The sequence below is a fragment of the Lethenteron reissneri genome, chromosome 24, assembly GCF_015708825.2.
Source record: "Lethenteron reissneri isolate LAM-NWPU_2019-01 chromosome 24, ASM1570882v1, whole genome shotgun sequence".
Lineage (NCBI taxonomy): Eukaryota > Metazoa > Chordata > Hyperoartia > Petromyzontiformes > Petromyzontidae > Lethenteron > Lethenteron reissneri.
Genome location: NC_083802.1, coordinates 14,603,148 through 14,747,326, shown reverse-complemented (window position 1 = coordinate 14,747,326; position 144,179 = coordinate 14,603,148). Strand labels below are relative to the sequence as shown.

Here is a 144,179-nt window from a genome sequence, read left to right as displayed (position 1 = left end):
ACCGTACCCCAGACACACACGTGCACGCGCGCATGTATGAAATAGCATGACGAGCACTGGGATAGAGCCGACCTCGCTTGGGCTGCAAGCTCGCCAATGGTCCATTATCGCATGATCCTTGCCTACTCTTATCGGACCTGAGACAATTGGTATCCAATTAGGTGGAGCACCGGAATAATCAGCCGTGAAGGGAAACTTACCCCAAACCAACATGCACAGGTCACTTGGAAAAAAAAAAAAACCTTTCGCTACATCGACGGACCACAGAAATTGGCTCTAAACCTTTCACGATAAAAAAATATAAACCCAACACTGCCGCTCTTGTATTTCGTCACTACCACAGTGGCACCTCCCAAACCAAAACAGCACCTCTGTCCCACACTGCAGCGTCGCAATAGCTCACAAAGCAGATGTAGGGAAGGGCCTAATTGCCTTAGCGCAAATGCAATTTCTGAGAGCTAGTTGTACAAACCATTACAAATACATTAATGCCTTTCCCCCCACCACCACCAAACCTGCTCCGTGTCCCCACCCCCCATCTCTTGCAACTGCCTGACCGTTTTGGTAATTAATAACAATGTAATGAGGGATCATTAGGCGTTGCTAATTAGCTTTTTAAACATGCATGAGCAGCTCTGCATGTTAAATTAATGAGTGTAATAAGGCAGGCGCTAATTGTGCCGCCTGCGTGTTTGTCCTGCGGGGGGGGGGGGGGGGTGCCAGGGAGGGGGGGGGGGCATGTGTGGCGTACGCTGGCGCAAATCATCTGCCGTGGGTCCCAGCGCCGACTTCTATGGTCAAGGGAGGGGTTTGTTCGCGAGCTGAATCGTGGGAGGGGGAGAGAGAGAGAATGAGACGCAACACAAAACGAGCAAATAAATAAAACGTGCACGTGTTTGTGCATGGATTGCTAAAAAAATGTTTTATATATAAAAAGCCACCGGTTATATTCTGACATGGAGGGCAGTCGAGCGTGGCGCTAAAGGACGGCGTTTACATTTATAAATATGCATTGTGTGCCACTATAAACGAATACATATGTGCCATCACGTATGTATACTCTACGTAAACCTGGACGCTGCAGCGGTTGTAATGGTTCGCACAATTGGACTTGACCTCCAGACGCCGCTGGTTCAATTTCCCGGTGCGGCAGTTGAAACAATGGGGTTAGTTTATTTTTTAAATCCTCCTGCCTCTGCCCACCCAGTTTCTTGCAGTCGATTGGCATGTCACGTGTGGTAGGGAAGGAGTGTATGCAATACCACCTCGTGTCACATATCAGTGGGCAATGCCTGTCCTATGGACAGGGCGATGTGACAATTGCATGACACTCACTTGACCCTCAATCGGACACCTTCCACTCACCTGACACCAATTTGTGCAATCATAGTAGGACGCTCGCTGTGGGAAGCCAGGGCTAATAAGCCAAATGATGGGGGTCAAAGATTTCTGAACCATTTCTGCCCAACCGCAGCCTCTCCCCACTTCTGTCGACTCGCACCAGTCGAACAACCTCCCTCTACCGATAAGGCATGGGCAGCACTTCGTGTAGTCGTGGATGTAAAAAAAAGAGCTGTTAAATGACTCTCTTTTTCAAATTCAAATTGAAGATATGATGCAAAGAGAGAGAGAGAGAAACGCCTCTTATGTTGCAAATACGTAGCTAGTGTGTTTTTTGTAATGGGTTGTGGAACATGGGTTGGATATTCATTGGAACGCAAATGTTTAAAAATCATGGTCAGGTGCTCTATCATGGCACGAGCTATATCACTGCAATCATTGCATTAATTTGGTCAAATGTATGGGAGTGATACCTCAGTGATGTCACAAGAGTGATATAATGAAGCACCTGGCCACAATTTTTTGTCTTATTAACCAGAATGTGAAACTCGCATCGGACAGCTCAAGATAAGAGATAATTGTACATGTTATTTTTTGTGGTGGGAGGGTTCCATCTGCTTTTACCATTTTTTATATATAACAAAAGACAGTCGCTTCAAATCGGATAAACATGCCTCAAAGGGATTACGTTAGCACAACAAACATGGCTCTCTCGTGTCACTGCTTAATCTTGCACCTGTGCTGTAACCTGGAATGCATTGTGCCGCGTTCGGAATTTATCTTGCAGTAGGTATGGGAAACGAGACCTGGTTCACGTTCGGAATGTAACAATTTGCTCTATGCCCTCTGTGCCGTGACGTATGTGTCCTGTAAGAGAACTGCCACTTTGCAGCTTTGCTTGCATGCACAACAGGTATTTGTGGGTTCAGTGGCCACCTCTGTTGCTTGCATGCACAACAGGTATTTGTGGGTTCAGTGGCCACCTCTGCTATTAATGTTGGCTTTGACTCTGAATACTGCAGACTGATTGCATTGACTCTAAATGGTGAAATTCAATAATGAATGACAATGGACGAGCCCTCTATAAATGGAATTAAACGGGGGGGGGGGGTAAAAAGCCTGCTCTCCCATTCCTGATCATGCTCCCCCTCTTGGGACGATATGCCCCCCCCCCCCCGACCCTCCAGCCCCTCTTCCCCCGGTACACTCAAGATGCGTGTCCCATCTGCGTCACACGCAGCGATCGCTATGGTAAAGCACAAGTAATTGCATACTGCACGATGTGCGTTAGCTGCGATGACACCACATTGAACACTACGCGTAGTCCATACACACGCACTCGCGCATTTGTCCATTGCGATTACAATGGCATCGTGAGGAAATTTATGGAAATAGGCCCCCCGCCACATTTTGATGAAGCAAATAGGAGACATGATATGCACAGAAACGGAGGCACGGCAAATTAAGAATAACAGTAATACGTGTATAACCATGAAGTTATCATTCTGCAAACATTCTCCTTTTTCAATTCATTTCTGGAGTAAGGCCCTCCACATGCAATGTCAGGTCATGGGGGTTATTTTGACCATATTTCCCCCATGCTGGTCGGTGCAGCTTGGTGAGGCCGAAGGAGAATCCAGGATTAGGTGAGTTCAGATATTATTCTCCACGGATGCAAGCCGTCGTCGGGAATTGAACTCGGATCGCTGGGTTCATAACACCCCGCGAAAACCACGGTTCCACCACTCCACCCATATGCTCTTATGCCATCTAATTGTGCCCACTAACCATAACTAGCTTTTGGATATGTATTGTTGGGGTAGGGTTAGGGAAATCGAATCGAGATGGGGCCATCTTGTGTGTGAGATACCAACCTGCCGAGCGACCACATTGATGTCTGTCTTTATGCGGCAGTACAGAAAGTAGGTTTCTAACAAACTGAAGAGTGTGTGTTTTCTTCTCATGGATAGGTTTTCTTCTCACGCATGGGTTTTCTCCAAGTGCTCCTGATTCCTCCCACACTAAACAAAACATGCAGGGTGTCGTCGTCTCCAAAGCTATTGATGCCAAAAAATAAACAACAATATGGTATACTCCGTAAGGAATATGGCCAACATTCCCAAGCAGATCTATTATCAAAGCAAGCCTTGCAAAATCAGTAAAGGGCTGCCCTGTGCGAATCAAAAGTATTGCCCGTTTTATTTATGGACCAAAAATACTACTTTTAGTGGGAGTATAATATTTATTTCTCCATAACCTTCGCTTCGGCCCAGTCAAACATTGCTCCGGTCTCAAACGCCCCCACCCCCCCCTCCCTTTTAATTTGCATTAAGTTTGCGCATAACGGTAACGCCGAATTTCATTAGGGCAGGCGGTTAGAGGATTTATTGCCGCTACCACATCCATAAAACGAATAAGCTCATCCAATTAACTGTTGTTGTGACAAGCTTGATTAGCTCGGTAATTGCTTGTGAGAGAGGTGCACTTGCCTGGCAGCCAGGAAGGCGAGTGGATGCTGGGTGAAATTTTTTTTCTCCGTTTTTCTCTCCCCCCCTCGGGGAGATACTTTCATTCCTTCGTCCCTTATAAAGTATTTATTAGGCACTGAAAATGTGAAGTTTTGATTTGGATTTACTTGGTCCCACAAACCTCATGGGATGGTTTCTCTCCGTGTGCTGAATTGTGCTGTGTTCTGTGTGGGCAGACACGAACATCATGGCGTGTGCGCGTGTCTGTGCGTGTGTGTCGGGGAGAACCTTTTGTGATGGTGCGCGTGTGTTTTTTTTCTTGTCTTCGTGGCGCTGTGGTAATTGCGCCGCACTACAAACCCGGCGACATTTATTCGATTCCTAGCCACGGATAACATCAGCGGCTTGTGATATCAGAACCGATTCTGGGCTTCCTTTTCCCCCAAGGTTGACTGAGCCCAAAATTAAAATCTGCAGAAGTTTGTAAACATTAACGCTGGGGGGACAAATGTAGCAAAGCTAAGTGCTGGCCTCACCACCGTCTCATGCGCAATGCCATGTCAGCCTTAATAGTTTATCGCTGACAGCAAATGCCCCCGACAGTCTGTACGGATGAATTGGGAACTATTGTTTCCCCCCCCCAATTTTTCCTCCAATTGTGCTCTTGGCATCATGTCATAAATGGATAATCAATGTAAATATCTCACAGAGCCAATGTGATCCTCTGTATTCGAGAATGGCCCACAGAAGCAGATATTACAGAGCTATCCTCGAGATCACTTCAAGTGATTATAGAAGGCAGCACTTTTCTGCCCTTCCTGCTGCAGAGATTAATATTCGTGTCGTGAAAGTCAAACTAATATTCCTTGTTCTCACGGCTGGATTTTAGCAAAATTAAGTGCAGAACAAAATATAATCCAATAGTTTTTTTTGCTGCAATTGCTAACAGAACTGATATAAAAAAAACATTACACTTGAGGACCTGATTTAGCTCCGAGCGGTTGAAACCCAGAATTGAACCCATGATCTGCAAGAGTATAAGGCAGTCATACTTCACATTAAAATTACCACTGCACAGATAATATGACACGAGGCAAATCATTCTCGACCTTCATTCTTTGTGTAAGTATACGCATTATAACAAGAATGTGTTGCGATCGAAACGTCGTAGTTTATTTCTTATTTTCTTTGAACCTATCTACATTACTTTACCGAAAGACCCAACGAATAAGAATGTTATATTCACCTATAGTATTGTTTTGTCTATTTGTTATACTATGATGATGTGTAATGATAATAATAATGTTCACAATGTACATCCCTTTGTAAATCCACTCGTGGATAAATGCCGTTTCAGTCGTGGGGGTTTGTTTGACCATATGTCACCATGCCGAAGGGTAGGCCCAGACCTGCTCAGATATCGCTCACCTCTGCTGGTGACTACGGTCAAGATTTTTCTTGAGTTTTCAGGTTCAAGGGGCAGTATTCTAACCACTGTGCCACCGCTACCCTCACATAATAATAATGCGCTTTGCTTGTCCAGGAATATCTCACCAATTCTAAAGACTTTTTCAGCAAAGATCCTACATTGGGATGTTTTTCCCCAGTCGCATTAATGAGTGTTAGTTATCACAAAGTACCGTAGTGGCACAATGTGTACACAAGTCAGCGAGTAGACGATCGCAACTCAGCACTGTGCATTGTAGTCACATTTAGAATGTTTGCCATCGTGTTATCAATTACAGAACATTAGCTGTGCGGAGGTGTAAGCCCCCACTGTTGTGCAGTGTGGGTTTTTTTTTTACCAGTGATATCAGCAGAGGTTAAATAGTGATATTAGCGTAGGTGCACATGTGTGTACAAAGCGTTGGAGGGGCCAGACTAATAAAACCAACGGAGGGGTGGGGGCGCGGAGTGTAACTGTAGGTACATCGGTACATTGTTACCGTAATTGATAATGCTTTAATTACACCTACATTAGCGTTAATGCCCCAGCCATTCTGTAAACGCCAAGGCTCTACAGCCCACGACGAACATAAAAGCTGCGTGTGATACCTGAACCAGTCTGGGCGTCGATCCTTCATCAACCCCCCCTACCCCCCCCCCATTAACCAGAATGGTGAATATGGTCTAACAACTCATTTGACTAACACTGCATGGGGAGGCCGTCATCCTGGACTTTTAAATCTAGAATGAAAACTCATTCATATAGAATTGCCGTTTGTGTTTAGTTTGTATTTCCCCCGCACCTCCGATTCGCAAGGTTGGCTACGTACAGCACAAAGGGAATTCAACATACATACATCCAGCGGTGGATTGACACAGGCCTGTAAATAGTATTTTTTTTAGGCTACATAGACACCTTTATTGGCTTTCGGTTAGCAAGTGACGCAGAAATGGTCATTTTCCGTCATTAAATACGATATTCGTGTCTGGTATTTATAAGAGACTAGCTTTACTACCCGGCTTCGCCCGAGACTTGTCACCGCTCACTTGCCGTGCAAAACATATCCATTATTGTGCCCCCCCGCCTCCCAAAATACAAAAGTCTATTTTTATACTTTTGCATTGTGTACAGTCTGGAAGCCACCCACATGACAAATTTCAAGTTTGTTGCTTGTTGGGAAGTATGCTAAACATTTCGAACATATTCACAAATTTCCCTTTTATATATATACTAGCTTTACCACCTGGCTCGCCCGGGACTTGGATTCACCACACCCGGCCGCCTTTGTCCCCCCAGTGGTGATGTTGACACACCACACCAGTTACTCGTTTGAGGCTGAGTCGACCTAGGGGAGGCCCAGGACCGTTTCAAATAATCGTCACCGGAGTGGGAATCGAACTCGGGTGGCCGAGTTCGTAGTGCAGTGCGCTAACCACTACACTACCGCTCCCCCCACACACATACACGCGCTTGCAGCCGACGCACACAACTTTCAGGGTGTGTATGGCAGTAAACGAAGAACGCCTTAGACCTGCAACACATTTGTATGGCACTTTACTCGCGGAGGGTTGGGGGGGGGGATGTGTGACATCAGCAGGCACACTGCGTTATGCTTCCGCATGCGGGTGACATGACAGATGTGACGTCACAGCTCACTTGCCATGCAAAATATATGCATTATTGCGCCCCCCCCCCCCCCCCCGCAAATACAAAAGTGTATTTTTATAATTTTTTGCATGGTGTACAGTCTGGAAAGTACCTACATGCCAAATTTCAAATGTGTTGCATGTTGGAAAGTATGCTCAACATTTTGAACAGACACACATATTCACAAATTTCCCTTTTATATATATAGAAGATATAAGATGTGTTGCTGATTTATTTAAAGACCTGCCTTTCTCCCCACCCCACCATTCAACCGAGCACCTTAGCCGAGGAGTGGCATGGTGGTGGGGACATATTCCCGATAACGCCTTTTTTTTTTACAAAGAGGCACATTCCAATTTAATTGTCCCACAGCTGCATCCCGTGCACGGAACAGCTTCATGGCTGCAGGGCGTTTGGGATCGGAAGGCTCCGTGAGGTCAGGCAGGTGATGAAGCTTCCTCTGCCGCAAGTGTGGAGACGATGTTCCTAAGTGAAGACGTCATCCTCTCGTCCCAGAGCACGGAGGAGCACCACAGCTATCATGGGTTACGTTGCAAAGAAGAATCGCCGAATGTCAATGGCTTAATTTATGACATCAACAATGCAATTCTCATCGATTCGATAATTAGAAATTAAAATGAAAGAGCAAAGTAGGGCACCCTAATGAGACAGGCCGACGTAACGGCACTTTATAATGCCCGGCGCAGCGTGCAACCACGTACAAACAATTATGCCGGCAGCTGTCACTGTTAATTGATTTGATTGACAAATATGCTAATTTAAATTATCATTAACTATGTTTTCTATTTATTAATGTTGATGGGGGGGGGGGACACATTTAAAGTGTTGTAGCAATGCCTCACCCCAATGAATCCACTGATGACACGGATGTTTGAGTGCGTTCAAGCCACAGCAGGGGCAAGAAACCTGTGAGCTGTCTGGTCCTCATATGAATTAAGTCGAACAAATCTCAAGCAGCAATTATTGTTTTGTGTTTAAACATGTTTTTTTCCCCCCTCATTTAAATCGCACGGTGGTTCGGAGCATTATGTAACCGTATAATTATTTGTCTACTAATTAGTGGCTTCAGTGGAAAATTCTAAACCTTAAAAACAATCTTGCATACGTAATATGCATGCAACGTCTCTCTTTGTGTTTTTTTTTATCTCGGAGATGGCAATCGATTTGAGTTTCAGTCGAACAGGACCCGTTTTTTTTTACAGCCCCTTGCACAGACTGCGGCTTTGCGAGGTTAACTGCCGATGAGATCATTAAATTCTGATGAAAAGTTATTTCCGCATTCCTGAGCAGCTTCCACGGTATCAGAAGCGTTAGCGGGCGCCCGCTTCGTTCGTTGTTGCGGCCGGGGTGGGTGGGTTGAGGGTGATCCCCTGCGGGAACCCTTCGCTCCCACAACATCCGCATAGAGCCCTTCTTTTCCATCCCCCCCCCCTTACACCGCCGCCCTCTCCTCACCTCCCTTCCACGGCTCATGACCCCCCCCCGCCCACCAACATGCGAGCCTGCCTTATTTGAGCCGCACGCGTGTGGACACGCGATAAGAAAATTCAGCTCAGTCCAGCAAGGCTCTTAACGAATTAATCATGCCTCGCCCGCCACTACCGCCACTGCCTCCACCGCAATAGCCTGCCCGAATTGTGTTCCTGCGACCGGCCACACTACCACTGAACTGGTCACACTTGCTGTGAACATCCGTGAACTACTAGACATCTGTGAAAAAGAGCTTCATAGCTCATCGGATTCCTCCAGGATAAATAAAGATTGCGATTCTCACGGAGTTCTGTGCGGAAGTGGTTCTCTCCGATTCACGTTCGCACGTACAAGTTAAGCATTTCATACAGCAGCAGCGGGCGATGAACACGGCTGTAGGATTGCAAGCTCTCTGTTTTACACCGTCTGAGTGAGACTGCCATAGAGTGAGAAATTCAAATCGACATCACGATCACCCATGGTCAATCCGCTGCTGGGTGAACACCTCGTTTAGCCGCGGTCATCTCTCACGATCCTGGGATGCAACGAGGAACTTTGAGGAAAATGCAAATACGTGCAATACAAACACATTAACGAGGAGGTTTGCCTCGCCAATATGAAAGTGTTCTTTTCTATCTCCTTTTGTCACTGGATACATCTCACTTCTGGGACAAGGCCTCCCCCAATGCATTTTCCTCTTCACAATCTCTTACTACCTCCATCCAATCCGCTCCTCCAAAGCTTCTAATCTCATACCCCCATCTCATTTTCTTTCTACATCTCTTTCCTCTTACCTCCAGCGTTCTCCATTCTGTTGTTAATTTTGTCCATCTGTCATCCGATGTCCTAACTGGATGGCCCTGCCCAACTAAATAACAGTCTATCCACATACTACCAGGCCTTGCGAACAATCTGTTCTTGGAGTATTTTGAAACAAGGCAACTCTAGACCAGTTTTAATTTGACAGCATCTCATCAGCAAGGTAAGGCCATTTAAACTAAATGCACACACAAAGTGCTTTGTCCCAAAATACAATAAAATAAAATATCCCATGGTGCTTTTTGACCATGCCAATGAACTAGTCAGCTTGCAGAAGTAACTTAGAACATGCAAACACACACCCGCCGTATACTTTGTAGGGAATAGAAAGGCACAACAATGACTTATTTCTATGGTTGTGGTCAGAGTCCTTTAAGCCCACACTAAATATATTCATAGTATTTGTGTGTGTGCATTGTCCACATGGTGACATAAGCTTCGCAGTGGGCATTTTTAAAGAGATATTGCAAATTGCGATAGTTGTGTATATTGTGGAGAGCGAATGGTCTGCATGGTGATGGAAGAAGAACATTTTAAAACCCAATTTGCCACAAGTGCCACCCTGTTACAGTCAAAAGAACGAGGGAAAAAAACCTCAATACCTCTCAACAATTTTACAACAGTCGGAAATATTGCTTGAAATGAAAGAGAAAATTGGAAGGAAGATTTGTTTTCTGTATCTGAATGGGGGCCAAAATATATATAAGGAGAAAGCATAAAAAGAATGATTGGCCATAGTAGATGGCAAATAAAAGAGGCAAAAATTGCATTCAAAAGGAAGTGGATATACAGATAAAAACTGAGGGGAGGGCTGTGGAGCGATTTTAAACATCAAATATAAGGTTTGCAGCTTTGTGCTCGATTGGGAATCTCTTTGTGAAGGCAGTCGCATGAGAGAACTTGTGGCCAAAGTCACGTGTGATGATGCACGAAAGCCACTTTTGAATTTCGAGTGGATCATTTGAATCCGTTAAGTCCTAATAAATATACAGTGTGGGTAATTTTGTCGCTTATAGGCCTTGGTTAATGTCTCATATTCAGTGTTCTGTGCTTGTCACTTCGCATATATTTTTTATTCTGAAGAATAATTAATAATAATTCGATGCTCAGTCAAATTAAACCCTAAACAGGAATGGCAATGCACATTCTTCATCATATTATTTGATTACCATTTAAAAAAAACACATAAATGTAGTGCGGTGGCAAGGTTACTTTGATGTATTTCTCTTTAAATACAAAAATCGAGTTAACTTTGTGGAGTGTGGCTTGCAAATATTGCAGCAGTACACAATGGCCAACGAGAAAGAAAAGCAAAGCAAAATAACACCTTTCGTGATCAATGACCATGCTTCAGTGAACCCCACAGTTCCCGTGCGTCATCCTCAAGAGAAGAACAACACGCGGAAAAGTATTTTCTTGCAAAGAACAACCTGCGACCAGATTCTAAAAACAGCCGCTTGCGTGTCGTGGCTAATAAACGCATTGCCTAGGCCCTGATGACCCTCTCATAACCCCGTCAGCAGACGTACGCACAAAACAAAGACAAAGATCCCCCGTAGAGGCTCAACAGACTATTGATGCAAGTGCTGTTAGCGAGCACCTATGACGGCCTACACGGTACACTCGGGGGTGAGTGGCGAGCACCACGCCCGACCGCCTTTGTCTCCCCAGTGGCAATGTTTTCATACACTGCACCATGTGCAGTGTGAGGCTGAGTCGACCTAGGGGAGGCCCAATATCGGTTAAAATAATCGTCACTGGTGTTGGCCGTGAGCGGGATGCGAACTCGGGTCGCCGGGTTCGTAGAGTATCACGCTAGCAACTACACTACCTCTCCCCACTCTCTCTCACACATGCATGCACGCAAACACAAAAACGAACGCAGACACGTACAGACTGTGTGCACATTCAAATATACACAAACGGTTTGCGAAAAGCAGCACATAGCGACTGAGCATGCCAACACTTTCAGAACAGGCATCGCAGAACACATTATATACTGTGCAATAGGCAAATACAGATCCCCCGCATAGCCTTAGCAGAGTCTTGGGGCAAGTGTTGCTAGCGAGAACCTATGATGGGGGTTGGTGGCCAGTTCCACACCCAACTGCCTTTGTCTCCCCAGTGGCGATATTTACACACCGCATCAGGTACTCATTTGAGGCTGAGTCGACCTCGGGGAGGCCCATCACCGGTTCAGATAATCATCACCGGCGTTTCCCGTGAACGGGAATCGAACTCGGGTCGCCGGGTTTCGTAACGCAGCGCGCTAACCGCTGCTCAACCGCACCTCCCACGCGCTACGTAAACGTGGCCTAAAACGTGCATGGACAGCGCGTACGCATGCACAGGCCCCGTGCGTACGCGCACGACAACAAGCGACGCACACATACACGCACGCCCGCCCACTCGCCAGGGCTGTTCACACCCAGCGTGGCATCAATCAGGCGCCCCTCATTACGCCCGGCGCAGCCTGCTCTCTGGAAGCACTTCTCCCTGTGGAGTCACATCTGACAGAAGTTGCAATTACTGCAGCCCTAAAGGAAAAGGAAAAAGGAGAGAGAGAGAGAAATATATATAATCCCATTTACAAAGACATCCTGCCTTCTTATTTGCAACAAAAAATATAATTCAAATTGCAGATTTATTTTATTTTATTTCACTTACTGCATGTGTGGGTCCGAGCAAATTTGCATCAGGTCTGGGCTCCACCACCCGGCCCTCTACTATAATGTGTGGTGGCATCCTGTCGGCTAAAATGTCGTAAAAAGATATTTGCAATGGTATTTGCATATAGAGCCCACTGTGTGCGAATTAGGGACCCGTTTTTATATATATGTGGGGCGGGGGGGGGGAGAACGACTGCATGACAGTTGTGTTTAAAAGGCATACGTGAATCGTTTGGCAAATGACTTGAAAAGATAACAGGACATGCAAAGAAACAAAATGTTATAGCAAACACCTGTGTGTGGTCTAGCCATATGGGGGTGGGGGGGGAGAGAAAGTCATTTCTATTCTCACCATTCCCATCTGCCCTGCCGAAACAAACTCATTCTGATCTATACTAAACAGACCTGGTTATAGCCAACACAATCTATATTCTTAGGTTTTTTTCGGTAAAGTCACGTAGGTAAAAATTTTATATTAATAAAAGTAAAATAAAATAAAAATAAAAATCGGAGGCAACACAAGCTTCCGTGAGAGATCCTGTAATCTCTCATTTACTTGATACAGCTGTCGGGCTGTGACGGTTCCACCTGAAGACAGAAGCTTGTGTTGGCTCCGAAACGTCGTGATTTTTATTTTATTTTACTTTTATTAATTTTACGTTTTTACCTACGTGACTTTACCGAAAAAACCTAAGAATATGAATCCTTGCAGTCACGAAAGCTTCAAATCTAGAATCAACACAATCTAGTTAACCGTAATAATTAAATAACCACATTAATGATGTCGTTCTTAGTCAAATCCACTCTCTCCCCAGGCTGAGTTTTACACGTGGGTGGGTAGGGGTTTGCTTGACTTCGCTTGGCTACAGGTTACTGGGGAATTCGTGAAAGTCGGATCCCAGGACTGGTTTAGATATCACTGTCCACTGATTATCGCCACAAGACTGGCATTGAGCTCGGGTCACCGAGTTCATCGCACAGTGCACGGATCGTTGCGTTCCCGCTCCGCTGTTGCCATTGTCACCCCCCATTTACATCACCTGAATAAAATCCCTGCCCAATATTTGTCTCGTTGGAAATGAGCCATTGCCCCAACCTCCAAGCCCCTCCATGAGGGGGACCAGCTCTGTTACCTGCCATACCCACGTCAACCTGCTTTGAGTTCCTAACAGACGCTATTAAAAACACGTGTTCACAACTGAATGTCTGTTTCAATCTATTTAAACTCATTGGAATGCGTAGGTCTTTTGCAAAACTCAAGACCATTGAGCTATGAATTGTTTTTCAGAGACAACCTGGCAACACATGATATCTTACCGAAGTGGCTTATCATAGAAACAGCCAAATAATTATAATCTAAACGGATATTTCTAAATGTGGAGGTATAAACCGGAGGACGCAGAGAAAAATCCACGCCGCTACTATGGGAAGAGAGAACAGGCGAATTTCAAATATATACAAGAAGCTTCGTCTGGGTCGGAATCGAACCCACGACTATCCTGCATACCAGGCGAGGGAGACATCTCGTTACCACGGCATCCCTCGTCTCTTCACCATGATCTGCCATGATCAATCCATTGCTGGATGACGGCCTCGCCACATCACCACCATGCTTCATGGTCCTATGATAGCACCATCCATCTCAATCCTGTACAGGAGCTGATCTCATTGTTCCATCTCTGCAGTAGTCATTCTCTCGAGTGTGTCCTCCCCATTGGCTGCCATTTCATCACCAGTCTGGTCCGTCGATCATCATTCGTTCCATCGATGCGTCCTACCCACGTGCCCTTACTTTTCTTAAGCACTCAATATCAGGTCACTAACTTGTGGTTGTTTTCTAAGCCGCGTGTTCCACTTCTGCCTCTTAGTGTAATTACCAGCATTCGTTCTATCTTCTATCTCAGAGACCACGTTTGTGATCTTTATATCGTAGCATGCAATATGCACAGGTTGAAAACGTACTTCTTTAGGCACATTGGTATGCCGCTTTTCATTTTCGAATTCTATTTTACAAACGCCAGCCAACCTATTTAAATATGGTCATCGTGTTACAACGCTGAATTGCTGAACCTTGTTTTGTTTGTTTTATTTTGCTTTTGTAATATGTTGTGACTCAGATCACTCTTATAAATGAGATGGCAGTACAGTATATCCTGGTCTCTTAATGCCCCACCTGGTTAAACAAAATTTATTTGAACTTGAACACTTCCAATAATTGCTCCAAATAAGCATGCCCTGTTGTGCCTTCCAGTAGCGTTCCAATAATTATTTTCTGTCGTTTGCAAATTTTAGGAGCTAGTTTCTAATTACCTGTTTAGTAAAAATAATATAAAAAGCGTATACCAGTCCCTCCAGAAAAACGCGATTATGCGATCGCAAGATTCCACGCAAAATCAGCCAAAGTCCGCATATTTATGCGGGGGGCGCGTTTTTTCAAATACGCCGCACTTTCGCCGCATAAATTGCAGATTTCCGCGCGCAAAATATGCGGGCTTGCATGATTTCATAATCCCCGCATTTTCGTTGCAAAAAGTCACATATATCTTAGCAGAAAGTTGAAAAATGTTGCGTTTACTTCACACAAGCGCAGCCATTTCTCCTGTTGCCATGGGAACGTTATGAAGTGTTAGAGGCTACGTAGTTAGTTTTATTCAGGAGTTTATGCAACTTTACAGTTGTAAGATTGCACTTTTTTGTTAGTAGTATGTAAATTTACATTACTGTAAGACTGTACTGTTACTGTATTGCTTACGTTACTGTGCACTGAAAACACTTATTTTAACAGAAGATGTCTGTTTTGTATAGCTACCTCTGTAAAACAGGAAGCACACATTTTATTTTTTATATTTTATTTATTCATTTTTACAGAAGTTGTAGCATATTCATTTTGTAAAGCTACAGAACTTGTTCGACTCAATGTTTTGTAAGTTTGAGCCATCTGTTTGTTAAGGTCTGAAATTAAACAAGATGAGAACTTAAATATTCCCAGCACTTTCTGTGATGTAGTATGCTTGCTTATCATAGGAAGTAATAAGAAATGACTCTTTACATTAAAGTAGTAGCCTAGTGAATAGGGTGTTGGGGGAATCACTTTTTTTTCTCTTTTTCATCAAACCGCAGTTTTTGCAAGTTCCCGCAATTTAATCGCATAAAATTGCATAAATATCCCGCATATTCCATCGCATTTTTTAAGAAAACGTGCCGCATAATCAACGATTTTTGCCCGCAACAATCACCAAAAAACTCCGCGTTTTTCTGGAGGGACTGGTATACAGCCGCTGGTGTCTGAGAGGAGATCCACTGTGGATTGTTACATCACAGAACGATGGCGATGAATTGGGGAGGCCTTGATCCAGCAGTGGATTAATCATGGATGACGACGATGATGATGAAGGCAGCTGGATATATTCTTAGGTTTTTCAGTAAAGTCACGTAGGTAAAAAATTCTAATTAATAAAAGTAAAATAACAAAAATAAAAATCACGAGGTTTCGGATGCAACACAAGCCTCCGAAACGTTGTGATTTTTTTTTTTTACATATTTTTTTATATTTTACTTTTATTAATTTAAAATTTTTACCTACGTGACTTTACCGAAAAAAACCTAAGAATATTAATCCTTGCAGTCACGAAAGCTTCAAATCTAGAATCAGCTGGATATACTTCTGTAGAGTTCGTGCGGGGGAACACAGTCAGGATTGAGTGTGGGGGTCACGCGATGGGACAAGGGACCACGAACCAGAGAAACAATTAAATAATGGCGCTGGCAAGAAAGGTGCAAAACAGGAGATGTCGATTGAGGGGGGGGGGTAAAACCCAAACAAAGATCCATATTGCTGGGAAAGAGGAGAGAAAGAGAGAGGGTTATAGTTTAGGTGTGAAACGATGATTCCGGGGAAGAAAAGGCTGGCCATCAAAAACAATGTTGGCGCCCTACACGTGTTGGTGTTGATCGGATAACATTACAAGAAGAATGGGTGTGATCTTGTAGATATCTAACGGGCCGCTACTCGTTTCATTTTACAAAAAGGCTTCAGATAAAACCGCGTGAAAGACAGCAACATGGAAGGACTGGAATCTATGGAGAAGTCATTGACCGTGGTGTGAGATTAAAATAGAGTGGTCGTTACCCTGAAAAAGTCCTCATGTCCTCTAAGCTGAAGTTTTGATGGGCACAGTCCAATTTTTCTCCTGGCTTGAGGAATCGTCTGCTGCCAATTGCTGCCAAAAAAAAACTGGAAAAATGCCACACGCTATCGTTAACCATTTTGTAAACGCGCGTTTGCAAGTGTGTACATTGTTTTGCAAAGTGAAGGCACAGCTGTATTTGTCATCAACCATTTATCGAGTTATACTCGAAGCTACGTATTTGAAAGATTGTATTTGCCTCGTGGTTCCAACAGTTCCAATTGCCAATAGAGGTCACATTTACCAGCGAACGTACACAACAACAAGCATTCGTTGACTTCTGCAGTGGAAATTTGGCCTGAGCACGGAGAAATCCTGGCCAAATTATGTTTTTGTTACTATTTTGTGCAGTCATGCACAACACAATAGCTGCTTCTGTGCTAATCAGGCTTGGAGAGAAAAAAACATCTATTTATTTGTGTTAATTGTGTTAATTGCTGTGTTTAAAAAATATATATTGTTTTTCGTATTAATTTTAGTGTTAATGTGTGTGCAATTTTTTCGTGTACATCTTTTTTTTTAATTGTGTTATTTGCTGTTTTTGTGTCAATTAGGCTTGGAGAGAAAAATGCTACTTGACATTCATTGTGCAGATGTCGTCTGCCGATGGGCCCATGTCTCTTCTATACAGCCCTCTTGAATTCGGTATAGTTTATCTTGCATCTGCCTCTCCCATTCTTGACGCCTGTTTTACACTGCGCCATCACTATATTACACAAACGCCGGGAAATAAGCGACAAAAACAGGTGCCAGCTTGCATTTCATTTTGTCTTGCTCGGCGGCGAGGAGTGATCTCTGAATGCCTCATCACCAATCACCGTGCTGTCTGCTTCCGCATTACAATCATCCCATTAAGTACAGCATTACAATAATATCCTTGAGTTGTTATTTACTATTGTGCTTCCGTTGTGCCACCATTATCACTTGTATTACCGCCACGTTGATATTAAACGCCACTGTAGGTATTTCTAAATCCACTGCTGGACGATATACAGATTGTTATTTGATTCGAATGTTGGCGCGGTAGTTGGTATATTACCCTATGGGTCTGGCGACCTGCGTTCTATTCTCGCCCATGGTTTAAATCAGTAGCGAGTTTGAGAGTAACTGAACCGGCCTTGCCCCCCCCCCCCCTTCCCCTCCCCCCATCTCCACCAGCCCGTACTCACAAGCATGGTGAAGTCAGATCAAACAGACCCCCAAGACCAACACAGTGTGGAGAGGTTTGCATCCAACCGTGGAGAGACAAAGGGCTGAAAGTTGCTATTTGTTACTAATGCTAAAAGGGTGCAACACCCCTATACCACCAGATGGGTAAATCAATTATTTTCTTACAAAGAGAAGTACATCTGCCATAGATATATAATAACTATTTACCATTTGACTCTAGATTTGAAGCTTTCGTGACTGCAAGGATTCATATTCTTAGGTTTTTTCCGGTAAAGTCACGTAGGTAATTTGACTATAGGATCAGCAGAAATACTCGGCACTCAACCCTCATATGATACTTTAGTACGTGACTTTGATTATGTTACTGCTATTAGGCTTGGGCAGGACGCGTCACTAGGATTGATGATGGCCAGTGGGAAAGACTAACTGCTCAGTGGCAACAAAGGGAGAGACTACGCCCGAGGATATGTCCACCACACAGATGGAGCAGGTGCTGGGTGGATAGTCACATCACGGGATTGAGAGAGATTGAGAGATGCCAAAAGCTCGAGGAGGCCTTCCCCTCCAAAGAGTGTATTGATCAGGGCCGATAATGACGGTGGTGGTGATGACTACCACCGCTACTATTATCATCATTATATAAACCAAAGACATCATTGTGACATGGCAACGATGGCTCTACTTGCAGCAAAACACTCTTAGTCTCATAAAGGCCCTTGGCCGGTAACCTTGGTTCTGCTAGGACAAACATGACTTGGCTGCTGTCCTACATAAGCCCACAAAATGCCAACAAAACATGCTTCGAATTAAGGCCAATATAGAGAGCCGGGGGCCGAAGCAGCCAGCGGAGCACAGATTGAAAAATGGGACTGGCCGCCGCGTGCATCGCACAAGCGCGGCCGCACTTGTGCGATGGGCGCACTTGTGCGATGCGCGCCGTGCGTTGGGCGCGTGCAGTCACATCGGCAGCACCGGCTGCAGCACTTGGCTTCGGATCAGAGGGAAGATTAAGCATCGCTGTACAATAATCTTCTAAAAATCCAACGTGTTGTTTTTGTGTGCGCATAGCACGTTCCTCTGTATATTTTTCCCATCGGGAAGGAGGCTAGAATCTTGACTCAATTTGGCACTCGATTAGATCCAGATTTCTAAGTTTGTTCTTTTGAGGCTCCTTGTCACAGAAGGGAAGAGAGAGGGGGGGAAACCCCCAATATAATATGTCCTGGAATTCTGGTGGTCGTGGTGTTTGAAGCGATGCCGTCTTGACAGGGGGAATGTGCACGGGGACCGCGCTGCAAGATCTGCTCGGAGCAACGCAGCCATCGGCCACAGCGGCGACCCGGCACCGCTATCCGCTGCCACAGACACGCAAGTCCCACGTGCATTTTAAAACCAAATCCTCCTTACTCTTTGGTTCTTTCGGTAAAGTCACGTATAAAGAGAAATTTATAAATTAAATACTATTTTCTCTTTATACGTGACTTTACCGAAAGAACCAAAGAGTAATTCCTGCAGTCACGAAAGCTCCAAATAAAGTACAAATCCTCCTTCTCACCCCTTGTTCCCCGCCCCACTCCCTCTAATCGCTTACTTAAGTTATTCCCTCACCTTCCCCTTCCCACGTAAAAGTACACCCCCCCCCCCCCCCCCCGGCTCGCGGTCCCCACTCGGTGGGGCAGTAGCCGGGCCCAATCTCCCCCCTCCTCTAAATTCAGGAGCACAGAGTTCGGCACTTATATCCGCATAGTCTCTGTACCCCCCCCATCCCCACGTCGCGGTTTGTGCTCAGTACCAGGCTCATATTGAAATATAATAACAACATAAAAAAACAAAGTGGCATGGCTGTTCAAGAGCCACGTTGACACACCGCTGGCTTCCATAGCCCTCTCATCTCACTCGACTCTTCTTCGTGTGTTTTCCTACCTCTTTCCCTCTCAACTTACTCTACTCCCCGCCTCTCTCCACTCTGACAACCAACCAAAGTTTTTTTGTGGAAGCCCCCTAAGTCAAAGTTCGCTCAGTGGGAGGAAGGTCGCTCGTTCTCTTCCACCAGCACCAAAGTCTGGAACTCCCTTCGTATGTATGTATGTTGAACTTATGTCACAATGTACGTAGCCAACCGTGCTATTCGGAGGTCCGGTGGAAGGACAATAACCTAAAAACAAAAGCAGTTCTTCGCCCAGACATCCGTGCCGTTGACTCCCTGTCCCAGTGCAAGTGCAGGCTACAGACCTTCCTTTTCTCCTCTGGCTATGACTGACTGCCTCTCTGTCCCTCCATAAAATAAACATGCCCACTGTTTCCGTACAGCGTCGTGACATACGGTCGCATTTAGACGCTATATAAATCCACATTGTATTGAATAGCACATTGTATTATTCATACGTTTTCAACAAGAGCACAGCTCATGAGAATAGGAAGCGTGCTTTTGTCGGTTGAACACTGTGGCATTAATCGTCGAGTGTGGTGTGATGATTTATGAAAAATGGGGAGCGGTTCATTGATGAAAGGTGGAATATAAATGTGAATTATGATTATGATTACGATAAATTGCATTCTCATACGTATGAAAGGTGAGGTAAACGGTGCGCCGGAAATTTCCACCTCCAGATGAGGATTTTAAAATGGGGCAGCCGCACGCGAGATGGAAAGTTTGAGAACCCATTGCTCCGCCTGCCGTTGATCAAACGGCCTCCCACCTTCCTCCTTATATAACGCGGAATGTTTCTGGAATATCTTGTCATCACGAAGTATATGCTCGTAATCCCCCGTTCTGTTTTGTCTGCTGTGAATCATGTGTCTTGGGCCCCTTAACATCAGTGTGATGAAGCCAAGGCGTTGCCGGTAAGCCCTCTGTCTCGCCGCTGAAGCAGCGGGTTCATTTGGATCAAGAGCGTGAAAAACAAAAACACAAATTCTATCATGAAAGCCAGCAGCTCCTTAAGCCCACAAGAGCCGGCACAATAATGCTTTGGTACATTCGGCATGCCAGAACGTAATTTTCTGCTCACCGGGCCAACAGGTTCGTATCGTCATAAGTGCAATGTGTTTGAAGTGCAATAATATTCCATTTCACAATTCCATCTATCTGCCATGGGAGAACCCCATTAGTCTCCAGATGTGCTTTTTTCGAACGGCGCTTTCGCATGCATATCCTTTGTGTGCCAAAGCTGCATCTTACCAACGTCCACAACAAAAAATATTCCAGTCTTCGGTTTTGGCTTATGTAACCTTGTGGTGGGTGGCCAGAGGGGGGGGGGGATAATAATAAACCCAACCCCTACCAAACCTTTCAAAATGATGCGCCGATGTTTTCCTACGATAAACATCAAAACTATTTCTGCGACAGCTGCCTCTGTTTACAAGGGTGTGACCGTAATCGCGTATCGTGCGCGCATCGCAAAACCTTCGATGCACACGCGCGGAGGAAAAGAAGAGGAGCCCCGCGCTTCGGAAACAACGGGAGCGCGGAAACAGACAAATAAATAAATATTACGCGAGACCTGCTTTGCTTTGAATGTTCTTTTTGGCGGTCCCTAAAAATTTAAAGCAGAAATGGCAATAATTAGCATGATAATGATGCAGAGCACGTGATGGCAACCGTCGAATAGCTTTGAAATAAATAAGGGCATTTCTGTCGAGTAGCTATAGGCTTTAATCAAATCGTATAGTTCCGAGTTCTCCCAGTGTGCATTTCCCCGAGTGCTGCGATTACCATTCATGCCCTTCTCGCCGTTGATGCGCAGCTGCGATTTCTGTGCAAGCGGCCTGCGGTGCCGGCAGGGAGATCTGGGACTGTTTACCGCACCGCCACCGCCGTCGTCATTGCGCCGCAATCTTTCTCTCTGCAACGAGTTGCATCATCCGGGGAGCAAGAGCATACATTTTTCATCGGCCAATTATGTCCTCTTCCCTTCTTTCCCTCCAGCCACCTCTTTCATCTGGGCAAATAGCTTGCCGGTAGCTTGGCAGTTTGCTCAATCAACCACAGGACGTGCTTGTTCCTTATTAATTAACGGATATGTATTTACGTAATGGATTTATTTTTATTTGCTCTTGTTGAACCCACAGTGTCAGGGAAAAGTAAATTCCAGGGTTGCTTATTTCCAAGCAAAATGTTATCTTAATAGAGCAATGTACGCGTGTGCGTGTCAGCGCACACGCACACACGTACGCACGCATACGGCATACAGTTTGCGGAATTAAAATTGATTGCATAAGACACACAGACACTATTCTAGGTTTCTAAAGATATTGCAACCGACACGGAACAATCAGTGAGCGATTGTGATGAAATTATCCGCCGCATCATTAGCACGGAGCTCCTGTCCGACCCCACCAATGCCAGCTTCATGGCAATGAGATCCTAATGCAGGAAGGCAAATTTCAATTTGGCATTAAGATTACAGCATTAAATCTGCATTAATCCAACATTATTATACTGGACCACAAGCACAACAGAGGGAGTAAAATGAAGAAAAATACCATCCACAAAGGCTGCCATATGAAAGATACATGAATATTTTCCAAATCAATCTTGCACAGTGGGATGAAATTGTTGAAATTGTGAATTACGAAAAAATGGAGATGTTTAAGGAAAATAACTCCTGTCTGCTCGCATACGAGCAAGTAACAATGCTGTTAAAGAGCCACACCGAGATTATTTCTTTCGGTTTTGACAAAACAACAACGCAAATGCTTAGATCCTCAGAGGAGCATTTTCCACATGCCATGAAACAAATCTACGTCTGCCGAACAGATTCCTCAAACGAGGCGGCGTGGCGCGATCAAACGGTGCCGCTCAAAATCAACAACAATAAAATCATCCCTTGAGATGCAGACAAGCGCATATTTAAATGCCGTTTAATATTTGGAAATTGTAAAAAAAGAAAATTTTACACGGTGACAGTTGGCGCGACGCACATTCCCAGAAAAAATGCCACTTTCATCGAGCAAGTGTTTCACATCACGGCCCAGGAGGTGAACATTTCGTGGAGTAGTGGCGCCGTTGTTAGCACGCCGACACTACGTAGCCTGGCGCCCTCGGCTCGATTCCCGGCCACAGCCAACGTCGGAGGTGAAGACGGAAGGAAGCGGTGACACAGTGGTCGGCACACCGCGCCATTAACCCGGCGACCCAAGTTTGATTCCTGGCCACGGCGTGACATTAGCGGCGAGTGACATCTGAACCGACCCTGGGCCGCGACTTCACCAACCCGCTATGACGGGTGTGGTGAAGTATGGCCAAACAAGACTCCACGGCCAACACGGCATTGTGATAGGCCTTAGTCCAGCAGTGGATTTACAAAGGGCTGTAAATTATTCGTATTATTTCTAGTTTTAGTTTAAGAGGTGAAAACATTGTAACAGAATAGGCTCTTTGCTCCTGTGTTGCAGAATATTAATGAGCTAATTAGTCATAATTAGTCATTGTCTCCGTTACATCGGTGCAGTTTCAAAAGAAACACGTCCTCCTACCCCAATTGTGTTGCCATTCGCTTTGGTCGTCGAGTGACGACATCCTGCCATTAAGCAGCAATGCGCAATGTTTCGTATTGTCTGTGGTTCCATTTGCTATGGGTATCGACCCAAAAGACGCTTTTAATTCACGCACTGTGATGGCGTTTAACATACCTGTAAAACTAACATAGTTTTACAGGTGTTCATACTAACAATAATAACGCCAACTAAACGCGAAAAGAATCGAATTTCGAATGCATTTCACCGTACGCGGTGCAATAATAGCTGCGATCGTATCTCAATAAGCGTGGAATGCTGGCGCTACAGGAACATATTTGGGACGGGAGTTTTCTGAGGCCCCGAACTTAACGCACTTGCTTCCAGTTGTACCTCGGGGGCTTAAATAAACAGTATTGTTTCAACATTTATTTATTTTATTTCCTTCCGGCGCACAAATAGTTTATTTATTTAGTTACTTCCTAATTTCAGAAAGCCGCTGTGATTTTAAGAAACGTGTTGTAATTTTAGTTCACCCCCCCCTCCACCCCCCTCGGGCCGTGGAGTGCAAGAGTTTGCCAGCTGTTACAGCCCCAGAGCCACACAGGTTAACAAGATTCCCTGACCCTCGAGTGAGTTTCATTAACTGGAAACATGTAACTTTTATTATTTGTTATTTGTTCGTTCCGTAATGGATTTGATTTTTTTGGCCAATTCTTAATTCTGTATTAGAATGTGTCGTTATTGCATTTTGTTCCGTCTTTGGTTATGCGTGGGTGGGTTTTTTTGGGGGGGGGAGGGAGGTTTGCTCACTTCCCCTTTTGGGTTCTAAGACACAAATGCCAAAGCGGGTGCTCACAATTACTGACGCGCGTGTGTATGTGTACGCAGCGGTTTGTGAGCGCACGCGACGGTGTTTACACATTCGTGCGTCGAGACACATGCAAGTGCGTGTGCATTCACGCTCACCCGTCGGGCATGTTTGTAAGATGGTAATTCCTGGTAATGAAAACAATCGGACATAATTCAAATGACATTAAGGCCTCGGTATATATTTTGCAATCAACAGATTAACAAAAATACTCAATATTAGGAGAGTCTGGTGCCAATTATTCACAGAAAATATGAACAAATGACACGAGTCGTTGCGTCATTCATATGAAAGTTCAAATTCACATCAATGTACTCCAGTCTCCTGAAGTGATGAATAGTGCCAGGCATACCAGATCAGAGGACTAGCCAAGGTCTCCCTTGCCACATAGAATCAATGTCTGAATGTACTCTTGGTAAAATAAAGGCATCTGAGTTGACCTCTAAAGCTATACTTTTACATTTTGTATGCAGTGAAATATGGAGAGAAATCCGAGATATTTTTTTAAGATGAAGATTTATCATTGGATTACAATGTTTATATCAAGCTGCCATTTTAAAAAAAGAAATCCTAATAGATTACAATGCTACCACAGGAAAAACATTATAACATAATTCCATCTCATTCACCCTAAATAATACAAAACACCTGCAGCCCGATTTATCAATCCACTTTTAGATGAAGACCTTCCCGCACTGTTAGTCATCACAATGTCTTGACCATACTTCATCACATTGATCAGTGTAGGTTCAAGAAGGGACCAGGAATGGTTCCGCTATGACTTGTCACTGGTGTTAGCCGTGGCCAGGAATACAATTCAGGTCGCGAGTTCACAGTGCGGTGCGCTAACCACCACAGCTCCATCACATATGCATTATATATTTTTAAAAAGTCTAAGTGTCTTCCAATTCAATTTGGCACGGGCAGTGCTGACCTCCCGTTTATAGGAAATTTCAAATTCCTATGGCGGGGGGAGAAATAAAATTTAAAGCAAAATTACTGCTGACTGCCCATATACAGTGTAGTAAAAAAAGATGACACCATAGTCCAGCCAGCTCTGTCTACAGTATTTCGTAACCCGTTCACGCTGATAACAATCGTACCCAGAAAAAACCTGGAGGAATTTTTTTTCTCAAATAACTCTGGGTTTTCGCGCATCGCTCTCGTGTGGTTCCTTGGACGTGGCGACGCAGGGACAGCCCCTGCACAAGAGGCGCGCATTTGCGCCGCAAGGTCACGTTAAGCCTGGCTGGCTGCAACGCGGCCTGGCGGTGCAGGGAAATGGAACGGAACCAGTGAGCAAATTACTTCCCATCACACGCGGCGCGCTGTAATTGTGTGCCGAGCGGTTTACAGTGCCGCCACAGGGACAAGTAATGAGCCATTACCACAAGACTGATTGGGTGGTTGGGGGAGAGTTGGGGGGAGAGGGGGGCGTTGGTGGAAGGGGGGGGGGCGAAGGACCAAAGGGCCTAGGTAAGTGGGTAAGGGTGGCTGGGGTAGCAGCAGAAATGATTGCTTTCCCATTCATAAGCAAAAAAAAAAGAATTGCACGGACAAGCTCTCTGTAAATAACATCTCCCATTGCTGAGCGTTTGGGACCTGGTTTGCATAGGTAAAAGGGTTACGAATGCTGATGCGTGTTTATTAACAGCTCATTATCGTCTGATATAAAGCGGCCACCGTCGTGCCCGTACAAAGTGTGACCTACGGCTTTGCTCCGTGGCCCTCGTAATGCCACTAATTGTGAAGCTATTGGGCCGTGGTCGTGCGAATGCAGCTCACACCTAAACTGGGATTTCGCTGTACGCCGTCGCCACTTCTCAAGACAACCGGGGAAGAGCGACAACGGTTTAGGTCGGTTTCTTGCCAACATGAAAGTCCAGCCCTCGTCGTTTTGGTGGGTAGAAGGCGGCGGGGGGTGGGGGTATGGGGGGAGTGGGGGGAACCACTACATTAGTTACACTCTATGATAAAAGCAGCGGTCACTGCCCTTTCCCAGAAAGGGCAGGAAGCAAAATGAGAGTGAGGCACGCATGCGCGCGTGTGTGGGTGTGCGGTTTTATACCGCATCTGCTTTCTTGTTGCTGCTCTGGCTCTCCCACGTGCACTATCTCTCTCTCTCTCTCGCCCTTGTTGGGGTGTTTTTTTTCTTCTCTTAGCTGCCATCAGCCACCAACAGCGGCAAAGCAGCCTTGGCTTTTTTTTCTATCGTGTTGCTGTGCCCCTATGTATGCTACTGGGCTAGCCACGCCATTGCGTGGCTTGCAAGATTTCAGATAAGATGGTCTGTTTCTCAAGCCGCACATTTCCCCTCTCTGCTCCCCCCCCCCATGTCTCCCCCAACTCTCCGTCTCCCCTGCTGTTCGGTCAGCATCGCAACTGCAGTTCACGTCGGCCAAGTGCACGACATTTCATCGCATGCTGGGAGGATGTGACTTTGTAAAGAGCTCGGTAATGATGTCAGACCCGCAGACAGTTAAGTCAGTCAGTCTGCCAAGGGTGAGCTCTGAATTTCAGACCATGTATAATGTATTGCTCTGGGAAGACGTACATACTAATCACAGCTGGGGGACAGGGATTGTATAATGTTATCTTCGTGGTTTTATATATTTGCAATGCCATTATGTTTACGAATCAAATTACCTAACCAAAATTGGTGATGTGGGGGGATTGCTTTGAATTAGTCAATTCTATTATCCTGCAAAGTCGTCCTCGCAATCCAACCCCATGTCCTCCTCCCGACGGTCCAAATTTTACACGTCAATTAACAGACGTGTGCAGTGAGCGCTGGCTAATTAACACATTAATCGATGGGAGAGCCGCATGCCTGTAGAGGTTGCTTCATCTGGGATGGTGGGCCATGGGGGTGTGTGGAAGAAGGGGGGGGGGGAATCGACGAGATGGAGGAATTCAATGGGTCAAGAATCCACCCATTTAGACACTCGCCAATATCAACAAATTCTAGTGCTAATCTCGCACAGGCACAGACAGTTTCACCGCAGCTCGGGCGATTGGACATCAGAAATTTCACCATTGGCCAGTGGGCTCAGGCTGCGAATTTCCGTTCCAGTTTGGTTGCGTCGGTCAAGCATGACCATCAATTATTTTGTTGTAATGTCACCAAATTAACAGCTGAGAACGCAGCTGCACGAATCGAGAATGGCAAGCTCAAGAGCTCTCTGTGAATGACGAAACAATGCGTTACGTGCGCAAACGCCCACCCCCCCGCTGGCCAGAAATAAGAAAAAAACGCTTTGTCGTCTTTGTGCGAAAGGGCAGAGAGGCCTCTAGCACGACCACATTGACCCTTTCCCAGAAGAGAGGGAGCAAAAACCACAACGACCGCACGCAGCAGCCTTTGGGCACTTACAGTACGCAACGTGCTGATTCCTCGCCGTCCCTCGGCCAAGTGTTGAAACCGCGGGGCTCGCTGCGGGCCACACGCCGTGAGGGTGACACTGTGAGAGTGACACTGTGAGAGTGACACTGTGAGAGTGACACTGTGAGGGTGACACTGTGAGAGTGACACTGTGAGAGTGACACTGTGAGAGTGACACCGTGAGAGTGACACTGTGAGAGTGACACCGTGAGAGTGACACCGTGAGAGTGACACCGTGAGAGTGACACTGTGAGAGTGACACTGTGAGAGTGACACTGTGAGAGTGACACTGTGAGAGTGACACCGTGAGAGTGACACCGTGAGAGTGACACTGTGAGAGTGACACCGTGAGAGTGACACCGTGAGAGTGACACTGTGAGAGTGACACCGTGAGAGTGACACCGTGAGAGTGACACTGTGAGAGTGACACCGTGAGAGTGACACCGTGAGAGTGACACCGTGAGAGTGACACTGTGAGAGTGACACTGTGAGAGTGACACCGTGAGAGTGACACTGTGAGAGTGACACCGTGAGAGTGACACTGTGAGAGTGACACCGTGAGAGTGACACTGTGAGAATGACACTGTGAGAGTGACACCGTGAGAGTGACACCGTGAGAGTGACACCGTGAGAGTGACACCGTGAGAGTGACACTGTGAGAGTGACACCGTGAGAGTGACACCGTGAAAGTGACACCGTGAGAGTGACACTCTGAGAGTGACACTGTGAGAGTGACACCGTGAGAGTGACACTGTGAGAGTGACACTGTGAGAGTGACACTGTGAGAGTGACACTGTGAGGGTGACACCGTGAGAGTGACACCGTGAGAGTGACACCGTGAGAGTGACACTGTGAGAGTGACACTGTGAGAGTGACACTGTGAGAGTGACACCGTGAGAGTGACACCGTGAGAGTGACACCGTGAGAGTGACACCGTGAGAGTGACGCCGTGAGAGTGACGCCGTGAGAGTGACGCCGTGAGAGTGACGCCGTGAGAGTGACGCCGTGAGAGTGACGCCGTGAGAGTGACGCCGTGAGAGTGACACCGAGAGAGTGACACCGAGAGAGTGACACCGTGAGAGTGACGCCGTTAGAGTGACGCCGTGAGAGTGACGCCGTGAGAGTGACACCGTGAGAGTGACACCGTGAGAGTGACGCCGTGAGAGTGACGCCGTGAGAGTGACGCCGTGAGAGTGACGCCGTGAGAGTGACACTGAGAGTGACACCGTGAGAGTGACACCGAGAGAGTGACACCGTGAGAGTGACACCGTGAGAGTGACACCGTGAGGGTGACACCGTGAGAGTGACGCCGTGAGAGTGACGCCGTGAGAGTGACGCCGTGAGAGTGACGCCGTGAGAGTGACGCCGTGAGAGTGACGCCGTGAGAGTGACGCCGTGAGAGTGACGCCGTGAGAGTGACGCCGTGAGAGTGACGCCGTGAGAGTGACACTGAGAGAGTGACACCGTGAGAGTGACACCGTGAGAGTGACACTGAGAGAGTGACACTGAGAGTGACGCCGTGAGAGTGACACCGTGAGAGTGACACTGAGAGTGACGCCGTGAGAGTGACACTGTGAGAGTGACACCGTGAGAGTGACACCGTGAGAGTGACGCCGTGAGAGTGACACCGTGAGAGTGACACCGTGAGAGTGACACTGAGAGTGACGCCGTGAGAGTGACACTGTGAGAGTGACACTGTGAGAGTGACACCGTGAGAGTGACACCGTGAGAGTGACACTGAGAGTGACGCCGTGAGAGTGACACTGTGAGAGTGACACCGTGAGAGTGACACCGTGAGAGTGACGCCGTGAGAGTGACACCGTGAGAGTGACGCCGTGAGAGTGACGCCGTGAGAGTGACGTCGTGAGAGTGACGCCGTGAGAGTGACGCCGTGAGAGTGACGCCGTGAGAGTGACGCCGTGAGAGTGACACCGTGAGAGTGACACTGAGAGAGTGACACTGAGAGTGACGCCGTGAGAGTGACACCGTGAGAGTGACACTGAGAGTGACGCCGTGAGAGTGACACCGTGAGAGTGACACCGTGAGAGTGACGCCGTGAGAGTGACACCGTGAGAGTGACACCGTGAGAGTGACACTGAGAGAGTGACACTGAGAGTGACACTGTGAGAGTGACGCAGTGAGAGTGACACCGTGAGAGTGACGCCGTGAGAGTGACGCCGTGAGAGTGACACCGTGAGAGTGACACTGAGGGAGACACTGAGAGAGTGACGCCGTGAGAGTGACGCCGTGAGAGTGACACTGTGAGAGTGACACTGAGAGAGTGACACCGTGAGAGTGACACCGTGAGAGTGACACCGTGAGAGTGACACCGTGAGAGTGACGCCGTGAGATTGACACCGTGAGAGTGACGCCGTGAGAGTGACACCGTGAGAGTGACACTGAGAGAGTGACACCGTGAGAGTGACACCGTGAGAGTGACACCGTGAGAGTGACACCGTGAGAGTGACGCCGTGAGAGTGACGCCGTGAGAGTGACGCCGTGAGAGTGACGCCGTGAGAGTGACGCCGTGAGAGTGACACCGTGAGAGTGACACTGTGAGAGTGACACCGTGAGAGTGACGCCGTGAAAGTGACACCGTGAGAGTGACACCGTGAGAGTGACGCCGTGAGAGTGACGCCGTGAGAGTGACACCGTGAGAGTGACACCGTGAGAGTGACACTGAGAGTGACACCGTGAGAGTGACACCGTGAGAGTGACGCCGTGAAAGTGACGCCGTGAGAGTGACACCGAGAGAGTGACACTGAGAGAGTGACACCGTGAGAGTGACACCGTGAGAGTGACACCGTGAGAGTGACACTGAGAGAGTGACACTGAGAGAGTGACACCGTGAGAGTGACACCGTGAGAGTCACACCGAGAGAGTGACACCGTGAGAGTGACACCGTGAGAGTGACACTGAGAGTGACACCGTGAGAGTGACACCGTGAGAGTGACACCGTGAGAGTCACACTGTGAGAGTGACACTGAGAGTGACACCGTGAGAGTGACACCGTGAGAGTGACACCGTGAGGGTGACACCGTGAGGGTGACACCGTGAGGGTGACACCGTGAGAGTGACACTGTGAGAGTGACACCGTGACAGTGACACCGTGAGAGTGACACTGTGAGAGTGACACTGTGAGAGTGACGCCGTGAGAGTGACACCGAGAGAGTGACACCGAGAGAGTGACACTGTGAGAGTGACACCGTGAGAGTGACACCGTGAGAGTGACACTGTGAGAGTGACACCGTGAGAGTGACGCCGTGAGAGTGACGCCGTGAGGGTGACACCGTGAGAGTGACACCGTGAGAGTGACACCGTGAGAGTGACGCCGTGAGAGTGACACCGTGAGAGTGACGCCGTGAGAGTGACACCGTGAGAGTGACGCCGTGAGAGTGACGCCGTGAGAGTGACGCCGTGAGAGTGACGCCGTGAGAGTGACGCCGTGAGAGTGACACTGAGAGAGTGACACCGTGAGAGTGACACCGTGAGAGTGACACTGAGAGTGACGCCGTGAGAGTGACACTGTGAGAGTGACACCGTGAGAGTGACACCGTGAGAGTGACGCCGTGAGAGTGACACCGTGAGAGTGACACCGTGAGAGTGACACTGAGAGAGTGACACTGAGAGTGACACTGTGAGAGTGACGCAGTGAGAGTGACACCGTGAGAGTGACGCCGTGAGAGTGACGCCGTGAGAGTGACACCGTGAGAGTGACACTGAGGGAGACACTGAGAGAGTGACGCCGTGAGAGTGACGCCGTGAGAGTGACACTGTGAGAGTGACACTGAGAGAGTGACACCGTGAGAGTGACACCGTGAGAGTGACACCGTGAGAGTGACACCGTGAGAGTGACGCCGTGAGATTGACACCGTGAGAGTGACGCCGTGAGAGTGACACCGTGAGAGTGACACTGAGAGAGTGACGCCGTGAGAGTGACACCGTGAGAGTGACACCGTGAGAGTGACACCGTGAGAGTGACACCGTGAGAGTGACGCCGTGAGAGTGACACTGTGAGAGTGACACCGTGAGAGTGACGCCGTGAGAGTGACGCCGTGAGAGTGACGCCGTGAGAGTGACGCCGTGAGAGTGACACCGTGAGAGTGACACCGTGAGAGTGACACTGTGAGAGTGACACTGTGAGAGTGACACCGTGAGAGTGACGCCGTGAAAGTGACACCGTGAGAGTGACGCCGTGAGAGTGACGCCGTGAGAGTGACGCCGTGAGAGTGACACCGTGAGAGTGACACCGTGAGAGTGACACTGAGAGTGACACCGTGAGAGTGACACCGTGAGAGTGACGCCGTGAAAGTGACACCGTGAGAGTGACACCGAGAGAGTGACACTGAGAGAGTGACACCGTGAGAGTGACACCGTGAGAGTGACACCGTGAGAGTGACACTGAGAGAGTGACACTGAGAGAGTGACACCGTGAGAGTGACACCGTGAGAGTCACACCGAGAGAGTGACACCGTGAGAGTGACACCGTGAGAGTGACACTGAGAGTGACACCGTGAGAGTGACACCGTGAGAGTGACACCGTGAGAGTCACACTGTGAGAGTGACACTGAGAGTGACACCGTGAGAGTGACACCGTGAGAGTGACACCGTGAGGGTGACACCGTGAGGGTGACACCGTGAGAGTGACACCGTGAGGGTGACACCGTGAGAGTGACACTGTGAGAGTGACACCGTGACAGTGACACCGTGAGAGTGACACTGTGAGAGTGACACTGTGAGAGTGACGCCGTGAGAGTGACACCGAGAGAGTGACACCGAGAGAGTGACACTGTGAGAGTGACACCGTGAGAGTGACACCGTGAGAGTGACACTGTGAGAGTGACACCGTGAGAGTGACGCCGTGAGAGTGACGCCGTGAGGGTGACACCGTGAGAGTGACACCGTGAGAGTGACACCGTGAGAGTGACGCCGTGAGAGTGACACCGTGAGAGTGACGCCGTGAGAGTGACGCCGTGAGAGTGACGCCGTGAGAGTGATGCCGTGAGAGTGACGCCGTGAGAGTGACGCCGTGAGAGTGACGCCGTGAGAGTGACGCCGTGAGAGTGACGCCGTGAGAGTGACACCGTGAGAGTGACACTGAGAAGGTGACACTGAGAGTGACGCCGTGAGAGTGACACCGTGAGAGTGACACTGAGAGTGACGCCGTGAGAGTGACACTGTGAGAGTGACACCGTGAGAGTGACACCGTGAGAGTGACGCCGTGAGAGTGACACCGTGAGAGTGACACCGTGAGAGTGACACTGAGAGTGACGCCGTGAGAGTGACACTGTGAGAGTGACACCGTGAGAGTGACACCGTGAGAGTGACACTGAGAGTGACGCCGTGAGAGTGACACTGTGAGAGTGACACCGTGAGAGTGACACCGTGAGAGTGACGCCGTGAGAGTGACACCGTGAGAGTGACGCCGTGAGAGTGACACCGTGAGAGTGACGCCGTGAGAGTGACGTCGTGAGAGTGACGCCGTGAGAGTGACGCCGTGAGAGTGACGCCGTGAGAGTGACGCCGTGAGAGTGACACCGAGAGAGTGACACCGTGAAAGTGACACCGTGAGAGTGACACTGAGAGAGTGACACTGAGAGTGACGCCGTGAGAGTGACACCGTGAGAGTGACACTGAGAGTGACGCCGTGAGAGTGACGCCGTGAGAGTGACGCCGTGAGAGTGACACCGTGAGAGTGACACCGAGAGAGTGACACTGAGAGTGACACTGTGAGAGTGACGCAGTGAGAGTGACACCGTGAGAGTGACGCCGTGAGAGTGACGCCGTGAGAGTGACACCGTGAGAGTGACACTGAGGGAGACACTGAGAGAGTGACGCCGTGAGAGTGACGCCGTGAGAGTGACACTGTGAGAGTGACACTGAGAGAGTGACACCGTGAGAGTGACACCGTGAGAGTGACACCGTGAGAGTGACACCATGAGAGTGACGCCGTGAGAGTGACACCGTGAGAGTGACGCCGTGAGAGTGACACCGTGAGAGTGACACTGAGAGAGTGACGCCGTGAGAGTGACACCGTGAGAGTGACACCGTGAGAGTGACGCCGTGAGAGTGACACTGTGAGAGTGACACCGTGAGAGTGACACCGTGAGAGTGACGCCGTGAGAGTGACGCCGTGAGAGTGACGCCGTGAGAGTGACACCGTGAGAGTGACGCCGTGAAAGTGACACCGTGAGAGTGACGCCGTGAGAGTGACGCCGTGAGAGTGACACCGTGAGAGTGACACCGTGAGAGTGACACTGAGAGTGACACCGTGAGAGTGACACCGTGAGAGTGACGCCGTGAAAGTGACACCGTGAGAGTGACACCGAGAGAGTGACACTGAGAGAGTGACACTGTGAGAGTGACACCGTGAGAGTGACACCGTGAGAGTGACACTGAGAGAGTGACACTGAGAGAGTGACACCGTGAGAGTGACACCGTGAGAGTCACACCGAGAGAGTGACACCGTGAGAGTGACACCGTGAGAGTGACACTGAGAGTGACACCGTGAGAGTGACACCGTGAGAGTGACACCGTGAGAGTCACACTGTGAGAGTGACACTGAGAGTGACACCGTGAGAGTGACACCGTGAGAGTGACACCGTGAGGGTGACACCGTGAGGGTGACACCGTGAGAGTGACACCGTGAGGGTGACACCGTGAGAGTGACACTGTGAGAGTGACACCGTGACAGTGACACCGTGAGAGTGACACTGTGAGAGTGACACTGTGAGAGTGACACCGTGAGAGTGACACCGAGAGAGTGACACTGTGAGAGTGACACCGTGAGAGTGACACCGTGAGAGTGACACCGTGAGAGTGACGCCGTGAGAGTGACGCCGTGAGAGTGACACCGTGAGAGTGACACCGTGAGAGTGACACCGTGAGAGTGACGCCGTGAGAGTGACGCCGTGAGAGTGACGCCGTGAGAGTGACGTCGTGAGAGTGACGCCGTGAGAGTGACGCCGTGAGAGTGACGCCGTGAGAGTGACGCCGTGAGAGTGACGCCGTGAGAGTGACACCGAGAGAGTGACACCGAGAGAGTGACACTGAGAGAGTGACACTGTGAGAGTGACACCGTGAGAGTGACACTGAGAGTGACGCCGTGAGAGTGACACCGTGAGAGTGACACCGTGAGAGTGACACCGTGAGAGTGACGCCGTGAGAGTGACGCCGTGAGAGTGACACTGAGAGAGTGACACTGTGAGAGTGACACTGAGAGTGACACTGTGAGAGTGACGCCGTGAGAGTGACGCTGTGAGAGTGACACCGTGAGAGTGACACTGAGGGAGACACTGTGAGAGTGACACTGTGACAGTGACACTGTGAGAGTGACACTGAGAGAGTGACACTGAGAGAGTGACACCGTGAGAGTGACACTGAGAGAGTGACACTGTGAGAGTGACACCGTGAGAGTGACACCGTGAGAGTGACGCCGTGAGAGTGACACTGTGAGAGTGACACCGTGAGAGTGACACTGTGAGAGTGACACTGAGAGTGACACTGAGAGTGACACTGTGAGAGTGACACTGAGAGTGACACTGTGAGAGTGACGCCGTGAGAGTGACGCCGTGAGAGTGACGCCGTGAGAGTGACACCGTGAGAGTGACACTGAGAGAGTGACGCCGTGAGAGTGACACCGTGAGAGTGACACCGTGAGAGTGACACTATAAGAGTGACACCGTGAGAGTGACACCGTGAGAGTGACACTGTGAGAGTGACGCCGTGAGAGTGACACTGTGAGAGTGACGCCGTGAGAGTGACGCCGTGAGAGTGACACTGTGAGAGTGACACTGTGAGAGTGACACCGTGAGAGTGACGCCGTGAGAGTGACGCCGTGAGAGTGACACCGTGAGAGTGACACCGTGAGAGTGACACTGTGAGAGTGACACCGTGAGAGTGACGCCGTGAAAGTGACGCCGTGAGAGTGACGCCGTGAGAGTGACGCCGTGAGAGTGACGCCGTGAGAGTGACGCCTTGAGAGTGACACTGAGAGTGACACTGTGAGAGTGACACCGTGAGAGTGACGCCGTGAAAGTGACACCGTGAGAGTGACACCGTGAGAGTGACACCGTGAGAGTGACACTGAGAGTGACACCGTGAGAGTGACACTGAGAGTGACGCCGTGAGAGTGACACCGTGAGAGTGACACCGTGAGAGTGACACCGTGAGAGTGACGCCGTGAGAGTGACGCCGTGAGAGTGACACTGTGAGAGTGACACTGAGAGTGACACTGTGAGAGTGACGCCGTGAGAGTGACGCTGTGAGAGTGACACCGTGAGAGTGACACTGAGGGAGACACTGTGAGAGTGACACTGTGACAGTGACACTGTGAGAGTGACACTGAGAGAGTGACACTGAGAGAGTGACACCGTGAGAGTGACACTGAGAGAGTGACACTGTGAGAGTGACACCGTGAGAGTGACACCGTGAGAGTGACGCCGTGAGAGTGACACTGTGAGAGTGACACCGTGAGAGTGACACTGTGAGAGTGACACTGAGAGTGACACTGAGAGTGACACTGTGAGAGTGACACTGAGAGTGACACTGTGAGAGTGACGCCGTGAGAGTGACGCCGTGAGAGTGACGCCGTGAGAGTGACACCGTGAGAGTGACACTGAGAGAGTGACGCCGTGAGAGTGACACCGTGAGAGTGACACCGTGAGAGTGACACTATAAGAGTGACACCGTGAGAGTGACACCGTGAGAGTGACACTGTGAGAGTGACGCCGTGAGAGTGACACTGTGAGAGTGACGCCGTGAGAGTGACGCCGTGAGAGTGACACTGTGAGAGTGACACTGTGAGAGTGACACCGTGAGAGTGACGCCGTGAGAGTGACGCCGTGAGAGTGACACCGTGAGAGTGACACCGTGAGAGTGACACTGTGAGAGTGACACCGTGAGAGTGACGCCGTGAAAGTGACGCCGTGAGAGTGACGCCGTGAGAGTGACGCCGTGAGAGTGACGCCGTGAGAGTGACGCCTTGAGAGTGACACTGAGAGTGACACTGTGAGAGTGACACCGTGAGAGTGACGCCGTGAAAGTGACACCGTGAGAGTGACACCGTGAGAGTGACACCGTGAGAGTGACACTGAGAGTGACACCGTGAGAGTGACACCGTGAGAGTGACACCGTGAGAGTGACACCGTGAGAGTGACACCGTGAGAGTGACACCGTGAGAGTGACACCGTGAGAGTGACACCGTGAGAGTGACACCGTGAGAGTGACACCGTGAGAGTGACGCCGTGAGAGTGACGCCGTGAGAGTGACACCGTGAGAGTGACACCGTGAGAGTGACACTGAGAGTGACGCCGTGAGAGTGACGCCGTGAGAGTGACGCCGTGAGAGTGACGCCGTGAGAGTGACACCGTGAGAGTGACACCGTGAGAGTGACGCCGTGAGAGTGACGCCGTGAGAGTGACGCCGTGAGAGTGACGCCGTGAGAGTGACACTGTGAGAGTGACACTGAGAGTGACACCGAGAGAGTGACGCCGTGAGAGTGACGCCGTGAGAGTGACGCCGTGAGAGTGACACCGTTAGATTGACGCCGTGAGAGTGACGCCGTGAGAGTGACGCCGTGAGAGTGACGCCGTGAGAGTGACGCCGAGAGAGTGACGCCGAGAGAGTGACGCCGTGAGAGTGACGCCGTGAGAGTGACGCCGTGAGAGTGACACCGTGAGAGTGACACCGTGAGGGTGACACCGTGAGAGTGACACCGTGAGGGTGACACCGTGAAAGTGACACCGTGAGAGTGACACCGTGAGGGTGACACCGTGAGAGTGACACCGTGAGAGTGACACCGTGAGAGTGACACTGTGAGAGTGACGCCGTGAGAGTGACGCCGTGAGAGTGACGCCGTGAGAGTGACACCGAGAGAGTGACGCCGAGAGAGTGACGCCGTGAGAGTGACGCCGTGAGAGTGACACTGTGAGAGTGACGCCGTGAGAGTGACGTCGTGAGAGTGACGCCGTGAGAGTGACACTGTGAGAGTGACGCCGTGAGAGTGACGCCGTGAGAGTGACGCCGTGAGAGTGACGCCGTGAGAGTGACACTGAGAGAGTGACACCGTGAGAGTGACACTGTGAGAGTGACACTGAGAGAGTGACACCGTGAGAGTGACACCGTGAGAGTGACACTGAGAGAGTGACACTGAGAGTGACGCCGTGAGAGTGACACTGTGAGAGTGACACCGTGAGAGTGACACCGTGAGAGTGACGCCGTGAGAGTGACGCCGTGAGAGTGACGCCGTGAGAGTGACGCCGTGAGAGTGACACCGTGAGAGTGACACTGAGGGAGACACTGTGAGAGTGACACTGAGAGAGTGACACCGTGAGAGTGACACCGTGAGAGTGACACTGAGAGAGTGACACCGTGAGAGTGACACCGTGAGAGTGACGCCGTGAGAGTGACACCGTGAGAGTGACACCGAGAGAGTGACACCGTGAGAGTGACACCGTGAGAGTGACACCGTGAGAGTGACGCCGTGAGAGTGACGCCGTGAGAGTGACACCGTGAGAGTGACACTGTGAGAGTGACACCGTGAGAGTGACACCGTGAGAGTGACACCGTGAGAGTGACACTGTGAGAGTGACACCGTGAGAGTGACACCGTGAGAGTGACACCGTGAGAGTGACACCGTGAGAGTGACGCCGTGAGAGTGACACCGTGAGAGTGACACCGTGAGAGTGACACTGTGAGAGTGACACTGTGAGAGTGACACTGTGAGAGTGACACCGTGAGAGTGACGCCGTGAGAGTGACACTGTGAGAGTGACACTGAGAGAGTGACACTGTGAGAGTGACACTGAGAGTGACGCCGTGAGAGTGACACTGTGAGAGTGACACTGTGAGAGTGACACTGTGAGAGTGACACTGAGAGTGACGCCGTGAGAGTGACACCGTGAGAGTGACACCGTGAGAGTGACACTGTGAGAGTGACACTGTGAGAGTGACACTGTGAGAGTGACACTGAGAGAGTGACACTGAGAGAGTGACGCCGTGAGAGTGACACTGTGAGAGTGACACTGTGAGAGTGACACTGTGAGAGTGACACTGAGAGTGACGCCGTGAGAGTGACACCGTGAGAGTGACACCGTGAGAGTGACACTGTGAGAGTGACACTGTGAGAGTGACACTGTGAGAGTGACACTGAGAGAGTGACACCGTGAGAGTGACGCCGTGAGAGTGACGCCGTGAGAGTGACACCGTGAGAGTGACACTGAGAGAGTGACACTGAGAGAGTGACACTGAGAGAGTGACACTGTGAGAGTGACACTGAGAGAGTGACACTGAGAGTGACGCCGTGAGAGTGACACTGTGAGAGTGACACTGTGAGAGTGACAGAGAGTGACGCCGTGAGAGTGACACCGTGAGAGTGACACTGTGAGAATGACGCCGTGAGAGTGACACTGTGAGAGTGACACTGTGAGAGTGACACCGTGAGAGTGACACTGAGAGTGACGCCGTGAGAGTGACACTGAGGGAGACACTGTGAGAGTGACACTGTGAGAGTGACGCCGTGAGAGTGACACCGAGAGAGTGACACTGAGAGAGTGACACCGTGAGAGTGACACCGTGAGAGTGACACTGAGAGAGTGACACTGTGAGAGTGACACCGTGAGAGTGACACTAAGAGTGACGCCGTGAGAGTGACACTGTGAGAGTGACACCGTGAGAGTGACACCGTGAGAGTGACACCGTAAGAGTGACGCCGTGAGAGTGACACTGAGAGTGACACTGTGAGAGTGACGCCGTGAGAGTGACACCGTGAGAGTGACACTGAGAGAGTGACACCGTGAGAGTGACGCCGTGAGAGTGACACCGTGAGAGTGACACCGTGAGAGTGACACCGTGAGAGTGACACTGAGAGTGACACTGTGAGAGTGACGCCGTGAGAGTGACACTGAGAGAGTGACACTGTGAGAGTGACACTGAGAGTGACACTGTGAGAGTGACACCGTGAGAGTGACACTGAGAGAGTGGCACTATGAGAGTGACACTGAGAGTGACACTGTGAGAGTGACGCCGTGAGAGTGACACTGAGAGAGTGACACTGTGAGAGTGACACTGAGAGTGACACCGTGAGGGTGACACCGTGAGAGTGACACTGAGAGTGACACTGTGAGAGTGACACCGTGAGAGTGACACCGTGAGAGTGACACCGTGAGAGTGACACTGTGAGAGTGACACCGTGAGAGTGACACTGTGAGAGTGACACTGTGAGAGTGACACTGAGGGAGACGCCATGAGAGTGACACTGAGGGAGACGTGCACCGCACCACTGACAAATGAACAATGGCTGTGACATCGTGCTCGTGGCTTCTGTCCGTGCGTGAGCAACAGTGGCTGCCCAGGGTCACGGAGAACGGATCACATCTCTAAAGGCTTTTATTTTAAACCCTCTCTTCCTCACTGTGTTTCATTAATATAGCTCTGAGTCATTCGAATTACTATGGCCACACCGCATAGAAAATATGATGTGTTTATCTGCTGTATGCCGATGTGTTGCAGCTGGCTTTCTTGTTGTGTTTTGAGTGTTGCAACGTGCAGCCCCCCCCCCCCCCCCCCACAGATTTTGAATACAGGATGCATTTGTTGCTATGTAGCGGACTTGTGGTTAGCTGCTTGCGGCCACTTGATCAAGATACCTCGCCTTCCTGAATGAACAGAATGTTGTTTTGTTGATTGGTCCCACGTAATGAGCTCTCTCTCTCTCTTTAATGGGACAATTCATTGCCGTAACAGGCGCACACGCCGTGTTTTCCCTCTGCGGCACGCGCAGCAGGAAAACACGCTTCCAGACACAAATGCAGCCTAATACTCTTAGGTTTTTTCGGTAAAGTCACGTAGGGAAAAATAAATAATAAAAGTAAAAATTATAGAAATAGTAATAGAAATAAAATTATAATAAATAAAATCAAAATAACAGAAATAATAGAAAGAAAATAAAATAAATTATTTATATTATTATAAAATAAGAATAATAGAAATAAAATAATAAATAAAATAACTAAAATTCTTTCTATCATTATTTCTATTATTTTTATTATATTTACCTACGTGACTTTACCGAAAAAACCTAAGAGTATGAATCCTTGCAGTCACGAAAGCTTCAAATCAAGGAATGCAGCCTAATGTTACGAGGCTTTTTAAATCTTTGCCGTGTGTCGCAACAACTTTGTGGCTTTAGATGCGCGCCTGGTCGTGTTACAAAAGCCTGTTGTTGCTTTTACGTGCAAAGCCACATCTGAGCTTTCTTCCCGACGAAAAAAAACCAATCGGTTTTAGATCATGGTTCAAGATGTACCTGTGACAAAAGCTCTTCCCTGCTTTGATCTGTTCTCTCATCTCACATCTCTGATCAAGAGACCGCTCCTTTAATTCGAAGGGAATCCCTTTTTCTCAGATAACTATAAGGCTAAAATCATTATGCCTTGGCATTTGTTGTTAGAACTTTCTTTAATACTTCCCACTGGCTCTCTTGCTCCCTTTCTTTCACTTTCTTTTTAAAACTTTTTTTTCCAGCTGTCACGCAGAGCCTACCTTACATGCCACTCTTGATCATTTCATACCTACCCACACTTGCCTAATTGGCAAGCATCACGGCTCATTACAGGTTAGCACTTCCTTAATAGGCAGTTGTTTCTTCTAGATTATGCTCATTATATCGCTCTAAAATCTGGTCGGCACTCTCAAGCGACTGGTGATTAGCTGCTGTCCTTTCTGTGGGATAATTGCGCCCCGACTACTGCCAAGATGACACGGATAATAATTCTATTGTAACAAGGACTGACGGCATTTATTTTCTTTGAATGTTTTACGTAAGAAAATATATATATATATTTCTCCCATTCCCCCATAAAAGAGACAATTATTTTAGAGCTCTTGTCATTGTTTTTATCATTAAATAGTCTCAAGGTCTAAAATAATAATACAGCAACAAACATAATTATAGAGAATGAATCCAATGGTCTTTGGCGGCTTAGTTATTACTTTAGAGGGGTTATTCAATAAACTAACCCATTTAGTGAATTGGATGGCAATGAAGCCACAGAGCGTTGGCTACTCCGACGATCATTCTCGAGTTCGATTCATCAACGCGTCATTCCGCTCGATTTCTCGGGCTGCACCGGTCCCATCATTCCTCGCTGCCCCATTAGGAATCCATTGCAAAGCCAGTGACAGATTTGCGGATTTTTGCCTTTAATCTCCCTAAAGACGTGACAGCACCTGTTGTTTGAGACCCGAGAAAAAGGTTAGTGATGAGTGCGGAGGAAGGTGAAGGCAGAAAGAATGCCGGGCAGCATTTACATTTCGCGCACGTCCACACCTTAGCGTCACTAATTACCACACTCCCACGTTAATAACGGCAGAATGTCGTTAATAATCCGTGAGTAAAATTAATGTTTTGCTTTTCCCGCTGCCCGCTTTTTTTTATAATCACGCGACAAATTATGCCTCGTTAGGAAATGAAATGGCCCACCTTCTGTTCCTTTCTAGCAGATGCGCTGTTTTTACCCCCCCCCCTCCTCACACACTTATCTGTACAGTGCCCGATACCTTAATTAAAATAAGGGTTCATACCCACATAATGCTGAGATTTAAAAAAAAAACAAGGTGGTGGGAGACTGGGATGATGATGATGATGAGGAGGTGGTGGTGGTGGGGTGTGGGGGGAGGGAGGGAGGGAGGGGTAGTCGCCAAAGAGGGAAAAAAATCCACGCACAGTGTCACTCCCGCGTGTTTGCATGAATGGAGGAAGAAGGAACAACGTGATCGGTGTTGCCTGGCAGCGGCATGTGGTCTGGGCCTCACGCGGCGGTGCCGGCTCCCAAACAGAGCGAGACGATAATTGCTGATGATGCATTAGCACAGCGAGGGAGCGCACAAAGCCCAGCGCCTCCGTGCCGAGCCCCTCGGCGCACAATCGTAGCCGCGATGGACGCGGCTATACGGCAGCAATCGGCAGCTCTCCGACGATGGGTTTTTCGGGGCTGGTACCGCGTGCTGCTCGGCATGATGTCCGACGTTTCGCTGCGCGGCTCTGGAAGCTTCTTCGCGAAAGCGAATTCAGCTCCTGAAGGAGCATTCCAGCACGTGCCACGAAATGTCGGATATCGCGCGGGTAGAACCCGAAAATCCATCGAAGGAGAGCTATTCGGAGCGAACCTTAGAAAAACACCTTGCCCGGTGGCATTCGCAATCTCTTTTGCGGTTGGATTGGACTTTTGCCAGGCTGCGGCCGATGCCCTCCGGAACGTCACGCCTGTTAAACAATACTTGTGGGGGCAGTGTCTTTCCAACCACATGGTGCTGTACGGCTCCGTGTCCGGGGCCGCTGTAAATGTGGCGATGGTAACATTTGCGCCGCCACTGGCGCCAAGAGCGAGGATGGAGAGTAAATAGACCTGAGAGACGAAGCTCCAGGAAGCCAATTGTGACTCAACAAATATTTGCCCCAGGGCCAGGCAAAATGAAAGGCTGTTTTTTTTACGGCTTTTTTTTATTTCCAAGCCCTTTGTTTTTATCAACCAGAGTGTGAAAAAAATATCAGAGCCCAGGCTTCAATCTTAGTCCGTAAATATTTGGCAACCCAGGCTCTGAGACATCATTTGGGTCACGGAGGATGTGACTCTTCCAGACACACTTAAGATGAGTTTCAGATTCAAGAGTTTGTTTTTCAAAATTCAGTTTTCTTCGTGTTCTCAGTGGAAATTGTGGGGGGAGGGTGAATATTTAAGAGACGCTGTGCCCTGAAGCAGTGGTGGATTAAATGTATTACTTTCCAGAGTTTATGGGTGGAGGTCAAAATGTCAACTCTTTAAAAGTTTGTCTTAAAAATCCTTATAGGCTACAATTCTTTCACTTATAAGTGATCTATCCTCTTCATGGAGCAACGAATTGACTGAGAATTGTATACACATTTTAGTAGCTATGTAACAATGCATTGATTCGCTGATTAAACTAGATCCCTATGCTCATGATACAGTGGTGGGTCCAACGGGGAGGGGGGGGGTGCCACCAATTGAAACGCCGAAAATTGATATTTTATTTATATTTAGCGGAGAAAATACATTGCCAAAAATTACGTGGTGTACCCTCTTTTAAAAAATCCAGAAATTTCGGGATTCGATATGACATGCAAATATAGGCACACAATATGTTAGTGTTACATTTAGCCTCGTGCAGAGTACAAAACTGTGCAATAAAAAACAGGAAAAATATAAATGCGATGGTATGGTAAAATAGAAATGAAGTTGAATTGTCACACTGATTTGTGGAAATTCGTTGTTTTTGCTAGGTGGGTAAATTGTTGCAGGCTCACATTTGAGTGACATTGTTTGAGAGCCCAAGTGGTATACAGGTCAAAGACATAACATAGTCTTGTGTCACAGTCAGGGAGCAGCGTAACATTTGACATGCCACTCATACTATCGTTGTATTTTTTGGTCATTGTTTTTTTATTAAGTTACTATAGCTGCAACAACAACAAAAAACCCCAGCAGTCATGTGAGCAAGCAATTGCAGGAGCTTTACTCGTATATAGCTGTAAAAACAATCTGCATCTCTGATAACCTTTACTGGGGAAAGAATAGACCATCGTTAAGATGTTAAAACACCAACTGAAACCTTTTACAATGAATCATGTGTTCATTAACCACAATACTTGTAGTCAGAATGCAAGCAAAAAACATACTCTGATAGTATATGCACTTTCTTTTAAACTAATTGGTCCACACCAGAGACAGCTTTCTTTCGAGCCTAGTCTCAAACGGTGTTAGACCAGAGGACGCCAAAAAAATGCCAAAAATGCATATGCTATATGCTATTAGAGTATGTGTTTTGTTTGCATTCTGACCACAAGTATTGTAGTTAATGCACACATGATTTCTTGTAAAAGGTTTCAGTTTGGTGTTTTAACATCTTAGCACCTGTTTTGTTGACATAAAAAAGGGGAAACCTATTCTCATATTTTGGTACTGGCAAAGGAGGTCCCATGATGGAATAGACCATCATTACACCAGTTAAAGCAGGACTATTGCTCACCTCTTCATTGTTAGATCAAGTACGTACTCTACTATGTACAACATGAGGGATCAAACAGTAAATACTGTCGACTTTGTGATGAAGGAAGGGCTCGTGTGCATGGTTCAGTCTTAGGAAACTCAATTTGTTTTTTAACAACATCGGGAACACGTTCAATGCACCTCATATTCATTGTATGTATGTATGTTAAACTTATTTTGCACCGTACGTAGCCAACCGTGCTAATCAGAGGTGCGGGGGAAGGACAACAAAATTAATACAAAAAGCAGTTCTAAAAAAATATCAAGAGAGCGTTCCAGACGGCCGCAGACGCGCATCTGAAATCGCACGATGCGGTGACCGCCGTCTTTGTTCGATGGTTAGCCAAAAAGACCACGGCCAATCCACGGCTTAATGAAGGCCTCACCAAGCCTCTCACAATCCTGCAAGGTGATGATTCACCCAGGCCCTGCACACGGGCTGATTTCCTCGTCCAGTCTGCTCAGTTGACATAACTCCGTGACACGTTCCTTCGCTTGGCTGCCACTCTGTCATCATTCTTGACTATCAGTCATCATCCTTTCCAGTAACGTGTCCGAGCCAAGCCACCTTTTTTTAAACAGTTTGAGGTACATCATTTCCCTGTGTATGTTTTCTAATCCATGTTTATATTTACGTCTCTCAGTGTAATGATAAGGCGTGTGTCTTTCATGCGTCTTTTTGTTGAAAATTTGTTTCTTTTTTGTTCGTAATAAAAAATTACGATGCTTTCAACTTGGAAGCTACAATATTCCATAAAAGTCACGAAAGAATAAATAGAACTTACATTTTCATAAACAAGTAATTAAAGTGAACATAAAGCAATAAGTACAATGTATTAACATTTAATTATAAGTGCAAAATAATTTTCTTCAAAAGCCTCTATATTAACATAAATAATGTTAATCTATATCGTCTACACGACAAATTTGCAACACAAACCCCTAAATTATTGCCGAATAACGATGAATGTAACATCTTGAGATACGATTGCATTTAGACATTGCAGTTTATAAATCGAAATTGTGTAAAAAAATATATATATGAGCTTGTATTTAATATTCTGAGATGTGTACGCACCAAATTGCCTCAAGGCATAAGCAATCGTAATTCACAAGCGCTTACTGGGGGTCGCTAAATGTCATTGAGCATTTGCGTGGCGCCAGGAAATGTGGTAGCCGTAAGTGAATTAGTGGTGCACCAGGTAAGGCGATGAAGGAGGCGATGAGCGTATTATATCTCGTAAGATTTAATTGGATGATTCGTAGGAAGAAGAGGCTGTGGTGGAGTCCAATGTCCGTCCCTGACTGATGGGCACTTGTTGATTTAGACTCACGTTGTGAAGGTTTAAACAATAAGTGCGGCCTTCACTATGCTTGGATCAAACTGCTTCTAGCCCCATGCAATGGAAAATGAACATTAAAACGTGAAAGGGATGTTGCTATTTTTGTTTATATTATTAATAGTATATATTATTACAATGAATAATAGTGGAATCGCTTCACCGTAATATATGTGTATGGGAATGGCTAATGATGATTTGTTAATGGTACAGCCATTTCAACTACTGGATGAAGGCCTCCCCACGCCACGGGGGGTCATGGGGGTTATATGCCCATACTTCACCACGCTGGTAAATGCAGGTTGGTGAGTGTGGACAGCATAGACACCGGAGCAGAGTACAAGAACGGGTTTTTCTTCACTGCCTATGTGACAGTGTGCAGCCCCCATGATGCTGAATATGGCATTTTATTGAATACCTGATACCACTCCACTTTATTTAAATATTATTGATAAGCGAGACAAAGCAAATGCTATAGTGATGCATAAACAAGAACATCGCATGCGCGGGATTGCAATTTGCTCGTCATTTGCACTTATTAATTATTTAGCAGCGTAGCTGCATCTCACGATGACTTCACTCAAACAGTCAGGTAAACCGTGTCGTCTCACCAGGTAACGCCCATACCCCTCCCGTCGAGTAACACCCATCCCTGAATCTCACCCCCCGAGGTTACACCTCCGCCTCTCCTCCCAGGTAACAGCCTACCCGCTTCCCCAGGTGATGCTTACGTATACACCCACACCTGTTTATATAGCACCCCTATAACCCTCCAGTAACATTTGTAACCTATGCTTCAAGTCCCAGGACACTTTACCTGTCCTCCAGATAACAACTTCACCCGCCTCGCACAGGTAACAGCTATAACCTTTCCGCCTCAAGTAACACCTGTACATAACAATACTAACAATGTCCTCCATTAATCCAAGAAAGACTCACTGAGTCTTTAGACTTTCGAGAGGTTCTTGCAAAAGTGATGCTTGGCCTATTCCATTTGAATGGGGTGAGTCGTTGCCAGTGGGAGAAAATCTCAGTACCCAGAGATATCCACGCATATGAAGGGCTACACCTCAGTCCATTGCTGTCCTTTCAATCAAAATATGTATTCATCCTGGAGAAATCCGATGAACTAGGAAGCTCTGCTTTTCCCACAGTGATCCAGTAGGGGTGGGTCAGAAAGTTACAACAAAAAACACCTCAACCAAAGCCAAGAACACCTCGTATTCGCCGACAGCCTCACATCCAAGTGCCAACCAATTTTGATGTAGAATTCAGGCCGGTACTGTACAACAAAATTCAGACTCCTGTCCAAATTAGCAGCCAACTTGAGTCGTCTAAATAGATGGAAATGGGGTAGTAGTGGTCACATCAAAATAATAAAAATATGCGGACGGACAAATTGGACTACACGACCATCACAATTCAAATCCTGAAAAAATCTAATATGTTATACTCTATTTGATAAGAGACACTGTTTGTGTACTCTGTGGAATACGTTTTAAGCAAGATATAGCTATGTGATGAATGTATACATTTATGTCATGTACGCCGAATGCATGCATTTTTCTGGGGAACAGAGAAGCCTTGCCTCGTCCGTGAGAAGTTCAGAAGTCCCTTAGGGGAATTCATAGACGTACCCTTCCACGTTAATCATTTATTGGATGGTGTGAAAGGTACAGCGTGTACATCATTTTCTATTAAACACGCATTAACATTCACACACACACGCGCGCGCGCACCTCCACACAGTATGGGTATGAAATGCAAATTGCATCTACAAAATTATCGCTCGCCTTTCTTTTATAAACAGGGGGGGGGGGGGCGTGTTCATTTAGTATTAAAACTCACATTACCATGCAGTGATAGGGAAGATGTAATCGGATTATGTATTAAAGAGATGCATTAGTTTCATGCGCAGGGTGTTTGTTCATGCTGCAGTCATTAGCGAGGAGAGTTGCAGCCGCATTTACATGGGCGATGGCGGTGCAAATAAAACTGCAAAGTTGGACGATAAATTCAAAGAGCACTCTCGCAAATTAACAGGGACGCTGTGGCGAAAACCACCACGGGAAAAAAATACACAAACTCTGGTTGGATTTCTGGCAGAGGCGTGGTAGGATTGAGACTTGTTATTTAGGTACACCGTCACACGTTACAAGTGATGACGACTGAGTCATATGTGAAGGGCCTGGAGGCTACGTCCACAAGGGAAGTTTGTTGTCCTTCCCCCGCACCTCCGATTAGCGCCGCTGGCTACGTACGGTGCGAAAAAAACTAAACATTCAGACAAACAAGAGCATACGCAGAAGAGGTATTTACCTACCCATGGGCACTTAGCTATTTCGAGTATTTGGTTGCTATACATTTGCACATGATTTTCCACTTCGTTGGGCTATCATTTGTGGTTATGTTGCTTCTGAAAAAGAGCTATATAGTTTAATGGGCCTTACGTACCTGTAAACATTAAAATTGTTTCGTTTAATAGTTTCCATCTATCTGTGGACAATGTATTTTTTAGGTGTTTTACTAATATTTAGCTTTGTGCTTCTCACCCCCCCCCCCCCCACCGGCTCCCACCAAAATAAAATTGAAATGTTATGTACACCGTGACGTGAGCTAAATAAATATCCATACCAACATCTCGCAGTGGGCAGCGTACTGCCTCTACCTCGGAGAACAGCCCCAGAAGATGATGTGCGAGAACTACTTCTGAAGCTATCAGTTGTCCTTGCTATTCACACTCGGGGCATACTTTTCAACGTGGACATTTAATTTGGCACCAGGCGTTTCTCAGCGAAATAAATTATAATAACAATGATGATGATGACAATGATGATCGCAGTTTTATTCAATTGTACCTTAAGGCATTCATGCCTGTCATTTACACTGCTGAATAGGTGTTATATTGTTGTGTATACAGAAGTATAAGTATCATAAAAAATATAATGGCACGAAGTTAAGTTGTTAAATTGCCTGCATTTTAGATTATAAAATATAATTCCTCGTCGGAGTTGCACATTTTAAGCATAAAACCTCAAGAGTTTATTTACTTTATGCTATTAAATAAAAGTGAATATTACAGCCGTTGTCAGTCTATTGCTGATTGAAAGCCTCTTCACACGGTGTAGACCATGGGGGTTGTTTTACCTAAAAAAAACTCTTATGGATGTTTTACCCGACTTCATCATGCTGGTCACTGCGAGTTGGTGAAGGTGAAAGGTGGCCCAGGGCCGGTTTAAAAATGTCATCCCTGGGTTCATAGCACAGTGCGATAACAAATGTGCCACTACTCCTCAATATGTACATTTTATATATATACTTTCCTGTAACCAAATGCATGCAGAGTTTTATCTGCAAACTATAACTTTTCGAGACATCTGATTAAGTGACATGATGTGGGATGATGTTGGTACGTAACAGTGAATTCGAATATCATAGTTTGACTCCCTGCATCACAAAAAGGCAGTCTCCCACAATTAAGACAACACCACCGTATGTTGTCTTTCCACTGTGGTCGCTCTCGAGAAGGGCTATGGCCAGAAACGTTTGTTAAGAATAATAATAAGGTGATGTACTTTTCCCATGTAAGCTTTACCAATCAGGAGGGGTCCTGCATTAGGACGTTTTGCCAATTATTTTTTAATGAGTGTTTTGTGCGTGGGATGAAGCTTACGAAGACGGGTTTCCTAACTCACTCCACAAATCTACTTGCTGTACTTCATCCAGCAGTGGATTGATCAGGATTGATGATAATGCCACGTATGGTCAGCGGTGCTTGCTACTGACAGGGGAGGATGACGTATTTTATAATTCCAAAAATAATCAATTGTGTTCTTGGTGAAGAACAGGACGGCTGCTTGCGTTGTGGCCGAAACGTCGTGATAATTGTTTTTTATTATGTTTTATTCTTTTTATTTTATTATTTCCCTTCTACGTGACTTTACCGAAAGAACCAAGAAGATGAATCCCTGCAGTCACGAAAGCTTTAAATCGAAATTTAACCATTTGTAGTTCTATGGCTGCAGGATGATGTAATATTCATCTCAATAACAGAAAGGACACCACGCATTCCTGTCAACATCTGTCGCGTCACGAATACAGTATTATACGGCGCGTGGTGGGATGGAGGTGGCTTCGAAAAGGCCTTCATTTAGCAGTGGATAGATCATGGATACTGATAGTGCTTCACATCAATTCATCTTGATATCGGTCCTAAATTTAAGCGACAAGTACATTGAATCGCGTGTGTATAAGAATACACTTTTTTACTATTCGTTGTCCGTTAATAGTTCGTGTGAGTGTGTGACCCCTGCAACCTTACAAGTGGCTGCGATAATCTAAGGAAAAATTGGTTGAACCAAACGCGACTATGCATAGAATATAATTGCCAGTGGTCGGTTAACGCACTGCGCCCTCAACTCGGCGATCCGAGTTCGATTCCCGCTTATGACCAATAACAGTGGCGAATATTTGGACCGGTCCTGGGCCTCCCATAGGTCGACTCGGCTTTAAATGAACAGTACTTGTCTCCAACAGCCTACTGAAGACCATAGGGGGATCTTTGTCTTTATCTTGTCCAATCAACAGATGAGGAAGGGCTGTGTACAGAGATGGAGTGTGTGGCGGAGCATATTACGAAGGGTTTCAGCAGCGCCCCCTATTGAAGGATCGCCGCTACTGCACAACAGTTCGTGTTAGATGTGCCCTTTTTTTCTTCTTGGTTCTTTCGGTAAAGTCACGTAGAAGGGAAATAATAAAATAATAAAAATAAACAATCATAAAATAATTCTCACGACGTTTCGGCCACAACGCAAGCAGCCGTCCTCAGGTGAAGAACAGGTCTGTCGGAAAGACCATTCAGACGAAAAGACAGCCATTCAGACGCTGTCTTTCCGTCTGAATGGTCTTTCCGACAGACCTGTTCTTCACCTGAGGACGGCTGCTTGCGTTGTGGCCGAAACGACGTGAGAATTATTTTTCTATGTTTTATTTTTATTATTTTATTATTTCCCTTCTACGTGACTTTACCGAAAGAACCAAGAAGATGAATCCCTGCAGTCACGAAAGCTTTAAATCGAAATGTGCCCTTTTGTCAATCCACTGCTGGATGAAGACCTCCCCCCTACACCGTACGGATCTTGGAGGCTATTTGGCCATACTTCGCCATGCTGGTCAGTGCAGGTTGATGAAGGCAGGAGGCAGCCATAACGCAGGTAGCACAAAAATATGTTGTTGGTACCAAATTGTTTTACACCGGCTCCGTGAACGTAACAGAACTCTATCTTATTAAAGCAAACATAAAATAAGAACGTTTCCGTATTTCTTCAGAGGAGAGCAACGGACGAGAGCTCGATTGCGGCTTTAATTTAATCGCACTTTTGTGTATCCGGCGACCTGAGTTCTGAACTGGTCCTGCACCTCCCACCCTGTTTCACCAGCCCGCACTGACCAGCGTGGTGAAGTATGGTCAAACGATCATCACGACTGACACGGCGTGGGAGGGTTTAAACCAACAGTGGATTAACAGAGACCAATAACATTAATTGCGTACATGTTTGTATATCTACCTTTATATTAGTGACATTTGAAAAGCCATTTGGAAAATAGTCAATAGTTAGGGAACAGATATATTTCTTTCAGGGCAGGGATTTGCATGCCTGCCCAAACAAGTGGTATAAATCTTATTTAAAGTTGTGGCTTCGGTAATGGCCTTACATATGCTAAATTTATTCAAGCATTTTATAAATAAAACATAATAGCGTTTCATGATATATATATACAAAGATCCCCCGTATAGTCTTAACAGAGTGTTGAGGCAATTGCTGTGATGGCCGAAATAGCACACGAGGAGGTGGGTGGCCACCACCACGCCCGGCCGCCTTTGTCTCCCCAGTGGCGATGTTTACACACCGCACCAGGATACTCATTTGAGGCTGAGTCGACCTAGGGGAGGCCCAGGACCGGTTCAAATAATCGTCACCGGTGTTGGTGGCCGTGGGCGGGAATCAAGTTTCAAGTTTATTTATGAGGTATAGCCCTGTGAGCCGTTCGGCTCTTGAATCGGGTGCAACCGCAACAAACAAAAACATGAACAAGAAAACATCTTCAAGTGACTAAGTGCAAACAGAAAATCCAAGAAAAGACAGCAAAATATTTCAGAAAAAGCACCGTACACCAACACTGTGTGCAAAAATCCCAGTGGGATGCAAGTCAAACAACAACAACCACAAGACAACTTAGATTAAGGCCATCGGGTCGCCCGGGTTCGTAGCGCAGCGCGATAACCAACTACACTACCGCGCCCCATCACGCGCACACGCGCTACGTGCAGCGTGTGTGCACTGCGCACGTGCGCACACTTTCGCGTCGGGTCTGTGCTGTGTGTGTGGCCCGAGGCGAGAGCTTGCGCATCAGCCGGTTCCTGAGCTCAGCTGCTGACGCGCTCGCTAACTGCTCGCTCTGTTCTGTGAGCAGGGGACACACAGACACCACCACCACCACGCCGTCTCATCAAAGCAACCAACCCCCACCGTCCGTCAGTGTCTCTGCGTGCGCGCGTTGGTGCAGGCTCCCCCAGCCAAGCCCCCATTCTCCCACCACCAACCTCCAAGCTCGGCGACGCAGTAGCGCCTTGCCCGCGTCGTGTCAACGGGAAGCGATTTTTTTAAATTCTATAAATTAGTACACAACGCGAGATTGCCTCGTGCTCGAGTAAAGAAAGAGACGAAACGGCAGCGAACGACGGGAACGCGCGCGTAATATGGGACATCATTAGCGCGTATCGTCATTTCGGATACATCGATAAACGTCGATTTTTCATGGGTTTTTTTACACGCACGATTCATTGCACGAGTCTTGAGCAACGATATTAATCGACGCATCGATGCGCGTATGTTGTTGAGCACGTGTGTACATATTCCTTTCTGGTAGTGTGAGTGCCAAACTTGGTGTGGCAGTGTAACTATCAGCGTTTGGGGAGACAAAGACGGCGTGGTGGCGGTGGACGCAGATCCCCCCCCCCTCTCCCTCGTGAGTCGTGTCGGCACTAATAGGTGCTCGCTAACAGCAATTGCCTCTAACACTCGATAAAGGCTACACGGGGCATCTTTGCGGTGCAAGAGTGAGTCGCCGCAGATGTAAGTGGTGAGCGCACTGTACCGTCTACGATCTTGGCAACTTGGCTTTCATTTCCTGGCCACGGATAACATCACTGGCAAGTGGTATCTTAACCCCTACCGAGACATCGCCTAGGTCGACTCAGACTACAATAAATATCCTGGCGCGGTGTGTAAACATCAGCATTGGAGAGAGAAAATGCGATGGAGCGTGGTGCAGGCCACACCACTCCCTCCCTCATGCGCCGAATCGACCTCAATATTTCCTCGCAAACGGCACATGTCCAAACATGCGCATGTCCTGTACGCCAGGGATCTGTGTCTTCGTACGTCACGGTGCTTAGCTCATTATGCCAGGAACTCAATGTATTGGCAACCAGAGGTCGATTCGTGGCCATCACGAAGCCAGTGACAATTATATCAACTGCGTGCGGACTTCCCCTAGGTTCACTCGGCCTAAACAGTACTCTTGTGCGGTCTGCGTCATCTTTTGGAAGTCAGGCGCGGTCAGGCATGTTGAGTGCATGCTACACAAACCGCTAGTCTATCGCGTCGGTCTTGATAGGCACTCACTAACAACTTGCCCTGACAGACTATAATTATGTGTGGGATGGTTCTTTGTGAGGGGTACCGCGTTTTCAGCTGCCAGGTTCGAGGCCTAATCCTTACCACATGGAATAATTGAAAGGTGAGTCGGATTTGTGCCCCCCCCCCCCTCCTCCTTCACCCCACCCCATATAGGTCGACTCAGCATAAAACCCACCTATTGTGGTTGATATGGCTTCGTGGCTACAAAACCTATACTAAACTCCATTTCGCCGTTCAGAAATAGACACAGATCTATTATCACAGCAGCGTATGTGTGTGCGTGATCGTTGTTTTTGTGTGCCGTGTTTGTAACCCATTCCAGCTAAGGTGTAAAGTGTTGATCTTCGCCATCAGCCGTCGTTCCCTCCTGGCGACGTGCCCTGTCCAAACCCACTTACTTTTCTTAACAGTTTGAATGATGTCATTATCCTGCGTAAGTTCTCCGGAAGATTAAATACTTCCGAGGACAAAGGCATGTTTTGGAAAGCGTTGGCGAAACCACGCGAATGCATGATTATGCCATCGCCAATTCCCATTTTTAGCGACCCGGGAGCCCTACTTCACTCAGTTTCTATTAACAAAGACAAAGAAGAGCCCGGTGTATAGTCACTTTAGGCTGTTGGGATAAATGCTGTTTGCGAGCACCAAATTAAGGGTCGCCACGGCGTACGAGGGAGTTGGTGTGGCCATCAACAATCCTGGCCGCTGTCGTATCTCCAGCGGTGAATTTTGTACATGCTTGACACACTTCGTATGCGAGGTATGCATTAAAGGCTGAGTGGAACCAAAGGAGGCACAGCACTAGTTCTAGTACCTCTTGCCGCTGATGTTAACCTTGACTGGGAAACGAACTCAAGTTGTCGGGTTCGTAAAATATCATTTCATCTGCCATGAAGAAGGGCTCTTGCCCAAAACGTCGCCTTCTATTTATTTTGTCCCATTTTATGCCACGGTGTTTATTGACGAGCGTGTTGCGTTTTTTTGCGTTATTTAAGCACGCTGGCAAATCATTATTCATCCAGTTGGGAGGGAAATCGTTATAATTAAGACAAAACGATCGCGTCTGGAGAATGATAGCGCATACGTAGGAGAGAGAGAGAAACCCACTTTCGTTGTTGTTATGAGGCACCAGGTGTGGAATGCGCGTGGGCTCACACGCACAAAAGCCTCCGCCCTCCGTTCTTGACGTCCGGATCTCCCTTTCAAAGGCGACACGAATAATAATAACGTGCAGCCTTTGTCAATCCGCTGCTGAACAGAGGGGGGTAGGGGCACCTCCCCACTCCGTGCGCGTCATAGGGGAGGAGGGGGGGGGTGAGAGAATTTTTTTGACCAGACCCAGATCTTTATCGCTATTTTTTTTTTATCATAATCGTTACGTCTATGTTCGTATAATGATTTAATGATACAGTCATAGTAATGTACTGGTCGATGTCACGTCTACGCTGGACTAACGTTACTGACCACGTGTGGATCCATGGAGTTGTTGTTTGACCATAGTTCACCACGATTGGTGAAGGGAGGCGCTGTCCAGCACCGGTTGAGATATCACTCGGCGCCTACGTTGGCCGCGGCTGAGAATCGAACTCAGGATTGCCGTGTTCGTATCAATATGGCTATCGCTTGCCTTTGTTCGACTCAATAGCTTAAACCCACACACACGTGTGCATATCTTCCTACCGCCCTTGTCCTGATTGCTCTCAGCCGCTGTGTGCCTTGTTGTTTTTATATCAAAGGACACCTGCATGCGGCGCTTACACAAACGTGGAGCACATACAGCAGTACACGCCGCATATTTCCGTGTGCGTGAACCAGCCACACACACGTGTGTGCCCAGTTTCTCAATCCGAACAGACAATCCGTGAGAACAATTGATAAGCTGTTAGTGGCAATGCCCAGGTGATATGATGCCCGTCCTCTTGACGACAAAGCTCAATATATATTCACAAAAATTACAAAACCCCAACTCTACTAAACTCATCACACAGCTAACAAACACCATTGTTAAACTCACCGCACAGCTCACCAAGACTACTACTAAAGTCACAAAACAGCCTGCAGACATTTCTCAGTCCGCTGCTGAATGAAAGCCTTCCCACGACGTTGCGAGTCACGGGGGTCATTTGACCATACCTCACCGCACCGGTCAATGCTGGTCGATGAAGGATGGCGCATGACCACTGGCCAGTGATGATTATTAGCCATGCCTGGGAATCGAACTGAGTGGAAATCGTTAAAAACGAGAAACAATATAAACGAGACAAAAAAACGCGAGACACAATAATAATAGGTGATTTAATCCAATCGGTATCCGAGTCGTAATGATTTTAAACTTAAGAACTGTTGGTCTACCGGCCTATTGGCCGTCTAGCCTTATACAGCATCAACATATTCTCTTCATGGTTCTTTCGGTAAAGTCACGTAGAAGGCAAATAACAAAATAATGAAAATAAAACATACTAAAATACAATTTTCACGACGTTTCGGCCACAACGCAAGCAGCCGTCCTCAGGTGAAGAACAGGGCTTCGACCTTCTAGGTTTCATCAGCGGAGCCGGGTTTGCTAAAAACATATAATGCCGGCTTATCCTGATCTTGTTGGTGAGAGAACTCCCTAAGAACGACGAGGTTGTGGCAGATAAATAAACAAACAATACACGGTCATGCGAGATGATAGCTGATGAGTAGTGTCAGGTGAGTGGTGAATGCCTGGCGAGGGTCAAGCAAGTGTCATGTGAGCGTCACGTCAGCCTGTCCGAAAGGACGGGCTGCCCAACTAGAGTACCAATATTCCATAAACTGGTGAGTGGTGAGGGCTAGGCGCGTTGGTGAGTGTCAGGTGAGTGGTGAGGGTCAGGCAAGTGCCATGTGAGCGTCACGTCAGCCTGTCCGAAAGGACGGGCTGCCCAACTAGAGTACCAATATTCCATAAACTGGTGAGTGGTGAGGGCTAGGCGCGTTGGTGAGTGTCAGGTGAGTGGTGAGGGTCAGGCAAGTGCCATGTGAGCGTCACGTCAGCCTGTCCGAAAGGACGGGCTGCCCAACTAGAGTACCAATATTCCATAAACTGGTGAGCGGTGAGGCCTAGGCGCGTTGGTGAGTGTCAGGTGAGTGGTGAGGGTCAGGCAAGTGTCATGTGAGCGTCACGTCAGCCTGTCCGAAAGGACGGGCTGCCCAACTAGAGTACCAATATTCCATAAACTGGTGAGTGGTGAGGGCTAGGCGCGTTGGTGAGTGTCAGGTGAGTGGTGAGGGTCAAACAAGTGTCATGTGAGCGTTACGTCAGCCTGTCCGAAAGGACGGGCTGCCCAACTAGAGTACCAATATTCCATAAACTGGTGAGTGGTGAGGCCTAGGCGCGTTGGTGAGTGTCAGGTGAGTGGTGAGGGTCAGGCAAGTGTCATGTGAGCGTCACGTCAGCCTGTCCGAAAAGGACAGGCACGGCTTGCCCTCTCGTACGTCCTACATAATGCATCGTTTCTGTCGGTAACTCCAAGCGCACACGCCGCCTGCACGCTGCGCTCACGCGTGGAGGCGCGCAGGTCACGCTGGCGGCACACTGCTGTAATAGCCCCTCGCGTGTTTAGTGATGTAACCCAGGTCGCCCTTGCGAAGAGGCAATGTTGCACGTGTCTCGACGTCGTCATTTCATCTCCCGGTTAGCTTAAGGGAGACTGACTCATGGCAATTACATCTGTGAGGCCACTGGAGTTTAAACGTGTCGAGGTACATAGATACGGAATAAATATTGAATTACTAAATAAACAGCCACGGACGCATTCATTCGCCTTTATAATCGTAGTTGTGGGGGTGGGGGTTGCGACGTGTGATTTGCAGAAGCCCTGTGTATCAATCCACTGTTGGATGATGAGGGCCTCGCCATGCCGTGTTAGCAGCGAGGGTATATTTGACCATATTTCACCACGCTGGACAGTGTGAGTTGGTTATCGTGATGGCGGGCTACAAAGACGTAGGTAGCTTATACGTACAGGCCAACAATGCATTTCACTGCATCGCCCATCCGCCGCCCCATCACGTAGACCCCGAAAGTTCGCAAAACAACCCGTTCTTATGCCGGAGTGGTCGCCATTCCAACCAAGCATTACCCAGTCCTCTTAGATTTCCGAGATATGACTGAGATTTGACGATACTGGGGGGGCATTCCGGGTGAGTTGGTCATACGCGTGCGTGGTGTGTATATAATAAATACGATTTCAAACAAGGAGGAGTTTATTTTCTGGTGTTAAGAGAGAAAAAAAACACCCACCCACCACGAATTTCTCCCGATAATTTATTTTACGGGACTCGTCCCCATCTCCCTCTGTGCGTGTTTGCCCCTAATGGAGGATAAAAAAAACCAAGAGTCTGAAGATTATAAGAAGGCAAAACCCCCACTGTTATTGTGCTATTGCAGTGCATGTAACAGAGCAGGAATGCTGATGTATTTTGATTGGGTCTGCGTGGTGACCTGACTCAAGCAGAGGCGGAGGAAGGCAGGGACGTAACGAGGCATCAACGCCGACGTGGGAACAAATTTCACCCCCTCCACCATACACTCGCTCCTTTTTGCTTCTCCCCCCTCCCTCCCTCCCTTTCTAAACCGACGGAGAAGGTAGGGGCATGTATAAGAAGACAGGGTGGAAGGAGGTAGGGCTGGCTGGCCCGGCTGCTATACGTGTTAGGGGGGTGGTGGGTTAAGGCGGGGGATGGGGTTACGAGAATCAGGGTTGGGTGGTTGGGTGGGTTTTTTGCCAAGAGAGGAAAAAAAACGTGGGTTTGTGGTGGGGGGGTGTGTGTGGTGGTGGGGGGGGGGTGATGGTGGTGGGTTGGGTGGGGGGGTTTATGATGGGGGGGGGGTGAGTGTGATGGTGGTGGGGGGGTAGCGAGTCGGGGGGAGGGGAGGAGATGGTGGAGGGTTCTGGCTGGCTGAGGCTAAGGAGCAGAGGGTGGGGGTCTCCATTCGTCCGTTCGTGCGTGCGTCCGCGTGTGTCTCGCCGTATACATCCATCCCATCCATAACACCCGCACTGCTCCTGCGCGTCCGTCCATTGGCGGAGCCCTCCCACCCCCCTCCTCTCGCTCCTCTTCCTCCTCCACCACCACCACGTTACTTTGAGTGACAGCTCGACACGGCGCTTTAACGGCGCTTGAGTTGATTGACGGGCGCGGTGCGTTCGCCGACCCGTGAGAGGCTCGGCGGGCTGGAGGCGCCGCCTCGCCGCGTCCGCACTCGCTACGCCATTCGTGGGACGACACGGCCCCACGTGGGGGCCGCGAACGATCCATTGGCCGAGGGAGCGCAAAGACGCTCGATAAGCCCAAGCCAAATTTGGAAAGCCGCGCTCTCCCCGCAGAGCGAGTCCGGACGAGAGAGAGAGAGCAAGAGAGAGAGAGCGCAAGAGAGAGAGGAGGAGGAGTGTTGACGTTTGTCTAGTGCCCTGATATAGACTGCTTTAGCTCGGCCGTCGTGAGCGGCGGCTGATTTGGGCGTTATTGTTTGTCGTCGTCGTCGACGTATTTTCTGCTGTGTTGTGCGTACGCGCGTGTTTCTATTTTAATTATTTTATTGTAAGCACATCGGAGCTTAATTATTTCATTCCTCTTACTACCACCCCCCCACCCTAACCCACACCCCCGATCCCATCACCCTCTTTACTAACCTCGACTCATCCCCACCACCCCATCACTAACCACCCTTTTCTTCTTCTGCGTAATTCTGTAATCGGAAGTCGATACGTCCTATAGTGTTTGGTAGCAGCAGTAGTAGTAGCGGTGGCAGCACACGCATGTGAGTGCGTGCTGTCAGTAGTGTGTGTGGGGTGTGGGGGGGGAGCGACGGGTTGGGGTGGGGGAGGGTGAAGAGACATTTGGTGTTGTCCGTCGTGCCGGGATCACTGCGCTCCAACGCGACGGACGGCGGTGGAGCGACGAGGAAGAGGGGGGCGAGAGAACGAGAGAGAAGAGCCTAAGGAGGTGGGGCAAGTGCGGTGGGCACTCATCATCATCATCCTCATCATCATCCAGCGCAACATCGACGAAGCCGCAAACCCGCGGTGCCGCCCGGCCGCCCGGACGATGCTGGCGGCCTGAGAGCGGAGCAAGCGGAGCGGGCCTTGCGGACGGACCTTGTGCGAACACAAACGAAAAAAAATCGCTCTTCCTCCTACAGACGAACAAGTAAGAGGCCACGGCGAGCGAGGAAGTCGCAGGGAGAGACAACGACGACGACGAGGAGGAGGAGAAGGGAAGGAAGGTGCGGGGCTGGAGCACATCGGACTGAGCCGCAGGATTTGATGCGAGCGCCTCTCGTTGACAGCGCAGAGCCGCTTCCACTCCCGTTTCGCTTTTCTTCTTCCGTCCATTCGCCTTTGTGAGACGACACGGCGGGGGTTTTACCCGCACGCCGAGTGGAATACGACCAGCGACTGTCGTGGGAAACAGCAGCAGCAGCCTCTTCGGCCTCGTCATCCGAACCCGGAGAGAGACACAGAGAAGAGGAAGACGAGGGGGACGCGTGGAAGAGGTGGACATCAGGAGGCTGAGAAAACACGACACGAGCCGTAACTTTGACCACGGACAGATCCAAAGATGTACCCCCAAGGCAGACACCCGGTACGTACAAATGGCTTTGTGAAGTGTCCGTGCGGTGGGAAATGGATATATGTGTGTATGTGTGTGTACAATAAAGGTTGTCGTTGTTGTTGCTTGCTGCTGCTGCTGCTGGAGGGTGAGCGCGCACCCTCTCTCTGTGTGTGTGTGCTTGCCGACCTGCAGTTTTGGTGCGTGCGAGTACGTTAACCCTTGCGGTGCGTATGTGTCTGCCGATGTGTGGTGTTTTTTTTGTGTGTGTGTGTGTTTCTAACGCAATATGAACCGAGAGGAGTTTCTTGTTGAGACGCTCAACGCGTGTGGTTGTGGCTGCCCGCGACTCCAGGCTCCTCACCAGCCCGGACAGCCCTTTAAGTTCACGGTGACCGAATCGTGCGATCGCATCAAGGAGGAGTTCCAGTTTCTACAGGCGCAGTATCACAGGTATGATGTCCACCGCTATCGCGCTACCGACACGCAAGAAGACAAAAGACGACACCGCGTGTTTGAACAAGATAGATATTGTTCTGGTTGGGGGGGTGGGGATGGAGATGGGGGTGGTGGTGGTGGTGGTATTCTTAGGTGTTTTCGGTAAAGTCACGTAGGTAAAACATTAAAATTAATAAAAGTAAAATAAAATAGAAATCACGACGTTTCGGAGGCAACACGAGTCTCCGTCATCAGGTGGTGACCGTCACAGCCACATTTGCTGCATCAAGTGATGGTGGTGTTCGGTGCTGTTCGCGTGCGTCTTAGGACGGTCCGGCCGTCTTTGTCTCTCCCGGTGTTGATGTTTGACACACACAACGAACTGGTTACTCGTACAAGAAGGAAGTCGACCTTGTGTGTGTGTGGGGGGGGGGGTTGGGGTGGCGGAAGGGAGGCAACGAGACCGGACCGTTTCAGATTTCACTCGTCCCACTGATGTTCACCGTGATCGTGATCTGGTGGTCGCAACGTCCTAAGTAAATCGCTTCGCCGCCGGGTTTTTTTCTATTACACAAAGGACTCATGGAGGGCAAGTGCTGCTGTTAAAGTGAGCCCCGATTAACGTCGACACGGCACACCAATTAATAATGTTCGTGGTGTGCGCAGTACCACTGTAAAGCATGTTTATCCACAAACATATACAGCACACACACACACACACACATTTTCACCCTTATATATACGCTACAGAGGGCGTGAAGTGGCCCATCGGTTTATAGCAACTTGTGTGTTTATGTAAAACACGACGCTCACAGGGGGGACTTCTTAAGGCGATTCATCGGCGCTTTAAATAGCAAGGGGGGGGGGGGGATGTCTGCTGTGTTGTGTGCTTTAATCAAGCAAGCCATGTGGGACGGATTGACTATATCTGTATCCGAAGACGGAATCGTCCCTGAACGCACGTCGAGGCTGTAATGCTGCCACAGACACACACACACGGATTGCTTAGAAGTGTGTACTCACGATGCTGGCTGGGGGGGTGGCCGCATTGTTGCTTACGTGTGTGTGTGTACGTGCACCCGCAGTGTCAAGAGAGGAAAAGTTTGTATGCGTAGGTCGGTACGCTTACTCACTTTGGCAAGTGACCGTTGATGATTTAATGGATTTTCTCGCGATTCGCGAAAGCTGCCAAGTTAACCGACTGAAGAATTTGCGTGTGATACGAAGGAAGAGATGGGGGGGCGACATCACGTTCAACTCTGGGTTGTGGCCGAAAATAATTTAGAGCGTGGTAATAATTGAATACGCTGCGATACTTTTTCAGCTCAAGGTGCACGCCGTGTGGGTGATGATGTCTGTCTGCCTTTGTCTGACCGGCGGCGAACAGTTTTCGTTCCGTCCCAATGTTAGCGAAAACGTGGCCATGTCTACAATAATTGGGCGATAAGCCAACAACCAAGCAAGGCGTCGTGCTTCATTGATCTTAAGACGTTTCGTCAACACGGCAATCTGACCCCCCCCCCCCCCCCAAGAACGTTGTTTGTACCGCGTGTCAGTGTGTTTTGTGCCGCAGTAGTTATCGGGCACGCTACGCCAACAAACCACAGGCTTATACCTACCTGAGCTGGTGTTGTCCCTGCCATATGGGTATCATCAGTCGGCGACTTGAAATCTGAACTAATCTGGGGGGTGGGGGGGACTTTCCCGTACATTGTTAGGTCGACGCATCGTTAAATAATCCTCAGTACTTGGGAGACAAAGACGGAGCGGGGGGGGGGGGTGCTGGCCACGCTCCTAACGACCCTAATTGCAGGGTGCTCACGTCCGAAAATGTGAGACTTCGGATTTTGTGGCTTCACCCGCTCTAAAATATATATACTGCCCTGGGTTAAAACGCACACAACTAGTGGAGCAGCAGCACTATGATCCATTCTACAGCTAATTTGGCAAGTCAAGCGAGAAAGTATCAGTACGTGTACGTATCACCCCGGCCAATTATGTACCCTAAATTTGGCTAGTTTTTTTTATATATTACGTCCATCACACTTCACAAACGGAACTGAAATAACCAACCAAGGTAAAGGGTCAATGGTTGGAATTGAATAAACAATGAGGCCCCCCAAATTATAACGGCCCCCATAGAACTTCATCTCGCCCTGTGTACGTTGTAGCAGCGGAGGGACCTTTGTGTTGTGTGTGTGGTGTTAGTGGGGAGCTTTCATGTAGCGGTTAGCACACTGCACTACAAAACCTGTCGACTTGAGTTCGATTCCCGCACACAGCCAACACCTGAACCGCTCCTGGGCCTCACCTAGGTCGACTTAACCTAAAATGAGTACCTGGTGCGGTGTGTAAATTGCACCTCTGGGGCCTTCACACGTTCTCGCGAACACCACTTGCCCCAAAAGTGTGTTTTGTCTATATGGGGAATCTTTGTCTTTGGTGCTCGTGTGTTGCGTGCTAAAGATGGTGATGCGTGTTGTTCCCACAGCCTGAAACTGGAATGCGAGAAGCTGGCGAGCGAGAAGACGGAGATGCAACGCCACTATGTCATGGTGAGCAAACCAATGATGAGCAGGAGGAAAGCCACGGGCATAAATAATTCAGCTGCGCGGATATTGCGCGCTCCGTTAAAAGTTTAATGAGCTGAGGGATGTGGTCTGTTGTGCGCGCGTGTTCGTACGTTTGGAGCACGTGTATGGTATATATGTGTGTGTGTCCGCGTTACCGGCGACTTGGGGAGGCCTTCAAGAGTGTTGTCCTTCCCCCCCGCACCTCCGATTAGCACGGTTGGCTACGTGCGGTGCGAAAGAAGTTCAACGTACATACATACTAAAGTGGATTGATCACGGCTCGTAATGGTGAATGGCACGTGCCCCCGAGTCTGCTTGGCTATGGGAGAGGGGCCGTGGAGGAGGGGGGGGGGGCAGGGACTCTTTGTGTTTATTTTGTTTTTGTTGCTGTGTAGTGCGTGTGTAACACGGTCACTCACTGCATCATACAGAGCAACTACAACAGCTGTTACTCCTCAACTTTGATGTCGCCACAGCACTTGTGCCAGACTGGGTGCACTGTGAGACCACGTGAAAGCGTCAAAGGGCTGGTTGGCAGGAGGTCACGAGACAGACCGAGGTGTTGTGGGTTGACTGACTCAGATTAATGGCAGATGTTCTACCCGCTATGCCAACTGGTGCCAACCGACAGTATATATTATATGATACATATCCTGCCGCGATAGATATGGGCTTGGCGTTTGTGGTCGCTTAGCCAATTAATTCCAGAGCTCTGAATCTCGCTAAAGCCTGCCTGTAAGTACAATGACGCTAATAGTTACTGGGTATGGTTAGGCAATGTTTAAAGTCGTACACGCACACACACTGACTGGCCTTTTGAAGAGAAATTGATACTGAAGTGGTTGCGGCTGAGTAACAATGTACCGCGTAATATAAGATGACTGGCAAGATTCTAGTATGAAACAGCGCACAGTTTTCTTAAAATATGAATTCATCGCACGAGATGGATTACGATATATACTGGCGGTGGAGCGGTTGCACAGTGATTAGTACCATGCACTTGTGAACCCGGCTCGGCGAGTTAAGATTCCCGGCCACGACTAACATCAGTGGCAAATTATTATATGTGAGCCAGTCCTGGGCACCCCTTGACTAACCTGCATTGACCAACGCGGTTAAAATATGGTTAAGCAACCCACATGACTGACAGTATGAGGAGGCATTCATGCAGCATCAGATAAATAGAGGAACGAACGTTATTCATTAAGTTATCGTTTACTATAAACACGCTTTATTTTCAAAATAAGCCATTCGGTGTTTTCGTAGTGTATTATTCCCAGAATGCAAATCTTCAGTGTAATGTGTGGTATGTACATTGGGTCGATTAAGTATAGAGTAGATTATGTAACACGCAGTAGATTACAGAGGCTTTGTTCTGCCCCAGCAGTTGCCAAGCTATCAAACCCAAGCTATCAAGAATACAATTAGAAGACTTAAACACACAGAGACACATTTGGCTTTAACTGCGCGTTAACCAACAGTCGAGTAGTAGTAACTCGTTGACCTGCATGGGCACAAACACGTCTGGCCCGAACGCAACTACACACGGGGACTCGCACACAAGATAGGGGCCCGCGTGTCACACGTACGCGCTTAACTTTGAAAATTTTATCATCTCTGTGCCTCAAATTCGCGAGCATCCCGCCGCTGCCAAAAGGTCACGTTTGTTACGTGACGCAGCGCTCGGTGGTGACATTTTTTTTACGAACGTTGTTGACACGTTCCTTGCAGAGACTACATTTGTATTTGTTAAATAGTTTTTTTGACCAACTATTTCGACCTTTTTGCCTCGTCATTTTTGGAGGCTAAAAGTTTGTGTGAAACATGATTTTTTTCGTGGGGGGAGGGGCGGGGGGATTATTTGACTAATTATTGGGGTTTCTTCCGATTATTATTATTTCCCCCCTCTCTCTGTTTGGGGTTCAGGCTCTTCCCGAGCACGCGGATTTAGTTTCGCCCTCTGGCGAATGTTCGCACCCAGTTTGCTTAGCGCGACTCCCCTGCCCATTTGTCGTTGTGTGCCGCTGTTATCACAATCCCTCGGTAACGCCCTCCGCCCTTAAGTCCACAACCACGGAGGCCACCGGGCTGACCACTTCTCCACCACCAGCGCAAGCACCATCACCAATCGCGACTCACACCCACCGCCTACGCACCATCCTCCTCCCTCCCCCTCCACATTCTCACCACCATCTTTCCTACCCGCACCAACAACCCACCCCCATTGCCCAAACCACTACCACATCCGACATCACCAACCACCATTTCCACCAATATCGCCACCGGCACCACCTCCACCGAGACTACCACAACCACCAACCAATATCACCGCCACTGCTAGCCCCACGCCACAACTACAGTACTACCATTAGTACCAGTAGTACCGGTAGCGTGTGTCACGACGCGGTCGGAAGCATATCGCATGCCACTATTTGCCCAGCGACACGGGTTTCTGTGCACAGGAAGAGAGAAAGAAAAAAACCCCACGTCGCTCTTGAGTGCACGCGTGTGGCTTTGCCGGAGCGGCTCCATTGCGCACACTCATCACCCATCACCCCCCAACCACCACCACCACCACGCCTCCCCACCTCCGCTCCCTTCCTCCATTCCTCCCTCCACCATCACACTCCCGCCCCCCAATCACCATCTCTTCTTCGGTCACAATCGCAGTGCATTCCTGGTGGATGGCCGCAATGCGCGGACAAGCGCCTCGCCGCACGTTGCACGCCCCTTCCCTTAAAACCAATTATGACACTTTTCTGTAAATTATGAGAAACTCGTCAGACGTAACAAACGCGCGCAGGTTGGACACGAGTAATAATAACAATGGTAATAATACGCGCTACAGGGGATTTTGAGACACCAAAGGGCGTGATTGCCTTGTGTTTGCGTCCCTCTACACGCGCAGACAACCCCGTTTTGCCTCGCATGCTGTAGAGACTGGAGTTGTCAGTGAGACACTAATAAGGCTGGAACGGCACGTGACAGGGTCGTGTGGCCTGTACTACTCCTGGCATCACCCTGGTCTCCCACAGTGTTGATATGCTGCACACCGCTCACTCACTAAAGGCTGAGTGGACTTAGGGGACGCCCGGACAGGTTCAGATAAAATGTGTCGTTGATGTGCATGGCCAGGGATTGAACACAGATCACCAAGTTTGAAGTGGGGTGTTCACACCCACTGCATCACCGCTCTATACACACACACACAAAGACAAAGATCCCCCATATAGCCTTTAACAGACTGTTGGGTCAAGTGCTGTTAGCGAGCACTTATAAAGGCCGGTACGGCACAAGAGGGGGTGGGGTGACCAGCACCACGCCTGGCAGCCTTTGTCTCCCTCGTGGCGATGTTTACACACTGCACCAGGTACTCATTTGAGGCTGAGTCGACCTAGAGAAGGCACAGGACCGGTTCAGGTAATCGGTTGCCAGCTTCGTAATGCTGCGCCCTAACTGTTGCACTACCGCTCCACATACACACATGGACACACATCACAGATTTCTCATTATGCACGTTCCTTATAAGCTGTTGGGGCTGGTGTTGTTAGAGAGTACCTGTTGGGCTAACACGGCACGCGAATGAGCAGGCGTGGTCAACACCATATCGGCGGCCGTCTTTGTTTCCCTTGTGCTGATTTGAATTAATTATTTGACTCATTTTAGGTTAAGTCAACCTTGGGGAGGATTAGAACACGGTTGAGATATTATTTGGCACCGGTGTTTGGCGTGACCAGGTATCGAACCAAGCTGGCTGCGATACGGCGCAGTGAAACAACCACCAACACACACACACACTCGCTGGACCGTACGAACCTTGTTACTCTTGTGACCCTCTCACTTTTGGCGAAAACGTTGCATGCGTTCAACAGTTTGAATCCCACCTCCCTCAGGGGAAATGCTTAGGTATTTGAAGTGCAATGTACTGTGAAGTGGATGTTAATCAAAGACTCGGGAAATAATTCATCTGCGAACGCGGCTCACTGTGTCCGTGTCATGGCTCAAATTGGAAAATTTTCTGCAATTAGTGATGCGGCAAGAAAGGATTAAATAGAAAATAAACAAAATACTGTAATGCAATGGGTGGTGTATGCTCGCTTGAATAAACTGTGATTATGTCATTCGATTGTACAAGGAAAAGCCTTATATTGAGTCTCTACACCCTTATTTAAGACGGTCCTACGTTTGGATGCTCGGCCAAAATCGATTTTCACGAATATTTTTCATGTCGGAGGGCACTAGGTTTGGGTCTTGGATGTAAGTTATTGGCTGGTAAAAATGATAATTACAAACGAAAGTGATACGGCATACCATATATATTCAGGTTATACAAAACCCGTAATTATACTGAAACAATAGATGTACGCTGTTATACAAAATATCCATCACATTGTAAATTAACTTATTTGCATGCATGGAAATGTCGTCTGTACACTATATAACCGTATTATAATGACAATATTATCAATGACAGCCTCATTGAGTATCTGCACTCTTTCAAAACGTCCTCTACGGGGATTACATATTTGGCCAGTTCTTTATCATGAGTTATGTACAATTTTAGCAGAATAAAAAAAAAACAGGAAATGCTGTTTTCATTCTCAAAATGTCAACCCAACCTGAAAAACACACACACTGACCACTCACATTAAATTAAGCAGATAGCCTATCAGCTCAAACATTTACGTGGTTGCCAAGAATGTCCGGTGACATAATTAGAATATTGTTTAAAACCATTTAATACTTATTTTGTTTGTCACAACTGTAGCGATGACTGATTTTATTATGATATTCGCTATAACATTTTTAATAATATTAATAATGAAGGACCTTTTTTCCCCCAATCCACTTCTGGAGAACGGCATTCCCATGCCGCTTCCATTACAGGGATTGTGTGACCATATTTCACCAAGCTGGTAAGGGCAGGTTTTGCTAAGGGAGAGAGACCTCGCACCGGCTTGCATATCACTTACTACCGATATGAGCCGTGGCCCGGAATTGGGCTCTGAACGCTGGTATCTTAATGCAGTCCACTAACCACTAAACCAGCTCTCCACAAAGAGCCCCCAGGATCGTCTTAACAGACCTTTGGGGAAAGTGCTGTTAGCGAGCACCTATCAAGGCCGGCACGGCACACCAGGGGGTGGGTGGCGGTGTTTACACACCCTACCAGGAACTTATTTGAGGCTGAGTCGACGTAGGGGAAGCCCAGGACCGGTTCAGATTTATCGTCACTGGTGTTTGTGGCCGTGAGCGGGAATCGAACTCGGGGTCGCCGGGTTCGAAGCACAGCGCACGCACACAAAAACACAACACGTGCATAGCTCATACGCCTACACATTTTAAACCTCAAAAAACTGTCTTAGCCAAATCATATCCTACATCCCAGCACCCTCGCTTCGCCCAAACAACCTCTAGCCTTGCCACAACCCCCTTTGTGTGTGGCTGAAGGGATGCTTTTGTGTTGCTTCACGCGTGATCGCTCTCCAGTGCCGCTAACTGATGTCTCCGTCCTCCCCCCCCCAAACCCTGAACCCAACCCCCGCCATCCTTTTCCATCCTTCGTCCTCCCCTCCTCCCTCACCCCACCCAACCCCCTTTTTTCCCGTTTTTGTTTTGACAGTACTACGAGATGTCCTATGGCCTCAACATCGAGATGCACAAACAGGTAACCCCCCTTTTTTTCCTCATCTGATAGCGCTCTCGCGCAAGCCCGTGTGTGCAAGCGTGCGTTCACGCGTTGGATGTACATGATTGTGTGTGTGTACATCCTGTTGTCTGGATGTGTGCATTTGTGTGTGTGAGCACAGGTGCAACCAGGGTTTGGGTGAGGGTAAAAGGGGCAGTGGCACACCCCCGCCCCCCCCCCCCCCTCTGAAATTTCTAGAAGGTCGTTGTATGTCATAGACCACTGTTGGGATTTTTCATTAATGTAAAAAAATATTTTTGTTAATACATATTTAGACATTTTTCTCCCCCTTGCAAATGTTATCTGGGATCGCCACTGCACGCTGAGTACTGCGTGTGGGTTTTTCGTGCGCTTATGAAGCTGCCCCACCTTTTTTGTCGACTAATTTGCTTTACTGGCGTACGGCAACGTCCATTTCGTGAAGAATAAACCTCGTTGCTCGAAAACGAAATTGCTAAATTATTTATTAAAAGTGTGAATAAGGGGTGAAGCAGTATTTGATGTGTAATTATTACATTTAAAAACAAGTTTAATGCCACCCACCTTATTTGCTACTTGCGATGAATGCCACAGTATACAGTAATGGGAGACTTTGAGCTTAAGATATGTAGGGTGGCTTTGCTCCAAGCTGAGGACAACTCCATGCCAGGAATACCACTTTTACTGCAGACACCACCTCTATTCTGGGAGCACCAGCTCCACGCTGGGGACACTAGCTCCACGCTGGGGACACTAGCTCCACGCTGGCGACACTAGCTCCACGCTGGGGACACTAGCTCCACGCTGGGGACACTAGCTCCACGCTGGGGACACTAGCTCCACGCTGGGGACACTAGTTCCACGCTGAGGACACTAGCTCCACGCTGGGGACACCACCTCTGCAGTGGAGACACCACCTCCACGCGAGTAATATCACCTCCATACAGAGGACGTCAGGTCTGTGCCAGCAACATTTGCGCCATGATGAGCAAACCGACGATAAGTCAGGAATTGTTTGTGAACAGTGATGATTCCAAATGGCACGAACCCATCAGGGAGGGGGGGGGGCGTTGGCAGCCATAGCCTCGACATGCATTGCCAGTTGGTGGTCATCAATGAGTAGACTATGGAACTCAATCTGCTCAACTGGTCCAACAACTGGCTAAAATAAAGTACAGCGATAAGTGCACTTGCCGTGCTACCGCAGGTTAGCAATACAATAGCAGGGTGATGCTAATTTGATAGCAGCAATAATTATCACGACTGTCCAATGTTATTTTTAGGTGCAGTGACATCCACATTGACACGTTTTAATGTTGTGTGACGCACACAGAGAAGTGCCCATCCCCGGCAATGAATTGTATTTGTTTTTTATGTCATAAGTCTCCCTACGTTTGTGCGTGGGCAATTGGACACAAGTAAATCTGTCGAGGCCACATGTCACCGTGCTTTTTTTGTGTGGAGTCAAGCGTACGCACGGAGAGAGATGAAAAAAAACCCGCACAGTAATTAATCACCACTTCCTGGCACACTTTGAAATGTCACACGCCGCTGCAGATGAACACGCGGACACGGTGTCGCTCTTACTACTGCTGTTCCGAGGAGATTGCACGCGCAGATGAAAAGTAGAGAGCCTTAAAAATATATTTTCTGTAGTAGTAATAATAATAATAAATGTCAGCTGGCACGTGGTAATCTCCTATCTCATCTAAGCAGATTATGGGTTGGGTGAGCAGCTTTCCAGCCCTAATCAATAGAAAGCCAGCAGTGTTGATGGCGCAACGCTGTGATTGGTCGCCGCCAGGTTTTGATTGCCATCGTCGGTGGAATGGTTTGGGTTGGTTAGCGGCGGCTTTGTGGGGTGGTGGGGGGGGAGGTGGTTTTGGGAGGTGGATGAGGTGGTTTCAAGGGAGGCGGAGAGAGAGTGGGTGCTGTGGGGCGTGTCCTTACTTTATGTAAGGGAGTGTGTGGGTTTTGGCTTGTAGAAATACCTGTGGTTTGACTTTTAATGTCAACAGCTTGCGGGTAAAAAGCCTAGGAAACTCGGTGAAATATTAAAAAATATTATTGTACAAATAATGTATACAGTAACCTATTCAACATGGAATGATTGTGTCATTAGACTGCCATAATGTGTTTCACACAGTGTGGACAAGTTCTGCTGAAACATACTTGTCCTAAAAACCATGAAAATGTATTACGTACCCTAAAATTTGAATACGTACTTGGGCTTTCTGTGGCCAAAACAAAAGTTGCTGTCAGTTCTTACGTTTATATATCATTTATGCCATTCTTAGTGACGAATCGAATCATTATAAATTGCCCCATGACCATTCATCGATTAAATTTTTAGTCGTTAGTTGTAGCTCATGTCTCCTGCATTAACAAGAATCACTTTCGTGGCTGGTGTTGTTGATTAAATTGGCAATAACAGCAACCCGGAGAATGCTTACCGTCGGGGTGGGGGGAGGTGCAGATTAATTGTCGGCTTTGCCTTCCTTTTTCAGTTGCCAGTAGCAAGGCCACCGTGCTCACTGTGCTAAGCCATGACCCAGGCTTGACAGTGACATTTACATTTAATACCATATTATAAAAAAAAAGTTTGGCTGGCTGGCTGGCTGGCAGGTCGGCAGGTGGGCAAGTGCCCTGTGGCACATTTGGGTTCGCGCGTGCCGACGTCACTCCCCTCCCAACCACCCTCCACTCCGGCCGTGCATTCCCGCGCAGTGCTCGTTTTTATATTGAAAATCAACTATTGCACGTGATAAAAATGAAAAAAGTGCCATTTGGTGGATTGTTAGTTTGTGTTGCCAATACAAAAATTGTGTTTCGGTTATATTTGTGTTTTTTTATCAGTAGTGAACACATCACGATTGAGATTGTTTATTTAATCAACGTTTTTGGTTTAAATGGTTTCCATTGTGTTGTAATGAATGATATGAATAAAAAAAGTTGACCCAGGTGAATCAGAGGTCAGAGCAGTGAGCCGGCACCATTTGAGGTTCTAAGTTTGAATCTAGGTTTCAGCCACAGGCGGTTAAACCGAGTTCTCAGTGTTGTGAATGGATTGTCACAGCCCTGGTTACCAGTGACCACACAAAATAAGAGCATGATATGAAATTCAGTGTTTATGCTTAAATTGGGTCGATTCTAACCCTGATAATTACAAATATCAATTAAAACGTCATCCGGCAGTCTCATAGAAGAGTGGAAGAGGATAACCAGGCCACTTGAAGGAATTTTATGGAGAATTTCTGTAAAAAATATCATTTGTAGCTGTTTTTCTGAATCGGGGGGGGGGGAAACTTCTGTGAGATTTCCGAATGGATTCTTCATCTCACGACAGCACAATTGGAAGGGGGCAAACGTTTTTTAGGTAATTTTTTGGTCTACCGTCTAATGTCTTAATCCTGGATTGCTGTAAGCTTACAATAAATGTTAAAGTTCACATGAATGCATTCACGTCCTATGTGCATGTCGAAACAAAATTCCAAAGGAAAGTTAGCACAATTGTTGTAGGCAGAGGGCTCGTAATAAACGTGAGAGATGGCAGTTACAAATGTAGCCTATTGAAGTGTCGCCAAATAAAATCCACCCAATGCGGCTGTTGATGTGGGCTGGCATGCCGATTCTTTTCCCTGCACCCCGAGGTCTGACTGTTTTGCAGGTGTTTTGGCACAAGTCCCGAAAATTATTGCTGCCGACTGTAAGAGCCTGCCACTTGGCCAATTACGGCACATCAGCCCTTGCATTATTTTGAGCAGAATAATTGTCAGCGGCCAGCGAAAGCCGGTGATTATCTTTCCGTCTGATTGCCATTTTTCTTGCGTAATGAGGCGTGCGTCCAAACGGGCGTGCACGCACACGTGCGTACACGCCGGTGTGTACGTGCGTGCTCAAACACCCAATGTGTGCTTGTGTGTGTCTGTGCACGTGCTTGCATGCGTGTGGGTGGCAGCACGTACCCATCTGGCTGTGGAATTTGGTGGAACGGACCGTGACCACTTTAGAGGAGAAGGGTGCGGGCTAGCGGGCTGGATGCGGGCAGGGCATGGGGAAGGCTGGGGGGGGGGGTTAATGGTGGAAAATATTGGAAAGGGTCGGGAGGAGATGGCTTCGGTGGGTTGGGTGTTTTTCTGGTATGGGTGTGGAAGGGCTCAGTCAGTTGTGTGAGGAGAGAGAGCTTGTGGGAGCAACTGCAATTGTCCCAACCCACCAATTTCATGGCTTTCCTACTTCACCGCGGAGATATCCTTTGGTCAGAGTTTGGGGGCGGATGGGTGGGCAGCATAGATTAAGGCTTTGCGCTAACAAGTAAAGTCGTTCTCGGGCCTCCCCTGACGACCGTATTGATTTAACCTTTTATATGCCTGTCACGGTGAGATGACGTTGTTTAAGCTTCCAATATTTATCTGTGAATTGTTATGGCTCGGTTTAATAAGCTATTAACTGGCTGAGTTTTTTTTTAATATGATACGGGAGTTACATTGGAATTTGAATAGCTGTTTGTGAAAACGGGAAATTGAGTGGGACTGATGGCTATTAAAACAAATTCTATTGCCTGGTGCTTGTATGCATTTGTTGGTTTGGCAAAAGTACGACGTTTATTTGCTCCATCATGCGTGATCAGTTTTGAAGGGAAAAAAAGTTCACCGATATGCTGTTCTGAATGAGTACGAGTGATACAATTTCACAAAAGACCCAAAGATGGTGCAATGGCTTGTTTTTTTTTCTTTTTGGTCAAATAATCAAATAATTTCAGCTGTATATTGGTCAAATATCCAAAACATTTCCAGTGTGGTCACAAGTTCTCATACCGCAAAGCTCAGGCCTTTTCCCCTAATCCAGCCTGTCATGTCTGCCAATCAGCACATTTACAATAAACGTTGTATGGTTTCACTTGTAAATAGAGTTGGTTTGGAGGACACAACTTAAAAAAATGAAGTGGAGCCTGAAGATATTGACTTGTGAACTACTGAGATAGAACAGCAAAAACATTCTATTTTTTTTATTTAAAAAACAACCTTTCCTGACGTGTGGGGGGACATTCTACGATACCTTTGCAGGAACACGGTGTGAATAAAACGATCACACGTTCAGTTTGAATGAGTGGCACACTTAAAAAAATCTCCGAGCCCAGTGAGAATATTCTTTCCACGCACTGAAGTTGGCATTTTTTTGTCCCTCACCATTGTTTACCACCACGAGTTATTTAAATGTTCGAAGTAATGTTCTTTTAGCTAAAATGCATGTCATTTACATAATTCGTTGTTGGGTTTTTTTTATATTAACACGCATTTGGCCAGATTTGCATGTTGCTGTCATTCTATTCAACTTGGGATTTCTGTGTATTTTGGATTGCACAATGTGGTACAATTTATTATCTATAATCGCTAAAATCACATTCAACATGGCAGACACAATTGACTGCTATATATACATGCTCTGTAGCACTTTACTTATTATATATATTACTTTGGTCACTGTGTATTGTAATTTAAGCTTTAAAAACAACCTCTATCCATTTTAGTGATTCTTTTTATCCTTGTAATCTTTGCCCTCAGTTTGTTCTTGAGAGATATAAAAGAAAAACACTAAAACAATCTCAGAAATAAAATAAAAATCCCGAATTAAGTTTATACAAGCAGAGCCATCTTTTAAATCGCAAAACAAAAATAAACCAGCATACGTTTTTAAGCCTCGGGGATTTTTTTAATGTGCCATAGAAAACAAATCACGCTGTTGTTTCAATACCAAAGTAAAGTTAAAGAATGTTGTCTGGGCTGCGTGTGGCTAAGGCGCACTGTGCTGACAGGACACGTAGTTGGAGATGATTGAATCCTGACACGCTTGTTGTGCTTTGTGGGTCAGCGGAATGAGATACTGCATGTGACGCTCATTTGCAACGACCCGACTTGAAATTTGATCAATCGCTTATTGCGAGAGCCTCTCGTCAAGCGATACGAATTGCAGTACTGTACTGTGTGATGTTTGCAAGTGTGTATATATATGGATGTTTTCGTTTTATGGGCATACGGTATAAAAATCTACGTGTATATTGTATAATGGCATTACTGGTATACTGAGAGACCGAAAGAGGAACGTGCGGGTCAGGGAAGAAATGCAAATTAGAGACAATGTATTGACTGTTGAGAAAAATAAGTAGGCTTGGGCAGGACTCATTGCTTGAAGCGATGATGGCCGATGGGCGAGATTGGTGAGGAAATGGCTGCCAAAAGGAAACTCGACCGAGAGCACAACCATCGGAGAGATGGAGTGATGTCATTAGCTCACGTACAGTGGTGAGATGGATTATGGCGTCTATATCCTGCCGTGGATTGGCTGTTGAGGATGATGATAACAATACTGTTAATGGGGTGAAGCATTGATACGGTGGATAGGGTACTGGGCCATGAGCCTCACGAGTTGAGTTCAATTCCCAGCAATGGCGAGACTTGGTGACGAGTGACAGGAAAACCATTCACGGGGACTCTCCTTCACTGACTCGCACTGAGCAGTCTGAAGTGTAGTCAAACAGCTCCCACATCCAACACACAACGGGAAATGGTAATGGTGCTATAGTTTATGATTTACTGTATTCTGTTAATGTGTACATATACTATTTTGTGCTCCCCCCCCCCCCACACCCTCATCATTATCATGAGCCATGATAATGATGTTGGATGAAGACCTCTCCAAGCCAAGGTCACCTAACGATCCTCGTTTAAATAATGAAAAAATATAATTATTCAAACTAGTGCATCCTGTCAGCTGATTTTAAGTAGAGATAGACGTACGTGTTGCCACTTGGTAACAATTGAGGTTCCAAAATCTGACTTTTCTCATAAACTATACTATTTTGATTTGTTGCCAGCCCTCGGAAATTACTCCTGAAGTTTGCATGATGCAATAGGATATCAGTGTTTATGTATTTGAAACTCATATTGATTCCTGTCTCGTTTAATTTCATACAATTCCAATTTAGAAAAAAGTAAATATTCCCCACCATGCCTTGATACAGAAATGTAATTCTGAGATACTGACTTTCACCCTGCTTTCTGCCAGATTTGCTCAGCGTTCTATTATGTGTATGAACGGGAATTAGTTTTTATCCAAAATTAAATTGGATCCACCCAATCCTCCCCACTTTTTCGCCAGGAACAAATGAGATATATGTGCAACCGTGCTTGAGTGGGTGGTCGTGTGTGTGCTCGTGCACAATGTAAAAATAGCTTGTAAACATACACACAGCTCTTCATGTATACACATAGCAACCACATTACAACAACGGGGATGACGGGAGGTGCTCCTGTATTGGAAAAAAATATATCGTAACAACAAATGTCATTATACCCATGAATGTAAGGAAACGCCAGACACACGGACTGTGTTATCCCATCGTGATCGTAGCAGCTGAGTTCAGGGCAGTTCTGTTTTCGGTTTCCGATTGATGTCGGCTTTGTACCGCGTAGGTTTTCGCGGTTGTTCCGTATAACTCGGCCAACCTGTCCGATGTGGTTTTTGGGATTGAACCGCGTGTTGTTCGACGTGACGTTCAGCACGATGTCCGACGTTTCAGCAAAATTGAATGTCGGAAAATCATGTTCAATATTGCGCAGTACAACCCGAAAGCACATCGGAGAGGGTCGACTTGGTGCCTACCAGGCTTCCGCGTGATAACTGAACAATAATTAATTGGCAGGCTTTATCCAGGAAACCCTCACTCTGTCTCTGACACTCTGTCAGACAGGCGGGACGTTCCCTCGTGAGGTATTGGGCCAGTGTTTTTTTAGTGCAGTATTTTTGGAGCAATGCGCGAGCTTGGCGCAAAAGGAAAAAAGGAGGTGAAGGTGCGAGTGAGCGTGAGGTCATTGTGCCCCCACACGGGTGTTATTGTTTACAAAACATTGTTTGTGGCTGTATCCAGATTTGGCATCCCAATGCATATTTTCACAAGACTATGAAATATCTAGAGATATTATAAAAAGGTTTCGACGATACGGTTGTGTTGTTCACTTGGTCATTGTAAAATAATTACGTTGAGGGCCTTGTCAGCTCTGGGGGGTTGATTATATTTTATTTCTTTTCGCGAATGCGTTTTAATTATTTTTACTTTGGTCTTCTATAAATACACACAGTTAATACTCAACGCTGCATTGAATGCGGTTGCTGTGCAGTGAATACACATTACAATGAGTGAACCTACTTATGTGCTCACTCAGCCGTGCAAACCATTCTCTCCCGTTCCATCATCCCATTTTCTATTTTTTTTCTTCTTCATTTGGAATGGGAGGTGAGGTGGGAAGAGGGTTGTCGGTGAGGGGGGTTATGGGGGGAACGGGATGGATAATTGCAGCAGAGGCTCTGATCGCCAATTTGCGCAAAATGCACGAAAAAGAGGGATGTTAATTACCCGCGGCTCTGTGGCTCTGCGCCGGGGACAATCATTATTTCAAAGTAGACTCAATTAGGGGGGCTAGTGAGCCGTCAGCCTTCCTGTTGGCCTGCTACTCCCCTCCCTGCCTCCCTCCCTCTTTCCCTCGTGCACCCGTCCGCCACGGGCTTCTGTCGTTTGCTAATAAAGCGGAGCAGTGGAGTGGGCTGCAGTGCTGGCCGCCACTGAGGCTGACAAGAGAAATGGCAGACTAATCAGAATGTCTCCCCCTGCCACCACTTCTGCTGCCTCCCACCCCACCCCCCTGTCCTACGAGCCCCCCTCGGCCCCCCCCCCTCCCCTGCTGTCTTCCCGCACTCCGTTCCTTCTCCCCACCTCTACCCACACCACACGTCCTCCCTCCACTCCTCCGGACTCAGCAGCAGATTATTACGCTTGACCCGCGTGGCCTTGCGAGCGCCGAATTTTTAATTCATTTTCCAAGCCGCTGATACGGCCGGCGGGGTTGAGAGGTGAGAGGCGGTGGGGGGGGCGCAGTGGGGGCTAACTGGGCTGGTGGTGGCGGTGGGGGTTGGCTCTGAGATGGAAGTTGGCTTTTGCTAAATTAATCCCTTTCATGCTCTGACCTTTGCACCGCCGCGCCCTGTCTCATCAGCGGGGAGCAGTGCAGCCTGAAATCTTCTCACCTCCACGCGTGCAGGGCTTTATAAGAGCCCTGCTGAGGCACCCAGGCAGACACACAGATACCTCCTGCATGGCCTAAATAGAGTATACACTGCCTCGGCAGACAATTCCCAGCCTACCTCCCTAATACATTTCCCAGTGCCCAATGCCTATGTGTATACATTGGTTTTTTTGACCCTGTTCTGAAGTTAATGAGGGAGCCTAGGTGGTGCAGTGGTAACACTTGTGCCTCACAGCAAGAAGGGACTTGGTTTTATTGCTGAGTCAGGTGCCTTTCTGCATGGAGTGTGTATGTTCTCCCCCTGGTTTTCTCCGATTTTGTCCTGTAGTTATAAAAAAACCAATGTAACTCGCCAAACTTCCCAGTGGAAAAAAAAATTGCTACATATTGGGATTACACATCACGGCATCACTCCCTTCTGCAAAAAAAAAACTTGCTTAGACCCTTATAAAAAGAGTCTTACAACTCAGGTAGTGGCCTTTTCTGGGTAAACGAACATAATAATACTATAATTGCAAGAAAATGTACCTCCTTATGCAAGGAATTATAGAAATGCACTGGCGGTGGTTTGCAAGCACGTGACGACATAATCCATACTCACCAAGTTTGTCTTGAGCACTCTCTCGTAACGGACAAATATATTCAAGGCTGTTGTTTCATGTAATGTTCCTTCGGAGCAGAGAGAGAGAAGTATTGACTTCAGGGTTGGAGATGGCACTTTACACTGTGGGAGCCTGAGAATACGTACACATTTTAAGAATGCTGACAAGCCATTTGTCTTGAATTGGCATATGAACAGTTTGTACTTTATAAACAGTAAGGTAGGCAATGGCGAGCATTCTCTATTGTACGTTTGTGTTTTTATTTACGCTGAATGTACACACGTAAATACATACTCTGGTGCCACAGGATTTGTATTGATAATTTTTTTGCTGTGGAAGCAGTTCAGTTGTTGGGGTATTTTTGTTCAAATTCGGATCTGTATGATGAAATGTTTCAACGTGATATGCACGGGGTAATCTAAAAGCAGAGAATTAACTGTAAAACTGGAGAGAGAAAAAGATGATGAAGATAAATGTATTATTATCGCTTCGCAGAGTTAGAGCGGAGCTGACATAAAAATTGTCGCGTAGCGGTTGGGTGAAATGGAATTACAAGTCAGGTGAAAAACATTATGAGTTATTTAATGTTCTACAATTAACTACTGAACCTCAGTCCAATTGATAGGCTCTTTCTTGACTCGTGAAAATGTCTTTTATTTAATTCAGTGAGAACATTTTATCCTGTCGCTCACAAAGTATATAACAAATCGCTCCTGCGCGGCTTCTCTGCTCATTTGAGTGTACGGACGTCCTGCTACCCTGACGAAGCATTTTAAGGGGGTGGGCGACGCTAATGTAATGCGTTTATATCTTCATTTCAGACTGAGATCGCAAAGAGACTCAACGCCATCATCGCGCAAGTCATCCCGTTCCTGTCGCAGGAAGTAAGTGCTCACCATTGCGGGACGGCTTAGGCACTCGTCTGCTGTCATTTGTCTCCAACTTGGCGCTTATATTTTAATACATTTTTTATTTACCACTTCTCTCTGTCTGTTCCTCTCAGTGTCTGTCTCTCTCTCTGTTTGTCGCTTCTCTCCGTGTCTCTCTCTCTCTCTCTCTCCCCCTCCTTTTCTCTCTCGGTCTCTCTCTTTTGCTCCAGTGATTCTTTTGTGCATAGCGGCTTCATTGTGTGCAGATGGCCTGATGAACGTTTGGGTGACCGTTAGCAGCGTGAGGCCAATGTGGTGCGCATTGTGAATTCTCAATGTCCAATTCAGGTGGAAAAAAATGTGTTGGGTTTTTTTTTTCCCTTCCCAGCCAAGGGTTTTCATCTGTGTGTTCTCATTCAGCCGCTTGGAGGGTCAGGGTTGAGTCTGGGTTGGTGGCGTGCAGCGGGCGAGTTAAGAGAGGAGGGAAGTCGGTCGGGGCCGAAGGCAGCAGGGGTTGGTTGTGTGGGGATGCTATGCTAGAGAAGGAAGCTTGTTTTAGAGACGTTTGTGATGAGTGGGGGGGGGGGCGCCGAGTGAGTGAGCTCGCGATTAAAGATTTAATCATTCTGTCCTGGTGCCCACACCCTCATCAGCCTGCTGCTACCTCCCAGGTTTCCCCAATGGGCGGGGAGAGAGAGGGAGACAAGGGAACTGATGCCTGCCCACAGGCCTCCAGGTGCCCATTAAAATGCACGATTCATTTGGCCGATTCTCTGTCACGAGAAAAGGGTGTGGGCAATTAAGTGCCCCAGCAAAGCGCCGTGTTTACTCTGGGTGCTTCGAGGTCTTAGGCTTTTTTCTTCCTTTTTAGCCACTTTTTTTGTTCCACTTATTTATTTATTTAAGGTTTTATCCCTAGCCTCTTAACACCCACCCTCACTCTCATTCTCTTCCCCTCCTGCCCCCCATTCTACCCCCCCTCTATTCTACCCCCATATCCTCAACTCCCTTCCTTTGCCGTGCTCCCCCAGCACTACTAAACATTCCGCCTCCTGAAAGGCTGCAGGTTTTTGTGTTCTGCAGTAACAGTTAATCCGAGACTCTCTGAGCACAAGAGCTACTCTCGCTATTTCTGTTAAAATGTGCCCGGGGCCAGAACCCTTCTTAGCGTCAGCAAAAGCGGCGTATAATGGGACGGAACAAAGCGGCAGAGCTGCATTAAATTTTGCTCTAATCCCAACCCCCCACAGCCGGGAACTTACGAATGTAATATCTTTTCAAGGGCCGCTTCCTCTCTCTTCTCATCGAGCCCATTTACATTATTGATTTACATGTGGACGCAATTCGAAGGCAAACATTTTGGCCTTGTTTTCTCTCCAACCCGAGGCAACTCGACGCATAGAAACCAGTTTTCTCGTTTATATATTTTTTGTTAGTTTGCTTCTTATATGTACAGTTTATAACGTCGTAAATGTGTTTTTTTTTCCCCGAGAAGTTTGTTCACATACACGATAGTTGTGTGCCTATGTAAATATAATATGAGAAGATTTCCAGCTGACAAAGGAAATACACCTTGGGGGCAAACTGACCCCCATGCATCTATATATAATGCACCTTTCACTTGGACACCGGCATGTGTGTTGACATGAATGCGTCATAATCTGTGCGTATGTGCCGTACGTGTGTGCAGTGTGTGCATATGGAGCGTACTGTTGGAAGATGCCTCAATTACTCCTTCCCGGTGTTGTTAATTCAGTCTTTGCCTATCGGCCCCCTTCCCCCTCTCCTCCTCCTCCCCTTGTGTGATGACCCAATCAACCCACCCACACTCTCCCCCCCCCCTTACACACCCTCCCTCGTCTTCGCTGCTTGCCTCTCATGCGAAACCTCCTTTGTGTTGTGTCTCCCCCACACCCCAAACATTCCTCCTCTTCACATGCGAGAATGTGTCTGCTGCGTGTGTTTGTGTGTGTGTACCTCTCCATTGTCCCACGTACACTCGCTCGCACTGCCCCTCATCCCCCTCCCTTCACACACTTGTGCCCCCTGCCCCTACCAACATTCACCTCTCATCTGGTCTTATACTCCCTGGCCCCTTCGCTCTCATGTACACTTTAAATGCATCCACGTGTCGTCGTCTTTCTCCACCGCCCGTGCCATGTGTTTCTTTCCTCTGCCCATGTGCACACCACTCACCCATCCACTCCCCATCTACCTCCCCCCCACCTATCCACCTCCCCACCTCCCCACCCACCTCCCCAAAGCACCAGCAGCAGGTAGCTCAGGCCGTGGAACGGGCCAAGCAGGTGACGATGGCGGAGCTGAACGCTATCATCGGGGTACGTGGGCTGCAGACCCTGCCATTTGCCGTGTGTATACCCCTTCTTAATATCATTGACAATACTACACCACCCACCCGCTCACACGCTGCATTCACACGCGGTTGTGCACTGTTCGTTGTCCCATGCGCTCCCCTTCCCCGCCTCCCCCAATTCCCCAGCCAGCACCCCCCCCCCTCTTCCCCATTCTGCTGCCTCTAGCCTGACACCACGCAGCACCTTGCCCACTCATCTGCACTCACATGCCCAGCCCGGCACTTGCTCGCTCGCTCACTTGCTCGCGCTCTGCTCCGCGCTGCGTTAGCAAAACTGCGTGAGCTGTTGCGTGGAAATGGTTCCCTCGGGGCACTGATACTTAAAAGACAGAGCTCGCTCTCTCGTTCACCGTTCATTCATTCGCTCGCTCTCGTTGCGCTGGCGGTAGCGGCGCGCCGCCTTGCCAGTCGGGAGGGTGATCTGTATTGACGTGGAAATTGTTTGTGTCTGGATTGGGGAGAGAGAGAGTACGTTCCACACCTCGTGATCGCTTCAAAAAGCTACACCAAGGGTCGGGGTCGTTGTATAAAAATTACATCTTCACTCGGGCAGGGCAGACTTGATCCATGTGAACACAGCATCTCTGTCCAACCAGTCGCTGGTATTTCTGCGCGCCGCTTGCGCTGCCAAGCAGCCGCGCGGTTTGTTAAACCTGTTTGCAAAAGATTCAGCGTGCCCCGGGGCTGTTTTCTTTAAGTGGTTGGCACTTCATGACGGACGATCCTGTTGTGGTGGTTCTGGTCGTCTGACCCACGGGTTCGCTGCGAGGACGTTGTATCCATACATCTGTTCCCCCCCTAAGGTCATTTGCGATGTGGAAAATATGACACTGCCTTGGTTGTCCCTGTTGTAAGCGATCCGCCATCTGTTTGGCAAACACACCTGCAATTGGCAGCACGTGAGTTGAGGGACCGCAAGATCTGCTGGCAACCCAGTGGCCGGTGAACCTGTCACCGAGCCGTTCCACACGGAGCTGATGCATCGTCGTCTCTCGCAGTCACCCGCGGATTTATTTGTGGCCGCTGCTGCCAAATCGCGCCGCCTGCCACAGAGTTGATACTAAATAAGAATCCATTGCGATGCGTCGCGTAAATAGGTTCTCTCTCAAACTGGGATATCAACAAATAGAGCAACGAGTAAATATTTTAATAATCACCCCTGCAGGAGAACATTTTCCATGGTCTCCCATGCAAAAAAGATAAATTGGCTCTTGCCAGATTAAATAAAAGACGCTGAATTGAGGTCACGGGTTCACGTGCTACTTGCTAGATGTGCGCTGCTGGAGGTGGATTTACGTTCACAATTACAACTGGGGTGTAAGGAGCGACTTAATGCAGTCATATCCCAAGACGGAGGACACGGTGGGATGGTGGGGGGGGGATGAAGGACAATTATGTTGAGGGAGGCATGGGGTGGAAGGTGAATTATCTTACAACAGGGTCACACTGCTGTCACCTGTATAAAATAAGACGAGGGGTGGGAGTACAATGAGTGTAATGTACTGTCAAATAAATATCAGGCATTTAACGATTCACTGCTGCCCTTGCCCCAGTTGATGCTATAGATTGTAACGATTTGGCATTGCTATTGTATTCAAGAATTGTAGATTTTTATTTGTCTCCTTTGTACTCTCCTTGGTACTCTCTCACTTGTTTCATCCGCTTTTTTTTCGGATCTCATTTGTGCAGTCCCATTCACCCCAGGAGCCTACATCTGCATATAATCTGCATACAGTTCGAACGTATTGTCAGTAATCGATTTTTACACATGCTAATTGATACTTTCATTGCGAGTGTAAGAATCGATTCAAATCAATCAACGAATCAATACACCCCGAGTAGAGTGAGATGAGGTTAGGTTAATGACAGGATTTAAGTTGTATATTAATAAAAAAATATTTTTAGCAATGTTTACGATAAACGATGGAACATGCAATGGCCCACTTAGGTTGGTGCTGTTAATGTCAGGCTGCCTTCATATACAAAGCTTTTTCAATTATTCAAAAGCAGCTGTCTCACAATTAACTCTGGCGTCATTTATTTTCCCCATTGTAAACGGCAGCTGATTAAATACTCTATGTATTTAAAAATATAAAAACGCCGCTGCTTTTGGTCGAGCAAAAGTGCTTACAAATGTTAAAGAGAGCAGATTGTTTTAGAGCGCTGTGCTTTAGTCTCTGTTGGCCATTGATTTGCGATCTTCCACCCCTTTTATATAACTCCCACTCTGGGTCTTTGTGCGTTGTGGTGGAGAGGAGGGGCTGAGTGGTGAGGGATGACGGCTGATGGTGGTGGCGGCGTAAGTTGGGGGTTGGAGGTAAAGGGCCCATATGTGTGGGTGGGTGCGGTGCCGGTTTGAGGAGCGATGCTCCGGCTATGTCTACTTATGTTAATGTGCCGATCGCTGGCAATGATTTTTCAATGATGCTCGGTGCGCAGACCCGTGCGTCTATTGGTCACTTGAAGCCTTTTGCGGAGGCTTAACCGCATACCCCCCCAAGCACCCGTGCAACCGCCCCCCCCCCTTTACATCCCCTCCTATCCCGTGCCCCGCCACAACCCGAGTCTAATGTTTGCTCCCAGCCGCCTGGGAAAGCAGCTTTCAGATGATAATTAGACGTTCCACTCGGATTAAAACTAATCCCCGCTTTCTGGAAATGGTTGATAGGATGCGTAGCAAGCCAGCTTAAGTGGAATGTTTTTGTGCGCCGAGTTTCGAAAAGGGTTAACGAGTACAACTACCCAACCTCGCGCACCTCCTCACTCTCTGGGCCCAACCCCAAACACTTTTCTGCTCCGTACACGGACTCGCAGTCTTTCAAAATGTTTTTCTGCTTTGACTTTCTCTCGCTTGTTTGCGTCATTAGAGCTGAAGCGAGCAATCCGTTTAGCCGGTCTTAGTCAAGTGCGGCGTCCTGATATCAATAAACAGGGCAAACGCTGACATGCGTTTAAAATATAATGGTACTAATTTGTAGTGTTATGCCAATCCGCTGCTGGATGGAGATCTGCCGATGCCTTGTCGGTTTTGAGTGTCGTTTGACCGTACTTCACCCCAGTGGTCAGTGCGGGTCGGTGAATTGGCGCCCCAGAATTGGTTCAGATCTCACTCTACACTTGTATTATTAGCCATGGCTGGGAATGAAAGTCGCATGGCTGGGTTCGTAGCGCAATGCGCCATCCACTACGTTGCCACTTCCAATTATAAACGTACAGTGTTGCTGAGATATCATTATTTTTTACTTTGCAGCGAATTATACTTCACAAAGAGTATTTGGCTTCCACCGATTTGTGCACAGATTGGCATTCAGCAAACAAGACTTGGCTTAAAAAAAAACAAGCAGCTTGGGAAGACAGTGAATGGTATTAATGGCATGCTCGTGTGTTATTACCACTTTGTTACTTTTCTCCAGATTCCTGTCGACCCTTCAGTATGCACCACGATTTTTTTTTCCCCATTCGACTAAAGTGAGGGGTCAGTCTTGCAGTTCCATAGATAGAACTTAAGACATAAGCCCTCCTCCACCTTTTACGGCATGCCTAGAGAGCAGCCGCGTGTGGTAGTGAAGAGATTTTTGGAGGATGCCGTAATCATTTGAAGGCGACACGAATGACTCCTACCGCAGTGGTAACTGTGCAGATAGCGGTGTACCACGCCTCACGTCTAATGAACTGTTTTTCCCCCCCTCAACTTGCACCATCCCCCTCTCACGTAGCCCGCATCACTACCCGTGCTCACGCCCAGCAATCCGCACCCCCAAGGGAATTCACGCTGCAGCCTCGGCGACCCCTGGTTCACCCCTTCCTCCACTGCTCCCCCTTGCTCCCTCTGTGCTTCTCCCTGCACGAACTCATTGGCGGGGTTGGGGTGTGCTGCGGATAAGGGGGCGGCCTCGGGTGTGGAGCATCATGGTGTCTGGGCCTAGGGTTTTTGGCAGTGGGGGCGTTGGCATCGGTGGATGCAGGGGGATTGAGGGGAGGGAGGCAGGGATGCTGGTTCGAGTTAATCCCTCCTGTCTGGGTAGGGGGCGGAGGCGAGAGGATTAAGTCTACAAAGCCCATCAATTCAGACCTAGCCCAACACTCACCCCCCCCCCCCTGGCATGTGTCCCACTCTTGTTCATTCGTACCCCCAACTGCCGCCCAAGCATCCCCCCTCTCCTCGCTTGCTTTGGGTGGGCTGGCGTGAGGTGTGGTGATACCTCCGGAGCCCTTGTCTTGCCCCCCCCCCCTCCTCGACCATTTTCCCGACACTCCACAGACACCACCCCCCTACCATGCCCCCCATTAAGTGAAAGCCGAGTAAACATGGTTGAACATCACGCAACCTGCGGAGATGATTAGGGGGGAAAGCCGTTTCTGCAGTTGTTTTGTTAATTTTGTTTCTTCTGGGCATGTCTTTTAATTATTTCATTGTGACTTCTGCGCCCAACCCCCCCACCCCCCAGCCTTTGGTTTTAACGTGCGGTTATTTATTTATTTACTGGCTTCTCGATAGCAGTGTGTGTGCCTGGAGGCGTTTATTACACGACTTGACAGAGAAGACCCATTTGCAAAATTAATATTCAAAGAGACCACTTGCCTCTGCATGCAAAGCTGGCAAGCAGCACAAGCGGTTGCAGTTGTCGGTAGCGGGGGGCTCTGTTTTGCATATATATTTTTTTAAATGCTAAAAACAATTTTCCTTTCAAATTGACAGCCCCTGGCAACTTCAATTAGCAGACAGCGCTGCAGTGTGGCGTACGGGGAAGAAAAAAAAACCGTCCTAGTCAAAAATATTGCCGGCATTGCGGCCTGGGGTGAGATCGGCAGACGCAAAAATCGACATAATTAACATGGCCTGCCGTTGCGATAATTTAACGCTTGCGGTAATTGCTGGTTAAAAATGCAGTCAGCTTGAAATGACCGAGTAAAATTAGCCCCCGTGGCCTCCCCCCCATCCCCTGCTTTCAATCTTTAATGCGGCAGTTCATGGACCCGTTCCTTTGTCGCTTAGTCCTTTATGGTTGTATTCTCATAATTTTTGTATTTTTTTTGTTCACGGGGTATATTTATTAATTCTTATAAATGCGTATATAGCCGTAGACGCTCAACACAATGCACCGATCGGAACGTGGTGCAAAACACCGGGTTTCATTCTTGCGCATCCCCAGCTGCGAAAAGGAGATTTGGCTTGGGGGTGGGGGTTACGGTAAAGACTGCGTGCAATAGGAGGATCTGGTATCATGTGGATTGTGGCACAATGTGCGAGGAGACATCTCTCTCTCTCTCTCTCATATATATGAACATCCTTAGGCGCACAGCATTTTGAAAGGATTTTTTTTAATCTATGTAAAGAAGCAGTGGGTGGAGATGGAGAAAGATGGATGTGATGATGGTGGAGAGGGAGCTGAGGGAAGGGGAAAATGGTTTGGGGGTTTTGGGGCGGTGGGAGGTGTCTCGGAGTAGTGGGAGGGGGGTCCAGGGTTGAGGGGACAGGGTGTGCAGAATGGAGTTGGGGGTGGAGACACACCAAGCACTGCCTGAGGGCGGATCTAATTATGTGTTGGGTTTGGCTGCCTGGGCATCCTTCTGAAAGCACAGGATCCTTCACTCCCCTCCCCCACCCCTTCCTTACCTCCAGAGGCTTCAGTCTCAGCGGCTGATTGATGAAAAGTGAAGCATGGAGAGGGAGGGAAAATAATTTACTTTAGGCTAATGACAAGTACTGTAGTTCTGACCCATAATAATAATAATATCACCCAGTCAGCCGTGCACATAACAAACAAGACCAAAGCCAAACTAAACATAGCTGCAGCCTTATTTATTGCGCAACGGATTTTTTTTCATTGTTAACTTTGGAGCATTTTAAACGGTCTCTGTTAGCGATAATGCAACAGTTTTTTTTTTGTGAAAAATAATATCGTAGCTCATTTTAATGCTGCTGCAGCAGCCTGTATTATAGTTAAATATGGAATTGTATTTTCGTGTCAATGGACAGTAGCTAACTCGGCAAAAAATTAGTACACCTTTAATGGTTGTATTTTTGTATTGAAATAATTTGTGTAGTTTCTGCTTAAATTGACTTTCAATTAATGTCACATGAGCAGAACACACAAACAATTTCTCTATTTGTTTACAATAATTTGAGAAAATACGCTTGTAAAACGTGCACGTCTATATAAACCTGCCTATAATTTATGTTTTAGTTGTTAAGAAAGCATCAGCGTGCTTCGTGTTCTTTACAGAAAGGGGTTTTGGGCCCCTGAGACTGGTGCAGATGTTGTTTCGACTGAGCTGGCTGACGAATAGCGGCAGATTCGTCCTCAAATCTCACACCTCGTCGCCGCCAGCCTTAGTGTCTGCCGTCCAGCCAAATTGTCAAAATAAAAAGAAAATTCCACTCCGTGGGGACATCCGCTCCAGGTGACGCGCGGCCACTGCGTCTCCCTCCGCGCTGCGCACGGCCGTTTGTTAAGCGGCGTCTGTGGGTATCATTGATCAATAGGGCCCCCCCATCCGCCACCCCCTGCCTCCGTGCTACCAGACTTAGTGGGATGTCGGTGGAGTCTCCTGTGCCGGTTTAACCCTGCAGAGTTTTCAAGATTCGCCGCACAGCTTGCTTGCCCCCGCCCGCTGTTCCCCAACAGCGCCGCCGTCTTTTCAAACGGCCAAAGCGGTTTCATTTTCCGCTCGCCGGGACCGATTCCGTTCTCGCCCAAACCCCGTAGCGTGACCTTGTTTAAAGGGGTAAGAAGGGGGGTGGGGGACATAGAAACACTTTGAGGGGGGGGGGGTGTGTGAAAAAAATAGTCAATGATAAAATTTACGTGAAACATGCTAAATGCTAAACCAGAATGAGTAACGATATCAGCATTTGTCTGTCTTTCTACTCTAGCTCTGACCCCCTATGTGAGGGAAGGCTGCGGCGCACGTCGATTAATTCTGTTAATGTTTCAAAGCTCCCTCCAACGATTGCAGACAGTTTTTTACGTGAACGGTAATAATTTGGAAAATTAGTTTGCGTGCAGGTTTCAAGGTGGATTATTGCGTCGCAGGATTGAGAGAGGTGGCGGCAGATTGGGAGAGGCCTTCATCCAGCAGTGGATTAGCCTTAGCTAATAATAATGACGATGGTAATGTGAATTTAGAAGAGGGGGATTGAGTTTTCAGCAGTGGGCCCCCCCCCTCCATAAACGCTACAGGGCTCTTCTGGCCAGGGCCGATGCTATCTCGCCAGACGCACTGGTGCCGGATAATAGTCGCTAGCTGTTCCCCGTCCTGACATCTTCTTAGATCCTCCTCCCCGAGGGCGGTGATGCAGGCGGGCTCGTTAGCATAATTACCACGCTTCACAGATCCTCAACCCTACCTTGTGCCAACGCCCCAACCCACGCACTGTATTCTTCATCGTAGATTTACCTGGGTCGTGGGGGGATTTTTTCTTGCCCTAGTATATACATTGGGAGTTTTTTTTGGTCTAAATATTTTGTAATTATTATTAGTAACGTTGCACCGGTAATAGCAGGGGGCCACATTTGTTGACGCCTTTACCAACAAGACTGTTCATTTTTGAAAGTGCCTCCGATTATGATGTTTTTCTTCTTGGTTCTTTCGGTAAAGTCACGTAAAAGGGAAATAATAAAAGAAAAAAAACATAACATAAAAAAAATGTTTTATTTTTATTATTTTATTATTTCCATTCTACGTGACTTTACCGAAAGAACCAAGAAGATGAATCCCTGCAGTCACGAAAGCTTTAAATCGAAATTGATAATTTTTTTATTAATTAGAATTTTCATTTCTCTCTCTTGTTTTATCAGCGTATATGCAGGTTGCTTAAAACTCGAAACATTTATTCTTAACTTTATTCCTGAGCTCACATTTTGTGTTCCTTTGAGGGTTATAAAGTCGGTGTAAATCTCCCAGTAATTATAACTTCATTACAACCTGGATGAATTAATGCAATACGATGAACTTGTGCAACTAAACCTTTAATTGGTTGTTAACTCAGGCCAGTTCGTGCAGCTTAGCCCTTAAAAATTAATCCGTAAAAACAAAGTTTTTTACTATAAATCCTTTATATGCGTGGCATCGGTTTTATTTTATTATTCATTTCTGTTTTTCTTGAGTAAGAGTTTCATTTTTATCACATTGGTATTTTAAATTAAATATGAAAAAATGTTTTCCTAAAAAGTGGAACATTTTGGAAAAAAATTTTCTCGAAAATAAATTGTCGCGCACAACGAGTCTGTGTGCAAAATGTCAGCTCGATTGGATCACGGGAAGTGGGTTAAAAAGCGACCGAAAGACTTGCACAGTTGTAAGCGCGCAAGCAAGCAAGTGAACTTAATATAAAGGATTTAAAAAGCCATAACCCTGACTGATGTAGCAGCTCAGTGTTGTGCCACAATATGTGTTTGTACATCATCGTTCATTCATATGATGCGTTTATAAACTAGATAAGAGCCCAGTGAAAAGGATCCCCTTTTATTCAACGGAGGCTTGAGAAAATGCCATGGAAATGTTGCACGTATTATTACGTGGTCATTTCTAAGCTACGGAGTGCGAAATATCTATGCACCTGGCTTAATATACACTCGTGTAAATGTGACGGTCGTGTATATATAAAATAAAATAACCAGGCGGATTTGCTCTGATGATAACATTGATGTCGCCATCGGCTACCATAAGTTACAATGAATGTATTAATTCAAGGGCATTGTATCCACCCAATATGTTCTTTAACTTTGCATGAGGGTGAAGCCAGTCAAGTGATCTCAATGGATTTGTTTGATTGGATTCCAAGAGTCTAGTCGCATAATAATTGTGACTGTGATTTGCCAACATTGGCTTTAACACTGCATTTTATTTGCTGCGAAAGAAAGGTCATTGCCCGAAACATCACCTTTTCTACGAATGTTATGTTTTCTTTTCATGCGGTGCTGTTGATGAATGTGAGTTTTCGTATTAATTATGCTTGTGCACCACTGCTAATGCAGCAGCAGCAAATCATAATTTGTTTAACTTTATAATGGCGGTCAATGCCCTGGGCAGGAACCTAAGAACCTCAGATGAAGACTGCACAGGCTGTGTGTGAACCACAGGCCCGCTCGCCCGGCAGTTGAAACGTGTTTGGGAAAAAAATATAATGTCTGAGGCGAGCACCTTCTGCTTCTTTTTGTGCTCAGCAGCAGCCTTTAAATAATAATAATAAAAAGAGCCGCCTTGTTTGGAGCCCTAGTAATTTTACAGGTCGGCAACATTTTCAAGACCCATTGTCAGACCTCAAAATAACACAACAGCAGTTATCTGCCAGCCGGTCGCCTCAGTAAGTGGGGGGTTTGAGAAGCCTGTGGCGGCTGCCCTAAATGCCTAACCTAAGTCGGAACACATGATCTGCCCCGGGCAAGCATACACAGGTGCTTATCGCACCCGTAAAACCCTCTCGTGTATTTTTGCATACATTACTAATTGCATAATCGGCTGCACGCACCCAACTCCAAGCCCATGAGAAGAAAGCAGCAGCCAGATGCATTTTTTTGTGTCCATAAATTCTTCTCCTTTTGGAGGAGGCGTGGGGCTGGGGTGCATCGGTATGTTTTAGCTTGCTCCTGGAGCCGATTGGCTGTAAGATGGTGTCTCACTGAGCATGGGAGACGCAAATGAACTAGCGGTGGTGGTGTTGGTAGTGGTGGGGCCGGTCCTCGTCTTCCCAGTCACGCCATCTTCTCGGCACGCGTTACAAAGCTGAAAATAAGAGCCAGCGCCTCGGCCTATTGCCTACACTTGACCAACTGTGCCCTGTAAATTTCACTTAATATGCATCCAAAAAAAATACACCACTTGAAAGAAAAAAAAGCTGGAAAATGTTCAGGCATGCAAATCATCAAACGGTCATTGCTAAAGTTAATAGAGATTGCTCCGTTAAATGCATTTGAAAACCAGTTCTGCTTCTGCTTAATGTTTCATTTTACAACTGTACAATACTAATGGGAGCGGAAGAGGATGAGGTTTTCGAATGGCCACCAACATCGGTCAGGCTCCTGGTTTTTGTAGACGCCCCACTCCATTTGTGTGTGCGCGTCTGGAGGGCTTCATTTTGATGTGGGAAGCCAGAATGTGTTTAGTCTTTTACTCCCCCCCCCCCCACTTTCCCGTGCGCCAATGCGCACATGTGAGGCAGCTGGCGCGCGTGCGCGGCTGCTGTTGGGTTCCCTTCTCTGAACACTCACAGCACACAAGTGGTGCTTTTCAGAGCAGGGGATGCACTTAGGATAAGCGAACTATGGTGGAGGGGGGATGGGGGGTGAGAAATAAGGTGATAAACAAGAGAAATACGTCAGCAACTAAGATGCGTTTGCTTGTATCTCTCCGATGCGTTTTCGGGTTGTGCTGTGTGTTGTTCGGCACGATGCCCCATACATCGCTCCACGTGATGGGAACTTGTTTGGGAACAAAGAAACTCCCATCATGTCGAACACCACGTGGCGCAACCTGACATCGCAAGTGAAACTGAATAAGATTTAATCTGATGAACAGTGGACCTTAAGGATCAGTGCACCCAGGGCTATATTCATACGGACGGACGAGGAAAAGCTTGTACTGGTTTTGAAAATACAACTCGGCTACCCGATGTTTTGGGAGAAAACCATCCACAAACGGTGTGGCACCTGAATATTGATTTGTGGCAAAGTGGAGAAAATCGCTGCAGGGCAAATTGAACGGGAGTGGTGTTACTTGGTGAGAAATCGCGAGAGGAAGGGAAGAGAAAAATTGGTGGTGGGAATGCACGTACATAGATAGCCCCTTTGGAGGTTATTTGAACATACTTCATCTCGCCAGTCAATGCGCGTTTGTGAAGGGTTAGGTGGGTGGGGGATGGGTAGGGGGGGGGGGCTGCCAGGACCGGTTCAATAACTCCAAAATTGTCAGCTGTGACTGGGAATTGAACACGGGGCACAGGGTTCACAGTGCTCTGCACTAACCATTGCCGCTGCTGCTCCACTCCAAATAATCATCATAATAACAATGACTCCCGTTTAGAAATAAACCTGTATTTGTCGGCATCTGGGTGCCTTGATGTAGAAAAATCATTGAGTGAGCAGCGATCAGGTTTACTCCGTTTAATTCGTAAGGGATCAACGCCACCATTCTGGTCTCCAAGGGCATGTGACTTTATTGCTCTCAAAGATACTGCTTTTCATAAAATAGGGCTATTCATGTGGTATGTATTACTGAATTTAAATAGGGCACACATTTAATTTTTATCAGCATTATAATTTATATGAACTTTACATTGCAAAGTTTTATTGAACGCTCCTTTATAACCTGCTCTAATATTGCAATATTACAGCGGGCGTGCAGTGCATGGCGTGAACACAGCTCCCACATGTTCATTACATACACTTTATTAATTTATCTATTGGTAGCAGAGTTTTGTAAATTAATGTCTTGCCTTCTGTCTCCCCTTCCCCCTTGCCGGAATGCAAATACCACTGCACGCATGCGAAAAAATTTCAACCACAAACACAACATGCTTGTGGTCACCCTCAACCACACAAACACAAAAATGCATGCACGCAACACGCACCATAAATACATGCACGCACCCTCCAACCAACACACGTCTGCGCATCTGCGCACGGACGGACGAACGACTCGGCCGCACCCCTTCAACGAACCTCGTGGCCGAAAATCACCTCCGCTCCCCACCTCGTTCTTCCCGGCGAGCAGCACCAGCTGCAGGCGCAGCACCTGTCCCACGCGCACGCTCCTCCGGTGCCGCTTCCCCCGCACGCTGCCGGCCTGCCCGGCGCCGGGCTGCCCCCGATGCCGGGCAGTAGTGCGGCTAACGCGGCGGGGCTGCTGGCTCTGTCCAGCGCGCTCGGGAGCCAGGCGGCCGCCGCCGCCGCCGCCGCCCACCTGCAAGCACTCAAGGACGACAAGAACCACGAGGTCGACCACAGAGGTGAGAGGGAGCTCGGCTTCGGCCGGGGTGAGCCGAGGGCGTGACATGCGGAGGACGCTGACGGGCGTGGAGGACGTGACCGGACACTGCGCCGCGTGGTTGAACAAATGGTTTTCGTCGTGCTGTGTTTGGCAGTGGTGCACAATCATTAACATTCATCAATAACACTGGCCTTAAAATGAAAAAAAAACTGAACATCATTCTTGCACTATGAAGAAGGGCCATTGCCCAAAACGTCACCTATTATATATATTTTTTTAAGGACACACGATGTTATCGGTGAACAGGTTGAGTTGACTGCTATGTAGGTTTTCACAGTTACGCTTTATAGTGCTCTGATGTGTTTTTGGGTTTGTGCCACGTGTTGTTCGGGTAAGCTACCAGCACATTGAGTGAAACGTCGGACACTGTTGAACAACACGTGGTACAACTCTAAAACACATCAGAGGGAAAGGACCGGATGTTGGCTGAATCCACAAAGTGTGCGGCTTTTATCAAATCTTAAAACACCTCGCAGTTATTCCCATAACACTCTCACGTCCCGTCCCTGATGGGCGTTTAAACTGTACAATGGGCAAGCGATGTTGAATGTTAACAGCAGGGGAACGTGAAAATATTTATAATGTAACGCCCGCTTCTTGTGTTCCTGTGTGTTTTTTATCTCTTGCCAATGCTGCTGCTGCTGATTTACCTGGCATCAGAGAGAGAACGCAGCTCGGTGAGTACCCACGTGGATTGATCACACACACACACAAGACGGCTTGCATTCCTACAACGCGGTACAATTAGCTTTGTTGGCCGACACAGAAGGAAGCTGGGATTGTTTGAATTTGCTTTTGAAGCCGGAGGAAATAAGAAGGAAACAAACCTCCAACAAGGGCAGGAAAAGCTTTCCCAAACATTCTGCGTCCTTGCCGCACGCATGCACATGCGCGCATACTTACACGCACATACACACACGCTACATGCGCATGCACATCCACGGCAAAGCGTCGGGAGGGAATTGGTTTGGGGGGGGGAGCTGACTGGTGGTGCGGCTGGGTTGTGAGGTGGAGGGAGCTCTTTTGGAAGTGAATTGCTCCCGAGAGCGTGGTTATAATTTGCCCTTCTGGCGAGCCTTCAGACGGATGGCTGGGAGGAGGAACGCAGCCTTCGCCACTCGCACTCCACCAATTATTAAATCCGTACCCCACCCCCCCCCCAACCACAAAATTCAGGTGCTCCCATATTGACCCACTGCGAACCTAGACACACCTCCCCCAGACCCATAGCCTCCCGCTTGATCTGCTTCCCTTCCCAACCTCCAATCCCCCCCCCCTCCCTTCTGAACCTCCCATCCCCCTCTTTCTCCTCCTGGCTCCCCTAATACCCCCCCCCCCCCACCAATTGGACTGCCCGCCCCTTCTTCCCCCTCCCGCACTCCCTGACAGCCAACTGCTTACCCTGAGTGGCAGCCACTTTGTTAGGCTTCCTCCTGGCAGGAGGGGCTGCCCAGTCCGTTTGGCGCGCGCCGGCAAGCAGCCAGCAGGGTGGCCACATAGCGCGGTGATGGCGAGCCAGGGGAAGGGAAGGCCGCGGGGCAGGGGAGGCTGTGGACAGGGCAGGGCCTGCTCTGCTTGGCCTTCGAGGAGGAGGAGGAGGGCTGTTTGGACCTCAAAATCTCTTCAGTTCCTATGGACCGCTGCCAAGCCCAACTGGGGCAAACACAGAAGCTTGCTTCTGGCAGCAGATTCCTAGTTGCTTGGCCCCATGAGATGGCGAGATGTGTGTGTGTGTGCGGGATTGGGGGAAAGTGAGGGAGGGAGGGAGGGAGTGAGTTGGTAATGGGTCCGTGGGTCTCTTGAGGATTGCAATCTCTATGATGTGTTGAGGGGGGGAGGGGAGGGGGAATTTTCACTCCCTTTTTTCCGTGCATCACTCCCCTTGCACTCCTCCCGCCCATTTTTATTACCATTCTTTGTGTAAAAAAAAAACAATCCCGTAAAACCCTCATTTATTCCATTTCTGGCTGCCAGCCGTCTGTGTGGCGGTCGTGCAACGATATGGGTGCTTGCGTATGTACGTGCGTGCGTGCTTGCGTATGTACGTGCGTGCGTACATGCGTGCGCTTAAATTTAAATGAATCCTGGATCCTGACGAAACGGCTTAGACAGGTGCGACCTCGCTCCAACATGCCTGCTGATTGGGCTGGAGTTCATCAATTCCCACTCTCGCCCCCCCACCGCCCCTCGTCCCCACCGAGCCAAACCTCGTGTACACCCTTCCAAGATTAAATCAGATTCCCCATTCCGATAAGATGGCAAAGGAGCCCACGTTGACCCATAGTGCTGGAAAAAAATGTGTGGGTATTTCATCATCGTGGACATGGAAAAATCTGATCTTGTGGCCACTCGTTTTTAATCTGCATGGCAACAATCAAGCAGTTGGCTCGAAATATATACTGTGTGCACGTACGCTTGCTCGTGTGCGTAGATGCAAACGCACTCAGGGCAATATATTCGGCGAGTGAGTCATTGCAGATGATGACATGGCCATATAATTGTTCATTCACGGGTGCAAATGTTTGTATGCATATCTTTGGTGCAGGGGTTTGTGGGGGAGCGGTGGTGTCGCGGTTAGCGCGCTGGGCTACGAACCCGGCGACCCGAGTTCGATTCCCGCTAATGGCCAACACCGGTGACGATTATCTTAACCGGTCCTGAGCCTCCCCTAGGTCGACTCAGCCTCAAATAAGTGCCTGGTGTGGTGTGTAAACATTGCCACTAGGGAGACAAAGGGCGGTCGGGCGTGGTGCTGGCCACCCACCCCCTGGTGTATCGTGCCGGCCTTCATGGGTGCGCGCTAACAGCACTTGTCTCCACTGTCTGCTAAGACTATAGGGGGGATCTTTGTCTTTGGTGCAGGGGTTGGCTCTCTGTGCTACCAACTGGGTGACCCAAGTACCATTATTGCCCGTGGTTAACATCATTAGCAAGCGGTATTTGAACCGGCATTGGGCATCCTCTAGGTCTACGAAGCGTTAACATGACAAGCTTGTGCGGTGTGTAAACATCAGCTCTTGAAAGACAAAGGCGGCCAGGCATGGGGCTGGCAACACCACCCTTTTGTGTGGTATGTTGGTCTTCATATAGGCCACTTGCTAACAACACTTGCCCCAGAAGTCATCGTCTTGTGTGTGTGTGTATCAGGACTGGAAGATACCCATCTTCATCTATATATCATATATCAATTGTGCAACGACCACTACATGTAGAGTATACATTATTAAGCATATGTCGCGTCTGTTTGGCTTCCCTTCAATTTACGTCACGCCATGACAATTGTAACGTCCACACACGTAACCTGTGCCACGATGAATTACATTTTTTGGATTATCTCCACTCGTAATTTAGAGGTTGTTTATTTATTTATATAACTTTTCGTGATTTCTTTGGCATGATGTGCCCCGCCAGGATTTGTGAGTGTGCCTGCTGGCTCCCGGTACAGACAGCAGGCTCGCTCGCAAATGCACAGCGGTGTCCTTTGGCTGCAGCCCACGATACCAATTCGTGCAGGAGGGATTTTTTTATTTTTTCAACAAATAAAATGGCAAGCCCGCCGCTCCCTGCGCCAGGGAGTTATACGACCAAAGGAAACATGACACAACCGCAAACGCGTATCTGCTGGTGATTCACCCGATAGCAATGGCAGGACGCAGATTTCCGCAGCGATGCTTATCCTGCAGTATCCAACATGGCCCCGCGTAGGGGCTCGCTCACGGGTGGTCACTGCAACATGCGACGCCGGACACGCGGTGGTATTGATATTTACAAGGCCACAGCTTGCTGATGAATAACCGTGAAGTGGAAGCTAGTCCAAGTTTATTACCGTTTATTGGACAGATACTGCTGAGCAGCGGAAATGTGGATGGGATGCATTTAAAGGAGATTACATAAAAAAAAAGCTTGCGGAATGTGCCCCCATCTTGTCCGATCTCAGAGGCTAAGGAGAGTTTGAGCCTGGAATGTGTTTTGATGGGTGATCACCATTCCAACGAGGTTGTCATCTGCACTTGCGGGATTGTGATACTCGGTGGGCAACAAAGGGCAGTGCAATAAAATCAATTGTTGTACTGTGGTTCTATGCTCTCCACTTTCACCAACCCACTCACGAGTATGGTGATGGCCAAACCCACCCCTATCGCCGACGCCGAGTGGGGGAAAGCCTTCATCCAGCAGTAGATTAACAAAGTGCGGTACATTATTACCTGTACCTGTTATTCAACATATTCGTCAGGTATTTATCCATTTGAGAAATGAAGGAATGTGTTTTTTAAAGGCCGTTTTGTAAGTCTGTAAAAATTATGCTGCCAATAGACACCAAGGATAATCTACTTAAGTGTGTTTTTTAATTCTTATTATACAAGGTGAAAGCGATTGGAATGACATGAGACACTTTGCAAGCAAGACATGCGTGTCTTACACACGTGTATGTGATTTGGTTAATTTAACGTGGATGATGACCCATGAATAGCTTTTCCGTTTATTTTTTGTTACTGAGTAAGCATAATAATACAGTAAGTTAAGTTATTCTTTCACTTGGCCACGAGGTGTTGTTTTCTGGGCGGTTCACAGGTCGTGGTGTGTGAAAGCATGGGTTCATGTGCTGACAATTAGGGTCCTTATAATGAGACCATTGATGCGAGCCAGATTATTTTTAGGCACCAAGGCCATATTTTTCTTTATTATTTCTCAGCAGGAAAACAACTCGACTTTGCTCCAACCGAACAAGCTGACAAACGCTGTGTTCATATTTAGTACGTTTTGGCATTTGGAGCTGTTTCAATTGTAAAGGCTTATGTAACATGAGCATTAACATAATTTATGAAAACGAAAAACTAAACTTTCCGGGAATTAGGGGTGGAACAATTCTGCCGCCTTCCCCATGCTGTTCGATTGTCACAATTCAGGGCCACAATCCGATTCAAGAATCTGTTTTTTTTTACATTGTGTAAAATAGCAGCACATGTTGTGGCTGCAGCAATGCAGTTGGCCGATTACCGACAACACATACGATTGTGGAAAACTATTGCACAACCAGTTTTATGCATCCATCCTGATATTAGGAATCGATATTAATCAATGAATAAATGCATGGAAATAAAACAACTACACTTTCACTGTGACATGGGGAATGAAACGATACCAATGAAGGCACTTTCATTGCTCTGTTGGCTGCTCATGTGGAGGACTATTTTAGCGCTTGGTATTTGCGAGCTAACTCCGGCAGCGTGGCATGCACGCGGTGTTCGTAGCGCGGTGCCCAGAGCTTTCTCAATTATCACCTCCACCAGCTCCTAGTCTGGAGCCAGCACGGCAACCGATCCCTGCTATGCCGGAACCCTGCGGCACGAGGCCCGGCCCGTGGGGACTCATAACGAGCCATGTGTGTGTTGTGAGATAGGGGAAGGGAGAGGTTTAAGAGAGAGGTTTTAGGGTGAGCGAATGGGTTTCAGCGATGGGGGAGCAAAAAGGGGAAGTGGCTGAGAAGAAGAGGGAGCTGAGTTGGGAGGAGGCAGCCACAATAGCAACAGTGCAGATGTGTTAAGAGGTCCCAGGCAAAACATCGACCCAATTATGCCTGCGATGAACCATAATGCTGTGGCATTGTAAAGGCAATTAGCAAGCAGTGTAAACTATAATTACAGTGTGACAAGTTAGTGAAGTGTCTGTATGCCACTGTGCTACTCATTTAATGTGCACACCTTTTTCTCTGCCACAGGTGTCGTTAGGAGGAGAGAATGTGGAGGTAGTGTATTGTACTCGGGTGGTATTATGCATAATGCATTGTGAGGAGGCGGTCATGAGACAATGTGTTAGCAGGATGGGTGTTTGATGAACTGCATTAACTAGTTTGTGGAACGGTATGGTAGCTATGTGAAGTTTACAGTTAAGATATGGGTCGCAGAGTTGGATGTTAAAAATTCAACTAGAAATTACGTGTATGGCCTTTTGAATACAAGCACATTTTAGCAAAACAGGCACAGTAGGGGCAACTAGAAGTCGTAGACTATGGAGAAGAGAAAAACTCAGATGGCAGGATTTTGTAAAAAGCGGCCCTTGGAGGCTGGGTTGGCGTTGACTTTACTACAATTGCAAGATCGAGCAGAAGGACGGAAGCGATGGTGTGGTGTGATGGTGACCTTGGCCCAATTATGCCTCTTTATTGTCATTTAATATATTTGGATGGGTCGCCAGGCAGGGCTTGCCAGGTGTTGTAGGTGTGGGGCCGCAAGTGGTCAGGAGATTGCAGGTTGTGTTTTGGTGGAGTGAAGTATGCGTACTCCCACCTCTTGCAAGATGTCTCGCCAGTTTGGAAGAGTAGGCCAAAATTCCTTCTATCGGGGCTCTCCAGAGCTCCATTTAGTGGAGGCCCTTATGCCAGCATTGATGTGACCAAGATATTATAAAGCTGCACCATTATCTGTTATGCATACTGTGTAACTACACAAGAGTGTAATCATAATGAACATAACAAAAATAATAACAGTGGGTGGAGAGTTGTGTCATAAAACATGTTCTGATTGCATAAACGAGCTTTCTGGTTATAAAAAAAAACACTGGGCAATGCACAGTAAGATTTTCTGCTGACCTTGCTTAATGGGAGGACAACCCCCTATTACGCTTGCTGAGCTCTGCACCAATTAAGTAAATTGGTCAGAGGGTTCTGCTGCTCTGTAGGGCACAATTAGTGACCTAACAGATCCCGCCCAAAACCAGTCCCTTGGTTTTGAAAATCGTATTCATCTTGCTGGGATTTTCTTTATTTTTTAAAAAATAATTTTCCCTCTAATTCCCAAAGTCCCACATGGTGCTTTAACCTCACAAGTGGCCGTTAGATATCACGGATTATTTTTCCCGTTGTCTTCAGTGCAGTGGCGCTATTAGGCAATTTGAATTAGGTTCGGCCAATTAACTCTATTAATTGCGCCAGTCAATTTGTGCCTCGAGCGTGCTAGATTAGGTCATCCCGAGGCAATCGGTTAATTGGACAATCGATCGCTACCGGTCTCAAGCGCGCTCGCGTTGCTGGTCTGATATCTCTGAGCACACAGGGCCTGGTCTGCCACGAAGCAAAGCTCTCGGATGGGAGCCATCCTGACTGACCCAACCCCCAGCGATGCCATCTCAAAACGATGGAGGCTCGATTTTGGCCCAGCCGCAAAGATCTGACTTGGTTGACAAGGTTACGTTTTGCCAGAGGCCAGCTTATTTTACAGAGCTCTGCTGTGGAGGTCACTGCCCCTATTACTACACCGTTGAACAATCACTGCCACTAAACTACATCAATGAATGACAACACGTTCAGCTGAGCTGGGGCTATCTAGTACATATAAACTAATTAACATGAGTCACTCTGAGCCTAGATGATTTGAATGTCTCTCCAGAAGGCATCTCTGTTTGCTCACCAAAATAATGAATAGTTTGAGTTGCTAAAATAATTTGGTTTGTCTTAACCGGTTGTGTGAAAAGCCATGCCCAAAGCAATTTGATGAACTGTCACGATTGGAGTTTGCGATTTCATTCAAGAATTCGTGTTTTTTTTTACACATTGTGGTGAATGCATCACATGTAGTGGATGTTGGGGTCACATGAACAAATAACATAAGAGCACATAAACATCTAAAATGTTCAATTCCTATGCCCATGATTCTATGCATGTATCATGTGCGTGTAATAATGGAATTAAATCAATGAATCAATGCACTGTTACGCACTGACTATTATTGCTACTCTATTAATATACAAAATCAATATTGACAGTGCAGAGTAAATACGGTACGTTGTTATTTTCACACTAATTGCCTAGGCAACAATTGTTCAAGAGTCCCACGGTTTTGGCGTTGGTCTTACGCAACCCACTTAGCTCCGTTCGTTTAGAGCTCGCTTCTCAAACCAACTTGCCCAGGCACGAGCGTCCTCCATACGAGCGCTCATTACCTTGCTGCGAATCGGACGGAATAACACCCGGAAGACGCTTCGCAACACTAGCGAGGAGGTCAAGAAGCCAGGAGGAGAAGCACAAAGGGCTGTTTGGGCGCTCGGGTGGCATTTAGAAACAAGACAAAGCGAAGGCGGCGTTTGGTTCGGTGTTGGCGGTTTTAATCGCAGCCCTGCCGCCGCTGCGAACCTACTAGGATTATTACTTCGACCATGTCCGGCAGATTGCGAGTGTCGCTCGAACACGGCATCCTCTCATGTAGAAGAGAGCTGTGGCACGTACGCCGTCTATCCAGAGACCCTGCAAGCTAGCCCCTTTGCAATTTGACAGAGAGAGTGGGGCGGTCGGCTGGGGAGGAGGGAGAGGGAATGAGGCAATGGCTCGAAGGTAAATGACACCGCTCGTTAACGAGGCAAAATGCCATCCGCGCGTTGGCTCCCTCCCTCTCCCCCCTGCTCCCAGCAAAGGCCCAGCTTGTGGGCTCACTGAAAGCGGCCCAGCGCCCAAGCGCCTCGCCAATTAGCGTAATGAAGCGATTGTTGGATAATTACAGTGGGGACCGGGTTTTGTTCGTCGCTCCAGCAGAGTGCAGGAGCGAACAAAAAAATAAATGTATTCATAAATGAAAGAGGGACCTTTTATCTGAGACCGCATGCCTCTGATGGTGTCATTAAGCATACAGATATTGACGTAATGCCTGCCGGTGATTTGGGGGGAAAGAAATCACTACCATTTTATTTTTGCCGTGACTGAGGGGTTGACGTGTAGTGGCTTGTCAGCGAGCGTGAGACGAGGCAACGGTGGTTAGGAAATCTTTTATTCATCAGAGCCCAAAGCACGGTTAATGGGCCAGCAATCTGATCATTGCCTGTGTATTACAGGTAACAATCACCTACAATCCAAGCCCTAACACAGCTGCTCAGCGCTTCGAGGAATGAATGCTAGCGAAATGATTATTTTTTGGGGCCAGAGAAGACATTGTGGTATGGTAGCACGGGTTGCTTGATGACCTCAGTTGCCCAATGACAAGTCGCCAATCACAAGGAGGACGCACGCCGCTTCGTCCGGGCCTTCGTGTTTGGCGTGCGGGCACTGTGCAAGTGGGGTCACAAGTTCACGGGGTGACGATCGTGTAAAACTTCCCAGGCACCATTGTGCAACTTAAACCCTCGCTCTTCCTGCTGAACACGTAAAGCACGAAATGGAGATTGGGCTATAGTTCACATTTGTGTTGGTGTGTTTTTTTGTTGTTTTTGAGAATCTGATTGATCGTACGTACCGTGGTCTATGGTAGAGAAATGCTGCCGTGCCCGGCTTTTGTCGGGTATGAAAAGGCATTTGATTCATTGGAAGCTGATTCGGTCATCCAAGGTGTCGCACACAATGACCTGAATAATATAAGATATAGATTGTGAAAAGAAATGGATAGCGATGAAATAGCTACACTGAGACCCTACAAAGAATATATCCGAAGTCAGATATTTTCTGAAAATGTGATTTCAGATATAACTGTCTCACGTTTTCATACGACGTGGTCGTTATAACAGCCAAAGGAAATGGACTGCAGCAAATGATTGCGGAACCTAACAAAGGTGGAGAGACAAAAGGAAATAATTGTGGAGAGAAACAGCTTAGAACAGTGAGCCACCGATGAGTGACCGTGCTGTTCGATACACATTGGCATGTATGCCTATTCCAATTGTTCAACACAGGCCAGGATTACGACAATTAAGCCATGAGCGGGTTGGAGTGATTTTGGAAATATTAAAATGTTGGTCATGACAAGCAACAAAGCAGTGTGCCTCGGAGGAAAGTTTTCAATCGGTGCTTATTACCTTCTGTGACATGGATTGCAAGCGTGGACACTGGCAAAGATAATGCAGCAAAACTAGACTGAGAGACGGAGAGAAGAACGTATGGATCAGAGAACAGACAAACACACATCAGATATCTGAATCATTCCTGCTCTCCCCCCTTCACCAATCCTTACTGACCGTCGCAGTCAAGTATGACCAAATAACCCCCACGACCAAACACATCGTGGGGAATCCTTCACCCAAGCGGCGGATTGACAGACGGCAATGAATTGACATTTATTCATGATAACTATTTCGTTTAATCGCCCTTCATTTCCAATTGTCTTGCTCATTTAATACATAGAGCGCATTCCCAACCACTTTTACCGCAGCCTCACCACCTTGCTCTGCCAATCTCCCACCTATACCAGGGGTCAGCAACCAAAATGACGACGGGGCATTTTGTGTTTGAATTCAAGAGCCGCAATGCGTGTTGTGAATACGACACAGTCCTTAAAAGAGCCGCATGCGACCCCGAAACGCCGCAGGTTTGCCGACCCCCTGACCTATATAGACACAGACAAAGATCCCCCGTATAGCCTTTAACAGGTTGCTGGGCCCTTCGCTACATGTTTGGTATGTATGTACGTTGAAGTTATTTTGCACCGTACGTCCGCCAACCGTGCTAATCGGAGGTGCGGGCGGGCGGAGGGGGGGGGGAAGGACAACAAATTAAACACGAAAAGCAATTCTAAAAGACCCCAATAGCTATCGTCCCGTTAATGCCACCACTTGGGCCATTCGTGCTGCAAGCGTGACTCGAGCGGGGCGGGCGGGCGGGCGAGCGCAGTCGCCCACCGGACGGCGTGCACCAGCGTCGGCTTTTGTGGTTTTCCTGCCGAGGCTGAGCGTGGGCGGGCGTCGCGATAACTCCGCTGCTGCGGGCTCGCCAGCTGGGCCGCAGTGGAAAAAAAAAATGTGCAGAGGTGTCAGATGCCTGGAGATAGCGCAGCCGTGGCTCTACGATCGGTTCCGCCCGGCTGCTAACTCGGGTTATTTGCCCCGGCCATAGACTGGACCACGGGGTGGGGGGGGGGTGGAAAGGGAGGGGGAGGGGTGATGGTTGGGTTGGTGGAGTTTGTGGGGGGTTATGGAGGGGGGTTGTGGGATAGAGAGTCCAGCACGACGGGGTGGGTAGTGGCCGCTCTCTTGGGGGACATAAACCAACTGCCTTCCCCTTCACCTCCACAACCTGCTCTCTCTCCCTGTTGTCCCACACCACACACCCCTCAATCCTCATGTCACGCATCCCCCCCCCTCTCCCCACACTAAACCCACCACCCCTACCACCATGCCGACCAACATAGCGCATGGTACGTGTTGCGTGTGATTTACATGCCCGTTTGCCCTCTGTCGCTCACATTCTCTCAAGCCCAGTCAGTAACCGACATGGCCAAAAAAATGTTTCTGTTAAACGAAGTTAACGTGACCTATTTATGTAAGCTGCGGCAAGTTTTGCGGTTTGGTTTGCTATTTGTGGATTTACAACCAGTTTCCCCCTACGTTGTGGAGCTAGTTTGGCTTTAAATTAATTCAGATTTTTTTTTCATTCCTTTTAAAAATCGTAATTTTTCGAGAGAGCAGAAGCAGAGACCAGGCTCTGGTGCTGTGGCAGACAGAAGGGAAGGGAAGTAGAGGAGTGGACGCCAGAAATTGTCTTCTGATTTTACGTGCTTAAGTTTTAAACATTCATATGTAAAGCAGAAGTGGTTTCGTTGAAGCGTGGCTTCACATGTTTTCCTGATAACTTCTGCATCGTTCTAACTCCATGAGCCACCGATAATGTTTTGCATCTCGTTCTATTTTATTGGCGCTGGAACGATTCACCAACTGCCCGTGTCGAGTCGATACAGTGTAACGATTCCGAGTCAACAATGGGGGTCACGATTTGATTCAGGATTTTTTTTTTACATGGCCATGAATGGTAGCTAGCCATCTCTATTGGCTTGCAAGGTTGATGTTATTCCCTCATACTGTACAACACATTTGAATCGAAACATATGGATTCTCGTACACGATTCGATGCTTGTGTCGCGTGCTGTTTGTAATGCCGTGCTGCTGGTTTCAGATAAAATATCTTTGGAATTCAGGGGATTTTTGGTGGCAACAGCATTGGGGGATGGTGCTTTTAGAGCCTTTCAGCATTGTTATATGGGTCATGGCACTCGGCACTTAAATATTTTGCCCATTTTGCTCTCGCTCTTCTTGCAGCTTTCCTCCCCAGCACCCCCACATGCTCCACAACCTCGCCCCCCCCCCACCCTTTACGCCATCCACCACCCTTCCCCCAAAACACTTCTCCCCACCACCTACCTCTCCTCCATTAACAATTGGAGCTGCTTTACGAGCTTCCTTTGGCCCCACCTCCTCAAATCCTAATTAAGGAGTTCACTTGTCAACACTCCCCAGGGGCGGTGTTTATTTCTTTGTTTAAGGGTGCCGTGTAAAGCTTTGGTGTGGATGGTGTGCCAACATGCAGAAGCTTACCTCACTCCTCAACCGTCCAACCTACCGCCGGCTGCCCCCCTCCCTCTCCAACACCCCCCACTGCAACCTTCCGCTAACCACACTCTGCCACAACTCACGTCGGCCGGCGACTCATCCATCCCCGTCCACTCATCCTCACACCGCGTGCTCTTTCCCTCTGCGGCAGGGGCTGGAGCACGTCAAGGCGCTCGTAGTTGGAATGATGTCGCGTTAGGGCCCATTATTTAAACTGCTGTTTTTATGGAAATGTTTCTGCGGAAATAGGCAATGGCGAAGTGGAGCCAAACCAAATGCTGAAGCACCAGCGGACTGGGTCCAGACGTGAAACCGAGACGAAACTTTACAAATATGCGGGAATCCGAACAATCTTTGAGATATGGAGCTCGTATTTGATATAGCAGAGTTGAGTTTTGATAATGTACATATGTACGTTCCACATAGAAACCTGCCCCCCATGTACCAATAGCACGGGTTGGCCGTCCCACGTGGGTGGGTGACGTCACAGCGCCTGTGTGTGTGTCTAACTGCCCCGTCTGAATTCCCACACACACGTGTGAGTGGAATGTTTTGTGTGGCCAGGAATAGCGGGGTCACCATGACCCGCTGGCTTCCCACCCTGCACCTACCTTCCCTTTCCCCCAAGCACCCGATGACTAGAAGTGGTTGCACTCATTCTTCCTTACAAGGGTTGTGCAGGGCAATGGCGTAGTGTGGTTGGCATGGGCCCCTAGCACAAGGAATGAAATGGGGTCCCCATGTCTGCTTTCCCCGCGTCTTCGTAGCAGGGCGTCCGGGGCCCTCCAAGCCATAGGTCCCGGGGCAGTTGCACCACCTGCACACCCGATAGCTACGCCCCCGGTGTACAGACCTGTGTTTGCTTTAGTGTGCGTTGGTATGTACCACTTTGACACGCACGTGGGTAGCGATGGCTTCAGTGATTCGCGTACCGCTCTACAAAATACGAGCACAGCACGAGTGGAAATTAACTGCAGAAACTGGCCTGAGCATCTCTTAGGGCTGCTCAGCCTGAAATGGGCAGGTGGTGCGATAGGCATCGAAAATGAGGAGCCACACGTGGCCGCACTGTTAGGGTTGGCTGGGCACTGCCTTTCATGTGCCATGCCAACATGTGTTTACTGATAGCCCTAGCCCCAGCAGTGTAACCACCTTGATGAATGGTCCTCATGTTTGTTGGTGAAGTGTTTTATTGCTGATAGAATTCGGAATAGGGTGTATGTATATAAAATCAGGGGTGCAACGATGCATTCATTGTTATCAATAGTTAAGCTCACGACACATGGACCTATTCACGTTTGTAAGAATCTGATTTTTGTGATTTGTACACGCTGTGTGTAATTGATCACGTGAACCCTGCAGCTGCTTTAAGCGTTGTCCATCACCGCAGCGTTAAAACAAGAATCGTTTGTTCGAATCGTTACCCCAAATTACGACAATTAATTGAATGGGTTGGTGGCTAGAGCGGGAGAGCGGCTCAATCGCTCCACCCCTGGTATTTAAAAGTACGCGCGTGCACATGTAAGTGTTCCTCCACGCTCATTGGCTCTTTCACTTCAGTGAACCTCCTCAAGTCGGTTCAGGAAGCGGTGCGCGTTAGTGCACGGATGCTGCCGTTTGAAATCGGCTGGAGGCCGCGCTGTTCCCTGGGGTTTGCTGTCCGATGCCAGATTTCTCTGGGCGTCGTGCATGTAGGTGAATCATCACTGTCGCTGGCCAACGGACCAAGCCCACGCTGCCGCCTCCCCACACATTGCTCTTTAGAGTAACGCTTTAATGTCGCTGTGAGCCCGTTGATCTTATTCATTGATGTATAGCTATTGAAATAAAGGTGTCCGTGCACAACAGGCAGCACAATTCGGCGGTCTGCGATGTGGGTGGGACCCACCTGTCCAAATCCTCATTACTCACGGCACACTATCAGTCACCACCTCTAATATGCAACTTCAGGTTTTTTTTATACATGTATATAGGTAATGATTGTTTCGGTGTCCTGGTATCATTGTCGCAAGTCCTGCAACGATGACGGCACAAATCGAGGCATTTTATTTTGGCGTAAGATTTGTTAGATTGTCTGAGCCTGGACTTGGCTATATTTTCATGGTCTCGGTTAATCGATTAAAAGCGATTGTCGTGCCCATGATAGTGCTTCAAATTGTGTGAATGATGTGCTAGTGTTACATTTAGCCCACAGGCGAACACAACTGTAGAAATGGGACAGCAAAAATGACAAACAGTACTGTATAAGCTATATGGTGAAAACAAGACGAACAATGTTGATTCTTATTTCGAATTATAATTGTGAATCATGGCAATTAACCCTAACCCTAATCGTTACGTGTCTAATATTTAAGGAATCGTAAGAATCTTCTCCGAAAAGGACAACCAGGCCCTTATAACCTGTGTTGTGTGCCTATAGTAGAGAAGATTGGCCTGATTGTCTGTTTCTTATTGGGCATACATGGCATGCTGCGTGAGAGTAGTGGTTACGTTTGTCAATACATATGGGTGAGTGTGCGTTTATGCTCAAGTCTGTGTTTGTGTGTGCGGGCATTCTGGATTGGGTTGGGTTTGTTTTTACGAAGAGCATTTGGCTGAAACAATGGTCAGGGGTGTGTGTGTGTGAGGGGGGAGCTGTGTGGTACGTTTGGAGTTGTGCTTGGCATGCCATCATGCCATTTCCACATTCCATTCCATTCCGAAACCAGAAACCGCAAACCATGTTTTGTTACCTGCCAAAAGAATTCCTGTCAAATTCAGTTGTGAAAACACTTGGTTTTAAATTACCAGACCACGGCGGCATACCAGTTTGGCCGATAACTTTGTGCGATTGTTGAGCACTGCTGCTGTGCCAATTTCATTACTGGTTCACGGTTATTCAGCAAAAATGTCAAGAGTTTCGCGAGGAAATAAAATAAAATAAAAATTACGGAAAGGCCCACAGTTAAAGTGGCGTTTTGTGGTCACTTTGAAATGGCTGTTTAAAAAAACGAGGCCTTTTACGGTCTTGACTAAGCGAGAGGCCTTGAGCGATTTTTGAACCTTGTGCTGATGGTCACACCACGTGCATCGGCGTCCACAACGGAGTGGGGGGGGTATGGCGGTTCTTCTTGCCATTACACATTACGATGTTGTGTAAGTTTTATTTTTAGACAATTTGCGCAAAGGAAGTTAAAAACGCAAAGCCGTTTAACCTCGGAAAATTGCCCGCGAGTGAGCGAGCCCCACGGCCGGCGGTTGTGGTTGCAGGTGATTGTGGGCGGAACGGTTGCGGGAGTTGAGAAAACAAGTTATTTAGAAATAGACAAACATGCACGATAAACTAATAATCACGCTTGAAATACCCAGAGGCCAGCCAACTGCAGCAGGCCATGAAACCCCAAACACGCTGGTGTTTGTTCTTTCCACGCTGTTGAATGCGCCTGGTGCCCGGTATGGGGGTATGAAGCTCCGGGTTGTAATTCGAGGGGCAACTTGCCATGTCGTGGCTTCGGCAAAATGCACAAACAAGCAGTCGAGTGTGGCGTTTATTTTCCTAAGCGATATTTTTAAATATGTTTTTTTCCTGTTTCATTCCACATATATTTACATGCTGTGGGACTTTAAAAAAATAAATAGCCTTAACCAAATGAGCAAGACCACCCGTTGAGTGTAACCTTATCTGCAGGGCCATGGGAGGTCTTCAGTGACAAGAGTGTTGGGTGGGGGGGGAGTTCTGGATTTTCCCAACCCAGACTAAGGCAGAGCTGGGGGTGTGAGAGCCGGGGTCAGGAGGTCGGTGTTTTGTTATCTGATTGGAGAAGCAGTTGAAAGATAATCAGAACCATGCAAGGAGAAAGAACGGGGGTGCGGCCGACTGCGATTTTCACCCGATGGATCGTGATGTAAGGATGAAAATTAAACCGTCAAATTGCGGAGCTGAAAAGACAGGCAAGAGGATGAGAAAAATGCATTCAGTCGCCAAAGTGGAGAGAGTGGATGTTGCCTTCAAAACCATGATACAAAGATCTCCCGTGTAGCTTTAACAAACTATTGGGGCAAGTGCTTTTAGCGAGCAGCTATGAAGGCCGGCTCGGCACACGAGGGGCTGGGTGGCCAGCACCACGCCCGGCCGCCTTTGTCTCTCTAGTGGTGATGCTTTACACACCACACCAGGCACTCATTTTAGGTTGAGTCGACTTAGGGGAGGCTCAGGGCAGCTTCAGATAATCGGGGAGCAGTAGTGTAACGGTTACTGCACTGTGCTATGAACCCTGTAACCCGAGTTTGACTCCCGCTCACGGCCACCACCAGTGATGATTAAAACCATTAGACCACATTAAAACACACAAACACAGACATCCACTCGCATACACTCTGACACACGCATGCGCATTGGCCCCTGAACTCGCAATGCTTCTGGCAGATGTTCAAAAACAGAAGCCAACTCCTCCAGCCAGGCATGTCTTGCCAAGATACTTATGTCCATTATGCGTAGAACGTAAGAATTGAAATATCCGAGAGTTTGTTTAAGGAAACAAAACATTCACACAAAATGTATTCTTCAACTAAAAATATTGATAATCTGTAAATCTTTTAAATGTTGCCCGCAGACCAACAACAAAGGGCCACCCCGCGCACCATTCGCTCTTTAATTGGCAGATGGAAAATAGAACCGTCATCTTTTATTACCGTATCCCTTGAGGTTTTAATGCTTCATTGGTTAGTCACATGGCATTTCGGGTAGCTTAATTCAGTGGCTTGCGAAAGCTGCATCGCCAAACCCCCCAAAACATCTACAGAACAAAAGGAGCGGATTTATCCGTCGTTGTGATTGCTGGTCAATGTGCTGCCATCCTTGCCTTGAGTCTCATGATGTCTTTTTTTACGTAAAAATCTAGTCCATGTCAAGGCACATTTAGAGACTCAAAAGACTGGCTGTTTGTTAATTGTACTGCTCCATGCCATTTGCTTTATGTGGTAAAAATAAATTTTAGTGTTGGCAACTTCACTGTGAGGCCTCCAAACTTGTTCGTGCCAGTCCTTCGGGTTTAGGCACCCCATGTGTGCCCACGTGTAATCAGGCAGGTCTGGGACATCCTGCACAGGTTAGGGTTGGGGTTAAGGTGAGGCTGAGGACACGGCTGATATCGGCCTCGCTGAAAGTGTTCTCTCGGCCTCACTGTCAAAAATCCATACTACTTCCTTTGTGTAACGTAAGAGGGCTGTTCCCCTAAATGTAATTTTGACCAACATTAATTTTATTTTTTAAGTTACAATTTACAAAAAAAATTATACATTAAGTAAAGTAAAAGTGCAGCCCTGCAATTACTTGGTCACGCTACTGTGTGAGCAGGCAAGGAGTCTCTCTAGTTCCCTCTAGAGAACCCCTCTAAGAGTGTGTTTGGCCTACTTATCCATTCTGGCTAGACATGTTGGAAGAGGTGGGGATACCCACACTTCAACTCCACCGCACACATTCTGCCAATACACTAACTGCTGCGTACCCTGTTGTACTGCTGGTTGGACAGAGGCGGAGGAGATAAAAAAAACTGGCACCATTGTTTAATCTGCCGAGTTAGGGAGATCGAATCGAAGCAGTGACCACTGGATTTTAAGTAAAATAATAACGCTTAATTCAAGAGCGCCTGGATGGACGTGCCGGTGAAATGGCCGACGATGGATGATTTATCTGATTGACGCTTTGTGTTTGTGCTCCCCCCCCCCCTTCTGTGTTGCGGTGCCTGCAGACGAACTCCATCTCGCCGTCAGACAGCCTGCGCGCCACAGAGAAACACCGCAGCTCCTCTGAGTACCTGAGCGACTCCAAGAAGAGGAAGGCTGACGACAAGGACTCTCTCAGCCGATACGTATGTGGCCATTGGCTTAGTCCCCTTTGACATTTGTTATTTGATTAAGCCAGCCGGGTAGGTTAGTGGTCAGCAGGCTCGCCGCTGAGCCAGTTTATCAAATATATATATAGCTAACGGACATCGATTATTGAATCAAACGCTTGCAGTCGGGGACCGCTGAGATAGGAAGCTGACGGGTTTTTTTTGTATAAACGTTGCCTATTTCATGGGTTCTTACGGAGTTGAAAGTGGGGACAGAGATTTGCGCAACAGGTTTGAAGGTAGGCATGTAAGGGTGCATTGATTCAACACTTAAAATACATTCTCGTGCTCAAGATGATGCATCAAATTGTGAGTGTGAGAATCAATGTTTTTCTCATCTGGTATGCAGTGTGTAATTGTATCTCCTAGAGTGTTCATGAAAGGTAATGATTTAGTCAAATTGTGACCCTGTATCGTGACAGTTCACAAGGAGGGCAAAGCGTTCGCATGCCTATTGGAGGGACTGGAGCTAGGATCTCTACAGGGCCCACCTCTGTATTCAGTCTTACATCCTTCTGTGAGGCCTATTGCAGGGTGTTTGTAAACCGACCATCAGTTGCCATGCAAAACTCTCTTTTCAAGCATGTTGTTTAAACAAAATAAATACCTTTAGCCTTAAGCATTTTCTTAATACCACATTGATAAAAAAAAATGTAAACAAAAATGTTTAAACGTCAAAAGTTAAGTAACCAGTTGCTTAACCCCTCTCACATTTAATATGCTTAGCAGGATGCTGCACGTGTTCCAAACGCCGCACTTTATTTTTAACTCGCAGGACAGCGATGGTGACAAGAGCGATGACAACCTGGTGGTGGACGTTTCCAACGAGGTCGGTTTCACAGCCGCACAGATTTTGAGCTTGCTGCGTGTCGGTGTTCACATACTTTTCTTAAATATCCTCACTAGGAGACCTTTACTCAGCACCTTCGCTAGTTTATAATTTTGTCTTAAAGAATGTTACAATATTGAAATGATACACAGTTGATGGAGAGAGGGCAACTGTGTTCATCCAAGCCCTCACTCGAGCACCATGCATTGCTACTATTTTATGTTGTCTTGTTTTTACACATATATACGGACTTTTTCCAAATTTTCCATCGAAAATTGTAGCGTTTTGGGAAGGCCTTCGTCCAGCAGTGGATTGCTCATGGCCGATGATTATATATTTGGCACTACATCTTATCGCATTCTTGTTTTTCTGTTGATTTTGTGGCACAGTACATATATTTAAAGTATATACCTACCTACCTTTCCAGTCATAATACAAATTCAACAGTCATACCTACCACAAATCCAAACACCTGCATACCTACAAATCTACATGCCTGCCTTCCAATCTTCCTCATTCTTGCATACCTACCTACCAACCCACCCTCCTTCCCCACCAAACTGCCTATGTACCTTCCCTACCCATCCCTCACCTCGTGGCCTTAAAAAAAAATGCAGTCGCATCGATGGCCGTCGTGTCGTACTCCCCCGCCAACATCGCGTCCCTCCTGTCGCCCTCGTTCCCGCAGGACCCATCGTCCCCGAGGGGCAGCCCGTCGCACTCGCCTCGCGAGAACGGCCTCGACAAGCAGAGGCTGCCCAAGCGCGATGTGGCCCCTAACAGCCCGGCGTCCGTGGGCTCCTCTCGCAGCACTCCCTCCTCCTCCAAGACCAAAGACATGGGCCACGTAGGTGCCGCACATCCACTACCGCCAACCCCCAACCCCCGCCACCCCCTCCCCCCGCCACCCCCTCCCCCCACCGCCACCTGCCGCACCAATACAGCCGCACTGCGAACAATGACGTGATTTTGTTGAAGAGCTGGCTGTTGAGTGCGTGCGTGCGTGCGCTTTTTCTGTCTCTGTCTCTCGGCGTCACAGAACGATAAATCAAACACGCCCATGTCCAAGTCGAACACGCCGACTCCGCGCAGTGACGCGCCTACGCCCGGCACCAGCGGAACGCCCGGCCTGCGCCCCGTCCTGGGCAAACCCCCGGGCATGGACTCCCTCGGTGAGATGCGCTGCACACAAAATCGTCCGCTCGTGCAATCGCACTTTCGTTTATTCCTACGTATGTATGTTCAACTTCTCTAGGGGCTTCCTAACATTGGAAGGAAGAGTGTTCCAGAGGGCTGCCGAAGCGCATCTGAAAGCGCGCAATGCAGTGACCGCCTTTGTTCGATGGTTAGCCAAGAGCCGCTGCGAGGATGACCCGAGTTTGCGTGATGGTTTATGCTCCTTGACGAGATTCATGTCCATTCATTCGTTTATTTGTCTTTCGGTAAAGTCACGTAGATCGGTTCAAAGAAAAGAACAAACCTATCTACGTGACTTTACCGAAAGACCCAAAGAATATGAATTCCTGCAGTCACGGAAGCTTTTAAGTCAAGATTTATTCACTCATTTGTTCATTCATTCGTGGGTGAATTTGTTTGTTCATTTGTTTGATTGCTCATCTGATAATTCCTTAATTTATTGAAGTCATTCCTGATCTTGGAATCCCAGACATTGCTTACCTACAGGACGGCAATAAAAGTGGAGTGAGAATAGTAATATTAATAGCATTTCACCAGGAGGTCTTCTCGTACAAAGAACAACATTTTCATTATAGTTCCAGGATAAACGTCGCAACGATATCAAAAGCTCACACTTCTACCACTCTTATGTCAATTAACTGCATTTGCCACTGATAACTAAGAAGAGAGCGTCCACACTCAACACCTAAACGCCTGAGACTTCTAGTTCGATCTTGTTTACGCTTTGTATTGACGAATCTTACATATTTTCTATATTTTTTTTTTTTGGGTGGTGGTGGTTGTACGTGGGCAGGCCCTGCCCTGAGGTCCCCGTTCGCCGGTCCCTACCCGGGCCCCTTTGGAATGATCCCGCACGCGGGTATGAATGGCAGCGAGCTGGGTAGCCCCGCGGGGGCCTACGCCAGCCTGCACTTGGCATCGCCGCAGATGAGCGCCGTGGCAGCTGCTGCCGCCGCCGCTTACGGACGTAACCCCATGGTGAGCCTTCGCGCGTGTGAACGTTTGTGTGTCTGTGTGTTTGTACATGCTGACAGCACTTGCCCCAATAGTATGTCAAGGCTTTACGGCGGATCTTTGTCTTTATGTGTTTGTACACGTGTATGCATGTGGGTGTGCATACGTGCTTGCACGTGCGTGTGACTATGTGTGGGTTTACGATCCTGTGCCTCCCCTACATCGACTCGGCCATAAATGAGTACCTGGTGCGGTGTGTAAAAACATCAGCACTGCGGAGACAAAGGCGGACAGGCGTGGGGGTGTTCACACCCACCCTCTGGTGTGCAGTGCCGGCCTTCATAGGTGCTCACTAAGAGTATTTGCCCTAAAAGTCTGTTCAAGGCTATAGTGGGGGGGGGGGTGGGAGGGGGGTCTTTGTCGAGCTGAGCCCACATGCGTGAATCTGTACGTACGTGAGTGTACGTGAGTGTGCGCATGGACTCACTCGACTATGAGATGGGCTCTTTACCGCTGTCGATGCACCTGTGTTGAACAAATCAATAAATATCCATTATTCATTTAAAAGCAGCTAAAAGCCCCTTGAGACTCAAAGTCTCTTTGTAAAGGACATCTGGAACACAAAAGCAATGCAGTGCCACATTTGATAACCGTTCAAAACAACAGGGTCGAAATATAAAAAAACAAAAAAACCTTAAACGAAAATGAAACAATCACTCACAGTTAACAATTAAAGTCTAAAAATAGAACGTAAGATTTCAAGTAAAGTGCATTATCATATGACATGTGCAGTATAGTTCAAAGGCACTTAAGCCATACTCTCCAAGCAACGAGTCTGATCGGTCATTAAAGGCTGCCCTGTAATAGGTTGTTTAAATTTTTCTAAATATCTATAAATATATCTAAATGTAAGAGAGCTTGACCATTGTTCCACGTAGAACGCTCACGCCCCGCGCCGTCGTTTGTGTCCCCCTCCCCAGGTCGGCTTCGATCCCCACTCCCACATGCGGGGTCCCGGGATCCCCTCGGGCCTGGCCTCTATCCCCGGCGGAAAACCGTAAGCACCGGCACAGGACTTGCGGCGGCACCTTTGTCGATCGCATGGGTGCCGTGCGTCCCCGATGGGACCGCGGGCTTGCGTGCGCGCACACCGGCGTATTTGATGGAACGCGCGTTTTGTCGGTGTCGCTTTGCTCTTCGGCCAACGCCTGTCTCGGGACCGTCGTGCAATGGATACGCTGTGTCTTGTGATGTTTTTTTTCTCATTAAAGTATATTTCAAATTAATGTGTGGCGTCTTTATCTCTGTGCGCTGCAACATCGCGTTCTCTTCGTGGGGGTTGTTTTGGTTTTTTTGCTCTGCCTTCCGTATTCTCCGCCAGCCAGCGCCTTGCATTCAGGCGTCTCTAATCCTCCATTTCGCCTTTCGCTGTCTCTCCGCACGCGCCCCTCAGGGCGTACTCGTTCCACGTGAGCGCTGACGGGCAGATGCAGCCCGTGCCATTCCCGCCCGACGCGCTCATCGGCCCGGGGATCCCGCGTCACGCGCGGCAGATCAGCACGCTGGGCCACGGCGAGGTGGTGTGCGCCGTCACCATCAGCAACCCGACGCGCCACGTCTACACGGGGGGCAAGGGGTGCGTCAAGGTGTGGGACATCCGTGACCCAGCCGGCAAGAGCCCCGTCTCGCAGCTTGACTGCCTGGTCAGTGCCGCGCTTACCCCATCTCCCAACGTCACATCACCACCTCCATCATCGTCCACCACCACCATGTGGGCTCGCTGAACAATGACCATTTCATTTAAAATGGCCAATTTTCAAAGAGGCTCAACCAGAATATATATGGTCAGCTGGATGTTTCTTCCTCCGTCAGCCCTGCCCACTTTTTAGTGACCACGCCTACTCGACCACTAGTAATGCCCACGCAGCTAGTAACCTCCACTCTTTCTGACGTTGGCCTCCACTACCGCTCGTAGGCCCCACCTAGTCCTCTGCCATCCCTGCCCACTACGCAGGTAGCACCGCTTCACTCATATCTCGAGTCGAGGACGAGTCCCGACGATTCTAAGCTGGTAAAAAAAAAATCCCGACTCTTCACAAATGCTTCGGGACATTAGGAGAGCCTTCATGAAATGACCGGGACTTTTCCCTGTCAAGCCGGGACGTTTAGTGGCTTCGCATCGAACGGTGCCCTATCGCGCACCCACCCTTGCAGAACCGGGACAACTACATCCGCTCATGCAAGCTGCTGCCGGACGGGCGCACGCTGATCGTGGGCGGCGAGGCGAGCACACTGTCCATCTGGGATTTGGCGGCACCGACGCCGCGCATCAAGGCGGAGCTGACGTCGTCGGCGCCCGCGTGCTACGCGCTCGCTATCAGTCCTGACTCCAAGGTGTGCTTCTCCTGCTGCAGCGACGGCAACATCGCCGTGTGGGACCTGCACAACCAGACGCTCGTCAGGTGAGGCTCGCGCTCTGGGTCTCGGCCGCACGTAACCAATCCGCGATCTTTCTACAGGTGCAGAGCTGGTGCAATTTGCCTTGAGCCTCAAATCTCTAAATCTGGTGGGGCCCTCACAGAGGGCTTCAGATGGGGCCTCGGACAAGGCTCTGAGAGAGTCTCATCTGGGAAAGTTTCGTAGTGCTTCTTTTAGAGGTTTGGTAGTTTTCGTGAAAAATATTAGTGTTGCCGTACGATGGACAATTACATAGATGGACGGATATATAGTACCTTGGCCTTTGTCCAACAGTGTATTTGTAAAGGGCTGTAGTTTGCAGAAGAAAATGTTCGTGCTGGACAGGGAAACGTAGCTTCATTGACCAACCTCTGCTCCCATGTGCGCGCGCGCGCGGCCCCATCACAGGCAGTTCCAGGGCCACACGGACGGTGCCAGCTGCATCGACATCTCGCACGACGGCATGAAGCTGTGGACGGGCGGCCTAGACAACACGGTGCGTTCCTGGGACCTGCGCGAGGGACGGCAGCTACAGCAGCACGACTTCACCTCACAGGTGAGCACCTTTACGCCATCACCACCATTTGCCACTGCCATGGCCATTGTCAAGGCCAGGATACAGAGTTGCTCAGTTGGATGTATTAGCAGAGTTCTCAGCTGTGAGAGCGTGGCTTCAGGCTTCTGCCAAGTTGAATTTGGCTCCAGTGTCATCAACAACATCAACATTTGTCAGAATCAGAATATGTATATATACTGGAGGAATCCGATGAGCTATGAAGCTCGTCGTCATCATCAGCATCATTGTATCCTGCTGCTGCTCTGGGATTACGAAATGCTGAAACTGCACCCCTTGGAGCAATATGAACAAAGATCGTCCTGTGCAGAAGCTGCTCATAGGAACATGGGATTTATGCCACTGACTGGACAATAAGTGAAGCCCATTGCTCGAGTGAGCTTTGTAGAACACTGACTCTTTCACTCTGATGAACTTGGGTCACCAGCATCGTTGGCTATTTTCATAACTACGATCGTCACTCGCACAGTCGATGGCATGGTCATCGTTACCAACACCACCACCATCATCACCATCACCGCCATTATCATCACTGTCACCGTCGTCTCCATCATTGTAATCACAACCATCACCTTCGCCAGTGTAGTTACAATCATCGTAAAACTTCTCCCCCCGGTTCACGTGCCATCAGATCTTCTCGCTGGGCTACTGCCCGACGGGCGAGTGGCTCGCCGTGGGCATGGAGAGCAGCAACGTGGAGGTGCTGCACTGCATGAAACCGGACAAGTATCAGCTGCACCTGCATGAGAGCTGCGTGCTCTCACTCAAGTTCGCCCACTGCGGTACGGCAAAACAAAGACAATGGTCCCCCCCACCTCCCCCCCATATCGCTCACCGAGCTGCATTGACTTCTGGTTGCTGAACGAAAACATGATACGGTCGTGCTAATTTCGCACAAAGTGCTTGCCACAAATGAACCACGATACTTTGCTGATGTCGTCAAGCACCATAAACCATCAGGCAAACTCCGGTCATCCTCGCAGCTGCGGATTTTGACTTGCCATCGAACAAAGACGGTCACTGCATTGTGCGCTTTCAGATGCGTTTTTGCGGTCGTCTGGAATGCTTTTTCTTCTGACATTAGGAAGCAACTGGAGCTATGCACATTTGAAACAAAATTTTAAAACGAATTTCTTTAGAACTGCTTTTTGTATTCAGTTTGTTGTCCTTCCCCTGCACCTCCGATTATCACGGTTGGATACGTATGGTGCGAAAGAAGTTCAACATACGTACAACACGCGCACATATGCACGTGTGCAATTTTCATCAAGCGTGCCTTTGCCGCCGTTTGAATTTCTGGTGGATTGTTGTGTGTGCACTTGAAAGTCGGCGGAATGCGTGATCGTTGACATGGCGTCGCACTCTGCGCTGTGCAGGCAAGTGGTTCGTCAGCACGGGCAAGGACAACCTACTCAATGCCTGGAGGACACCGTATGGGGCCAGCATCTTTCAGGTGAGAATGGTGGTTTTGCAACAAAAGGATGAGGGGCGGGGTGGGTCGGCGGAGAGGCTTAATTTATCACCGAATATTTTCCAGGTCGCCGGTGAGACTGGCTGATAGTATGTGACTAGTAGCCACAGCCATAGCCAAAGGTGTACTAAATCTGAGTGTGGAAATATTTTCCGGTTTGCTGACCTATACAGACCCGGGGCCGAAATTAAACCCCGTATGGGTTTTGGCGGTTGCGCTGCATAGCTCTGGGGTTACGCACCATGCATCGTCGGGCGCAACATTTTGCGCGTGGCGTGGAACGAAACGTCGGACGTCGTACCGAACGACACGCGGAACGACCCGAAGACGCGTCGGCAGAAACGCGGCCGAGGTCAAAGCGCGCGCGGGTTTATCGGCCCGGCCGTCTGGAGCTTAGCACGATGTGGCGCTCCTCGAGCAATGGCGATCGTGCTGGGACGGCCAGACGTTCGTAAACATGGGCGTGCCCGACGCTTGGCAGCCCCCTGCCCCCCTTGATCCGGCCGTCCAGCCGTGCCACCGGACGTCGAGCCAAGTTCTCAGGCCACACAGTGGCCCGTTTGTCTTCTCCATAGCCAATATCAGAATGTCCTTTTTTTTTATTCCACGTGACGACAGTTAGCTCTTCTCATCACCAACGTGACTTTGTTTTCCTAGCAATCGCCACAAAACCCCGAGTCTCAGTCCGTGGCATACAAAAGCGTTGTTTTATTTTACTATACAGAACAGGAGCAGTGTGCTTTGTCGACAAAGTATTCAAAACGATCGACTTGAATACAGACTTTCCTCTTCTGTGTCCAAAGCCAAGACAGAGAGTCGATACAGAATTCAGGATATGATTTTTCCTCCTGATTAAAATATTTTAAAAAGAACCACAGCTAACATTGAGTCTATTAATAGCCGTGTTGGTGGAATCTTACAACCCAAAAAAACATTTCTGGGTCACAAGTTGGAGCCGTGTAGCCACTGGAAGATGATTTCCATGATAAATGTTCAACAGCTGCATGGCTGCATGACAATCTGGCTATGGAGCAGTAGTGTAGCATTACAAACCCGGCCACACGAGTTCGATTCCAACTCATGGCCACTGCTCAGCCTCAAACGAGTACCTGGTGCAGTGTGTAAAAATGTCAGCACTGGGGAGACAAAGGTGGCCAGGCATGGGGTTGACCACCCACCCCCTGATGTGCTGTACCAGCCTTTGTAGATGCTCGCTCAGAGCACTTTCCTCAAAAGTATGTTGGTTTGGCCATGTTTGTTGTAGTATGAAGTTAGAATGATGGCTTTAATCTAAGTTGTCTTGTGGTTGTTGTTGTTGTTGTTGTTTGACTTGCATCCCACTGGAATTTTTGCACACAGCGTTGGTGTACGGTGCTTTTTTTCTGAAAGACTTTGCAGTTTTGCCCTGGATTTTTCTGTTTGCGCAGTGACGTAGTCACTTTAAGATGTTTTCTTGTTCATGTTTTTGGTTTTTGTTTGTTGCGGTTGCACCCAGTTCAAGAGCCAAATGGCTCACAGGGCGATACCAAACAAATGAAACTGAAACGAAGATTACACAGGGGATCTTTATGTTTTGGCGCATGGAACATTTACCACCCTCGCCGTGTCCCACGTAACAGCTCTTGGCAAACTTTTTAACGCCGGTTAATATTTTAATGTTCCCTTTGACCAAATCACCATGCATACACCTGATCTTGTCGGATCTCGAAAGCTAAGTTGGATTGAGTCTGAATAATCCCTGGATGGGTAGTACCAGGTTTTGTAGGATTGGGCTTTTAGGTGGTCAAAGAATAGTACAGCAATGGATACTTGAACCCTTTGAGCATTGCTTTGGTCCTTATCTCATATGCATGGCTTTTCTCAGGGTACTCTGGTTTCCTCCCACATGCCAAATGGAATTGTCCAAATATTTCAATGCAGGACTCCCCTGCATTGAGGAGCGCGCCTTTACTGAATGAAGGGCATTATTATGAATGTACCCTACCAAAAGCCATTGAAATATTGCAATGACACTGCTGTCTGTCGTCTTGTTACAGTCGAAAGAATCGTCGTCAGTGCTCAGCTGTGACATCTCCGGCGATGACAAGTACATCGTCACTGGCTCCGGGGACAAGAAGGCCACTGTCTACGAGGTGATCTACTGAAGCGGGTCTGCCATTCTTCTCCAGCTGGACTTGAGCTGTGGGGCCTGGGGTGGTTGCAAGGCGATGAACTTTGACCTGTCATGGACTGCGTGGGTCACGACGGCCTCCGAGCGCCGGGCTCGTTGCGGCGTTACAGACTCGTTCACGAGAGCAGAGACCCGATCTCGCTTGGGACGCGTGGCCGCACACGCACAGTGCCGGAGAGCTGTAAATAGCAATGCCAATGAGTTTGAGACGTCTGTGTCCCCTGAAAATTTGTTTATTTCAAAAAACACGTAGAGCCTAGAAATCCTACCTTGAGCAGCTGAGCTGAAACATAATGAAAATCATCAAAATGAAAATAAAGTTTTTAATTTGATAAGAATTAATTGACAAAAAAAAAACATGCACGGAATTAAATATTGGCAAGCAATGGAAATCAAAATCCTGCTGGGACGGGCATTTTTTTCCACGATGACCCTGGGAACGAGAATGTGGCTGATCTCCCACAGTTCACTGTGAACTTCTCCGACAACGATGAAGTTGATGATTATGACGCCAGCGACTGACGATGATGACTGCACATCTACTGTATACGGCACTGCCGACGTTGAGAGAACACAGCTCAGCCGATTCAGCTGAGCACTTGTTTCTAAGCTGCATAAAGAAAAAAAGAATTTCAGCAAGAGATATCAAGAGGAATGGCCAACAAATCGTACATTATAATCAGCAGCGGCAGCAGCAGAAGGAGGAGGGGGCGACGGCAGATGGACGTGGGACCGAAGGTGTTAGCTGTGTGGCGCGAGGGGTGCGACTCCACGGGAATTCATTTGCGTTCGAGAGGCGGTCGCTGATGCCTAAACTCAGGGAGCTTTGCGGTTAATCAGATCACTTTTCAAGTCGTCTGTGCATGACGGTGGTGGGCAGGGGGGGGGGGGGTTACCGGTTGTGCACCGCAAATCGGTCTTTTCCCCAAGACACGGGAGTCTTTGTTTGGCTGAATTTCGCTTGACGCCTTTTGGCAACAAACCAAGAACTCTGCTCTCACTCGCATTCACTGCCGGGGGTTTCTTGTCATAATTTATAGGAGACAGCATAAAATAATTTTACGTAAAAGAGAATTTCATTTTTTTGTACTGAACAAAATGAGTGGACCTAAATACGATGATATTAATAACATACCGTAGCATTTTGATCAAAAGTAACTCTCGCAAACTAACATTTTGCTTCATTACACAAAGCTGTAAAATAACGTGTAGACGTGCAAGATAACTGTTCTCAGCTTAGCATTGTAGACTTCTGGTCTTGTAATAGCGGTCACTATAACATTAATTGTAAAAATAATAATAAAAAAAGACAAGAAAAAAAGAGATGAAAACTTACTAAAGCTGACACTTTTTTTCTCTCTCTGGTTTTTTTTGTTTAAACATCTAAGGCTACGATGTTGATGTTAGAGGGGTGCGGCGCGCGGCACTCTAGATAACGCACGGGAGCCACGTTCGCCCGGCGTCTTGCGAGCGCGTGGGGGAGTGAACGAGGCCCCTTGAGGTCACCAGGCTGAGGTCACCGGGCCGAGGCCACCGGGCCAAGGCCACCGAGCTGTCACGATACCGTCTACTGCCACGATACCGTCAGACCCTGATCCTGTTGCGTTTGTGTGCAGCCATCGGCCCCGCGGGTGACGACGGGCGGAGCTGCAATATTTCTGAGCGATAACTGCCCTCAAGGAGGAGGCTCTGCTGAATGAGATTACGGATTAAGATTATCGGCCGCTCGGACGAGAGGCGGCCTTGTGTGCCAGTGGGGTCAGGTGGTGTGCGATGGAATGCAATGAGAGATTTGAGAGATGTTAGAGCAGCCATGTGCTTGGGCCATGAACATTTTTGCTGCAGAAAGGGATTAGTTTATATATATTTAATTTTCTTCTAATTTTCTCTTCTTCCCCAAAAAACACATTCTGCACAATGATCAGTTTGAAATTTTGGTTTTCTTTCAATGGCTTGAGACGCATGGTTTGAGAGACTTAAAAACACAGTAGCTTTTATTTGGCCAGTGGTTCTCGGTGATATGGGACCGCGTTTTGATAATTTTAACATTTGTGAGATTTCTGCTGGCAGATGGGGGGCATACGTTTTATTTTCTGCGGCTGTACCTCACCGGATATACGGATGTTATCAAAAAGTGTCTGCTAGGGAGGGTGATAAAATGGCACAGAATGCCAGGGCATTATTACTGCCTGCAAAGTGAAGTAGGTCTGCTTTCCTGAACCAGATATATCCATATTATATTGAGAAATATCTTAGCTCCCATGGTGAATTATTTCTACCACATTTGTGGTTGTTAAATAAATAAATTCATGCCCGCACAATTATGCCCACTGCTCACATCTATATACAAGGCTTAACAAGGACTTGTTTTCATCTGTTAGGACAACAATAAAGATTCCTGTATAGCCATAGACTGATGGGTAAAGTGATGTTACCGAGCACCTATTAAGGCTTGGCACAGCACATGGTGGTGTCGTGTGGCCAGCATTATGGCCATCCGCCTTTGCCTCCCCTTTGCCATGTTTGCACACACACCATGTCCTCATTCATGGTTGATTCAACCTATGGGAGGTCCAGGAACGGTTTAGATGCGACTGGCCACTGAAATTATCCGTGGCTGGGAATTTAATCAAGGTCATCGGGTTCATGGTGTAGTGCGTGAACCACTGCGTCTTCGCTCCACACGCACGCATATATTTCACACTTGCGCACACACACACAGGATAATAAGGTTTTTGCTTTAAAGCAAGATGAAAATACAGTTCCTGCACCATCGGAGACCATAATCTGTCAGGAATGTTAAGTTAAAAAGACGTCACGTACATCAAGAAGTATCGTTCTGTTTTTTTGTCTCCAGATATTTTTTGGGGTCCCCTCCCCCGCTGTTTTGTGTGCTCGCCGGCACTTTGTAAAATATAAACGTCGGTCGCCGAATAGTGGAACTTATGACCTGGATGAGAAATAGTTTGTGTGTGCACGTGCGTGGGTGCGTGCATTCACTATAGGATCCTCTGTAGTGTACATGATGGACGCGATATGAAAGCCATGCAAGCATGCCCTAATGCCGAAATAAATTAGTTTCAAAACAATAAATATTGTTATAATTAAAAAAAGACAACACAATAACAACTACGATCAATACCGCAAGCTTTCAGAGAGGATGTATTTGTTCAGGTCTGAATATTTTACAGGGCATTCTGTTTTGTACAATATGTTTTATCACTAATATGGGAAGTTGGAACCCTGTTAATAAAAAAAATAACAACAATAAATCAACACCTGTTATAATGGTAAACATTGTTTTCACTGTGTATCCAGTAAGGTGGGTTTTTGTTTTTACTCCGAAAGGGCTGTCGGTTGTCATTCGTGGCAAAAGAATTAACTCGCGCGGAAACCAGGGCCAGCGCGCAAAGTGCTTGATAGAAGCAGCTGCACCTCCGCCATAAGGAGTGCGAGTTCAAATCCCAACCAGGATCGATCGGACCGTGGTCCCTTTGGGGTTCGTCTTGGGGAACATCACTTGGTCAATCGGTGATCGATGCAACCGTTGTCCAATGGGTAGTTAATGTTTCAAGTTTATTTTTGTTTAACCATGTGAGAACTCGCGATATCAGAATAGGCTTGTTTGCAAGAGTGACCAGAGGCATTCGTCTGCGGGTAGGGGGCAATGCCACATGCCAGAATATTCCAAGTTCAGTCCTCGCTCACGACTTTGTAAAAAAAAAATCTTAATTTAACATTGTATCTCTGGTGCAATAAAACAAATTTAACTGCTGCACATGCCTGATGATTGCTAAACATATCCCATGCGATGTGTAGACTGCTGATTCATTTGAGTGTGCACTCTACCTCACGTGACACACACAGGTCACTCGTAATTTGAATCGGCACTGTTTATCACATGAGACTTGTTTAACAAGCATCAGGCACGTGCGGCATGTAAGTGCTTTATTTCTATTACAAAAGGAGCTACATTATGAACCTAAGAGAAATGTTCCACGGCAGCTCGTGAGGAGTGAAGGCACAGGTAACCGCGTCGATGCCATATGAATGTGGAATTTCCGTCGCAGGATTATGAACGAAGATGAACGTGGGCCAAAGCTCATTAGAGCACAGGGGCAATGCTCCAGTGATCTTGTGACTATCCGTGGAGTGGGCAGATTACCCGGGCTCATTTGCACCTTTAATTGCACACCCAGGCGTCATTATGAGCCGCTCCTCACCCGTCGGAGGTCCAAGTCTCAGGCCCGTATTCTTAGTCACGGCTCGGTTCAGGCTTGTCTCTGGCTCAAGTGAGCCGGCTCAAAGTCACGCGCCGCCTCTGAGCACGGTTCCAGCAATGCTCAATAATTCCACGCGCTGAACGTGAGCCGAGCCATTGCTGAGCCGCTCTGGCATCTTTGCAAGCCACTGAGCGACGCAAACCTGCGGTGAGCTGTGTTAGAGACCATGACAGAGCCTAGCCGTGAATAGAACGTATGGGCCTCGATGCGCACACGACTGCAAACACGTCGCAAAGTAAACTGATACGTTGACAGTCACAACGGGCAGCGTGTTCTCCATCTCCATGTCCATTTTACGAAGCTGAACAATTATTTTGTATAGCCGGAGCCTCATTTACATATCCGATTTGCATTATCTGTTTTGTTTTATCTGGGCAGTCCCCCCCCCCCCCTTCACATTACCGCCGAATAATCAAGAGCCGTCTGTGCTTTAAGTCGTGAAACGTCTCGGTAAATGAGGTCTGAGTTGGAGAGAAGTCAAGTTCAGAGTGCGTTCATTTCCATAATTAAATATGCTTGTCTAATCAATGGGAAGTGTCCAAATGTCAGTCGGCTTGCCCTGCCACACAAGTCTGGGACACGGCAAAGCGGCGCGTGTGGCGGTGTGAAAATAATACATTACGGACAAGTCATCCGCAGCCTCCGTGAAGAGTGAATCAGTGCAGCTTCATCGACACAGATTCATCATCTCGGGAGCCGCGTGGGTCTCACCGCTCCTCGCCCACCCCGGGGAAGCGGAGAGCAACAAACAATGCTGGAGTGAAGGACCGTTAAACAGGGACACATCCATGATCTTCTCTCCGCAGTGGCCGAGTTTGGTCGGCACGGGCTCCAGTGCAAGGAATGATATGGACCCCCCCCCCCACCACCCAGTGTGCCTTTCGTTACCTGGCTCATCGGCGCCTCCGTCTTGTGGGCACTGGGGCAGTTGCACCGCCTGCACGGTTGAAACCTGCGCCACATCGCCTTAACAGACTCGGGATAAGTGATGATAATTATAATTGTCACTGGTGTTGGCCGTGAGCGGGAATCGAACACAGCACCACACGCACACGCACGACACAACGTCTCTATTATAATATGAATCAGCGCTGTCTTATCACATGACACACGTTAGACAAGCAGCGTGTAATTACTTAAAATACTCGGACTCCCTTTACACATCCAACGCGAGCCTAGCCCTGGCCCACTGACAGGCGGGCAGCAGGGTCGGCTTTCACGGGGGGGGGGGGGGGGCGTCGATGGACCAGGTCCCGTGTCTTGCGTCTCGTTGTAGAAACATTTCCAGAGACAATGCATCTTAGTTTCCTCTACAAATGAATGTAATCTAAGATAAGTTTCAGTTCAAATATTCTTCTGCAAACAACCTCTGGCTCATGCCCCACATGACACGCTCCATTGCTGCACACGCGCTCACCCCTCTCTCGACACGGACCCACACACCGAGCTGTCGGCGTAGCGTGGTTGACGTGCTCCCCTGTTTGCGAGAAATGAAATGGGGCCCCATTGTCCAAATCCCCCCTTCCCCCCGCCCGTTCGTAACTTGGCGCCTGGACCTCCCAGGGTCCTCCCCCCACCGACCCATGGGGCCCAAAGCACTCGATCGCTTACACCACAGCCTCAACTCACACCACGTCGGATTAGCGCCTTCGATTGGCGGCGTACTGTGCGAAAGAAGTTCAACATACATGCACACATCACAGCCCACCTGATGACGATTCCTCCCCATGGGGTTTTTTTATCAACTGAACGACGCAGTGTTAGAGCTCAGTCGAGATCACGAAGTCCCCCTATCCAGCGATCACTGGACACTAGCACTCACCAGCACACGCACATCCTTACCGACGCTTACCAACACTCCACAAAATACTTACCGGCACTTACCCCAAAATGTGACATCTTACCAACCAACGCTCGCCAGCACTCACGAGCACTTACAAGCACTTAAAACATTTACCAACACGCACCACATTTTAACCAAACGGTATTTTGCAAATACACTCGGCAATAATCACCACTGTACTCAGCATTCACTCACCCACAACTCTCCAGAGTTTACCGAAACTCATCGATACCCAAAATGTCACGAAATCTCACCACATCAAACGAAGACTTAACCTCAAATTCACCAGCACTTACCCATCCGCTTACCAAGCACGGCCCCCGCCCCGCTCAAACACACTGTTTTGCCTTTGCTTTAATTTATTTTATTATTGCATATTTCAAAACAAAACGTGCAGGCGTGCACACGCAATACTTTATTTATTTAAGTATCACTTAAATATTCATCTCCAGCTGCTGCGCGAACAAATTGCCCCCATGAATGTTTCATTGCGCTCGCTGGGAGCACCGCCACTTGCGCACATCAGCGCGCCCCACCGCTCACCTTTAATAATGATCACTCCAGCCGACAGGTAACTCACCCCCCCCTCCCCAGCCCCTCAACACAGGGCTCTGCTGTGAGGGTGGCGATTGTAGTGGGGATGGAGGTTCGGAATACGTGGTGGTGATGGAGTCCACTGAAATGTTTCCCCTCTCAAAGTCAACGGTTCGATTCCCGACCGCATGAACGGCGCTCAGAAAGGTGGTGGGGCTGGAGGGGGGGGGCTGAGTGGGTGACTGAAGTGGATGAGTAACTGTGGGGGGCTCAGTGGGTGGCTACGTCAGTGGCTAGCATTATACCTCCCTGGCTGAGTGGGTTGTGTGACTGGTGTGGCTGTTGTAGGCAGGTGGCTCGCTGGGTGAGCAGTTGTCCAGATGTCTAGCTAAGTAAATTGATAACTGGATGACTGGGTGGGTGGCTGGGTGGGTAGGTATGTATCTGCCTTGACGTGTCAATGGCTGCGTGGATGTTTGGGTGTGTATATGGGTGGGTAGTGTCGTCTTGATAAGTGGGTGACTCGGTGGCTGGGTACCTGGATAGGTAGCTGGGTATGTGACTGATAGATGTGTGGGTAAGCGGCTGGATGAGTGTCTTGGCCGGTTGCCTGGCTAAGATGGTGGCTGAGGATGTGACTCGCTTTAGATGGGTAGCGAGTTAGGTAGTTGTGTATGTGGCTCACGGCTAAGATGAATGCCTGAGTGTGGCTAAAAGTGACTGGGTGGGTAATTGGCTGAATGTGTGGCTGGGTTGCTGGCTGCCCGGCTAAGTGGCTGGATTATAGTTGGTGGGTGTCTGGCTGGATTAGTGGCTAGGTGCATGGATAATGGTATGACAGAACAACGCATACGAAGGCTGCATTTAAAAGGAGCACATTTGCCTTGGACATCGACCTTCGAAACAGGCATATTCGTTTGCCTCCAAATCATTGTTGCATACATACGGGAGCGTTAATTGCCTCCTCGACAAACCTTGCAACAACCTCGACTGAAACCAGACTTATTTGTGAAAGTGTATTTATTGCGTTTGTTGTGTTATCACAAGACTGGCTGCTATGTGATGAGCGATTAGGGTGCAGCATCAATATATCTGCACCTGCGGTCTCTTAATTGCTTCAAATTTTGCCGTTTGCGTCTCAATGTTGCCATTTGGCACTCCGCCCAAACGCGTGGTGTGTTTAGTGCGATATTTGCAAACTCTAGAGCAGAGTTTCTCAAAAAATGCAGTCCTCCAGACCAACCACGATCCACCTTCTCACGTTTACGAGTCTTCTCGCGGGGAGTGATAGATTTTCGCAAGGGGTTGGGAAGGTCTTCGTCCAGCTGCGGATTGATGATGGCCGATGACAATGAATGTTAAACGAGTCTTGGGTGAATTTCGATTTAAAGCTTTCGTGACAGCAGGGATTCATATTCTTGGTTCTTTCTGTAAAGTCACGTATAAGGGAAATAATAAAATACAATATTATTTTTATTTTTTATAATTATTTTTGTTATTTTTTAATATTTTATTATTTCCCTTCTACGTGACTTTACCGAAAGAACCAAGAATATGAGTCTTGGGTGGTTATCATCGTTATCTCCGTTGGCAGCTCTGAGAACTAATATTCGTGGAAATGCCACGTTCTTATAGCCGGATATACACTTGATCGATATCACTGACTGCCTATCTCTGCTTCAACCCCAAAATTATATTCCATGCGTACCATTTGTATCAGCTATTAAAGTGCACGACCACGTCGGGAAACTGTTCTATTCGGAAAGGCATGTTGGTCGCAACAGCCACGTGTGAAGTGACTTGTAAAGCTCCAAGAGGTACACTCCTCACTCGGCGCAAATCATGATCAGGGCTTTAAATTCAGCTGGGTTCTGTCCGGATAACGCTTTAAATTCAGCTGGGTTCTGTCCGGATAACGTTTTTGTGATTTTTCTCAACCGGCACACCACAGTCGGTACGCATCTCGCTATGACCGTGACTGGTAGACTGGAGTGCCGTTTACTCCAGTCTACCAGCAGCCCGGAAGATATTCAGTGAGACGTTTAACAGCGATGACCATGACAAGCCCAGTCAACGGTGGATGGGATTTGAACGCTCGATTTTACGACTGAGAGACCGGCTGCTCCACGAATCGAGATACATCCCGGATCTTTATTAGATAAAGTCGTTTTCCTTTTCCCAGTGCTCTCCTGCGCGCTCTCTCCCATTCTCTCTCACTCTCCCTCACTCCACTGCTCTCCGTGTCGCTTACACAGCCCGTCCCGAATAGACCGGCTTCGCACCATTAAGCGGCAGAGAAATATAAAAAAAAATCTATCTATCTATAAAATGAAATATAAAATGAAATTATGATAAAACCCCCTCTGGGTGACCTGAACACAGTTAAACGCGATGAGCATGCGGAGAGGAGGAGGAGGAGGAGGGTGAAACGAACTATGAACATTGGGGTGGGGGGGGGGATATCTCCCATACTTGACATTATATAACTCGGTAGGGCTATTTTGACCTCAAGGTGCGTGTTTGTGGGTATGCGATTCCTTTTGTGAGAGAGACGCTAATGCAGATGGGGTAGCGCACGACGCTACGAACACAGCCACCTGAGTTCGATCCCCGTCCACGGCTAACTTTAGTGGCAAATATCTGAACCAGTACGCGTCCTTCCCCTAGGTCGACTCGGCCTTAAGTGAGTACATACATGGCTTGGTGTGTACATATCAGCATCGGATAGACAACGGCGGCTTGGCGTGGGTTTTGGCCACATTTCCTTCTCTCGCCCCTCCTGCCGAACTGAATAGGCTGCTCGTTAACAAGCACTTGCCCCAGTAGCCTGTATTTCTCCATGGTGAATGTTTATATTTGCACACAGCATTGTATTCCTGCGTAATGACCACGATTCACAACGCCGGTTGTAATTGTTTTCCGCACTTAGCCTGGCCCTCCCCATACGACGATTCTTCCTAAAATGATGAGCTTCCGTGCTCGAGTGTAAAAATGTCACGGCCTGCCCTGGCTGCCTTAATAGGCACTCGCTAACAGTACCTAGTCCGACCGTCTGGAAGGCTAAATATAGATCTCTGTTGTTCCCCGAACGAGTATAAATATCAAACCACGTGCTTCTCATTCATAATCACGGGGCGAGACAAGGTCACGCAGGTCAGGTCACTTTGCTTAGATGGATGTACCGATTGATTCAGACAGCGCGTGCCAATTCCACATTCCTATGGCGCGAACCAGTATTTCCATAATGAATACTGTTGACTTCGTGTCAGCCTCACCACGGCATGATGATTCAGGATAAAACACGATTAAAACGACGACGATAATGATGAGATCAATGATATGACAATATTACATACATGACCATGGCATGATAATATTGAGAACAACAATAACAAAGCCACGATAACTGATAATGGTGGTGATGACGACGATCATGATGATGGCACTGTTGATATTTATAACACGACGACTTTATAATAATGTTCGATGATAATGATGAAGATAACAAAGGCATCATGATGACGACGATCACAATGATCACCATCAATGTTCGAGTTCGATCCGAACTGGGCCATGATCCCACGACCCTCGCTGAAGCCATTTCTGCCGCTACCAACACACGTGCATCGATACATAAACTGTGACTGTATGAAAAATAAATTACTCGTATGTATATATATAGGGCGAAACGTCAAGCGTGTCGGACAAATAATTCCTACACACCAGCAGTCCTTACCCAACCCACTTGCGTTTTACCATTTCCAATTTTCGTTCTGATATACACGGCTATGCGTCGTGCGCGCGTATGTTTCCCTCGTGACTCACGGTCGCTGGAGCGTTTAATCGCTTTGGGAATTTTGGAAGGGCAGTTAGGGCACTGACGACTTGTAAAATTCCACTCGGTCAGATGCCTGTTTATGAGGAGGCGGATGCGGAGGTGAGCAACTTGGATTTGGGTGAAGGGGTGTATGGGGGGGGGAGGCATAGATATGAGTTAGGAGACACAGCCAGATTTATTTCAGCTATTTTTATTATTTAAAAAAAACATACGTTTTGTTGTGTGTGTGTGTGCCCCTCTGGTTAACCCGAGTTCCATTCCCGCTCACGGCCAGCGCCAGTGTCAATTATCTGAACCGGTCCTGGGCCTCCCCTATAGGTAGAATTGAGTACCTAGTGTGATGTGTAAAAAACAGTGCCATTAGAGAGACAAAGGCGGTCAGGCGTGGTGCTGGCCACCCACCCCATCGTGTGCCGTGCCGACCTTCATAGGTGTTCGCTAACAGCACTTGCCCCTACGGTCCGTTCAGGCTACACTCGGGGATCGTTGTCATTGTTTGGGCCTCTGGAAGTTTGGACCGTGGGAAAAATACCCAGTTTTGTCTCCTTCCTATAAATCCGGCTGTGGTTTCAGAAGTGAATCACCTGCAACTTATGGAACGATTTCCGTTCCGTGATTTAAACAAACACCTTGAAGCAGGGGTTTCCCAACTGCAACCCTCGCGAGCCCCTGTGGTGCGCATTTCCAAACATGAAACTTCTCGGGATCACGATTACAAATGAAGTCGTAGAATTTGTTTGCACGCGACGCCTAACGATTGCGAAAATACGTCGTGATCTGAAAACGCCGCCATCGCGTTCCAATGATCAATTCTAATATACTGCACTGTATACGCAAAAGGGTGCACTCAACGGCAACACATAACAGGGGAATACCATCCCATCATGATCACTATAATGACGATTGACATGTTCGTTGTGAGCATTCTCCACATCGCGGCCTTTGTGATGGCCCAACGGGGTCCATGCAGATGGCAAGATTGCGAATTTAAGCAGGTCAATGAATGGGGACTCGTCGCTTTTCAATTAACTAGTCCTCACCATTTCTCATTGATCCCACCTCAGATACGACAACCAGGGTTGGATATTTGATTGTGTGTTGCCTTCTTAGCCTGGAGTTCACGAATCGGATTTGCGTTTCCGAATGATGTTGTGAGAAACAGGATTTAGTTTGATTAAAAAGCTGAGGGGAAAAGAATTATCGCTCATCATCTTACACACAATCTGCTCACACCGGCTGCACAAAGATTAAAACAACACGCGCACATGGGCACACACGTGTGAATCATCCGGCATATGCCCACGTGGTGCAATTCAATCGGTAACAGGAATGGGGAAGAGTATGTCAATTATAATGACACACACACAGATCCTCCGTATGGCTTTCAGACCGTGTGTGAACACCTATTAAGGGACGGAACAGCGCACGACCGGTTGCTGCGGCTCGAACCACACACGGCCGCCGCCGTATCCACAGAGTGCTGATATTCACACACCGCAGTTGGTATTCATTTAAGGCTGAATGGACCTAGATGAGGCCAAGTACCGGATCAGATATTCTTGTTTGTTGATTTCAGCGGTGGATGGGGATAGCGTCCTCCTCGCGGAGCTACGGTCCTAGCGACCTGAACTCGAGTACCACGAGACAAAGACACACACATACACATTTATACACACGTGCGCGCGCACACACACAGTACCTGATGCGGTTCTGGCCACAACACCCGTTCGTGTGCCATCGTCTCGGCACTTCATACGTGCTCGCTAACAGCGCTTGCCCCAAACACAGCCCGTTAAAGGCCACAGGGAGGATATTTTGTCTTTGATACAAGAAGACACTCGGACAAACAAAGACGTCGGCCATAAATAAATCGCGTGCGCGCACGAGGCGTGAACACGAGGAGGCTTTCAATGACGCGGAGGCAGGGTCCGACCTCCGTACGGCCCAGAGATCTCGACGCCTCGAGAGAGGCCGCCTCTATTCCTGGCACCCGTCCCGCGTGCGGGGAGGTTCTGCCGGGTTGGTGAGTGGTATATGGGTGGGTGGATGGGTGAGTCTGTTCGCAGCTGCTGCGTCAAAATTACGCAGCGGCAACCGCGTCGGAGGAGGGACGGAGGGGGTGTAAAATGTTGGCAACGGTGACTGGCACAATGTGCCGATGTACCCAGCGGGCAGAGTTCGATTCCCGACCATGGCAAACGTGCTATTTAAAACTGAGAGTTATGTTGGAATTCAAATTATGTGTTTGGCCTTACTCAAGTTGTTGGTATTACGTCTGAATTGGCTACTTCACTGTAAATATTCACACCCAGATCTTCGTTGAAAGGCAGAGTTCTGGTCTTATTTGGCTTTCATGTTTTATAATCAATGTACAACCCAATTTGTCAATCCACTGCTGGATGAAGGCATACCCACGCCGTGACGTTATTGGGGTTGTGTGACCGTGGTTAATCACGCTTGTCAATGATGGGCTGTGATGGAGGTGAGGGGGGTTGGGTCCATTTTGCTCTTGCCTGGCCATCAAGTGAATCTATTGATCTAATCGTGCATAAATAAGTACCGTACAAAATGTGTATATATATATATCGCATGAGCAGAAATCCTAAAAATGTCAGTGTTTGGTGAAATGAGCACCGCGGCGTAATAATTCACAGTCACATTTCCCAAACTCCGGTCCTTTTTTTCCCCTCCTCTCCACCCATCGGACCCTCCCCTCTTCCACTGCCGACGCCCCGTGCAATCATCCCGAACTCTGCCGCCTTTCCGCACGTGCTCATCCCGCCCGCTCAGCTGCCTCCACCGCACCCCAGGGGCGTATTATCGAGTTTACCAATCAACAGGCGCGGCGCATTGTGCCATCAACCAATTTACATTTTAATCGGGGACTATTGGCAAACGCGAAAAGATTGCTTCGCCGGGAGGCACAGCGAGGGAGTAGAGTTGGATACCTCCCTCCTCCCTCCCCCCTCCCTCCCCCCTCTCCCTTACCCTGCCCTATGCCACGTGAAAACGAGCATTGCACTGTGTTAATCTTCGTCGTTGGCCATGAGACATTCATAATAAAGGGGTTTTTTTTATGGGAGGGGGTTAGATCGCGCAGATATAAATGTGTGGTTAACACACTACCACCCGGCAGCTAATTAGTGAGGTTTATTACGAAAACAAAACGGATCGAGTAGTTGCCACACCAGCACACCGATGTGTTGGAGAGTAAAACCCACAACATTTGACCATGAGACGTGGGTGGCAATTCCATAATTCTATGGCAGAGATCAGTTCACTCTTAGAAAAAATATACGAATAACTTCCCCTATTCATGATGACGTAGCGAGGTGGTTGGACACACACGACAATACCTTCCAAATTACCAATTTAAGGCCTGACTGGGTCTCGAGACCGTTTAGGGGGTGGGCGTGAATAGTGACGTTTGGCCAATGGCAGGGTGTGAGTATTTTTGGAATATTGGAGGAAATTGAAGTTTCTAGAAAGGTCCACACAAGTGTGTGTGTGTACACGTGTCTAGAGTATAATGTGGGGATCGGTAGTGTAGCGGTTCGCGTGCTGCACTACGAACCTGGCAACCCGGGTTTGATTCCCGCTCACGGCCAACACCGGTGACGATGATTTGAACCGGTCCTGAGCCTCCCCTATATCGACTCAGCCTCAAATGAGTACCTGTGCGACGTGTTAAACATCGCCACTGGGGAGACAAAGGCGGCCGGGCGTGGTGTTGGCCACCCACCCCCTCGCGTGCCGTGCTGGCCTTCATAGGTGCTCGCTAACAGCACTTGCCCCAACAGTCTGTTAAGGCTATACGGGGGTTCTTTGTCTTTTATAGAGGAAAATGAAAAATGCATTGCATTACTGCCATCTAGATGCATATGCTTCCGGTTTCCTAACAAATACATTATACGGTCGCACTCATTGCACACAAAGTACTTGCCACAAGTGAACCATAACGTCAAGCTGATCACGCAAACTCCCGTCAGCCTCGCAGCAGCTTTTGGATAGCCATCGAACAAAGACGGTCACTGCATCGCGCGCTTTCAGATGCGCATCCGTGGCCGTCTGGAATGCTCTTCCTCCCGATATTAGGAAGCCACTGGAGCTCTAATTACTTTTAAATCTGTATAGAAAACTTATTTCTGTAGAACTTATTTTTGTGTTTTGTTTCTTGTCCTTCACCCGCACGCCCCATTAGCACGGTTGGCTACGTACGGTGGGAAAGAAGTTGAACATATAATTAATATATTGTCCAATTCGCGGTACCACACCCATAACAACATCTTATCTTCAGCAGACAGCCCCGCCCCCCCGTCCAACCAAGCACTAACAATGCTCAACATTGCTTGACTCTCGGTATCTGGTAAATATCGGGCGCATTCGGGGCGATTCGCTCATAGGGCCACATCACGATGGGCACTGCAGTAGCTCTGGGGACTCCGGAGTGAACCCTGACCCGAGGGTCACCCGGCGGACTCGCGCAGTCCAACTGATCTGCGCGACGCGCAAACTCTCCCACTAATGTGCATTTATTGACGAATTCATTCATTACGTCGTTCAATTTAATGTCGCGCTGTAAGTGAAACACATCAACGGTTGCATAAATCATGATTCCTTTCCCCCCTCTGCCCATACCCAACATAATAAGAATAATAAATACAAGCGCCCCACTCTCGCCGCGTCATCTCCGTGCAGTAACATTCGACTAATCCTTCTTAAGTCATCATTAAAAATTAATTCAGCTAATTGCTGTATAATTAGAGGCGCCTCCACCCGCATCCGCCAGCCCCCTCCACTCCCACACCACGGTTACCCGATTGCTAACTCCCCTCTGCTGCCCCCTCCTAATCTCTCGTGGGAGCTGGGGTCGTCTGCACGAGTGGGGTCATAAGGGACACCTCTCTGTGCCTCCTAATGCCTGCCTTTCCCTTCACGTGCCTCCCCATGCCAACCCGTGCCTCGCGTTCCCTCCCCTTCCCTCCCTACGTCCCCCGGTGGTGTTTTTTTTCTATCCCTCCGCGTACCTCCCCCCACCCCATTCCGTCGACGCTTTCGAGACGGAGAAGCAGAGAAGAGGGCACGGGGTCAAGCATGAGTGGTGGCGAGCGAGGGACGAGGGAGGAGTAACAATGTCAGCCGGGTGATGGGTGATAGGGATGATGGGAGGATTGAGGAATTGGGTGTTGAGACAATCTTCTGGACCTTGGATGGCCGGCAACAGCTGGTGGACGGCGAAATTGTCAGAACGTCGTGTCCCTCTTAGCGAGCGAGCGAGAGAGGGAAGGGGGGCGGGGAGAACGAGAGAGGTGACGATGACGAGCGAGATGATGATAGTCGAGTTATTCGAGACGGAGACGTCATATTTTCCAAGTGCGTAATTAGCGCGGAATCTTGTGCTTGTGTTCGTCCGCTCCCGTTGACACAGTGCGCACTCGCCCCACTCACTGCCACCCCTCTAACAACAGCACCCACACACCTTTCATCAGTAGCACGAGCACCCTGTCCCAACACTGCAATCTTCTCGGCCCTCCTCCCATCACCACCGGCACCACTTACTTTTGCCCCCGACCACATTTAGAACCAACATCACCCCTACTACAATCACCGCCAGCACCCTCCACACTTATCAGACCGCCAGCACGACCAGCAGCAGCTCCTCTCCTCCCTTCACCAGCACCGCCCTCACTCACTGCTGAGGTTCAGCTGGAAAGGTTCCGGAACGCGGTTCTCCAGGAATTAATTTGGCACGCCACATTCATCCTGCCTGATTGTGCCCTCGCGATAATTATTTGTCCTCCGAGGATTATTATCGATAGGCGTGCATTGTATTCTCGTGGTAGTGCCCTACGCTGATAAGCCATACTCCAAGCCAGCCCAAGGAGCATTCTGGAGAATACCGAACGAGAAATCAAGATCTACTAGTCCACCGCCACACACTGGTAGCATCACGACCGCCACGGTGATCCTTGGCGCTGGATATAAGGATTGGTGGATCATGCAAATTTGTGAAACTCCGAAACGCATGGGACTGCGCGGTGGGCATGAGATGGCAGGAGAGGAATTAAAGCTATTGACTCCTTCTGTGCGGAACTGTGATTGTTATCGCCTCGTATGCGTGTGGGGTTTCCAGATACTCCGTTTGACTCACACAATTTCCCCACATGCAATAATTAATGGCATTGACCAAACATCCCAATGCAGGACCCTCCTGCAAAATAGTCAAGAGAATCGGTGAGGCTTTCCTGAATAAGGGGAATTAACATTATACTGTAATGGATTATTCCATTATGATAATATTCTACCGTGTTTTCCAGCACCGTCTCTCCAATAACGTTATTCATCTTTAAAATACTGTATTGGTCATTTTATTTGAGCTCGAGTCCAACTCTGCGGCCCTCTGTGTGGAGTTCTATAATTTCCTGTAATTCATTGTCATTGATTCTTATAATGGCTATGTCATGGGTACATCTGAGATGGATGATCAGTTCTCCGTTTATGTTCATGGCTTTATTAATATGATGATGGTAAAGATAATTATTTCATCCTATCATCATTTTCTCCGAGTCCTCCGGTTTTAACCTCCACATTTAGAAACATACGTTTAGATTATATGGCTCCTATAAATCCGCATATGTGATGATAAGACACTTCTATGAGCTATCATGCGTGGCCAGGTCGCCTTTAAGAAAAAAAACAGCTCAGTGCACTTTACCTGGTACAGTGTATAAAATGATTTAGTTTATCATCATCCACCCTAAAGTGAATCCGCACAAACCATGGTCGATGCGGATACCTAATGCACAAATGGAAAATAAAAATAATAAAAACTCTCCAGTGTGCGACTGGTCATCCAGAACAGACCGTACAACGTATAACGACACAATGCCCCATCCGCAAATACGAAGGAGACATCGTAGCGATTCCACTCCGCTAATCCTGACGCGGTTATCCGCTGTCTTGAGACCACCTGGACGTGAGCGTAGTCGTTGCTCTGCATCTACATCAGCAGCCGTGCGATCGAAGAAGACGACCACCGTGACAAGACTTCGTCCTTCCGTCACTACCACCAGCACCATCATCCTCACCACCCATACACAGCATCTCCACGTCATCTCTTGCCTCTCTGCCCGTAAACTCCCGGCGACTCCTACGCACTAATCCACCTCCCATCTGCCTCGCTCCCTCCCAAGCCCACCGGGCCCCCCCCCCCTCTATCTCCCTCCACCCGCATCCACCCACCAAACCACCCACACACCAACCACCCTCATCTCGCGTCGCGTTTGACGGCTGATTAAAGGCCGCGCTGTCTCTCAGACGCAAACCACTTTGCGTGCTCGGCGAGGTGTCTGCTGCTGATAAAAGCAACAGGGTTTGGGAATCTCGACAAAAAAAAGACGACGATGTTGGTAACAATGATGATTCATTATTATTATTATACACAGACCTACACCGGCTTGGAAAATAATTATATCGACGCCTCGCTCAGGACACGCGCGGGGTGAAGAGCGCAAGGGGGTACCATTTCACGGGCAAAAGAAATCAGGAAAATATTCGGCGCTTTAAACAACATGGGGATGGAATTGAGGGCATTGGGAGAGAGGCGGCGACATCACGACACACACACTGACCCCCACAGACACACACTAACAAAGACCTCCCGTATAGCCTTCATAGACTGTTGGGGCAAGTGTTGTTAGCGAGCACCTATGAAGGTCGGCACGGAACACTACGGGGTGGGTGGCCAACACCACGCCCAACCGCCTTTGTCTCCCCAGTGGCGATGTTTACTACACACCGCATCGGGTACTCATATGAAGTCGACCCAGTTGGAGGCCCAGGACCGGTTCAGATAACCGTCACTGACGTTAACCGCTACACCACCGCTCCCCACAGAACACACACACTGACCCCCACAGATATACACACACACTAACCCCCCCCCCCCACCAACACACACACACTGTCATCCATACACACATACACAGGCGCTGCACCAAAGAGACATCATGAGACGGAGTGTGGCGCAATGCCTGCTGCTAAACAACAGCGGCAAGCCTCGCCAGATTTGGTAAATTTCAAGACGAGATTGGGATGGAGCCGGGGCTTGGGGCTTTGGCCCTCTGGGGAGCGGCGTGAGTGAGTGTAATGTTGTGTAAATGACAGCTCAGTCGATAGAACAGCCGGCCCGGGATAGAAAGGTCATCATCATTATCATAATCGTATCTTTATTGTCATCATCATAAATAATGATTCTTAATAATAATACTCATGGTTGTATGTGTATTGTCATTGTGGTAGTAGTAGTAGTAGTGATAATACGCATGCATTTACAGGCATAAAAATTGTCATAGTCGTGTCTATCGTAAATTCGTTAGTTGATTATCAGCATGTATTTGTGGTCATTTCATCATCATTGTTATCATTATTAATGTATCGTCATTGTATCATCAAAGGCATCATCATCTTGTCTTCATTGTCAATCCATCATCATCATAATCATCGTCGACCTGTCGACATCATCGTCGTATTCTTCTCGTCGATTCTTCATCATCGTCATCAGTATTGTCGTCATCACCATTTAATATTCGCCTTCATTGTGATTATCATTAACATTGCATTTTAGAGCCATCAGCATTCCCACACTCAAACGAGCTGAGAGTGCTGCTATAATCCCAAATGCCGCTCTCGATTGAGCCAGAGGAGAAACGTTTACATTATTATGGCAGGGGCTTATAGTCCATCCATAGGTTGGGCACATGATGGGGCAGTCGTGGTTGTTGACAGCGGCGTTTTCTTGAACCGGGAGACAAAGGCGGCCAGACGTGCGTGAAGATATCCCTACCTACCCGCTCTCAAAACACGTGGCACCACGGCAACCACCACCCTCCCCTCGCACTCGTTCCGCGCGGGCATCTTAATAATAGATGCTCGCTAACAGCACTTACCCCAGCAGTCCATGAGGCTAAACGGGGGAATCCTGCGTGTGTGCTCGCGTGTTCGCGCGTGTCCCTACGTCGACTCAGCCTCAAAGGAGTACCTGGTGCGGTGTGCAAACATCGCCACTGGGGAGACAAAGGCGGTCGGGCGTGGTCCAGGCCACCCATGCATACCGTTTCCAGCCTTCATATGTGCTCGCTAACAGCACTTGCCCTAACAAACTGTTAAAGGCGAAACGGGAGGGTGGGGATCTTTGTTGTTGTTTGTTTGTCTGCAAGTGTTTGCGAGTGTTTTTGTTCTTCCCCTCTGAGTGTTTGTGTACGCGAGAGGGTGTTTGCGTGTGTGTGTTTGCGTGCGTGCGTGTGTGTTTGCTTGTGTTTGTGTGCGTTTTCTTGCAAGTAATCGTCCGTATCTGTGTGCGCGCGCGTGCGCGAGTGTTTGCCTTTTGTGGGGAGCGGTAGTGTAGCGGTGAGCGTACTTGCGCTGATACGGGCACGATTACAGGTTCGTCGTAATGGATCAAGCAGTGGCTTGATCCATTACGACGAACCTGTAAAGGGAACACGGACAAACGTGCACGCGCATTCCACACCTATTCGGCGTCGTCATTATTAGAACTCATCGGTGCAGGGGGATAGCCTCGTCATCGCTTGCCTTATTTGTACCCAGTGGGTGAGCGGGGGGGTTGGCGACAGAGGGGTGTCGGGGGCGACGCTCGATTGCCTCTGAATCGAGGACAGATGGGCGGTGTGAGCGACAGGTTTGGGAGCAGATGGGCCAGGAGCCGAGAGGCTCCGGCGGAGCACAGAATCACTCTAATGGCCAGCGACTGGATTACTAACAGGCGCGACCCGCGGGAGCGGCGGGTGACATGCGAATGCACGACTTGATGGCTTTTTGTTCTCCTCCCGAGCAAAAATGATGCGATGCTTATTTAACTTTTGAAGAGTGCGAACCTCGCGAGAAAATTGTTGACGTGTTTCTGTGTGCGCGCGCGCGTGTGTCTTTGTGTGCTTATACGGTATAGCTCGGAGTGGTTCGTGGGCTGCGTTACGAACCAAGCGATTCGAGTTCGCGTCCCGCTCAAGGCCAACATTGGTGACGAATATCTGAACCGTTCCTGGGCCTGCCCGAGGTCGACTCAGTCTCAAATGAGTACCTGGTGCGATGTGTAAACATCGACAAGAGGGAGATAAAGACGGCAGGGCATGGTGTTGGCCACCCACCCCTCTCATTATCTCTCGCGAACAGCACTTGCTCCAAAAGTTTGTTCAGGCTATACTGGGGATATTTGGATTTAGCTAATAATGTGGTAAAACATGCATCGATCTATCCAGGAAAGCCGCACCGAGTTTCAAGACTCCTCTTTTCAAGAGGTTCATGCATTGGGGTATTGGCCGTTTTAAAGAACTGTTTGAAGCACGTGGCTGGGGGTTATGTTACATGCAAATCAATCGAGTTGGGTTGGGAGGAGGAGGGAGGGGGGCGGTGGATGGAGCGGCGGAGTGTGGAGTGTGAGTTGAGGGTTGGGGAGTGAGAGTAGGGGGTCTGGGTTGGCGATGGGAGTGGGGGGAAAAGAATGGCGGTGGTGGTGGTAGGGGTTGGGGGGTCTTATTGCGCTGATATTGCGACCCCCTCTTTTCCCCCCTCCCCTCTTCCTCCCCTCCCCGCACTGTCGCTAATGAATGGTAATGAGCGCATTTAATTAACCAATACATTGCGCTCGAATGCGCTGCGCCATCGCTCGCGTAGAGCCCTCGGTGACTCGACCGTAAGTGTCGCTCCACGTGGCCCGGGACACCAGAATAAAGGAGTCCCGGTCTCGGTGCGGTGGCATCATCGATATCGGCCCTGATGACCTCGTTAACTTGACCCCGGGGGACTCCTTCGCCACTCCGAAGAGCTGCCTCTGAATGGGAGGGGGGGGGGGCGGAGGGTGGCGGGCACACGTGGGGGCTACAGTTATTCATATTCGGCTACCGCTACCCCATAGAAGAGCAACTGCATCTCCTGTTCGCATGGATGTGTTTGCATAAACACACCGGAAAGGTGGACTGACCATCGATTGTGCTCGGGGGGTGGGGATCAAAGGTGGTCGGGATTTCCTGGTGATGCTCAACCCCCCCCACCCCCCGACTCTCACCACCGTCTGTCTCGTGCGCTATGCAAGCATCCCACTGGGATTTTTGCACACAACATTGATATACGGTGCTTTTTCTGGAAGACGTTGCTGTTTTTTCCTGGATTTTTCTGTTTGCGCGTAGTCACATTAAGATGTTCCTTGTTCATGTTTTTGTTTGTTGCGGTTGCACCCAAGAGCCGAATGGCTCACAGATCTCTACCAAATAAATGAAACTGAAAATTTAATTAATAGAGAGCTTGTTCATGAGTACTGTGACCAGTCCACATCGCATTTCCAGGTGTCACTCGCAAAAGAGGTTTTTAACATCATGGGACCGCCTTTGCCAGTGCCAAAATATACTAATAGGGTTTTCCCCCTTGTTTCTGGCAACAAAAGTGACACCTTTTGCAAGGAATCATGCTTACATTAACCACAATACTTGCAGTCAAATGCAAAAAAAAAATACTCTTTTTTTTTGCATTTGACTGCAAGTATTGTGGTTAATGTAATCATGATTCCTTGCAAAAGGTGTCAGTTTTGTTGCCAGAAACAAGGGGGAAACCCCTATTAGTAGAGGTTTTTAACCTCAAGGGGTTTTTTTTTACCTGGTTAAATAAAGGTTTTTCTAAAAAAAAAAGGGAGAGGGATAGATCTTTGTTACGCCTATCTCTGCCCTTGTGTGTGTAGTGGAGGGCGGATTCATCTGATTCCTTTTCATTACATCACGGACATCACGGCGTCCCTTCAACTGCACACCCCCCACTGGGCGTGCTCGCACCATTCATCTTCAGCGCCGTGTGAGGAGACCAAATGATGTTAATTTAGGAGCCCCCTTAATCCATTGCTCGATTAAGGCCTCCCCCCCACGTCGTGCCGGCCATGGGAGGCTGTTTGACCAGACGATACTTTATTGGAGATCGCTGATCTTCTAGGCGGACAGCCTCGAGAGCAGACTGGTTCTTAATCTTCACTGCAGCCTTGCAGCCCTTTGGCTCTCAATCGTAAAAAAGAAGTATGTTGATACATAGCGTTTGATGAAACGAAGTCGTTGTACTTACGTGCCCATGTGTGTCGATTAATTACCTTCTAAACAAATCTGGCCGTGTCTCGCACCCCCAGAGAGGGCATCTCGCACCCCACCAGGGGGTGCGTGCGCCTCAGGGTAAGAAGAAGAGCCACTGATCTTGAGCGTCTTCCTTCCTTCCTTTGACTGCTACTCCTGTCGCTGGTCTCGACAACCGACCGTCATTATTTATGCGCTGTCTGTCCTTCCATTGAAATACGTTATCGTGAGTAGGGGGCCGACCATAAATGACGTCACGCGATTTTTGAGATTTTTGACCCCCCCCCCCCCCATCGTCACAAAAAGTCAGACCCCCCCCCCTCAAATATGACGTCACAAAGCTCTGCCCCCCCCAAAAAAAAACCAAAACATGCTTCAAATCGCTTGAAACAACTATTGTCATTGTAGTGCGTATTTAATGTGCCGCTGCACTCTGATGTTGTAGAAGAAAACATTTATAAAAAAAAGTATATTTAATTAAGTAGAACGTGTTGTCTATATTT

At 48.1% G+C, this 144,179-nt stretch overlaps 1 protein-coding gene across 10 annotated transcripts; it reads left to right on the top strand.

Annotated features, from left to right (window-relative positions):
• Nucleotides 1-58,395: 58,395 nt before the first annotated feature.
• LOC133346662 (transducin-like enhancer protein 4) lies at nt 58,396-125,734 on the top strand. 10 transcript variants are annotated; one of them, XM_061558419.1, is made up of 20 exons: nt 58,396-59,669; nt 59,938-60,089; nt 62,566-62,629; nt 68,271-68,315; nt 78,819-78,881; nt 81,140-81,205; nt 92,956-93,190; nt 93,892-93,908; nt 111,258-111,377; nt 112,177-112,230; nt 112,919-113,077; nt 113,270-113,405; nt 114,197-114,405; nt 115,362-115,438; nt 115,835-116,084; nt 116,596-116,843; nt 117,247-117,394; nt 118,044-118,194; nt 118,789-118,865; nt 120,920-125,734. In XM_061558419.1, exons 1-20 carry the CDS (start codon nt 59,646-59,648, stop codon nt 121,025-121,027), a joined length of 2,403 nt encoding a protein of 800 aa, XP_061414403.1. In that variant the 5' UTR covers nt 58,396-59,645; the 3' UTR covers nt 121,028-125,734. The 10 variants fall into 10 exon arrangements, with proteins under 10 accessions (XP_061414403.1, XP_061414399.1, XP_061414401.1 ...); XM_061558415.1 differs by having other exon boundaries at nt 81,140-81,235; nt 120,920-125,733; XM_061558417.1 differs by having other exon boundaries at nt 81,131-81,205; nt 120,920-125,733.
• Nucleotides 125,735-144,179: the final 18,445 nt, after the last annotated feature.

What these genes read in the sequence shown, in the direction of transcription:
- LOC133346662 (XM_061558413.1), top strand. Translation starts at nt 59,646, where the DNA reads ATGTACCCCCAAGGCAGACACCCG. An exon ending in TGCAGACCCTGCCATTTGCC is followed by an intron (nt 81,236 to 92,955) that starts GTGTGTATACCC and finishes CCCGGCGAGCAG; the next exon opens with CACCAGCTGCAGGCGCAGCA. An exon ending in CTTACGGACGTAACCCCATG is followed by an intron (nt 114,406 to 115,361) that starts GTGAGCCTTCGC and finishes CCCCCTCCCCAG; the next exon opens with GTCGGCTTCGATCCCCACTC.